Source organism: Scyliorhinus torazame, chromosome 7 (genome assembly GCF_047496885.1).
Source record: "Scyliorhinus torazame isolate Kashiwa2021f chromosome 7, sScyTor2.1, whole genome shotgun sequence".
In the NCBI taxonomy this organism is placed as follows: Eukaryota; Metazoa; Chordata; class Chondrichthyes; order Carcharhiniformes; family Scyliorhinidae; genus Scyliorhinus; species Scyliorhinus torazame.
This window is the reverse complement of record NC_092713.1, coordinates 51,097,999-51,242,177: the sequence shown is the minus strand read 5'-3', so window position 1 is coordinate 51,242,177 and position 144,179 is coordinate 51,097,999. Positions and strand designations below refer to the sequence as shown.

The window sequence follows — 144,179 nt, the reverse complement described above, 5'->3', positions numbered from 1 at the left end:
CCACACAGACATGGGGAGAACATGCAAACTCCACACAGACAGTGACCCAAGCCGGGAATCGAACCTGAGTCCCTGGCACTGTGAAGCAACAGTGCTAACCACTGTGTTACCATGCTGCCCATGATGGATGTTCATTCAGGGAAATATTAAATATCTCTCAATTAAAGTATATTCCTGAGAGGAAGAGGAATTGTAAAAGGGAGAAAAACATTCCATGGCTAAAAAAGGAAGTCGCAGAGGACATAAAGGCAAAAGCTAGGGCGTACCATACTACAAAAGATCGTGGTAAGCTGGAGAATTCAGAGCCAACCCAGATCTGTGCTGGGCGCAACGTATTGGTTAAATTACACCCATAAAGACAGTTTGTAAGAGTTTCACTCGATATTTAAGGAAGAAAAGAAATAATAAAGAGAGCGTTGGTCCCATAGAAAGTGAATCTGAGGAATTAATGATAGAAAATTAGATGATAGCAGATGATTTGAACAGATATTTTACATCAGTGTTCACTATAGAGGCCACAACTAACATCCTAGAAATAGCTGTAATTCAGGTAATTACAAACATGATCTGAAGTTGGGGACCAAGTGTAATGTGTCAAAGTTCGCAGATGACACTAAGATGAGTGGTACAGCCAAGTGTGCAAAGGACACTGAAAGTTTGCAGAGGGATATAGATAGTTTAAGTGCGTGGACAAGGGTGTGGCAGATGGAGTTCCATGTTGTTAAATGTGCAGTCATCCATTTTGGTAGTAATAACAGCAAAATGGGTACTGCAATACCTGATAATACCACACTAGGTTGATTCCGGAGTTGCGAGGATTAGATTATGAGGAGAGACAAAGTAGACTGGGACTATACTCATTGGAATTTCGAAGAATGAGGGGGGATCTTATAGAAACATATAAAATTCTGAAGGGAATAGATAGGATAGAAGTAGGGAGGTTGTTTCCATTGGTGGGTGAAACTAGAACTAAGGGGCATAGCCTCAAAATAAGGGGGAGCAGATTTAAGACTGAGTTGAGGAGGAACTTCTTCACCCAAAGGGTCATGAATCTGTGGAATCCCTGCCCAGTGAAGCAGTTGAGACTACCTCGTTAAATGTTTTTAAGGCCATAGCTAGATTTTTGAACAGTAAAGGAATAAAAGGTTATGGTGAGCGGGCAGGTAAGTGAAGCTGAGTCCACAAAAAGATCACCCATGATCTTATTGAATGGCAGAGCAGGCTCGTGGGGCCAGATGGCCGACTCCTACTCCTAGTTCATATGTGCTTATGTTTTAGGAAATGGAAGGGAGGGAGGCATGCAAGAAAATTACAATTAGCAGTGGAGTGGTATTGTGCAAATTGTTGGAGATGCTTTCTGACAACTTCCTGGATCCTGACGAACTTCATCCTAGCATCTCAAAAGAAGTGGCTAGTGAGATAGTTGATGCGGTGGTTTTACTTGTCCAAAATTCTCTAGATTCGTGAAAGGGTCCTCTGAATTGGAAAATAGTGAGAGTAACTCCATTAGTCAAAAATGGAGAGGGAAGGAAAGCAGAAAACTATAGGCCAGTGAGCTTAACATCTGTCATAGGGAAAACATTGGAATTTTTTATTAAAGATATTATTGCAGAACACTTAGAAAACTTCAAGGTAATCAGGCAGAGTAAACATGGTTTTGTGACAGGGAAATTGTGTTTAATTTTCTTTTTGGAGTTTGTTGAAGAAGTAACATGTGTTGTGGATAAAGGGGAACAATGGATGTGCTGTACTTAGATTTCCAGAACGCATTTGATAAAGTGCCACATCAAAGATTATTGCAGAAATTAAAAGCTCATGGTTCACGGAGTAACATATTGCCAGGGGTAAAAGATCGCTAGCTAGCAGGAAACAACGGGTGAACATTAATGGGTCTCTTTCTCGTTGGCAAAATATAATAAATTGCATGCCACAAAGACCAGTGCAGGGGCCTAAACTATTTACAATTTATATCAATGACTTGGATGACTTAGGGCGGCAAGGTAGCACAGTGGTTAGCACTGTTGCTTCACAGCTCCAGGGTTCCAGGTTCGATTCCCGGCTTGGGTCACTGTCTGTGCGGAGTCTGCACGTTCTCCCTGTGTCTGTGTGGGTTTCCTCCGGGTGCTCCGTTTTCCTCCCACAGTCCAAAGATGTGCATGGTAGGTGGATTGCCATAATAAATTGCCCTTATGTCCAAAAAAGGTTAGGTGGGGTTACTGGGTTACGGGAATAGGGTGGAGGTATGGACTTATATAGGGTGCTCTTTCCAAGGGCTAGTGCAGACTCGCTGAGCCGAATGACCTCCTTCTGCAATGTACATTCTATGATTCTATGAAGGGATCAAAGGTATGGTTGCTAAATTTGCTGATAACACAAAGGTAGGTAGTAAAGTATGTTGTAAAGGCGTGCTTATCATTTCAATCTGGGTTCATGGCCATTTCGTGGGTGCTACATTTTCATATTATTCATTAAGAGCTGGAAACAAATTGTTATGTGAAGATATCCTGGGGTACCGTAATCACTGTCGCACGACAGTGTGGTTTATCAGTCTATTATCCACATGGAAAGCAGTAAGAAATAACACTTGATGAAGCCACAGCATTTCAACTCTAAAGTCCAATTATTTCTAACTTATGGGATCCAGAAGCCACAACATGGTCATTGTTGTCAGTGTGCAAAACCCCAAACATTTTCAATGAATTTAATGCTGAATTAGATTGATAAATCAACCCGAATCAGTGCCCGAGACAGAAAGAAAGGCTGAGTAAGTTGTGTGGAAACAAAATGGCTAAAGCTTCAATAAACACACAGCCCTGGCTCACACTGACTTGGGGCTGATGATGTAGTTCAGACTGATGTTCAGTGGCTTTCCAAAAAGTACGAGTGAAGAGGAAAGGATAAGCCATAAGCTTTTGTGGGCAGGAGAGACAGAATTACATTTATTTAATAGTTGGGAGCTGAGTGAAGCCAACAGCAAAAATAAAGCCCAAACCTTTGAAAACTTCAGCACACATCTCCTGCCAAAGTCAAATCATAGAGAGCGCGATTCTCTGGAAAGATTTCTAAGTGTGGTAGCGAGCGGGAACTGCCGCGAGCCTCCGCGGCGCTCGGCCCAGCAAGGCCGGCAACGCTATTCAGTGTTAATTGGTCCATTTAACAAGGCCCCACGGGCTTCTCGCCGCAAATGAAGGCCCAACAGCCGATTGGCCAGCACTGCGCTCGCCAGCCCCCCATTACCAAGGCTGAGCAACATTAAGCAGCACTTGCTCAGCCAACGCCAGCCAGCTCGCGACAATGGCGCCCAGTAGACCAGCCCCAGGATTCAGGGATGCAGACCTTGGAAGGCCCGTAGACGCAGTGGAGGCCAGGAGAGATGTCCTGTTCCCCCGAGGATCCTGGAGGGTCCACCACAGGGCAGCCAGTGTTGTCTAGGATGAGGTAGCTGTGGCTGTAAGCTCCAGGAGCGTAACCAGGACAGGCCTCCAGTGACGAAAAAAGGTCAACGACCTACACCGGGCAGCATGAGAGAGTAGACAACAATGCAACCCCCCCAGACCTTTCCACCCCCACGTGAGCATCCACCGCTCCCCCAACTCTCCATGCGACTCCCAACCTCCCTTCATCCCCCTCTCATTTTAACCCCCCCTCAACCCTTCCTTCACAAAACCCCTCCCACCACTGATACCTATGCATGTGGCTAACGATGCCCTCTCTGTGTCTCCTCAGGAAAAGCTCTCCCACAATTGCCGGGAGAGAGCATAGACTGGCGGTGGGGTGCCAGACCTAAGAATCCTCATCTCATAGAACATAGAACATAGAACATTACAGCGCAGTACAGGCCCTTCGGCCCTCGATGTTGCACCGACCTGTGAAACCACTCTAATAAGCCCATCTACACTATTCCCTTATCGTCCATATGTTTATCCAATGACCATTTGAATGCCCTTAGTGTTGGCGAGTCCACTACTGTTGCAGGCAGGGCATTCCACGCCCTTACTACTCTCTGAGAAAAGAACCTGGGCGCGATTCTCCACTCCCACGCCGGTTGGGAAAATCGCCTGGGCCGCCAAAATTTCCCGCGACGCCGGTCCGACGCCCTCCCGCGATTCTCCTAAGTGGCGGGAACGGCACAGTCGAGTTTGAGGGCCGCAGGCCGGTGAATCGCCCGAGACACCCAAAACGGCGATTCTCCAGCACCCCTGCTATTCTCAGGCCCGGATGGGCCGAAGTCCCGACGGCGTGACCCCAGTTCACGCCGTCGCCATTCACACCTGCTATTTAAAGTCGTCAGCCAGTCGTGCTGGCTGACGCTGAGCAGGGAGGAGGTGAGCGGACTGTAGCGCAGCACCCGGAGACCGGGTCGGCTTCCCTGAGAAGGCTGCAGCCAAAGGGGGGGGGGTGCGGGAGGGTGTGCAGGTGTGGGGGGGGGGGGGGTGAGGGAGAGTGTGCAGGTTGGGGGGGGGGGGGGGCGGGGGGGTGAGGGAGAGTGTGCAGGTGGGAGGGGGGTGAGGGAGAGTGTGCAGGTGGGAGGGGGGTGAGGGAGAGTGTGCAGGTGGGAGGTGGGAGGGGGGTGAGGGAGAGTGTGGATGGTATCGTCCATCCGCGGATGCCACATGTCAGCCGCCCTGATATGGCAGGACGGTGACGAGGACACGGCCGCAGGTTGCGTGTGGCTGATGGGCACAGGCGAGTGGCACACTGGTGAGCAGTACGGTGTGAAGTGACCGTTGGGCGCAGACAGTGACCAGGTGTTAGGCTGGCTGCGTATCTGCAGCGCGACCAGGCCACCGGAGCACACAGGTATCCCATGCAGCCCGGCTGACAAGGTGTGGATGAACCTCCGTGTAACATGTCGTTTCTCTGCCCCCACCACCCTCCTGCAGGTCATCATGTATGCCAACCAGTCAGCAATGTTTACTGCCTTGGTTGGAGCCGCAGCTCTGGAGTTTGCCATCCGGCAGCATAGAGTCGGACGGCCCAGTGGCTGCAGATGCAGCGGTTGCCGGTGCAGCAGAGGGGATGGCCGCGGAGTGGCCCGTCGTCGACACGCAGGCCGCAGGCGCTCAGGACCCGAATGTACAGGGGGATGCCGTGGGGAACATTGACCGCCAGACGGCGAGGAATGCAGAGGAAGTGCTTGGGGGGGGAGCAGGATGAGGAGGAGGAGCAGGAGGAGCAGGAGGATCCACTGATGGTGGTGCCAGGGCGCCACAGGCGTCCAGCAAGGCCGAGGGTGTACCGTGACAGAATGTCAATTGAGGCCCTACCGGACATCACATGCAGGAGGAGACTACGGTTCAGCAGGGAGACGGTCGCACATATATGCCAGCTTGTGGCACACCTCGCACCACGTGGAATGGAAGGAGGACACGCGATACCAGTCTCCGTCAAGGTGACGGTGGCCCTAAACCTTTACGTTACCGGTTCCTTCCAGGCGCCGAGAGGGGACCTATCCGGGATCTCACAGGCATCGGACCACAGGTGCATCAGGGCCATCACCGACGCCTTGTACGCCATCGCGGACAGGTACATTCAATTCCCCGAGGACTGAGCACAGCAGGAAGCACGGGCACGTGGATTCGCCAAGGTGGCCGGGATACCGATGGTCCAGGGTGTCATCGATGGTGTGCACGTCCCCATGCGCCCACCTGCAGACAACAGGGAAGTGTTCATGAACAGCAAGGGCGCATACTCCATGAACAGTCAGGTGCGACCCCCACATGAAGATCATGCACATGTGTGCAAAGTACCCCAGCAGTGTGCATGACGCCTACATTCTGGCACAGTCGTTCATCCCCGCAATGTTCGATGGAAGCCCCCCCCGACTGAGGGGCTGGTTGCTGGGCGACAAGGGCGATCCATTGAGGTCATGGCTGCTGACGCCAATACGGAGGCCTCATACCAACGCGGAGAGCCTATACAACGAGGCACATGCAGCAACCAGGGGTGTGGTGGAGCGGTGCTTCGGGCTGCTGAAGATGCGCTTCAGATGCCTGGACCGATCAGGAGGGGCCCTGCAGTACCGGCCCGACAGGGTCGGTCGCATGGTTGTGGTCTGCTGTGCGCTGCACAACATTGCCATGCAGAGGGGAGATGACCTGGTGGAGGAGCCGGAGGGAGGACCCAACGGCACCGGAGCCAACGCAAACGAGGGGGATGGGGAAGAGGAGGATGCGGAGGATGAGGATGATGGGGCGCATCAGGGTGGGGGGAGGGGCGCAGGACGCATAAACTGCCCGGCAGCTCGTTACGCCCAGGAGGCTGCGCGACGGCACCGCCGGGGCAGCAGTTCACGCACTATGGGGGTAGGATTCGCTGAACACTGCCGCTTGCACCGTCACTCCTGTACACGGGCACCACACAGCACCCACCACCTACCCACCCCCCCCCCCCCCCCCCCCCCCCCCCCCCCCCGGCCCCCGCCCCCGCACCGCGTTCACGGCAACAATTCCACTTCACCTTACCACTGCGGCACTACGGGATTGCACAACATTGATGATTGGGTAAGCGAGTGTGATCAGTGCCATGTTGAATGATGACAGCCCGCTCTGCGATGAGCTGTGTGCTCAGATTCGCCAGCCAAGGCCTGACTCATGGCTATAGCTGAACCATGCACTCCGGTGGTCACAGCCTTCGTGACGGATATTTCACCACATGCCCATGTGGGGTGGCTGGCGTCGGTGTACTGAGGACAACGGTGTCCGATTATGGGGGGGGTGGGGGGGGGGGGGGGGGGGGGGGGGGGAGGGTCACCACATCCGGAACAGACCTTGAACGGCTCGTATACCACGACGCCAATCGGGCACCCTCCCGAGCCCCCTGGCACCGGACATAGCACACAGTCTTACAAGTCAAATTTAACAGTGAGTTTATTTGTGTGATTAACATAGATGCCCTACCCACTACAACTAAACTGTGCCCTGCACCCGTGCCAACTTCTTATGTGCCTAACGACTTTGCCTTACGGGCCCTACCACTACGTCTAGGTGTGTTCCCAGATGGTACAGCAGGAGTGGAGGTGGACTGCTGTGAATCACGCCCTTCGACATGGCTCCCCGTCGGCACACGTTTCCTGGGGCGGCCCGGCTTCGATGGGCCAGGCTGCTCTGCGGGCGTGCTGGATGGCGTGGTGCCACCCTGACCTGCCCGCTCCCCACCAGATGCACCAGGGATGGAATGGGGGGAGGCCAAGTGTACCGGGACGTCCCTTGATGGAGCTACCGGGACGGGCCCCAGAACTTCCTCCTCCCTCGGGGAGCCCGGTAGCCCCCAGGCCTCACTGTGGGACGGAGATGCGCTCGGAGACATGCCCCGTCGCACCCCTGACACCTGGCGCTACCAGACCTGGAGGCCTGCAGCGGTATCGACCACGGTCCGAATGTTCGCCAAGACGGGGCCCAGGGAGTGCCACATTCCTGCCAACGTCTGTGCTATCTCAACCTGTGAGTGCGCTACGCCATCCATCACGTGTGCCAGGCGGTCTATGCTCTCCGCGACTGACTGCTGGGACTGAGCCATCGCTTGCTGGGACCGGGCCATGGCATGGTGAGACTCAGCCAGGGCCCGGAGAGCGGCGGCAATGTCATGTTGGCTCTGGCGCATGACTACCTGTGAGAGGACAGCCCGCTCCTGGGCCATGGATGACGCGTGCACGTGAAGCCCAACGAACTGACCCATGGCCAAAACCCCTTCACCCATTGCCTCCACCGCGGATGCCACCCATGCGGTGTTGGCCTTGGTGGCTGCGATGAGCGGCACCACTCCCTGCTCCTGGACACGGATAGACTCCTCCAGCTGCGTGTGCAGGTCCTGGAAGATGGCCCTCATCCGGTTACTCAGTCCCTGGGTGTCCATACGCATCGGTTGTCCGGGTGGGTCAATTACATCCAGGAACCCGGGAACCGTCTGGGTGGCAGCTGGTTGCTGGGCCTGGGCTGCCCTCCGACCGTCCAGCCCTCGGCTGCTCCAAACTCCACCTGCTGTACCGGCTCGGCTGTGGGGTGCGCACCAGACCGTGACCCGGGAGCCTCATCACTTATATGCCCAACCGAGGTGAGTGTCTCTGCGACGGTGAACGGTGTGGGAGACAGCAGTGCCGCAAGCTCGAGGTCATCATCCGTCAAGAAGTCTGGTGTATATTGTTCCCCCTCATGGCCAGGCGCAAGCTCCATGCGGGCCATGTCGTCTTGACCTCCAGTTCGATCCAGCGGGTGTGTGGCCGTGATGTGGGCTTCGGCATGACTGTCCACCCTGTGCCCCTCACTAATGTCTGTCCCGGAGGTCTCAGCGTCCCGGTCCTGTGTCCCAGACTGTGAGATCTGCCCTCCTGTCAGACCGACTGCCAACCTCTGGCGTGCGTCCCTGGGTGCCGTTGCGGTGGGTGGCGTTGCGCTGCTTCCTGGGCGAGACGTCCCTGAAGGTTCGGCGGATGGCCCTGGGAAACATAAAAGATTTGGGGTTCGTTAGACATGGTGGCCCGGGTGTATGGTGGTGGTGGGTGCACAGTGTGAGGGGGGATGGGATCTGGGGTGCAGTGGCCACCTGGGGTGTAGTGGCCAGAGTGTGAGGGGGATGGGATCTGGGGTGCAGTGGACAGAGTGTGAGGGGGGATGGGATCTGGGGTGCAGTGGCCAGAGTGTGAGGGGGGATGGGATCTGGGGTGCAGTGGCCAGAGTGTGAGGGGGGATGGGATCTGGGGTGCAGTGGCCAGAGTGTGAGGGGGGCGATGACGGGTTGGGGGTGGAGAGGACATGCAGGGTTCTCTCACTTGCTTCTGCGCCTCCGACCTGGCATGGCACGATCTCACAGGTGGCGGATCCCCCAGCGAGGTCCAGGGCCCTCTGCTCGTGAATGGTTAGGGGGTGCAGGACCGGAGAACCCCCTCCGGTTCTCATGCGCTCCCGCTGGTTTTGCGCTGTCTTGTCCTGGGGGGGGTTGGATAAAGCATCACCATTAGGCAGGTATCATCAGGGCATGCAGATATTGACAACATTGATGCTGGTTCAGGAGACAGCACGCCATGGCTTCGCTCCAGGGGGGGTCCCGGGGCTCATGTGGGTCGAGTAGATAGTTGGGCACCGTGACCCCCCCCCAAACCCCCTGACCCCCCCAACATCGCCCCTGATGCCCCAGTCCCCCCCCAACACTCTCAACGCCCCCCCCCAACCCCACTCCCCCCCCCCCCCCCATGTCGGGGGGGGAGGGGGGGCCTGCGGGCACCCTCATGGCACTTACCCTGGCAGCTCGGGTGAGGTCGTGCAGCTTCTTGCAGCACTGCTCCACCGTCCGGGGGGTCTGCCCCACAGCACTGACTGCAGTGCCCACCTCCCACCAGCCGCGCCTCACCGCGCTGGATGGCTGGTGATGCACACGTCTTGGGCAGAGGGTGTCCCTTCTCCGCTCCACCTCATCCACCAGGGTGTCCAGGTCCGTATCCCGGAACCTCGGTGCGACTCTTCGGGGCTCAGCCATCTCCTCAGTTCTCCTCTGGGTCCTCTGTGCGCGGTTCGCGCAATACGTGATGCAGCGGTGCCGACGCGGCCTTCGCGGAACGCCCCCCCCCCCCCCCGAGGTTCTCGCGGCCCCGATCCCAGCCCTTTTTCGGGCCCTGAATCGGTCGGGATCGGGGCCGTTCCTCGACGGCGTTCACGCCGGCGTGGCCACTTCGGCGTGGGAGTGCAGAATCGCGCCCCCTTCCTCTGACATCTGTCTTATATCTATCTCCCCTCAATTTAAAGCTATGTCCCCTCATGCTAGACATCACCATCCGAGGAAGAAGGCTCTCACTGCCCACCCTATCTAATCCTCTGATCATCTTGTATGCCTCAATTAAGTCACCTATTAACCTTCTTCTCTCTAACGAAAACAGCATCAAGTCCCTCAGCCTTCCTCATAAGGGGCGGGATTCTCCGACCCTCGCCGGGGGCTGGCGTGAATCCCGCCCCCACCGGTTGCCGAATTCTCCGGCACCGGATATTCGGCGGGGGTGTGAATCGCGACGCGCCGGTTGGCGGGCCCCCCCCCCCCCCCCCCCCCCCCCGGCGATTCTCCGGCCCGCGATGGGCTGAAGTCCCGCTGCTCGAATGCCTGTCCCGCCGGCAAGAATCAAACCACCTCTCTTACCGGCGGGACAAGGCGGCACAGGCAGGCTCCGGGGTCCTGGGGGTGGCGCGGGGCGATCTGGCCCCGGGGGGTGCCCCCACGGTGGCTTGGCCCGTGATCGGGGCCCACCGATCCGCGGGCGGGCCTGTGCCGTGGGGGCACTCTTTTCCTTCCGCCTTCGCCATGGTCTCCACTATGGCGGAGGCGGAAGAGTCCCCCTCCACTGCGAATGCGCGGGGATGCAGTGAGCAGCCGCTGACGCTCCCGCGCATGCGCCGCCCGGCAAAGTCAGTTTTGCGCCAGCTGGCGGGGCACCAAAGACCTTTCCCGCCAGCTGGCAGTGCGGAAATCAGTCCGGCACGGGCCTAGCCCCTCAAGGTGAGGGCTCGGCCCCTCAAGATGCAGAGGATTCCGCACCTTCGGTGCGGCGCGATGCCGGACTGATTCGCGCCGTTTTTGGCGCTGGTCGGCGGACATCGCGCCGATTGCGGAGAATCCCGCCCAAGATCTTCTCTCCATACCAGGCAACATTCTGGTAAATCTCCTCTGCACCTTTTCCAATGCTTCCACATCCTTCCTATAATGCGGCGACCAGAATTGCACGCAATACTCCAAATGCGGCCGCACCAGAGTTTTGTACAGCTGCAACATGACCTCATGGCTCCGAAACTCAATCCCTCTACCAATAAAAGCTAACGCACCGTACGCCTTCTTAACAACCCTCTCAACCTGGGTGGCAACTTTCAGGGATCTATGTACATGGACACCGAGGTCTCTCTGCTCATCCACACTGCCAAGAATCGTACCATTAACCCAGTACTCCGTCTTCCTGTTATTCCTTCCAAAATGAATCACCTCACACTTTTCTGCATTAAACTCCATTTTCCACCGCTCAGCCCAGCGCTGCAACTTATCTATGTCCCTCTGTAACTTGTAACATCCGTCCGCACTGTCCACAACTCCACCGACTTTAGTGTCATCTGCAAATTTACTCACCCATCCTTCTACGCCCTCCTCCAGGTCATTTATAAAAATGACAAACAGCAGTGGCCCCAAAACAGATACTTGTGGTACACCACTAGTAACTGGACTCCAGTCTGAACATTTCCCATCAACCACCACCCATTTGTCTTCTTTCAGCTAGCCAATTTCTGATCCAAACTGCTAAATCACCCTGGATCCCATGCGTCCGTATTTTCTGGAGGAATGGGATTATTATTTAAACGGTAAGATGTTAAAACATGCTGCTGTGCAGAGGGACCTGGGTGTGCTGGTGCACGAGTCTCAAAAAGTTGGTGTGCAGGTGCAACAGGTGATTAAGAAGGCTAATCGAGTTTTGTCTTTCATCGCTAGAGGGATGGAGTTCAAGACTAGTGAGGTTATGCTGCAATTGTATAGGGTGTTGGTGAGGCCGCATCTGGAGTATTGTGTTCAGTTTTGGTCTCCTTACCTGAGAAAGGACATATTGGCACTGGAGGGAGTGCAGAGGAGATTCACTAGGTTGATCCCAGAGTTGAGGGGATTAGATTATGACGAGAGGTTGAGTAGACTGGGACTGTACTCATTGGAGTTTAGAAGGATGCGGGGGGATCTTATTGAGACATATAAAATTATGAAGGGAATAGATAGGATAGATGCGGGCAGGTTGTTTCCACTGGTCGGGGAAAGCAGAACTAGGGGGCATAGCCTCAAAATAAGGGGAGGTAGATTTAGGACGGAGTGTAGGAGGAACTTCTTCACCCAAAGGGTTGTGAATCTCTGGAATTCCTTGCCCAGTGAAGCAGTTGAGGCTCCTTCTTAAAACGTTTTTAAGAAAAAGATAGATGCCTTTCTAAAGAATGAAGGGATTCGGGATATGGTGTACGGGCCGGAGAGTGGAGCTGAGTCCACAAAGATCAGCCATGATCTCATTAAATGGCGGAGCAGGCTCGAGGGGCCAGATGGCCTACTCCTGTTCCTAGTTCTTATGTTCTTATGTAAATCACCCTGAATCCCATGCCTCCGTATTTTCTGCAGTAGTCTACCATGGGGAACCTTATCAAACACTTTACTGAAATCCATATACACCACATGAACTGCTTTACCCTCACCCACCTGTTTGGTCACCTTCTCAAAGAACTCAATAAGGTTTGTGAGGCAAGGCCTACCCTTCACAAAACCGTGTTGACTATCTCTAATCAAATTATTCCTTTCCAGATTATTATACATCCTATCTCTTATAAACCTTTCCAAGATTTTGCCCACAACAGAAGTAAGGCTCACTGGCCTATAGTTACCTGGGTTGTCTCTACTCCCCTTCTTGAACAAGGGGACAACATTTGCTATCCTCCAGTCTTCTGGCACTATTCCTGTAGACAAAGATGACTTAAAGATCAAAGCCAAATCTCAGCAATCTCCTCCCTCGCTTCCCAGAGAATCCTAGGATAAATCCCATCCGGCCCAGGAGACTTATCTATTTTCACACTTTCCAGAATTGCTAACACCTCCTCCTTATGAACCTCAAGCCCTTCTAGTCTAGTAGCCTGAATCTCAGTATTCTCCTCGACAACATTGTCTTTTTCCTGTGTGAATACTGACGAAAAATATTCATTTAGCACCTCTCCTATCTCCTCGGACACCTAGCACAACTTCCCACTACTGTCCTTGACTGGCCCTACTCTTACCCTAGTCATTCATTTATTCCTGACATATCTATAGAAAGCTTGTGGTATTATCAGGTATTGCAGTACCCGAGAGGCTGAAGACCATTGGTTAAACCTAGGAGTTTACCATTGGCTGTTTGGTATGTACCTCCGCCCTGACAGGCGGGGTATAAGAACCGGTGCCGTCCCTGCAGCCCTCATTCTGTACCGAAGCTGCTGGGGAACAGTTCTAGTCTATTAAAGCCTTCAGTTATGTTACTACTTTGATTGTAATTGAGCATGCATCAAAGCTTTAGGGTTATTCTTGATCCTACCTGCCAAAGGCTTCTCATGTCCCCTCCTGGCTCTTCTTAGCTTTCTCTTTAGGTCCTTCCTAGCTAACTTGTAACTCTCGAGCGCCCTAACTGAACCTTCATGTCTCATCTTTACATAAGCCTCCTTCTTCCTCTTGACAAGTGTTTCGACTGCTTTAGTAAACCACGGTTCCCTCGCTCGACCACTTCCTCCCTGCCTGACAGGTACATACGTATCAAGGACGCGCAGTAGCTGTTCCTTGAACAAGCTCCACATTTCCATTGTGCCCATCCCCTGCAGTTTTCCTCTCCATCCGATGCACCCTAAGTCTAGCCTCATCGCATCATAATTGCCTTTCCCCCAGATATAACTCTTGCCCTGCGGTATATACCTATCCCTTTCCATCACTAAAGTAAACGTAATCGAATTGTGGTCACTATCACCAAAGTGCTCATCTACATCCAAATCTAACACCTGTTCTGGTTCATTACCCAGTACCAAATCCAATATGGCCTCGCCTCTCGTTGGCCTATCTACATACTGTGTCAGGAAACCCTCCTGCACACATTGGACAAAAACAGACCCATCTAAAGTATTCCTGGAGGTGACTGGGATGGTCGAGGATACGGCAGTCACCCACGTGGAGGTTGGCGGACGCCACAGAGGTTAGGAACCACTGGGCTCCACCCGGAGGACCTGTCAAACTTGAGTTGTTATTGTCTTACTGACTGACCCATCCCTCCCACTGACCTCTCCTCCAGCCGCCGCCGACGGCCCATCCCGGGTGGACCCCTCTCCAGCCTCCCAGGACACCACCTCGAAGGAGAGCTCCAAGGAAGACACGATCGAGGCGTCACAGCTGTTATCCCCACCCTCCACCAGCGCAGGTACACGCACCTCAGTGGGAAATGGTAGTGGCCAGGCTTCTGGGGCACAATCTGGTGAGCACCATAGAGCTGTTGATGTACATCAGGTGGAGGAAGGAACCCCCAGGAGAGACAGCAGTCGGCTGGGTCCCAGGCGGATGCTGAGCCTCTGGAAGAGGTATTCCCGGAGATGAAGGAGTTGATAGGAAGCGGTCAGGACATTCATAGGGAGATGTCAAAGACACTCCAGCAGATCCACAGCTGTTAGGAGGAGTCCCAGAGGCTACAGGCACAGGAATTGTCGTCAGCAATACATGGCACTGAGGCCAACCTTGCTAGGGTGGCGACTGCAATGGAGAGCCTGGTGATTGACGGTGCACCATCGGGAGTTTTGGGAATCGTTAAACAAAATAAACACCCTTGACCACAAGCAGTGTGACACCTCTGTCACATTTTCCGTAATACAGCCCGACCTCCAAACCCTTGGCCGATCTCTCCAGGCATTTCCCCATCGTTGTAGCACTCACCCACCCTCCGGCTATGGGTATCTCCCTGGAACTGTGTCCCATACCCTGGGTGTTCTGATGTTGGCTGTTGCATGTGTTGTGTTGCCTCCAGTAGTGTTCAAGCAGTGTCCATGCATCAAGGTGTGACTGGGATATTAGGCAATGACTCTCACATGCTACATGGCCCGCCCGCGCACGGGAATCCACTTGGGTTGTGTGAAGTGCTCACTTAACCATGATTGCCAATTCCCTGTTAACAATAGCCTTCAGCCGCACGGCCAGAGGCCTCGGCAGTTGGTGGGAGTTATGGGTGGTTAGTGGGGCAGAAGGGCAGGGGCTAGGGTTGCCCCTGGAATGGGTGCACATGATCCAGGTGTTGGCAGGCTGGTGCCATGCGCGATTGCTCCCCAGCACCTCCTCCCCTCCCCACATTGCGGCCCACCCCTGTGGAATGTCCCCCACCTCCAGCCGGGGTTCCCTCCCCCAAGCTGAGGGTCCCCCACCCCCCGCCGAGAACCAGCACCCCAGGCTCTTTGCCTGTGTGCAAAGATGGCTACTCACCTCCTCGGCTCCCCACAGAAGCCCTTCCGCCAGGTTCACATTTTTCAAAAGTAGTACCAATCGGCGCTAGCGTGAGCACTTGCTGGGGATGCCGATGAATGATGTAAGGCTGTTGGATGAGAGGTGGCTCCTGTTAATTGTATGGAAATAGGGCGTAGGTGGTGATAATTGGTCTTTCGCCACAATACGGCGAGATCCCGATTTCTCCTACGGGAGAGGACCAGTTGTATCGCAAACTGTTTGGCGCCTGGCGCAATTGTCGTTTTTGGCCTCTCCCGCTATTCAACGGTCTCCTTTTGCTTGAGCAAAAATACAATGAGGCTTTAGAATCGTGCCCGATATCTACAAGTTCAAATTTCAAGGCCTGAGGCAGGAATCAGGTGAACCTGTTGAAAATATCATAACAAGTTTGAAACATTCAGCCAGAAAATGTAAATTTAAGGACATAGATACTACCAGAGCACATGAAGCCATGGGTAGACAGATAAAGAAACTTGTAGTGATCTATACATCTGTACATACATCTGCACATAGACCAGGGACTGCAGCACAGATGTAACAGCCACAGCATCACTAGAGGGCAGCATCAGAGACGGGTATAAAGGGTCGAGCCCAAGGCAGAATCCGCCTCTTTCAGAAGCACAGGGCTAAGAAACAGCAGCACACAGAGACAGCTCAGCATAGGCAGCTTACCTTAGCTTCACTGGTCATACCTCTTGACTATTATATCTAGTTAAGCTCTGGAAACAGAACAAACCCATTGAATAAAGTATTTGTGTTAACTGGAAGTCTACAATCTTTATTCAAACTTAGAGAATAACATATGGTACCACAAGTGATTTCAGAAAGCTAGCTAGACACCAGCAAGAGAAGAAAAACTTAAACCGGATAATCTACTGTGTAAGACTTCACAGCAAATGGATCCTCGACGACGAACTGATTCGATGGAACTTGTTGGAACTCCATGGCAGCTGGAAACAACCGGTAATTTAAGTTATAACTGGAAAATGTTTGAACAACTGTTCCAAATATTTATCACAGCTATTGATTTAAGCACTGCCCCTGACGCAACGAAAATAGCCCTACTACTCTCAACAGGAGGGCATGAAGCTAGAGAAATGTATGAAGACAACACCACAGTAGACGGTATACTCAAAAAAATTTGCTAAACACTGTAAGTCAGGCTGGTGCGATGCTGGAAAGATTTAACTCTTGTCAGAGAAACGGTGGGCCCATCTCTGATTTTATTAGTCTCAAGTTAATACCACGAGGCTGTGATTATTCTGATTTCAGAGACACTGTGATAATGCATCAATTAATTTCTGGACTATCTGATAAAAATTTGAGGGAAGAACTATCACAAAATAAGCATCAAACTCTAGAAACTGCTATACAAAAATGCCTTGCTTATGAACAAAAACAAAATTAATCCTGTCAGTCTTTACAAACACAGAATCAGTGTCCAGAAAAGAAAATCGGATAAAACGGCGCCAAAACTTACCACGAAGTAGAGGCAGGATTGAAGGAAGTTCTGAGCGGCAGCCATCTTGAGAAAGGAGCCGCACATGCGCAGTTGCGAAACGAGCGCACAGTACAGGAAACTCGGACTGCGCATGGGCAATCGAGTCCTACGCATGACGTCAGAGACCAGGACCACGCCCTCTTAAAAGGGATATACACGAAAATGAACGAAAATAAATTTAAAGCTGCAAATCCCAATGTTCTTTCCTCAAAAGACAGAACAATGCCCGAATGTACACCAGCATTTGAAAATAACTTTCACAACACCCTGGAACCAGCAGTTAGCACCGCCCTAGAAGATGATATGGTCCTTGTAGACTACGACTCAGACAAAGATTTCCTCTTGGGAGATGGCTACCCCAGAACCAAATCCGAACCACAACTAGAGGTGTTGTACCGTGAAGACCCCGACGATGAGTTCTTCAGATTGGGGAATCTTCAGCCCAGCATATATGGCATCCCAACTCGTGAGTGCAGGGTTATGCTGCGGCCTGACGCCAAGAAACAGAGAGTGGTCCACGCACCACAGAGGGTCCCAGCCTCTGATGATTTGTTCATCGAACATGTAGAGAACGATCACAACTCCGAAACAGAAAGCGATGATTTGTCCAACGAACAATACACACAATACTGCTCAGACATGGCTGAGTTATTCGGAGATTCTGATCACAGCATCAGTAACACGGTTGCAAAGCTCAAAACAACTCTTCTCATGGTAGATGAATCCAATACCATGGTGCCATGGCATATCGTCGATACATGGGATGACAGCAATACCCAAGACGATGACGACGCCACACAGAGAGCACAGAACGACTCCGTTGAAAGAGCACAGATCGACTCTACATCGAGAACACTGCATGACTCCACAGAGAGAGCGATGACGGACTCCACAGAGAGAGCGATGAAGGACTCCACAGAGAGAGCGATGACAAACTCCACAGAGAAAGTGATGACAAATTCCACAGAGAGAGCGATGAAGGACTCCACAGAGAGAGCGATGAAGGACTCCCCAAAGAGAGCGGCGCAAGCCTCCACAAAGAGAGTGACGCAAGCCTCCACAGACAGACTTAAAAATGGAAGCAAGCAAACACTCCATAGCGAACGCCATGCATGTACAAGGCCATGAAGATCTATCAAGCTTATTTGAGCCACCAGAAGAAGACACTGAATGTCTACCCACTGTATGTGAGACAAGTGACGAAGAAATCACAATTCCCATACAGGATGTGCAGGATCACAGCGACACTGACATATCTCAGCTCGTCTGCACAGAAGTACTCAATAATCAAAGGACGGCCACCCATGAGTCCAGAGAGACCACGTCAATTGAAATCTTAAAGATTTTGACTCCAGGAGAGGAGAACCAAGAGTCCAGAGAGACCACGTCAATAGAAATCTTGAAGATTTTGACTCCAGAAAAGGAGCACCACAACCCACAACAAAATGAAATCGTGAAGATTTTGACTCCAGAAAAGGAGCACAAAGAGATCACAGATGATTCAAATGAACCTGAAATGATTCCAAAAGAGTAGCACCAAGAAATCAATGATAATTCAAGTGAACCTGAAATGACACCAAAAGAGGAGCACCTAGAAATCAAGGATGATTCAAGTGAACCTGAAATGACTCTAGAAGATGAGTACCAAGTAAGCAAAGAAGAGGAATCGAATCCATCACAAATGACTGATGTCACCAACATCAATGCAACATCAGATCAGTCTCACAATTCTCAAGAAGATACGTTCAATGTAGCAGATACCACAAAGGACACTGACACCAATAACTGTGACAATGACGCAAATCATCCACATGGCACACTCATTGAGGGCAACAAGAACAACAAAAACCGCAAGAAGCACAGCAGAAACAAGAACAACAACATCAACAACAAAAACAACATGCAGCGCAACAAGAACGACAAAAGCAACAAGAAGCATCCCAGAAACAACAAGCATGACAAGAAAAAGAACATGAATAAAAGCGAAAACAACAAAAACAGAATCAACAAGCACGACAAAAAGAACAACAAGAACGACAACAACAAGAACGCCAATGAAAACAACCTAGACAGAAACGACAAAATCAACAACAAGAACGACAACGAAAACAACAAAGACAGAAACAACAACAATGAAACAACGACCTGTACAATGACTCTGCACGTGAAGGATACTGCCACAGCACACTGCGAAACAATGACAAGACTACAAACATGCCATGTCATGATAAAGAATCTCACAAATTCACATCTGCTCCAGAACAAACAAGCAACACAGCTTTCACGAACGATGACATACAGAATCAATACCACAAACACAGGAAAAATCGAGGTCAGACAACAGTGCAACACAGAATCACTACCCGCAATCAAATGGAACAGGGGAAAAAGGTGTCCTCATCATTAAACGACTCATCAGCAAAGCAGCCGAGTCACGTTCCAACATCAACCTAGCTCTGTTATCGTACCGAGCAACCCCATTGAGCTCAGGAATGTCGCCAGTGCAAATGCTCTTCGGCAGAGACATCCGGACAACCCTACCGGCAAAGCAATTCCGAGACCCCGGCAACGCACCGGTTCTTGACAACATGCGGGCAATATGCTCCAAACAAAAACTATACTACGATCAACATGCGATCCCACTCAAGCCACTGACAATAGGTGACACCATCAAAATCAGGAACCCAGAAGGCGGATGGTCTGAATCTGCTACGATGATCAGGCTGGAGGCACCGCGGTCCTACATTGTCAAATCGTCTACGGGAGTACTTTTTCGCCATAACCACCGGGATCTCTTAGAGATTCGACCTACAACGCCAGTATTTTCCACACTGGCTTTGACCAAGTCCATTAGTCCACAGGAAGTTCCTTGACACACAACGCCAGACAGTGCTCTTGATGACATCAAACCATCATCCCTACTACCACCATTAAGACGCTCCAGCAGAAGCCGTAAGGCACCCGACCGATAGATTTGTAACGACACTTCAACACACCCACAAGACGAATATGAACATTTCTCACGATGGACTCATAACACTGTTAATTGTTTCTGTATTACTTTATCATTTTCGCAGTGTGCAGATTTGCTTATTCTCACCACTTGTTATGTACAGTTTTCTTGCGGCCAATCTAGAAAACATATCAAATCAAAAGGGGGGGATGAAGTGATCTGTACATCTGTACATACATCTGCACATACACCAGGGACTGCAGCACAGATGTAACAGCCACAGCATCACTAGAGGGCAGCATCAGAGACGGGTATAAAGGGTTCAGCCCAAGGCAGGATCCGCCTCTTTCAGAAGCACAGGGATAGGGAGCAGCAGCAGCAGACAGAGACAGCTCAGCATAGGCAGCTTACCTTAGCTTCACTGGTCATACCTCTTAACTGTATTATAACTAGTTAAGCTCTGGAAACAGAACAAACCCATTGAATAAAGTATTTGTGTTGACTGGAAGTCTGCGATCTTTATTCAGACTTAGAGAATAGCATAAAGCTGATGGCCAAAATAGCTAGCTTTCGGTTAAGTCAAAAGAAAGGCAGCAGGGTGGATGAGGTGAAACTGCAACAAAACAATGCATACCAGGTAGAGAGAAAGAAATGCAAGATCTGTGGGCGACCATGTGAGTTTACTGACAGAAGGAAATGTCTCGCAAAAGGATCAAACTGTGGAGGTTGTGGAAATCTAAATCATTGGGAAAAGATGTGCAGAACAAAGAAAGAAGGTGGTAACTGAGCTATCAGAGTCAGAACAATGGAGAATGGGAAGTGATACAAAGCAAAACATCCCTACCCTGGACTATGACAATGGTGGAGATCACAATTGACATAGGAATCGCACAACTGCATGAAGGGACTGGACGTAATATTTGCCAGAGAGAAATAATTCAGAACAGAAAGAGGGTGGACGCTGGGACATTGAGTAAATTTAAGGCAGATTTTTAATTAGCAATGGATTGAAGGGTTATGGGGAGCGGGCAGGAAAGTGGAGTTGAGGCTGAGGGGAGATCAGTCATGATCGTATTGAATGACGGAGCAGGCTCGAGGGGCTAAATTACCTAATTCTACTCCTAGTTCTTATGTTCTTATGAACAAAGATGTTGAACACTTGTGGTTACAGTTACTAAAGAAGAGTTTCAATAAACTCTGCAAGTACAAAAGGCCTTGAAGCAGTCTTGGTACAAGAGACATCCAAAGCTCTAACATTAATGGAGTCAATTTTTGCAAACATAGAAAAAGAGTTTTCGGCGGACTCCATTTCTGGGAGAATGTTGAGGAAAGTTCCAGCAGGGTAGTGGGAATTAAAAGCAGGGAAGTAAATCACGTAGGAAGGAATAATTGTGTGGTAATAATTACAGGGGTTGGGGATTAATTACAGGGAGCAACAATGTGGGAGTTGGTTAATTGTGTGTGTGTTTCTGTGTGGTGTGGAGGGAAGAGATTGAAAGATAGTTTTGGAGATATAGCCGCAAGATGATGGCTGGATGAGTTGGTGGAGAAATCATATAATTTGTCAGCTGTTTTATTTTCGAGTGCCTAATGCTGCCTCTGTAGGAGGTCAAAGAAAGTGACAGAATAATTCTATTTTTGATTTTATTAATCAGGGAGAGCACGAAAGTAGTCCCCCACTGCCACAAATTTTGCCATCAGGTATCCTAACATTGGGGACATCGCTGGTTTAGCACACTGGGCTAAATAGCTGGCTTTTAAAGCAGACCAAGGCAGGCCAGCAGCACGGTTCAATTCCCGCATCAGCCTCCCCGAACAGGCGCCTGAATGTGGCGACTAGGGGCTTTTCACTAACTTCATTGAAGCCTACTTGTGACAATAAGCGATTTTCATTTCATTTCATCACAGGCATCAGCAAGCCTGAATTGCAATGGGGTAGCTTTGTCCTGGGCAAAATGTTCTTTTTTTACAAAAATATACTTTATTTGTAAAATATCGCAAAGAACGTTACAAGCATTTCAAAATGGCCATCACAGAAAGTGCAATAATATTCAGGTTGTCTACATACGTCATGTTGCACTCTTGAGGTGCTTCAATACAACCAAAGAAACATTTGAGGCATTTCAAAATGGTCATTACAAATGGTGCAAAGGTATTTAAGTTATCCACCTAGATCAAGTTGCACTAGAACCATCGAACCATAGAATCCCTACAGTGTAGAAGGAGACTATTCGACCCATTGGGTCTGCACTGACCCTCTGAAAGAGCACCCTAACTAACCCACTCTTCTGCCCTTTCCCCTATACCCGTAACCCCACCTAGCCTTTGGACATTAATGATGCAGTCCAAGGCTGTTAATTCCATCAAAAAGTAATGTAAAAGTAGTATAAAGTGAGTTTGGACTCAGAGAAAATGAAAGAAGGCCTTTTAAAAAAAACTTTGGTTTGTCTTGAAGATGTTAATCCTGATGAAGGCACTAAGAAATGATGCTGTTTCATTCATCAACATGAAGGGGTTCCATTCTTTAGATGTGATGATCGTGTGTGATACACAAATGAGGATCCTCACTGTAAATGCAAACAACCAGGGAAGTGCCGATGACTCATTTGTCCTTGAAAACTCAACTTTACGCAGGACAACACCACCAGGAATTAAAGGATAGTATGAGCTTGGAGTGTATGTAATCTTCGTTGATCACTCGCTAATGAGAATGATTGTCCACCTTAGAAGCTCCGTGTTACTGGTCACGGGTTCTATGGATCATTGCTTGGCTGATGAGCCTGATCCTAGAGCCGCATCTTCAACCACACACTTGTCAGGTATTTTCAAAAGGTGGGAGTGGTCCTTGGACTCTAGATCGCTGGTATTCCTTTTTCAGGCTCCTTTTCAGGGCCTCCTCTTGCCGTTGGATGTCCTTGAAGATTTGTGTCCTTTCAATCAGGAGGTTCCTCCAAGTAGGCCTCTTCTGAGCAATGGTCTTCCAGGCATTGACATCCATGTTGCATTTCTTGAGGGATGCCTTCAGGATCTCTTTGAAGCGCTTTCTTCATCCTCCTCTTGTTGGGTGAACAAGATTTGCTTTTGCAGTTGGGGCTCTGATATCTTAAGCACAGGGCCAGCCCAGCAGAGTTGGTTTTAGATGATCATGGCCTCAATACTGGCACCTTTGACTCCTTCAAGAACATTAATGTTAGCACGCCTGTCCTCCCAGCTGATTCAGAGCTAAAGTACATTTGGATTTTGCAATGTATTTTAAGCTGTGTTCTTAAGAGTCTTACTGATGTGATGTTGATCCTTACAAGCCTCAGTGATTACTTCAATGCTTCAGCAAAATTTAATTCCTTAGTTGGTGTATGTAAGCCTCCTGGAAGCTAATGTGAACTATCCCTCTGACAGGTATTGCAAATCTAGTGCAAATTCAAAATCTGTAGTCATGTTTCACCTCCGCTGGGGCATCACATTTATAGCTTGGCTTCTTAACATTCTTGAAGTTCTTTTGAGGCTTCAACATAAGCACAGGGCTCATGAGAGAGGAGTCAGGCTACATCTTCACCTGGCGAGGAACCGACTAAATTGACTACCCCTAAGAGTGTACAGGCAAATGACATCATATCAAATATGTCAGAGGAGATGTGTGCCAGGAGACTGCATTTCAGCAAGGAAGCAATGGGACACCTTTGTGAAATGTTCAAGGAAGACCTGAAGCCAAACTCTGATTGCTGCACTGCCTTGACAGTGGAATTGAAATTCACTACAGTGCTGATTTCTTTTTGCTTTTGGGTCCTTTCAACATGGCATTAGTGACATTTGTAACATTTCACAGAATGCTGCATTCACCAGCTAATGAATGCAATTTATCGTAGGGGTTTGAAGCTTAGTATTTTTGATATATCCCCTGTGAAGATGAAGGAGAGGTACATCACATTCTACATGATTTCTGGTTTTCCAAAAGTAATAGGGGTTGTCAATGGAGCACATATTGGGTTGAAGGCACTAAGAAATTATGCTGTTTCATTCATCAACATGAAGGGGTTTCATTCTTTAGATGTGATGATAGTGTGTGATACACAAATGAGGATCCTCACTGTAAATGCAAACAACCGGGGAAGTGTCCATAAATCATTTGTCCTTGAAAACTCAACCACCAGGAATTAAAGGATAGTTAGTGAATGATAAGGGATATCCATTGAGAACATGGCTTATGACCCCCACTCTGGGGGACCAACAATGAAGCACAGGAATGATACAACTGTGCACATGTAGCAACAAGCAGGAAAGGACAACTGGTGTTTTGAAATCATGTTTTCGATGCCTGGACAGGTCAGTGGGCAGAAAACAGTATGCACCGGAGATAGACACAAAGATTGCTGTAGTGTGTTGTGCATTGCACAACTTTGCACAATCAGCATGGACTGAGCATTCGCCCGGATGATGTCTTGCCATCAGAAATGGACGAGCTGGAGGAAGGTTATATGGCGCCTGATGCAGGCAAACCACCTGGTGTAGGTGTGCAAACACAGGCTCCAGGTGACGCAAGGGCTGTTGGACATCACCTGGCAGTTGCTGCTTTCGGACATTGAACTTGTAAAATTAACAATCCATATGTCAAAAACTCCCTCCCTCCTCATCTCCCTCCATCCCTCCCATTCCCCCCTACCACTCTCCATCCCTCCCCTATCCCCCATCTTCCCTCCTCCCTCCCCTCCCCTTTACAAATGGACACGACTGTGTTTATGTGGAAAAATATATTTTATTGACCATTGTGTTTAAATGAGAAAATTTGTATTTTAATGCATGAAATTTGTAAAAGTTGAGGTAGTTATTAAACAAAATGCCATTGGGCGGCATGGTGGCACGGAGGTTAGCACTGCTGCCTACAGCGCTGAGGACCCGGGTTCGATCCTGGCCCTGGGTCACTGTCTGTGTGACGTTTGCACATTCTCCCCATGTCTGAGTGGGTTTCACCCCCACAACCCAAAGGTGTGCAGGTTAAGTGGATTGGCCACGCTAAATTGGCCCTTATTTGGAAAAAATGAATTGGTTACTCTAAATTTTTTTTTAATGTCATTGTTCAACCGATAAAGTTTCTTTTTTTTCCTAAAAATTTAGAGTACCCAATTCATTTTTTCCAATTAAGGGGCAATTTAGCATGGCCAATCCACCTACCCTGCGCATCTTTTGGGTTGTGGGGCGAAACCCACGTAAACATGGGGAGAATGTGCAAACTCCACACGGACAGTGACCCAGAGCCTGGATCGAACCTGGAACCTCAATGCCGTGAGGCAGCAGTGCTAACCACTGCACCACCGTGCTGCCCCTTTCAACCTATAAAGTTAAACATTAAGTTAAATGTTAACTGGTTTCATAGTTTGGCAGATATAAAATTATTTTTCTTAATAAATGTGCTGGCCTTGGAAAGAGTCCAGAGGAGGTTCACAAGAATGATCCCTGGAATGAAGAGCTTGTCGTATGAGGAACGGTTGAGGACTCTGGGTCTGTGCTCGTTGGAGTTTAGAAGGATGATGGGGGATCTTATTGAAACTTACAGGATACTGCAAGGCCTGGATAGAGTGGACGTGGAGAGGATGTTTCCACTGGTAGGAAAAACTAGAAGCAGAAAACACAATCTCAGACTAAAGGGACGATCATTTAAAACAGAGATGAGGAGGAATTTCTTCAGCCAGAGGGTGGTGAATCTGTTGAATTCTTTGCCGCAGAAGGCTGTGAGGGCCAAATCACTGAGTGTCTTGAAGACAGAGATAGATAGGTTCTTGATTAATTAGGGTATCAGGGGTTATGGGGAGAAAGTGGGAGAATGGGGATGAGAAAAATATCAACCATAATTGAATGGCGGAGCAGACTCGATGGGCTGAATGGCCTAATTCTGCTCCTATGTCTTATGGTCTTATGGTTACAAATTTCTGCAAATGTTTTATTCGAACATCAAAGCACAGCAGTTAAATATCAGATAATTTAAACTTAGTAACTTAATTGAGGTAGATGAAGCATAAAAATAATAATAATATACACACACAAAAAAATCAGATGTTACAAGTTCAGTGACAGCTAAAAGCAAAAATCCCTGGGGGGCACTTTTTAAATCTTATGACCAGATCAGAACCATGTTGTAACAGCATTTTATTTCCCCTTCTGCACGTTATAAAGGGACAGTGTTATTTACATTTTGTTCTGCTTCAAGAATCTCCATTGTTTGTGGTCCAAGAGGTCAATTAGAACATACAAACACTTTTAAGCGTGCCACACGTATAATTACATTATAATATCGTGCTGATTTAAATAGTTTCACAGATTTAAACAAATAACAAAACCTATGATCACTTATAAATAAGTCATCACCATTAATCATAAAATAAATTTTAAATGACTTGAAAGGAAACAATAATAATAGAAATGCCTGTATAAAAGGAGAAAAACAAACACTGTTAATAAACTTCAAAATAACTTTAAAACACTTGTAAAAGTTGTTGCCTGTTGTCTTCAATATAAACCTGCAGTTTAAATGCCTGACCTCAATGGGCGTTTCCATAGCTGCTGTGTTACTATGGGGTGCGGCTACTTTCAAACTGTGCCACACTGGAGCCTGCGCAGACTGTCCCGCTGGAGGCCCAAGGCTTCCACTGGAGCTGGCGAGTTTGTCACGATTTCTAAGCGCATGTAAGTGCATATTTTTCTCTCTCAGAATTGGAGGGCCATGGCTTTACCTCCGATACTCGAAAGTTACGGGTCTTTCATCGAGTTGATGATCCTCCAGCTGCAGTTATTTGTCTTGGTGTATCTCTGAGAACAGCCCATAGAGCACAGAGTCCTGCATCACAGAATTGCTTGCGATGAACCTCGACAAATACCATTGCATATCTTTCAAGAACGTCTTTGCAAAGCCCCCCCCCAACCACTTTGAGGGCAGCATGCAGTAGCGCAGAGACTTTGGGTGTGCATACACCTTTTAAAAAATAAAATGTTAGGGCTGCATGGTGGGGCAGTGGTTAGCACTGCTGCCTCACAGCACCGAGGACCTGGGTTCGATCCCGGGTCGCTGTCCGTGTGGACTTTGCACATTCGCCCCGTGTCTACATGGATCTTACACCCACAACCCAAAATGATGTGCAGGGTAGGTGGATTGGCCACGCTAAATTGCCCTTTAATTGGAATTTCTTTTTAATTAAAATTTTTTTCAATATTATTCCTTTCTTAGAGTTATCACGCCAATGTGCAGAGCAGACAGGGCAAGCCCTTAATCCATTTCCTTGATTGCTCCAAAAACCGATACAAATGCAAATTCAAATTGAATTCAATTAATGGCCCCCACAAGAGAGGCATACTAGATCCAAACTGACATCCAATCTTGGGCTTAATCTTAGTCAAAGTGCCAACTCTTGTGAAAATGGCTTGCCAGGTGATGCGACCATCAATTCACACGCAACGAAGAGTTGAAGTGAACAGTGGTTTTAATCAGCTAGATCTGTGCCTGCCTGCGACTGCTCTGCACTGAGTGCCGCCTACAGGCTGCAGATCTATATACCTCCCCCGAGGGGGTGGAGCCATAGGCGGAGCCCACAAGGGCATCAACGTAGTACAATACAATGTAATGCACTACAATGGTGAATGGTAGCAGTAATGCATTCACCACACCAGGCCATTTTAAAGGCAGTTAAGAGTCAACCACATTTCTGTGGGTTTGGAGTCCCCTATAGGCCAGACCCGCTAAATATTTCAGATTTATTTAATTGACTGACTTCAAATTCCCCAACTGCTAACTTGAGCTCACATCTCCAGATCGGTAGTTCAGCTCTCTGGATTACTAGTTCAGTGATATGATCACTGTGCTATCATAAGCACCAATCCTTTACATAAGCAGGATAAGTGACAAAGTTAGACAGTGAAAACAAGTTTAAAGCGTTGGGTGAGAAATTCAAACTGAGTTGCTCCCAGTTTTGGGGGTGCGAAGTAACCTTTTAGGCTGCAATATCATGGGCAGGAATTGCACGCATATTTCCCCAACTGGAAAATTAGACACTGAAAGCAATTCTCTGCATACACTTTTCTTTTGTAAAAATGTATTTTATTTGTAAAACACCCGAGAGAACATCACAAAAGTGCAATAAAATTCAGGTTCTCTACATACTTCAATACAATCAAAGAAACATTACAGACATTTCAAAATGGTCATTACAAGGGGTGCAAAGATATTTAAGTTGTCTATACCTAGATCAGGTTGCATTCTGAGGTGCTTCAATACATGTAATGCATGTAATATTCACTGTATACTTTCAATGTGAGTCATACAGTCTAAGGGGATCGATACAATTCCACTCTTGTCAGTTCACTATGGCTAAAAGGTGTTAGACAGTGACCTTTTTCCCATTGCATCTCTGCGGCAGCTGCCCCAAGGTTCAATGTAGCCCTCAGCACGTAGTCCTGGACTTTGGAACATGCCTGTCTGCAACACTTGGTCAGAGACAGCTCTTTATACTGGAAGACCAACAGGTTTCAGGCAGACCAAAGAACATCTTTCACCAAGTTGATGATCCTCCAGCAACAGCTGATTTTTGTCACGGTGCATCCCTGGGAGCCGCTGGGAACAAAGTATTGTGTCATGGAGCTACTCAGGATGAATCTGGACAAAAACCACCTCATCTCTTTCCAGACCTTCTTTGCAAAGGCATTTTTAACAAAAAGGTAGAAAACAGTTTCTTCTCCATCACAGTAACCTCAAAGGCAATGTGCAGATGGGATGAGACTCCTGAGGTGTAGGAAGGATCTGACGGAGAGGGCCTTTCTCACCACCCACCAAACTAGGTCTTGGTGCATGCTTGAAAGTTCTGCCAAATGACAGTGACAGTCTACTCAGGGAACCATTCAACAGGATGCACCAGGATCCACCATCTCCTTTCCCCATAGAACCTCTCGGGCAGCACAGTGGCACAGTGGTTAGCACTGTTGTCTGACAATGCCAGGGACGTGGGTTCAACTCCAGCCTTGGGTGACTGTGTGGAGTTTGCACTTTCTCTCTGCGTCTGGGTTGGTTTCCTCCGGGTCCTCCGGTTTCCTCCCACAGTCTAAAGGTGTGCAGGTTAGGTGGATTAGCCATGCCAAATTGGCTTTTAGTGTCCAGGGATGTGCAGGTTAGGAGATAGGGCAGAGTGGATGGGGGAGTGGACTTGGGTAGAGTGCTCTTTAGGAGGATCGGTGCAGACTCGATGGGCCAAATGGCCCCCTTCTGCACTGTAGGGATTCTATGATTATGAAGATGTTACATGCAGACCACTGCCTGATGGACTTGTGGTCAAAGATTTTTCTCTGCATAAACTTTTCCACGAGGTATAGGTGGTAAGGCACGGTCCAACTACTTGGAGCGTTCCGCGGCAGCATGGCCAGAACCATCCTTCGCAACACTGGGGACAGGAAGAATCTCAGCAAGTAGTGACATTTGATATTTGCATACCAAAGATCTATGCACAGCTTGATGGAGCCACACATAAAGGTGGTCATCAGGATTAGAGCGATGTTGAGCACATTTTTCCGCATTATTTAGAGGTTTGTATATCATGTCTCTTTGCACATCATGGTCCATTTATGACCCCCAGATGAAGCGGAAAATGGCTCAGGTAAACGCCACATCGCATGAGTGAGGAATGGGTCAGGCCTGCACCTTGTACAAACACCAAGCGTGCCTCACTCCTGATGACCAGATTCTTACCTGCAATGGAGAGGGTGGGTCGCTCGTATGTACCCTGTTTTTGGTTCATTATACATACTCGCTCCTTCCAGTTTATAACGTATGCCCTGGTCCCTCCAAATCATATTCCCAGCATCTTCAGCCATCTGACTTGATGGTGAAGAGGACAAGGGATCGTCTAGCCCAGTTTCTAAAGAACATGGCCTCGCTATTGCCACGTTTCTTTTTGCAAAAATAATTTTTTCATAAAATCTCTGAAAGGCACATTACAAATACATTTCGAATTGTTATAACAGTAACATTGTTATAACAGTAAAGCGCAATGATTTTCATTTTTCCTTCGCGATGCCCTCAGGAATTTCATTTCAGTAATGTGAACAGTACTTAAATTTCAATATTTTCATTACAGGGAGTACTATTATTTTCAAACCATATACATTGGTCATGTTGCACTTTAATCCGCATACATATTGGAAGCCTGTGTTCAGTGGTGTACCACAGGAGTTGGTGCTGGATCCCTTGCTGTTTGTAGTGTACATTAATGATCCAGATTTTAATGTAGGCGGTATGATCGGTAAGTTTGCAGATGACACAAAAAATTGGTGGTGTGGTAAAGAGTCAGGAAGAAAGCCTTAGACTACAGGATGACATAGACGTTCTGGTTAGATGGGCAGAAAAGTGGCAAATGGAATTTAACCATGAAAAGTGTGAGGTAATACATTTTGGGAGGACTAACAAGGCAAGGGAATGGACAATGAATGGTAGGATGTTATGAAGTACAGAGGATCAAAAGGGCCTAGGCGTGTATGTCCATAGATCCCTGAAGACAGGACAGGTAGATAAGATGGTTTAGGCGCATATGGGACACTTGCCTTTATTAGCCGTGGCATAGAATATAAGAGCAGAGAGTTTTGATGAAGCTGTATAAAACGCTGGTTTGGCTGTAGCTGGAGTACTCTGCACAGTTCTGGGTGCCGCACTTGTGGTAGTCACCACTGATGTATATATTAGGTGATTTGTGGTAAGCCCCTGTACTACAGGTACGGGGGTAGTTCCCTGCCTGCTGGCTCCGCCCAGTAGGCAGAGTATAAATATGTGTGCTCCCCATACAGCAGCCATTTCACCAGCTGCTGTAGGAGGCCACACATCTTAGTGTAATAAAGCCTCAGTTGCATTCAACTCTCGTCTTTGTGTAATTGATCATGCATCAATTTATTACACTAAAGTTTTCAGACGATGGACCTCCGCATCAAGCCAGATTGGCTGCAGTTGGATCCTTAATCAGGCAACGCCAAAAAGGACTTTGAACATTGGCTAGCCTGTTTTGAAGCTTACATCAGGTCTGCACCAGACCCAATTGCGGAAGCTCAGAAGATTTAGATCCGCTACACGTGGCTGAGCTCAAACGTCTTTCCGCTTATCCAGGACGCGCCGAACTACGACGAAGCCATGGCGCTACTGAAAGAAAACTACGCTCAGCGGACTAACATGCTTTACGCCAGACACATCCTCTCCACGCGCAGTCAACTTCCTGGTGAGTCAGTAGAAGACTTCTGGCATGCTCTAATTCCCCTAGTCAGAGACTGTGACTGTCAGGCCGTCACGGCCACAGAACACTCGAACTTGCTTATGAGGGACGCTTTTGTTACGGGGAAAGGGTCAGCTTACATCCGGCAACGCCATTTAGAAGGGGCCACGCTCGACCTCGCGGCAACCAAAAAGCTTGCGCTCTCGCTGACGGTCGCCTCGTGCAACATCCAGGCCTACACCACTGGCCGTGTGGCCCACCCCTCCTACGCATCGCGGACTCCGCAGACAGCCGCCCCATCGGGGACGCCACTCAGCCAACCCCACACCTGTGCCACACGGCAGCCAACCAACCTCGGGGGCCCCAAATGTTACTTCTGTGGCCTGCCAAAACATCCCCGACAACGCTGCCCGGCTTGGAGCGCCCTTTGCAAGGCCTGCGGCAAGAAGGGGCACTTCGCAGCAGTGTGCCAGGCCCGTTCAGTCGCCGCTATTGTTCCGACCCCTCACCCCCGTACGGCCAGTGGGCGCCACCATCTTCCCCTCCTCAGACCACGCATGGCCAGTGGCCGCTGCCATCTACCCTTCCTCGGACCACGTGTGGCCCGTGGGCGCCGCCATCTTGTTCATTCCCCACCATGTGCGGCCCGTGGGTGCCACCGGGGCTGTTTAGCACAGGGCTAAATCGCTGGCTTTGAAAGCAGACCAAGGCAGGCCAGCAGCACGGTTCAATTCCCGTACCAGCCTCCCCGAACAAGCGCCGGAATGTGGCGACTAGGGGCTTTTCACAGTAACTTCATTTGAAGCCTACTTGTGACAATAAGCGATTTTCATTTCATTTCATTTCATTTCCTCCCCAGGAACATCAAGAGCCGCCATCTTGTCTCCCCCACGGCACGTGCGGCCCGTGGGCGCCGCCATCTTATCAGGACCCATATCCCCCGGGCACCCCATCGTCTGCCACCATCGACAATCAGGTGCGTCTCGCCTCAGTCACGATTGACCAGTCTCGCCCACAAAACCTAGCAACCGCCTCTACAAACGTGAAAATCGATGGACACGAGATCTCCTGCCTGCTGGACTCCAGGAGCACCGAGAGCTTCATTCATCCCTATACGATAAGGCGCTGCTCCCTCGCGGTACACCCCGCCAATCAGAGACTCTCCCTGGCCTCCGGGTCCCACTCCGTGGCGATCCAGGGGTAGTGCATAGCCACTCTCAATGTCCAGGGCGTGGAGTTTACCGGCTTCCGCCTCTACATCCTCCCCAACCTCTGCGCTGCCTTACTACTCGGCCTGGACTTCCAGTGCAACCTCCAGAGCCTAACATTGAAATTCGGCGGGCCCCTTCCACACCTTATTGTGTGCGGCCTTTGCGACCCTAAAGATCGACCCACCTTCCCTATTTGCAAACTTAACCCCAGATTGCAAACCCGTCGCCACCAGGAGCAGACGGTACAGCACCCAGGACAGGACCTTCAGCAGGTCGGAAGTCCAGCGACTGCTTCGGAAAGGCATCATCGAGGCCAGCAACAGCCCCTGGAGAGCCCAAGTGGTAGTGGTGAAAACTGGGGAGAAACACAGAATGGTCGTGGACTACAGCCAGACCATCAATAGGTACACGCAGCTCGACGTGTACCCCCTCCCACGCATATCTGATATGGTCAATCAGATTGCACAGTACCGGGTCTTCTCAACTGTGGACCTTAAATCCGCCTACCACCAGCCCTTCATCCGTAAGGCGGACCGTCCATACACTGCCTTTGATGCAGATGGCCGCCTTTACCACTTTCTCAGGGTTCCTTTCGGCGTCACCAATGGGGTCTCGGTTTTCCAACGGGAAATAGACCGAATGGTCGACTGGTACAGGCTGCGGGCCACTTTCCCGTACCTTGACAATGTCGCCATCTGCGGCCACGATCAGCAGGACCATGACGCCAACCTTGCCAAATTTCTCCGCACCGCCACTCTCCTCAACATCATTTACAACAAGGAGAAGTGTGTGTTCAGCACAAACCGCTTAGCCATCCTCGGCTATATGGTCCAGAACAGAGTTCTGGGGCCCGATCCCAACCGCATGTGCTCCCTCATGGAACTCCCCCTCCCCCACTGCCCCAAGGCCCTCAAACGTTGCCTGGGGTTCTTTTCTTACTACGCCCAGTGGGTCCCAAATTATGCAGACATGGCCCGCCCACTCATCCAATCCACTCTTTTCCCCTAACGGCCGAGGCTCACCAGGCCTTCAACCTTATTAACGCCGACATCGCCAAGGCCGCGATGCACGCAGTCAACGAGAAGCTCCCCTTCCAAGTCGAGAGCGATGCATCAGGCGTTGCTCTGGCCGCCACCCTCGACCAGGCAGGCAGTCCCGTGGCATTCTTTTCAGGAACCCTTCATGCCTCCAAAATTCGGCACTCCTCCGTCGAAAAAGAGGCCCAAGCCATCGTTGAAGCTGTGCGGCATTGGATGCATTACCTGGCCGGCAGGAGATTCACTCTCCTCACTGACCAACAGTCAGTAGCTTTCATGTTTAACAACACACAGCGGGGCAAGATCAAAAACGATAAAATCTTGAGGTGGAGGATCGAGCTCTCCACCTACAACTACGAGATTTTGTATCGCCCCGGTGCGCTCACCGAGGCCCCGATGCCCTATCCCGAGGTACATGTGCCAGCGCACAGGTGGACCGACTCTGGACTCTGTACGACAACCTTTGTCACACGGGAGTCACACGTTTGTACCACTTCATCAAGGCCCACAATCTGCCCTACTCCGTCGAGGAAGTCAGGGCAATCACCAGTGACTGCCAGGTCTGTGCGGAGTGCAAACCGCACTTCTACCAGCCAGACCGTGCGCGCCTGGTGAAGGCCTCCCACCCCTTTGAACGCCTCAGCGTGTACTTCAAAGGGCCCCTCCCCTCCACCGAACGTAACACGTACATTCTCAGTGTGGTCAATGAGTACTCCAGATTCCCCTTCGCCATCCCATGCCCCGACATGACGTCTGCCACCGTCATCAAAGCCCTCAACACCATCTTCGCTCTGTTCGGCTTCCCCGCCTACGTCCACAGTGACAGGAGATCCTCATTCATGAGCGATGAGCTGCGTCAGTTCCTGCTCAACAAGGGTATTGCCTCGAGCAGGACGACCAGCTATAAACCCTGGGGAAACGGGCAGGTGGAGAGGGAGAATGGAACGGTCTGGAGGGCCGTCCAGCTGACCCTACGGTCCAGAGATCTCCAGGCCACCCACTGGCAGGAGGTCTTCCCCGACGCACTGCACTCCATTCGGTTGCTCCTATGCACTACGACTAATGACACACCCCATGAACGTCTCTTTGCCTTCCCCAGGAAGTCCACCTCCGGGGTGTCGCTCCCGACTTGGCTTGCAGCTCCAGGACCCGTCCTCCTCCGTAAGAACATACGACTCCACAAAGCGGACCCGTTGGTTGAAAGGGTACAGCTACTCCACGCCAACTGTCTCCCTCAGGGACCTGGCACCAGCTGGTTCCACACACACATACCCCTCCGACCCAGCGCCAACCTCCCCTTCCCCGGCGCACCCCACCGTAGCCCCCGCCCCAGGACAATCCGTCCTCCCCCTGCCCACGCCCGAGGATGACGAGGATTTTGGCACACTCCGGAGTCACCGAGGACCAGACCGACACCGGAATCGCCACCACCACTGCAGCGCTCCCAACGGCAGATCAAGGCTCCGGACCGACTGAACCTGTAACTTGATCGGGACTCCATTTTTTCTCTGTAGTTAAAACATGTACTTGTATATAGTTCTCCACCACCCCCGCTGGACTCAATTTTAACAGGGGGTGAATGTGGTAGTCACCACTGATATATATATTAGGTGATTTGTGGTAAGGCCCTGTACTACAGGTACAGGGGTAGTTCCCTGCCTGCTGGCTCCGCCCAGTAGGCGGAGTATAAATATGTGTGCTCCCCATACAGCAGCCATTTCGCCAGCTGCTTTAGGAGGCCACACATCTTGCATCAACACTCTAGGAAGTGATTGCACCAGATAGGGTGCAGCAGAGATTCACCGGGATGTTGCCTGGATTGGAGAGTTTCAGCGATCAAGAGGGACTGCATCGACTGGGGTTATTTTCCTTGAGCAGAGAAGGCTGAGGAGGGATCTGATTGAGGCATAGATTTATGGTAATGGTCCGAAAGTTTATATGAAATATGAGGTAGAGCTTTTTCGCCCAGAGGGTGGTGGGAATTTGGAACTCACTGCCTGAGAGAGTGGTAGGGGCGGGAATCCTCACAACATTTAAGAAGTATTTAGACGAACACTTGAAATGCCATGGCATGCAAGGCCAAGTTCCGGAAAATGGGATTGGAATGGATAGGTGCTTGAAGGCCCATGCGGACATGATGGGCCGAAGGGTCTCTTCCGTGCTGTAAAAACTCAATGATTTTAATCTATTCCGAATCTGTTGTGCTCCAAAAGGTCAATTATACATCTTCATTACAGGACAGATTCGATTAGACCTTTGGAGAAAACAATGCTCTGATACAGTATAATTTTTATTTGCATATATCCGTTAAAAAAAAACACGCTTGCTAATTTTGCACATGAAGACTAGCTTGACATCCTTTTGAAATGTTTTCACGAACTTCCCCCAGTTTATTGGTAAATCAAGTGGAAATGTGCGATCTGCTGCCACAATACAGGCTTCACTCAACATAAATCAAACTCAGTTCCGATGAAAAGTCATCGGCCTGAAGCGATCGTCCCTTTCTCGCCAGAAATGCTGAGTATTTCCAGCAGTTCTTGCGTTTAAATCAAGTGTTTCTGGCAGGGGGAAAGCAAAATAGCTGCTTTATTGGGTGAATAATTTATCCTGAGACACGTTGTGGATCATGATCACCAGCACCTCTCTATGCAATGTGAAACTAAAGAGCTGTGGATTATGGAGGAGAACAAAGTCGGTCGCGTCGGGAGTTTTGGCGGTCGGTGCTTTCTGAGCCCAGTGCCGACCCGTATCACCACCTCCACATGCGCATTGAAGAGCCTGGAGGATCAGGGAAGGAGGTGAGTGAGAAGGGAAGGGAATGGAACGGAGATGAGGGAGAGGGGGAGTTGGAGAGAGGGGGCCCCGGGGGGGGGGGGGGGGGGGGAGTAGAGGGAGGACTTTTGGGGGGGGGGGGGGGGGTAGAGGGAGGACTTTTGGGGGGGGGGTAGAGGGAGGACTTTTGGGGGGGGGGGTAGAGGGAGGACTTTGGGGGGGGGGTAGAGGGAGGACTTTGGGGGGGGAGAGGGAGGACTTTGGGGGGGGGGAGAGGGAGGACTTTGGGGGGGGGGAGAGGGAGGACTTTGGGGGGGGGAGAGGGAGGACTTTGGGGGGGGAGAGGGAGGACTTTGGGGGGGGAGAGAGGGAGGACTTGGGGGGGAGAGGGAGGACTTGGGGGGGGGAGAGGGAGGACTTGGGGGGGGAGAGGGAGGACTTGGGGGGGGGAGAGGGAGGTCTTGGGGGGAGAGGGAGGACTTGGGGGGGGGAGGGAGGACTTGGGGGGGGGAGGGAGGACTTGGGGGGGTAGAGGGAGGACTTGGGGGGGGGGGGGGAGGACTTGGGGGGGGGAGGACTTGGGGGGGGGAGGACTGGGGGGGTGGGGGAGGACTGGGGAGGTGGGGGAGGGAGGACTTGGGGGGGGGGGAGGGACGACTTGGGGGGGGTGGGGGAGGGACAACTTGGAGGGGGGGGCGACTTGGAGGGAGGGGGCGAGGGGGGGACGACTTGGAGGGAGGGGGCGAGGGGACGACAACGACTTGGAGGGAGGGGGCGAGGGGACGACAACGACTTGGAGGGAGGGGGCGAGGGGACGACAACGACTTGGAGGGAGGGGACGAGGGGAGGGACGACTTGGAGGGGGACGACGACTTGGAGGGGGGGGCGACTTGGAGGGAGGGGGCGAGGGGGGGACGACTTGGAGGGAGGGGGCGAGTGGGGGGGACGACTTGGAGGGAGGGGGCGTGGGGGGGGACGACTTGGAGGGAGGGGGCGAGGGGGGACGACGACTTGGAGGGAGGGGGCGAGGGGGGGGACGACTTGGAGGGAGGGGGCGAGGGGGGGGCGACTTGGAGGGAGGGGGCGAGGGGGGGGGACGACTTGGAGGGAGGGGGCGAGGGGGGACGACTTGGAGGGAGGGAGCGAGGGGGGGGAACGACTTGGAGGGAGGGGTGTTGGAAGGTGGGGATTTGGAGGGATAGGGAAGGAGGGAGGTTGGTTGGAAGGGAGAGGAAAGGAGGGAGGTTGGTTGGAAGGGAGAGGGAAGGAGGGGAGTGAGAGGGAGAAGGAGGGCATTGAAGGGAATGAGGGAATGGAGTAAGTGAGGGGAGGCACAGCAACTTGGATGGGTCGGTCACTATGTTTTGCTCAGCTGAGGGAGGAACTTCCCCTCCTGGCCCCTATGTTAGTCAATATTGTTTTCTCTTTTCCGGTATTGTCCCTCTCCTTTAAATCTGCCTTCATCACTCGTCTCTGCAACAAAAATAAACCTCGACCCAGTAACCCGGGCAAGCTACATTGACACCCAGTTGGGCAACATCTTCATTATAAAATTCTCATCCTTGCTTTCAAATCCCATCACTGTCTCACCCCTCTCTAACTCTGTGATCTCCTCCAGCCCCATAACTCTCCCAAGGTACTGTTCTTCTGGAATTCTGGCCCCTCGAGCATCCTATTATAGTAGTACCACCATTGGTGACCAAGTCTTCAGTTAGTGAGGTCCTAAGCTCGAGGATTGCCTCCCTACACCTCAATCTTGTGTTATTCCTTTAAGACACTATCTAAAGCCTGCTCTCTGACCAAGCTTTTAATTGTTTGACCTAATAGCTCCTTATGTGGCTCAGTATCATATTTAATTTTATAATGCTCCCCTGAAGCCCCTTGTGATGTTTTGTTATATTGAAGATGTTACATAAATATAAATTGATGTTGTTGCCACTTTTATGCAAATCATTGATATAAACATGGTGATAGGCAATGGTCCCAACACAGAATTCAGCAGGATTCAATGAGTGGCCAGACCTCATGTGGACCTGCTACCAGTAATGGTTATCCTCTTCTAAATAATAGCAACCCAACACAAAATCCAGCTTAGAATTTGACAACCAATTCTACTGAATGCAACTAGATGTCATTAACTGTGAGTGATGACATGCTCCAACTTATAGTAACCAAAATATGCTGGACCTACAGAAAGGCAGGGCAGGAGTTTTTCCATGTGCTTCCTTTGAGCCTTGTTCTTTGGGAACTAGGCTGATCAATCGCTTGTCCTTTTCACCGTCAGGGAATATGGTTTGGAGGGACCAGGCCTTTCGTTAGAAACTGCAAGGGGCGAGCATGTATAAGTGAATCAAAAATTGTGTATGTGGGAGCGACGCTCCCTCTCCATTGTGGAGAAGAACCGGATCATCAGGAGTGAGGCACTCGTGGTGTTACTGCATGTGGTGCAGATCTGGCCTATTCATCACTCCTGCAATCACCCTGAACATTTCCTGCTTCATCTGGGGGTCACAAATGGACCACGTTCAAAGAGACACGATGTAAAATCCTCTAAATAAAGGGATAGAAAACATGCCCAATATTGCTCTAATCTGCTAGCCACATTTTATCATAGAATTTACAGTGCAGAAGGAGGCCATTCAGCCCATTGAGTCTGCACCGGCTCTTGGAAAGAGCACCCGACCCAAGGTCAACACCTCCACCCTATCCCCATAACCCAGTAACCCCACCCAACACTAAGGGCAATTTTGGACACTAAGGGCAATTTATCATGGCCAATCCACCTAACCTGCACATCTTTGGACTGTGGGAGGAAACCGGAGCACCCGGTGGAAACCCACGCATGCACGGGGAGGATGTGCAGACTCCGCACAGACAGTGACCCAAGCCAGAATCGAACCTGGAGCTGTGAAGCAATTGTGCTATCCACAATGCTACCGTGCTGCACATCTGCGTGCGAATGCATCAAGCTGTGTATAGATCCGCGATATATAAACCACCCAAGTGTTACTATGTGCTGAGGTCCTATCTGTTCCTGGTGTTGTGAAGAATGGGGTTGGCCAGGCTACTGGCCAGACTCCCAAGTAGCTGGTCTGTGCCATACCACCTGTTCAGCATGGACAATTTATGCAAATAAACACCTATGACCACAAGTCCATCAGACAGTGGTCTGGCCATAACGTCCTGGAGGCCTAAGAGAAAAGGAGATGGTGGATCCTGTCGCATAGTTCCCTGAGCAGACTGTCGAGGTCATTTGGCAGAATACCTCATCACCAGAACTTTCAAACAAGCACCACGACCGAGCCTGGTGAGAAAGGCCCTTCCTGCACGCCTGGAGTCTCACACCATCTGCACATCACCCTCGAGGTGACTGTGGTGGGGAAAATACCGTTTTCTACCTCCTTTTGGAATGTGCCTTTGCAAAGAAGATGTGGAGAGATATTAGGTGTTTTTTGTCCTGGTTCATCCCGAGATGACATGCTGAAGGGTGCACTAAAGCTTGAGGCAGCCGCCGCTAATGCCATAGTGAACTGAGGGGCTGGGAATTGTATAGAACCCCCTCGGGCTGTATGACTCAATTGAATATACGCAGTGAATATTACACGTATCACAATTGATCTAGGTAGACAATTTAAATACCGCTGCACCATTTGTAATGACCATTTTGAAATGTCTTGTCACATTTCTTGGACTCTACTAAAACACCTGTGCGACATGGTGGATGTAGAAAACCGAAATATTATTACACTTTGTGCGATGGCCATTTTGAAACGTTTGTAATGTTCTTTCAGATATTTTACGAATAAAGTATATTTTTGCAAAAATAAATTGTGCTCCTGGTGGCAATCCGAGGAATTTTTTATTGAAGTTAGATGTTGAATGGTGACCCTGAATAGCATGTGGAAAAGTTTTGCATCCCTCATCTTAATAAGCATTGAAAGTGAAATGATATGACCTATGATTCATCTACCTCATTAACCTAAATATTAAGGACACTGCTTTCCTTCATTATTAAGTGTTATGTGGATTTTGAAAATGTGCTGCCTTTCCAGAATGGGATGTCAATTTAAAATGTTTGTTTTGCTTTTCAGAACTATTTATTGATTGGACTCATAATGAGATGGCAATCCATTCATATCCAGGACGATTGTTCAACAGGCTGTTCTGTGACTTCTTACATTTACACAGCTCCCATTACCACCATGGTAGGTCCAAGCGTCTATTGATCTCTCGCTTCTTTCAGCCTATGAATCTCCGTGATGACAGAATGACTGGGGCCGGCCGGTCCAGTGAGCTTAGCTGCAAGAGCCAGAGACTGATGCTTCAGGCGGGCCTCATTCAACCAGCTAATACGGGCTGCTTTCACTATCTACCATTTACAGTCCGAGCCATGGAAAAACTGGTCCGTGTGATTGATGAGGAAATGCAATCCATCGGGGGTCAGAAGGTGGATATGCCCAGCCTCACTTCAGCGAGTCTGTGGAAGATCAGTGAACGTTGGGATCTCCTGGGGAAGGAACTATTCCGACTGAAGGACAGGCATAATGTGGAGTACTGTTTAAGTCCAACACACGAGGAAGCGGTGACAGAGCTGGTTGCCATGCAGGGTAATCTCTCGTACAAACAGCTACCATTGATGTTGTACCAAGTGACCAGAAAGTTCCGAGATGAGCCGAAGCCACGTTTTGGTTTGCTCCGTGGACGGGAGTTCTACATGAAGGACATGTACACGTTCGATGTCTCGGAAAAAGCTGCTATGGAGACCTATAACCTTGTTTCTGATGCTTATACTCGCATCTTTGAGCAATTGGGATTGGAGTTTGTAAAGGTGCAGGCCGATACAGGCAGTATTGGCGGTAAAATGTCTCATGAATTCCAGCTGCCAGCAGAGATTGGGGAGGATCGCCTTTTGATGTGTTCTGACTGCCATTTTGCAGCCAATGTTGAAGCAATGATGGGCGCTGAAACAAACTGTCCACAGTGTCATGGAAAGCTGAGAGAAAGTAAAGGTATTGAGGTGGGACATACCTTTTACCTTGGGACCAAGTATTCGCGTATTTTAGGTGCATCATACTCAAACACCGAGAACAAGCCCATTGTAGCCGAAATGGGTTGTTTTGGCCTTGGTGTCACACGAATATTAGCCGCATCCATAGAGATTTTGTCGACTGAAGATAACATTCGCTGGCCAGGCCTCCTGGCCCCTTACCAGGTTTGCATCATTTCACCTAAGAAAGGCAGTAAGGAGGAACTGGTCACGGAACTCGCAGCGACGCTGTATGATACTTTAATCGATGCTCTACCTCAGCTTCACGGAGAGGTGGTGTTGGATGACCGTAGTCATCTGACTATAGGCAAGAGATTGAAAGATGCCAACCATCTAGGTTACCCGTACGTTGTCATTGCAGGGAAGAGGGTTTTGGAAAATCCACCTGTTTTTGAAGTCAGCTGCCAAAATAATGGAAAGACCGTATTTCTCACACAAGAAGGTGTCTTGGACTTTCTGAGAAATGTGAAGGTTGCTTAGTACATGCCATTAGTAAAGGATAACCCGTGCTGGTCAAAGTGCCTTAATGTGGCTTGTTGGATCCTGAAAACCAGGATCTTTAGGAAGCATATATTTAAAAAATCATGTGTACAAATGGTGTAGTTACACAATTTCCCAATTGTTAAAATTGTTAAGCCATGGTGTATCACAGAGAGTAACAGTCGCGATGTCTTTATATGATTCACTAATGGAAAGAGATGTAACTAATGTCTTGCAGAGTACAGTTTAGCAGTTGAAATTGAGGATACAGAATTGCAATGTGGCCAGTAACAGACCAAAGCCAATCATCTGTCAACACAATGAAAACTACAAAATATACCGAGAATACCTTAGATTGAACAAATATGTAAAAAGCTTGTATGAGAAATATCATGTATTGACCTTGGAGGTTTGTTGGATTGTTATTGCTGTGTGGTTGGAGTGATCACAAATCCACAGTCACAGCGTGCTTCTAACTATTATTCTTGTTCTGATGGTCGACCATTTATTTCTCACACATTAATGTGTTAGTTAATGAATTTACACTGTGCCCTATGTGGTGGGAGAGCAACACAAATCATGTGATGTCTGAATTTAGAGAATGTCATCTCTGAGTAAACTGGGGAGGATTTTTGAAGAAAGTTGTCTTGCCAAGTTTCTCTACATCAGGCGTGGTGGCCGTTTGTAAATGGCCTGCAACATCCTCCAAGTGTAGCCAACTGTTCAACTTCAAAACATCCCGGAAAGAATTTCAAAAAATGTTCAGAGTTTACTCAATCAATCGAAGGTCGGTTTCTCCAATGAATTGGCTGCTGATGGGCAGTAACCTGTCAATTGCCATAGTAGGACAAAACTAGCCTGTGATTGGACGAGCAAAATGTCATTAGTTGCCAGGCGAGAGAGAGGTGGCGGGCGTCAGGCGAGAGGCCACAGCTTGAAGAAAGCCATCTGGTAAAATCAGCTGATCTAAATGGCACTAAAAATAACAAGAGGAGAAAGGGCTGCCGGTTTCTGTTCCAGTTGCGGGTGTATTTGTGACCTGCCTTCTTGCCCTATCCATGGTGGTGATGTGGGTCGGACCTGCCTTTGGGCGGAAAACTGAAGAAAATGTCAAATGTAGGGTCTGGAAGAGAGGGTAGGGAGGATTGGGAATTGCGTTGATGCTCAGTGAGAGGAATGGAAAAATAAAGCAAGAAATAGAAATAAAAGTGGGGGAAAAGTCATGAATAAGTGTTTTAAAAATTGGAGAAGCAGATTAAATAGACTGGGGCTTCACAGGTAGAAACAAAAGATATAAGGAGGGTGATGATGGTATGGCAACAACTCCAAAGAGTACAGATTTCCCTGGGAGAGTGCGAATACAAATAAAAAAGATTCGAAATCTGGAACACAATTAGAAAATGCTTGAAACAAGGCAGTTCTGTCAGCATCTGTAAAGTGAATACAGGGGTGGTTTAGCTCAGTGGGCTAGACAGCTGGTTTGAACAAGGCCAGCAGCACGGGTTCAATTCCCGTACCAGCTGGAATTCTGAATTCTCCCTGTACCCGAACAGGGGCTGGAATGTGGCAACCAGGAGCTTTTCACAGGAACTTCATTGCAGTGTTAATGCAAGCCTACTTGTGACAATAAAGGTTATTTATATTTATTTATTTATAGACCGTTTTTATTGCAAAATCCTTTGACAGAATTGAAAATTTTCATGGGGTTGGAAACATGAAAGATGCACGAATCATATAGAAAGTCAAAGAGAGAAGTGACCTGAAACCACTTGCATCCACTTGTGTGTGACTAACAAGTGCATTTAATGTAAAGGGAAGTATGCTCTATTTCAGTTCCACAAAGGTAATTGGACAAAATCAGGTGATGAGCAAAGAAGGAGCTATGAGGAGTGTGACATAAATTTTGAAGAGGGTCTTAGAGGTGAAAAATTTAGGAAAGAGATAGGGGCAAGTCCATGACAGGATTTAAATATGAGGATATGAAATTTAAATGGAGGTGTTAAGAGTGGGAGCCAATATAGGTCAAACATGACAGGCCTATTTATTTGTTCGTGGGATGTGATTACTGCCCATCCCTAATTACTGGAGTGGTTTGCTAGGCCACTTCAGAGGGCAGTTAAGAGTCAACTACGTTGGACATCCGGTAACATCATGTAAGAGCAAGATGCACGAAAGGTAGCTCCTGGCAGGGTCTTTGCTTTTGATTCCTTTTACGTGTTTTTTCGGGGGATTATGGGTGTCCAAACCCGGTTAAATGGTTTGGAGAATTTTGCCTGACGGAGGCATGTTGAAACATCGACAAAGAAACCCAACGCGAAGAAAGAGTCACCTACGTTGCTGTGGGTCTGGAGTCACATGTAGGCCAGACCAGGTAAGGATGGCAAGTTAAAGGACATTAGTGAACCAGACGGGTCTTTATGACAATCAATGATCTTTTCATGATCATCATCACTTTTTATTCCAGATTTTTATTAATTGAATTTAAATTCCACCACTCGCAGCGGTGGGATTTAATCCATGTTCCCTGGGCCTCTGGATTACTAGACCAGTGACATTACCACTACATCACCACCCTCCCTCAGACTAATCAGTGTGTGGGACAATTGTCTTTATTTGTTCATTAGGATGGCAAGGTTGGAAACAGTTTGACTTATCTTGGGATGGAAACTCAAATTAATGACCATAGCACAGAATTTGTGGGGGAGAGTTAACAATGGTGACCAGTGTTTTCTCAATGTTCCTAATTCAATCCTACCAATTACTGCCCCATCAGCCTACTCTCAATTGTTAGTAAAGAGATGGAAGATATCGTTGACGGTACTATCAAGCAGCATTTACACAGCAATAACCTGTTTACAGATGCTCATTTTGAGTTCTGCCAGGGTCATGTAGCTCTTGACCTCATTACAGCCTTTTTCCAAACATGGACAAAAGAGCTGACTCCAGAGGTAAGATGAGAGTTACTGCTCTTGACATCAAGGCAGCATTTGACTGAGTGTGGCATCATGGAACCTTAGCAAAACAAGTCAATGGGAATCGTGGAATCAGGAGTAATACCTAACTCCTTTATTGTCAAAAGAAGGTTGTTGGAAGTCAATCACCTCAGCCCCAGAATATCGCTGCGGATGTCCCGCAGGGCAGTGTCCTATTCTCAAAAATCTTCAACTGCTTCCCAATGACCTCCCCTCATTCATATGGTCAGAACTGGGGATGTTCTCTGATGATTGATTGCACAATGTTCAGCACCATTTGTGACTCCTAAGAAACTGAAGCACTCCATGCCCAACTGCAGTAAGACAATATTCAGGCTTGGGTTGGAAAAGCAGCAAGTAACGTGTGCTGCACAAGTGCCTGGCAATAACCATCTCCAACAAAAGAATCTAGCCATCTCCTCTTGACATTAAATGGCATTAATATCGTTGAAGCCCCCACTATTAACACCCTGGGATTTACCATTGACCAGAAATTGAACTTGTCTTATCAAATACTGTGGCTACAAGAGCAGGTCATAGGCTGGAAATTCTGACTCCATTTACAAGGCACAGGTGTGTTGGAATACTCTCCACTTGCCTGGATGAGGGCAGCTCCAACAACACTCAAGAAGCACAACTTCATCCAGGATTCAGCAGCCAGCTTGATTGGTATCCCATATACCACCTTAAACATTCAGTCCCTCACTATCAACATGCAGCAGCAGGTATCTACAAAATGCATTGCAGAAACTTACCAAGGTTCTTTTGACAGCACCTTCCAAATGCATGACCTCTTGCTGCAAACTACCCAGCCTTCAGAACAGCGACCACGACACCACACAACCCTGCCATGGCAATCTCTGCAAGACGTGCCAGATCATCGACATGGATACTACCATTACACGCGAGAACACCACCCACCAAGTATGCGGTACATACTCGTGCTACTCGGCCAACGTTGTCTACCTCATACGCTGCAGGAAAGGATGTCCCGAAGCGTGGTACATTGGCGAGACCATACAGACGCTGCGACAACGAATGAACGGACATTGCGCGACAATCACCAGGCAGGAATGTTCCCTTCCAGTCGGGGAACACTTCAGCAGTCAAGGGCATTCAGCCTCTGATCTCCGGGTAAGTGTACTCCAAGGCAGCCTTCAGGACGCGCAACAACGCAGAATCGCTGAGCAGAAACGTATAGCCAAGTTCTGCACACGTGAATGCGACCTCAACCTGGACCTGGGATTCATGTTGCATTACATTCACTCCCCACCATCTGGCCTGGGCTTGCAAAATCCTACCAACTGTCCTGGTTTGAGACAATTCACACCTCTTTAACCTGGGGTTATCTCTGGATCTGTAAACACTTGATTAACTGCAAATGCTTGCATTCTAAGCATTGTCTTGCATCTTTGAATTTGTCTATATATATGTTTCTGGAACATACCTCTTCATTCACCTGTGGAAGGAGCAGTGCTCCGAAAGCTAGTGTTTGAAACAAACCTGTTGGACTTTAACCTGGTGTTGTAAGACTTCTTACTGTGATCATCCAATTAGGTAGTGAGTCTTTTTGCTTTCAAATTGCATAGGAAGGCAGCATGTCACTAGGATGAATGTGTTCACTGATCAATAGCTGGAACATGGGCAGGTGATTTGATGAAACCTCCAGCTGGTGCAAAAGATTAAATCACATGGGGTTAGGGGTGAATTAGCTAGATGGATTCAGAACTGGCTTGGCCATCGAAGACAGAGGGTAGCAGTGGAAGGGTGTTTTTCCAAATGGAGGTCTGTAACTAGTGGTGTTCTGCAGGGATCGGTACTGGGACCTCTGCTGTTTGTAATATATACAAATGACTTGGAAGAAAATGTAGCGTGTCTGATTTGCAAGTTTGCGGAGATACTAAGATTGCAGGAGTTGCGGATAGTGATGAAGATTGTCAGAGAATACAGCAGGATATAGATAGGCTGCAAAATTGGGCGGAGAAATGGCAGATGGAATTTAATCCGGACAAATACGTGATGATGCATTTTGGTAGATCCAATTCAGGTGGAAGCTATAAAATAAATGGCAGATCCATCAGGTGCATAGGGACACAGAGCGATCTGGGCGTGCAGGTCCACAGATCCTTAAAAAGTGGCAGCACAGGTGGAAATGGTGGTAAAGTAAGCATATGGCATGCTTGCTTCCATAGGACGGGCTATCGAATATAAAAGCTCGCAAATTATGTTACAGTTATATAGAACGTTGGTTAGGCCACATTTGGAATACTGTGTCCAATTCTGGTCACCACACTACCAGAAGGACATGGAAGCTTTGGAAAGAGTACAGAAAAGGTTTACCAGGATGTTGCTTGGTATGGAGGGTATTGGCTATGAGGAGAGATTGAATAAACTGGGATTGTTCCCCGAGTGAGATGGAGGCTGAGGAACAGCCTGATGGAAATTTATAAAATTATTAGCGGTATAGATAGGGTGTGTCATGATATTCAAACACACACATCATGATGGACACACTAACAGGCAAATCAGAGTACACAACACCACAACCAATCACAGACAAGAACACCAACCACATAAAAAGCACGAGCACGACACCTGGAGGTCAGTAGGTCTGGGGAGAAGGGAACAGAAAGAGCTGATGAAACACCACAAGCAGGGAGCCCCCCACGTGCAGAGTGCAAAGACCAAGTTGTAAATAGTGAGTTTAAATAAAGAAGTGTTGTACCATATGCAACTGTGTTGGCTCATCTGTGTGTCAGAACACCCAACACCACATGGTACAGGAGTGGATCGATACCTGCCTACTAACCTGCCATTCTGGACATGGACCACACCGGCAAACCGCAGCCGATGCAAGTCACGGGGAACCTAGGCACCAACTGGAAGCTCTACAGGCAGCGATTTGACCTGTACATCCGTGCCACCGAAAAACAGAATGCCTCGGATGATTCGAAGATTGCAATGCTCCTCTTCTACGCAGGCCCCCACCCGAACGATGTCTTTAATTCACTGGTGTTCGAAGAAGGCGAAAACCAGGCCAAATATGACACGGTCATCCTCAAAATGGACCAGCACTTTCAAACTGAAGTAAACGAAACTTTCGAAAGATACATCTTTCAGCAACGCCTGCAAGGTAAGGAGGAGCTTTTTCAACCCTTTTTGACGCACCTCCGGATTCTAGCGCAGTCCTGCGGTTACGGCACCACTACAGAGTCCATGATCAGGGACCAGATTGTTTTTGGCGTTGCCTCTAGTGGCCTACGCCAGCAGCTTCTTAAAATAAAGAGCCTCACCTTAGCGTCTGCTGTGGAAGCCTGTGTCCTCCATGAAAATGCTACCTGCCGTTTTGCCCGATTTCAGGCGTCCGAGTTGGCACGGAGGGGGTCCCCAGCCGTCGAATCGGCAAGCCAGGCCGCCCACGACGTTGAACGCATCCAGGCCGTCGATTTCTTCCCGCCCCACGGCCCGGACGACAGCGGCCGCTTCCCGCGCTTTTCGCGGTCTCCCGCGCAGGTGCGCGCCAAAAATAACGGCCACAACGAGGGACGCACTGCGCAGGCGCGCCCACCGCAAGATCGCACTGCGCATGCGCAGTGGCGCAACGAACGCCGTGACGTCATGACGTGCAGAAATTGTGGAGGTCTACACTTAAAAGGGCAATGTCCTGCAAAATACCGACAGTGCAACAGATGTGCCATGATAGGCCACTACGCAGCCCGCTGTCGTGCGGCTCAACCCATGGATCCGGCGCATCCTCGACAACCTCGCACACGAGTCAGGACCGTCCAGCCCACGCATCAAGACTTCCAATTAAGTGATGCAGATGACCAGGATGACTTCCGAGTTGCCGTCATTGATGTCAACAAGGTCAATGCCATCAATCCAGACGATGAGTGGTGTGCCACCCTGACGGTCAACCGATCGCGCGTCGCCTTCCGTCTGGACACCGGCGCATCCGCCAACCTGATTGCTTACTCTGCAGTCCAGGCCATGAAGGTCAAACCACCCATCACACCATCCCGGCTTAAGATGGTTGACTATAACGGGAACGTTATCCCGTCCATAGGATCTTGCCAGCTACAGGTGACTCACAAGAGGTACACGGCCACACTCCCCTTCGAAGTTGTGGGCTCATCAAAGGACTCGTTACTGGGCGCACAAGCGTGTAAGGTCCTTCACCTGGTACAGCGCATCATGTCTCTCTCTCCAGATGAGATATCCGACTTCCCGGATGCTGAGTTCCACGCGAATCTCCATTCCCTCCTCGCTCACAACCAGGAGGTTTTTGAAGGCATGGGGACATTGCCACACACGTACAAGATTCGACTCAGACCGGACGCCATCCCTGTCGTTCACGCACCTCGCAGGGTTCCTGCGCCTCTCAAAGACCGCCTCAAGGCACAACTGCAGATTCTTCAGGACCAAGGGGTCCTATCCAAGGTCACGGAGCCCACGCCATGGGTCAGCTCCATGGTCTGTGTAAAGAAGCCCTCTGGCGAGCTCCGTATATGTATAGATCCAAAAGATCTGAACAACAACATCATGCGGGAACACTATCCCATCCCGAAACGAGAAGACCTCACCAGCGAGATGGCGCGAGCCAACATATTCACTAAATTGGATGCGTCCAAAGGATTCTGGCAGATCAAACTGGACCCGGCCAGCCGAAGACTATGCACATTCAACACCCCTTTTGGCAGATTCTGCTACAACCGGATGCCATTCGGCATCATTTCGGCATCTGAAGTATTCCACCGCATTATGGAACAGATGATGGAAGGCATCGAAGGGGTACGTGTATATGTGGACGATATCATCATTTGGTCCACCACTCCGCAGGAACACATGCATCGTCTGCGACGTGTCTTCACCCGCATACGGCAAAATGGCCTGCGTCTCAACCGTGCGAAGTGTGCTTTCGGCCAGACGGAGCTGAAATTCCTCGGGGACCACATCTCAAGGTCCGGGGTCCGTGCCGATGCAGACAAGGTTAGCGCCATCACAGCCATGCCACGACCGGCTGACAAGAAGGCTGTCTTAAGATTCCTCGGTATGGTCAACTTCCTTGGGAAGTTCATTCCCAACCTGGCTTCTCATACAACAAACATGCGCCATCTCGTAAAAAAATCGACGGAATTCAACTGGCACCAGTCGCATCAGCGGGAATGGGAGGAGCTCAAGCACAAACTGGTCACGGCACCAGTGCTGGCCTTCTTTGACACGACTCGCCCTACAAAGATCTCAACAGACGCCAGCCAATCTGGTATTGGAGCGGTACTCCTCCAAAAAGACAGCACGTCATCATGGGCCCCGGTTGCGTATGCCTCACGAGCCATGACCCCTACCGAACAGCGCTACGCGCAAATCGAAAAAGAATGCCTGGGCTTGTTAACTGGACTGGACAAGTTCCACGACTATGTGTATGGCCTGCCACGATTCACGGTCGAAACTGACCACCGCCCCCTGGTCAACATCATTAACAAAGACCTGAACGACATGACTCCTCGCCTCCAGCGCATCTTACTCAAACTCAGGAGGTACGATTTTGAACTGATCTACACTCCGGGGAAGGAACTCATCGTGGCGGACACTCTTTCCCGAGCAGTGAGCACACCACCAGATGCAGAGGGGTTCGTGCGTCAAATTGAGGCACACGTGACTCTGACAGCAGCAAATATGCCAGCTGATGATCCTAGTCTGGCCCACATACGCGCAGAGACGGCGACTGACCCTCTGCTGCAGCGAGTGATGCGCCACATGACGGAAGGGTGGCTAAAAGGGCAGTGCCCCCAGTTTTATAATGTGCGAGATGATCTCACCAATATAGACGGGGTCCTTATGAAATCGCATAGGATCGTCATTCCACACAGTGTGCGCCAGATGATTCTTCGTCAACTACACGAAGGCCACTTGGGCGTCGAAAAATGCAGACGAAGGGCCCGGGAGGCGGTATATTGGCCGGGTATTAATGAAGACATAGCCAACATGGTGCTCAACTGCACAACCTGTCAGAGGTTTCAGCCAGCGCAACCTCCGGAAACACTTCTACCACACGAGATGGTGACGTCCCCCTGGGCGAAGGTGGGTGTTGACCTATTTCACGCGCTCGGCAGAGATTACATTGTTATTATAGACTACTTCTCAAACTACCCGGAAGTCATGCCTCTCCATGATCTGACGTCGTCCGCAGTCATTGGGGCCTGCAAGGAAACGTTTGCTCGCCATGGCATTCCAAGGACTGTCATGTCAGACAATGGACCTTGTTTTGCCAGCCGTGAATGGTCGTCCTTTGCCGCAGCATATGGTTTCACTCATGTGACATCCAGCCCTCTGCATCCACAATCGAACGGGAAGGCTGAAAAGGGTGTCCACATCGCAAAGCGGCTCCTGTGCAAGGCGGCTGATGCCGGATCGGACTTTAACCTTGCCTTGCTGGCCTATCGATCGGCCCCGTTATCCACGGGCCTCTCGCCAGCGCAGCTACTAATGGGTCGCTCCCTCAGGACGACGGTACCTTCCGTCCTGGCACCGACAACAGACCATGAGGCGGTTCTTCGGAACATGCAACTGCAGCGTGATCGCCAGAAAGGGCGGTACGACACACGAGCGACGGACCTGCCCCCCCTGTCCTCCGGAGACAAAGTACGCGTCCATCAACCGTATGGTGGCTGGTCAGCACCGGCCGAAGTCCTCCGACAAGTGGCTCCCCGCTCGTTCCTGGTTCGCATGCCGGATGGTTCCGTGCGTCGCCGCAATCGGCGCGCCCTTCGCCGACTTCCACGCTCACAGCCACACAACACGCCAGATCCTCAACAGGCTTCCGAGGATGACTTTGTGGAGCTGCCGCACATCACGCCCTTTCCATCGCCACCCATGGCCATGCCTGCACAGCAGCCGGTGGTTCTTGATCCACCCTTAAGGCGGTCAACCCGAATTCGTCGCAAACCCATTAGAATGGACTTATAATACAGTTCATATGCTTAATAAGTTGGACAATTTTACATGATAACCTGTTGTTGTTTATCGTTCCAGATGTCGTCTGACTGGGCAACTGATCAAATTTTTTTTTTCTTCTTCTCTCGTTCGCATTTCTGTTATGTTATGGTACAACTGGATTCATGTGACGCACTCGACATCGCCCCATGTACATAGTTCCGTCATAGACACATGCTGCACACGACACACACACACTCTTAGATGCACTCACGTCACGATCATATTTATTACCACGTAGGCACATATCTTTGTAAAAAGGGGGGATGTCATGATATTCAAACACACACATCATGATGGACACACTAACAGGCAAATCAGAGTACACAACACCACAACCAATCACAGACAAGAACACCAACCACATAAAAAGCACGAGCACGACACCTGGAGGTCAGTAGGTCTGGGGAGAAGGGAACAGAAAGAGCTGATGAAACACCACAAGCAGGGAGCCCCCCACGTGCAGAGTGCAAAGACCAAGTTGTAAATAGTGAGTTTAAATAAAGAAGTGTTGTACCATATGCAACTGTGTTGGCTCATCTGTGTGTCAGAACACCCAACACCACAGGGTGAACAGTTGGAAGCTTTTTCCCAGGGAGGAACTGAAAATTACAAGGGGGCACAAGTTCAAGGTGAGGGGGGATAGGTTCAGTGAAGATGTGCGGGGGAAATCTTTTATACAGAGGGTGGTGGTGGCCTGGAATGCACTGCCAAGTGAGGTGGATGAGGCCGATAAGTTAGCGACCTTTAAGACTTATCTGGATAGGCACATGAACAGACGGGGTATAGAAGGATACAGGCGGTTGGACTAGATGGGACAACGTGATCGGCGCAGGTTTGGAGGACCGAAGGGCCTGTTCCTATGCTGCACTGTTCTTTGTTCTTTGAATACATTTAATCGCAATTGACAACCCAACTGACCCTATATCTTTTGATATTGCCATGGGTCAACAAGCAAAGGAGGAAACGGAGGGGCTCCTGTTATGATTGCCCAGGTGAGAATAGAATGCAGCAATGGCAATCCCATTAAGTTAGGCAAAGGAGCAGAATATTTGGAGCAGTATGGTAGTATTGTCCGTGTGAAAAACCGAGAACAATATGGTCACAGTCACAGAGAATGCCATTTCAGGGCTATTTCAGTGCTGTGATCGGCCAGAAACTGGATTGGATTTATCTAGTTGTGTGGCAGAAAGGATGGACAGAGATTTGGGCAGGATGTTGGTGGTTTATATGACAGTGATTGGGACCACAGGAGTAAAGAGGCTACATAAGGTGCAAGCTTGATGGCGAGGCCATGAATATAGGTAGTCGGTGAGTTCAAGCAGCTGTACATCATTTTGCCAATTGAACATTTCTCTGCAGTTGATTTTTCTTATATTTTTATCCAGCTCTCCTGAACCAGGGTTTTTGAAACTCAGGGTCGCGACCCGCAGGTGGGTTGCGGGTGGGTGTCGGGAGTGTCGTGGAGCGATCGGTTGTGCCATTCCCGATGGCGGGGAGAAGTTCCCAACTGTCGTGACCCGCTTTTAAGAATGCAAGCCGCGAGCAGTCCCCGATTGGTTGCAGCATTTGAGGGGGCGGGCGGCGGCTGTGTGCTGGTAATCGCGCACAGAGCAGTGGGTGGGGGAGAAGGACGCACGGACTTGGTCTGACAGGCGTCCACGTGGACGCGATGCTAACAGTGGTGGCCCCAGCTTGGAGCTCTGCTCTATTGCTCGTCCTTTGCATGCTGCTCGGCTCGCCCCCCGCCACCCATCGGCAGTATGCAACCTCTGGCTACCAGCACAACACCCGTTTGCACTCCCACAACGGTAAGTACTGGTCGGGAAGTGATCTGTGACTGGGTTGGATACAGTGAGAGGAACTCAGGCCAGGTTTGTCGGAATACTGATTTTAAAAAGGCCAGTTAAGGGGGCTGACACATGTGAACACTTGAAGAAACCTACAGTCATCACTTGGTGTCGACACTCTCTGTAAAGGAGGAAGTAAGTGCTTTTGATGAGAATGGAGCAGAAGGTGACTTGGATGTTTGGATAGTGCAATGCAGTGGAACCAGTAAGAAATAGTGTGACATTGTGTGTGTTTGACAAGTTACTTCATCTCCCCTAAAGTCGTAGTTTGTAAAGTAAAAACAAGTATGTATTTTTTCTATGATTGGTTACATTTCTAAAGAAATGGGAATATATTTAGAACAAAGTTTGTGTAGGATGCACATGGTCAACGGAAGTTGTTTTAATTTTTAGCAGTAAAAGTCATAAATTTGGAAAAATTAGGTCTCAGAAATAAAGTTTCAAAGTAAAAAAAAAAAGAATGCCGGCCACGACCGGCCTTTAAATATGAACGATGAGTCTTTCCGCCAGAGGCAGCGGCAGAGAGAAGGTCACGTGTCCGGCATATCAATGCTTTGGGTGCAAACTCATAGAGGTGAGATTCCTTTATTTTGTAGCTGCCAGCAAGAAAGCAACAGGATTGTGTGAAGAACTGAAGATGGGTCATTTTGGAATAAAGTAGAGAGGGCCAGAGGTACAAACAGACCAGGATCTCACATAAAACCTGTTGGAAAGAGCTTCTCAGGAGAGTTCACGGTAGCACAAGGCAGTGCTGGTGTGAGCTGTATCCCGAGCTGGTGAACAAACAATTGAGAAGAAACTGAAATCGGGAACAAAGCAGTATAAAGATGACTTCTTGAGGTATGGCTTTAATTGCGCCAATGCAAATCAGGATGTAAAGTCCATGTGAGTTATATGCAAGGAAGTTCTGACAAATGAAGTTTAAAACCCTCAAATCTTCAAAGGCATTTGAAGACTAAGCATGGAGAGTTTGAAGTTTGAGGACAAACCTCTTGATTTTTTTCAAAGCATTCAGCAAGAGCTTAAATCGTCAGCTGAAGTCCTTAGCAGAAATGTAACATTGAATGATAAAGCAAGAGATATCGTGAGGACCAAGCAGGCCCACCTGCCGCATTAAACGTAAGCAATAATGGTGTGTCGCAAAGGTCGGTCGGCCTGGGTCGCGAACGACAGCCGGCATGGGTCCCGAAGGTCTGCCGGTTGGTAAAAGTGGGTCCCGGGAAAAAAAGTTTGAAGAACACTGTCCTAAACTGTTTGCTGACCTTTCAGTTTCCAGTTCTGATGGAGGATTTCAATTGTTTATATTAACTCATCTTTTCCCAGGGCGGCGCAGTGGTTAGCACTGCTGCTTACGGCGCTGAGGACCCGGGTTTAATCCCGGCCCCGGGTCACTGTCTGTGTGGAGTTTGCACATTCTCCCCCGTGTCTGGGTGGGTTTCACTCCTACAACCCAAAGATGTGCAGGTTAGGAGGATTGGCCATACTAAATTGCCCTTTAATTGGACAGTCTAAATTTTTTAAAACCTTGTATTTTCCCAATATAGATGCTGACAACTGATCTGCAATATCGGCACCTTCCGGTGTGTAAGCAGAAGTCTGATATAATGCTTACTCATGGTAAAAATCACTGGTTTGGTGTTTCCATTAAACCGGACAGAGTCACAGAATAGGACCCCAAAGCAGTGGTGAAAATTACCAGCGTCATATAGTAGAAGCAGAATTTGACTAATTCCACCAACCAATGATTGTTATTCTTCCTGATTCAAAACTGAGTTAGTTATACCGTGTACTTGCTATTCGTAAATCGAACATGCACATTTCTCCCAAATATTGGACAGTCCTGCATGAGATAATCCGGCACAGTAGCACTGTTGCTTCACAGCACCAGGGGTCCCAGTTTTGATTCCCGTCTTGGGTCACTGACTGTGAGGAGTACACACGTTCTCCTCGTGTCTGCGTGGGTTTCCTCCCACAAGTCCTGAAAAGACGTCAGGTGAATTGGACATTAGGTGAATTGTGACTTTCTTAATTCTCCTTCTATGTACCCGAACAGATGACTGAGTGTGACGACTAGTGGATTTTCACAGTATCTTCACTGCAGTGTTAATGTAAGCCTACTTGTGACATTAATTTATAAAACCCTGGTTAGACCACACTTGGAATATTGTGTCCAGTTGTGGTCGCCTCAGTATAGGAAGGATGTGGATGCTTTGGAGAGGGTGCAGAGGAGTTTTACCAGGATTCTGCCTGGACTGGAGGGCATGTCTTATGAAGAAAGGTTGAGGGAGCTAGGGCTTTTCTCACTGGAGCAAAGAAGGAAGAGAGGTGACTTGAAAGAGGTGTACAAGGTGATGAGAGGCATGGATAGAGTGGATAGCCAGATACTTTTCCCCAGGGCGGAAATGGCTGTCATGAGGGGATATAATTTGAAGATGATTGGAGGAGGGTATAGGGGAGATATTAGAGGTAGGTTTACACAGAGAGTGGTGGGTGCATGGAATGCACTGCCAGCGGAGGTGGTGGAGTCAGAGTCATAAGGGACATTTAAGCGACTCTTGGAAAGGCACATGGACAGCAGTAAAATGAAGGGGTGTAGGTTAGGTTGATCTCAGATTAGGATACGTGGTCGGCACAACATCGTGGGCCAAAGGGCCTGTACTGTGCTGTACTGTTCTATGCTCTATTAATAAAAATTATTAGTATTAATCCAGTTTCATTGAGTTTAAAATGTTGGCTTCTGCTACACTATCTGAAAGATTGTTTCAACATTATGATATGTGTTTTCCACTATCACCCAGCACCAGATTTTTCTAGATCAGGTGTAACATGGATCAAAAGTAGATTAAATGTCTGCTCTATGTTAACAATGTCTTCTAACACTACCTTTAAATTGAGGGGAGATAGATATAAGACAGATGTCAGAGGTAGGTTCTTTACTCAGAGAGTAGTAAGGGTGTGGAATGCCCTGCCTGCAACAGTAGTGGACTCGCCAACACTAAGGACATTCAAATGGTCATTGGATAGACATATGGACAATAAGGGAATAGTGTAGATGGGCTTTAGAGTGGTTTCACAGGTTGGCGCAACATCGAAAGCCGAAGGGCCTGTACTGCGCTGTTATGTTCTATGTTCTACTATCTTTGCAAAGCTATCTACTGCGTCTGTCTGTGCGATATTTCCATTCTCCACAAGGTGTCAATCTGCTGTTGCTTCTTAAGTGGGTTCGCCATCTCTTACCAATGTTATGCTGTGGCCTTTATCCAGTAGATTAGCTAGGAATGCTCAAACTCACTTGCCAGAGAAAAAAAAACTTTCTGGACATCAGCTGTATTTAAACCTAATTGAAGAATAAGTCATTTCACCACTCAGTTCTTTTTATTAAAAACATATAGCTTTACAGCGTTGTTAGGTTCGGACAACATTTAAAAAATGACTAGGTATTAATGCATTTTCTCCATTCCCTCTTTCGCTGCCTTCCATTCTTACTTTCCCAGACCCTCAGGGTGTCCCTGCTTTCCCTCTCTGCTCTGTACCTTGGGTCAATTATCTCTCTGCCTTCTCACCGCAATTTAGAGCTAAAGAAAATCTCCCTGACCTTGACTCACTTTATGCAACATACGTATGAAATATATACTTTGCAGAACAGTTTCAATGGCCTGTTATTGTGCGGCAGATTCGATGTTAAGTTTCACTTCTGCTTGGAATCTTCAAACAACCCATCCAAGGAACCCACTCTTCAGGCATTGGCCCACCACTGACTACAAAATGTGGATGCCCGAATGTGCCTCCGAATAATGCTTTTCCCATTCTACCTACTTATTGGCTAATCATTCCTAAATTTTACTCAAGGACTAGTCCATGAACTATTTATATTTTATTTACCCGAACACAATGTTCCTTGGTACTTTGGAGATTTCAGGACTACACACGCTGAGCACAGTAAAGAATCCGACCCCGCGCCCCTTTTAATGCCCTGATTTTCCAAGACACGAACGCTGCGGATTTCAGTAGCTTAAATAAAGAGTAACATTCCCAACTCTGCATTGATTAGTGGTGCGGCTGGGCGGAACTGTCTCTTTAGGGGCTGGGGGACGGGTTCCGCTGCTGCAGCCGGAAGCATGTGTTGCTGAATGTAGCAAATCGCCGCCGAGTGTATCAATTGTGGACGGTGCTGGCTGTCTGTCAGTTTCGAGTGGCGAGCCCCCCTCTGGGCAGCATGGCGTCTGCTCCACCCCCGGGGGAAGACGATGGCATGGATGCGTTCATGGACCAGTTCAAGAGGAAGAAGTATAAAGATGGCTTCAGCGAGGATAGCTGGGAGAAGGTGGGATCTGGAGAGCGACTCAACAACTGGAGTGGGGAAACTACTAGGAAATGTTTGGAAAATGCTGATTCCCTCGGTTCAAGGAAAACAGACAAGCAATGCCGACAAGGCAGGGTTAAATAAATTACCTAGGAATTTTGGCACAAGAGGATTTGACAAACACTCATTTTGTTTCTATAACATTGTATGGTTTCAGGAAGCAGTTAGATATAACACTTTGGGCGATGGGGAAAGCGGGATTGAGTTGGATGAGCAACCATGAGCCGAATGAATGGGGAAGCGGGTTTGAAGGGCCGAATGGCCTCCTCCTGTTTTTCTATGTTTCTGTGTAAATGATGGCTGGCAAAAGTAACATTTTGGAGCTTGATGAGGATGACAGAGCTGAGATTTGTTACATCAGGGTCAGACAGACATTACTTTTTAACCATTTTTTTCCACATCCGTTGCTGTCGAATGTTGAACAACTAGTGATTTGGGTGTCACTGGCTCAGGCAGCCCCAGTGATTGAAGCTTCTTTATGGTTCATTGCCACCTACTGTGGTCTCAGAGTTGATGGTGTTGTAGATATAACCGTGACTTCACAACGCCAGGGTCCCAGGTTCGATTCCCTGCTGTGTCACTGTCTGCGGAGTCTGCACGTTCTCCCCGTGTCTGCGTGGGTTTCCTCCGGGTGCTCTGGTTTCCTCCCACAGTCCAAAGATGTGCAGGTTAGGTGGATTGGCCATGCTAAATTGCCCTTAGTGTCCAAAAGGGTTAGGAGGGGTTATTGGGTTTGGGGGATAGGGTGGAAGTGAGGGCTTAAGTGTGTCGGTACAGATTCAATGGGCCGAATGGCCTCCTGCACTGTATGTTCTATCCGAGTTCTGTATCTTTAATGGTGCATTAGCCTTAGCTCTGACCAAATGAATTTGGGGTTTACATGTGTTAATTAGGGGTGGCGTAGTGGTTAGCACTGCCGCCTGCAGTGCTGAGGACACGGGTTCGATTCCAGCCCCGGGTCACTGTCTGAATGGAGTTTGCACATTCTCCCCGTGTCTGCATGGGTTTCACCCCCACAACCTAAAGATGTGGCGGTTAGGTGGATTGGCCATGCTAAATTTCCCCTTAATTGGAAGAAAATAATTGGGTACTCTAAATTAAAAATAAATAAGTAAATGTTAATTAGTTCTTGATCATATTGTTAAGCTTCATTTTGTCAAGATAATCATAGAATTTACAGCGCAGAAGGAGGCCACTCGGCCCATTGAGTCTGCACCGGCTCTTACAAAGAGCAACCCACTCAAGCCCACATATCTACCCTATCCCCGCAACCGAGCAACCCCCACTTAACCTTTTTGGACACTAAGGGCAATTTAGCATGGCTAATCCACCTAACCCGCACATCTTTGGATTGTGGGAGGAAACCGGAGCACCCGGAGGAAACCCACGCACACAGGAGGAGAACATGCAGACTCCCCACAGACGGTGACCCAGCCGGGAATCGAACCTGGGACCCTGGAGCTGTGAAGCAATTGTGCTAACCACCATGATACCGTGCTGCGGCTGCTCCTAGCACTGTGACCCGTTCCTGTGGCCCAACACATGTGCGTGTGTGTGCATCCTTCCAATTGACCGCACTGGTTTGTTGCACCGAAACAGTTGAACCTGGTACCTGATTACCTATCGGGGGGTGGGGGGGGGGGGGGGTGGAAGCCTGTCAGTCTTACAGCACCCAGAGGCCTCCGAGCAGTGCCGAGGGTCTTTGCAGCTTGGTATTCCAAAATTCAAAAAAACTCCGGAATCAGAGACACTCTCAGCCACGAGCATTTTGAATAAGGGATACTCAACCTGTATGTGAAAAGTTCTGGTTTTTTTTAAGGTAAAAGTCATTTGGTCGTCTTTTCCATGAGGCTGATTTTCACTTGAATATACACTGCAATTCAAATGGCCTGGCCATTTTCTCCAGAGCCATTCCCCCTCCGCCCCCAGTTTAGTCATGTTGTCAAACATAGCAGCCAATCTATACACAGGGGTTCCACAAACAAATGAAAGAAACTCTTGCAATCATAGTATCTTTTATAGAATCTCGAAAGTGCAAGTGAGGCCATTCAGCCCACCAAGTCTGCACCAACCCTTCAAAAGAGCACCCTACCTAGGCCCACTTCCCCACCCTATCCCTGTAACGTCAACTAACTGTTGGACACTAAGGGGCAATTTAGCATGGCCAATTCCCCTAACCTGCATATCTTTGGACTGTGGGAGGAAACCGGAGCACCCGGAGGAAACCCATGCAGACACGGGGAGAATGTGCAAACTACACACAGACAGTCACCCAAGATCGGAATCAAACCCGGGTCCCTGGCGCTGTGCTAACCATTGCACCACAGCCTCAGGATGTCCCAAAGCACTTGACAGCCGTGAAGTGCTATTGAAATTGTCATTGACTATTGTGTGACTCACGGATGACGTCTACTTGGAGTTGTCAGTTTCTGTTGTGGGTCTTTTTGTGATTGCACAGGCCAACGTTCGACCCACGGATCTTTGGGCACGAGGGGCTTGGGTTCCCATGAAGTAGTGGGATCTGGATGGTAGAATTTTCTTACTTTTCCTTCCTTTTCCCTTGTTCTGCCTTATCATTAAGCCTTTTGGACTCGTAGCCTGCTGCAGCTAGATGAACAGGTTGTCACCATTTTGAACGATTGACTCCTCCCAGTCATTATTGTTAATGCTGCCACGCTTCAAGGAGAGCTTCAGAGTGTTGTAGCATTTTCTTTGTCTTCCCGTGGAATTCTGGCCTGTAATATGTTGAACACTTACAATACCTTGGCAATCAACCTCCTCAAAAGGCCACCATTGACACGGAGATCAACATCGGCTCAGCTGCACTAGCTCAGTGTTAATGAAGACAAATGTAGGCCCCTTGCAGTCAGAAATAGGGGAATTTATAAGGGGAACAAAGAAATGGCTGACCAACTAAATACATGCTTTAGTTCTGTCTTCACAAAGGGAGACACAAATAAGATACCAGAAATATTGGGGAACACAGGGTTTAGTGAGAGGGGGATCAGCATTAGTAGAGAAATGGTGTTGCAGGAACTGATGGGTTGAAGGGCAATAAATCCCCAGGGCTTGATAATCAAATCCCAGAGTACTTAAGGAACTGGCCCTAGAAATAATGGATGCATTGGTGGTCATCTTCCAAGATTCTATAGACTCTGGAAAAGTTCCTATAGATTGGAGGGTAGCTAATGTAACCCCAATATCTAAAACGTGAGGTAGAGAGAAAACACGGAATTATAGACCAGTTAGTCTGATGTCAGGAGTGGGAAAAATTTTGAATGCATTATCAATGATTTAATAGCCGAGTACTTGGAAACTGACAGGATCGGACAGAGTCAGCATGGATTTACAAAAGGGAAATCTATTGGAATTCTTGGAAGATGTAACTAGTAGAGTTGACGAGGGGGAGCCAGTGGGTAAATGTGGCAGGTATTCAAGGGCAGCAACATCTCATAAGCAACTGAGCAGGTTTTTGGTAAATGTATGAGGAACACCATAAGGACAACTCTTCCTTCATAATACTTTGATCTTCAAGTTTGCTTGACCAGTAGACAACATCTGAGCTTAAGTTTTCAGTTAAATGACAGCACCTCCAACAGTGTAGCCCACACTCAATCCTGCAGTAGAAATTCAACCTGGTACATGCAATCGTCTTGAAAGTACAACTTAAAACCCACAATTTTTTGTTCCAGGAATAGGAATTCTGCTAACTTAAAGTTCAGGGATTGCTGTATTGTAATTGAGTTTAGATGATTGTTTGAAATGTGAAAGCTGAAATGTGTCGTTAGCTACATTGTTGAGATTTCACTCTTGTGCTGCCTTAGGGGAGTGTAAGGCACTTCTGAGTTGTATTGTTCAAGGCCATGAGCTTCACTTATCTACTCTTGGATAGGAGCGTGTGATGTTTTTTTTCCACTTATTCGCTTGCAACCACAGTACCAGCGATTGGCCTCCATTCACCATGGTAATAATCTTCATTAGTGTCACAAGTAGGCATACATTAACAGTGCAATGAAATTCTGTGAAAAGCCCCTAGTCGCCACATTCCGGCGCCTGTTCGGGTACGCAGAGGGAGAACTCAATGTCCAAATTACCTAACAGCACTTGTTGGAGGAAACCCACACAGGCAAGGGGAGAATGTGCAGACTCCACACAGACAGTGACCCAAGCCGGGAATTGAACCTGGGACCCTGGAGCTGTGAAGCAACAGTGCTAACCACTGTGCTACCATGCCGCCCAACCTTTGATCTGTTCAACCATTCCTTCACCTCCATTTTTGATGCCCCACTTTTCAAATAAACTTATTATTTCCCATCTCTGTTGTCTCAACTCCTAAAGAATGTAGACTTAATAGTATCTGGAATACACCATGTTTAGCCTTCTATCACCAGATCTGGCTAGATTATATCAAGCTCTACATCTCTCACCAGCCTCTGTCAAACGTGATCACTGTTCCAGGATCATCCTTGAAAGCAAAGATAACCCCCTCTCCTCACTTATTTTATTCAATATTAACTGTCACCTTAAATCCCTCTCCTCAGCCCTCTCGGATCCAACAACAAGGAACCTATGGACTTTTTTGGCACTAAGACTGGGGTCATAATTTAAAATCCCTGGTTGTTTCTCTCTTCTTCTCCCCCCCCCCCCCCCCCCCCCCCCCCCCCAACCCCCCTCTCTCTCTCTCTCTCTCTCTCTCTCATTTGCCCTAACTCTGAAGTTGGGTCATCAAAAGTGTTTCCTCCTAATCCCCATGTATTTACTTGGAGCTGAACACGTCCATGAGACCCACACCCTGTCCCCAGGACCCCATTCCCAATTTCTGAGTTGAGTGGTCACTCAACCTCCATTCCTGGCTCCCATGTTAGCTGACATTTTAAATGTTTTTTTCTGCTGTGGTATTGCCCCACTGCCCCTTTCAAAAACAGTTATCAACTCTGCTGTCTCAACACTAACCTCCCCTTGACCCCTCTTCCATGGAAATGACTGCCCATCTCCAATATATTGTCGTCGTCCCCCCCGGGCCAAGTCCTTAAACACATTGGTGCATCTGAAATCCATGGCCATGTTTTTTGTGACTCCAGGTTTCAATTTCTCCAATCAGGTTTCTCCCCCTGTTGGAGCGCTGAAAAGACCGTAATTAAAGTCACAGATGGTGTTGACTGTAACTTACTATGATGCCTTTTCTCATTTTGTTCTGCTTGACTTCCTGCATGCTGTCCTCCAATACCTGCTCTAACTCAGTGTGTTTGCTGTCTTCAGTCCTTACATAATTGTTGCCAAACCGTCTCCACCAATGGTGTCTCTTCATGTTGCTTCTGCCCCTCAAAAATTTAGATTTGGCCCCTTTCTTAATCCGCAGATATGGGCAGCTTCCACCTGTATGCTGAGGCACCTAGAGCTTCCTGTCAAACACTTGTTCTCTCCATTGAGGCTCCCTCAACTTATTTGACACCCAGTCTAGGATACAGTGTAATTCCTTTCAATTAATCGTTGAGAAAACTGAAGGTAATTTATTTGTGTATTCTCCCCCAATGCCAACCTACACACACTCACTGGGAACATGACAGAGAATTGGTCTCCGTGTTACATTTTGGTGAGGAAAGACAGCTTCCATAACATTTTTTCCATTGTTGTTGCAAGACAAAATGTCTTCCTGTGACTTGAGAATAAAATACTCACTTTATAAAGAACTTGCAAATTATGCCTTTGGAGGAGAGACATTTTCCCTCACTCATCCTTCCTTGTTAAGAAGCAACAGGAGCAAACGGAGGCAGAAAGGGACCAGTCCATGCTGACGACATGTTTTTTTTTTCCTGTCCAGGAGTTTGACAAGATTCCAATGTTTATGAAAAAGGCACCTGAAGAACTTGATCCTTTGGAGCATCCAGAACTTGCTTGCATCCAGACAATATTGTATGATGAGGATCAATCTCCAGAAGGTACTGGAATCCACATCAATCAAAAAAGTTAAAGCAAAGCCTGGTGCAATTTGCAAATTTTTATTTAGCAAATAACTGACTGACTTTAGGCAGATTCCATCCTCAGAAAGGTCCGGGAAATTACATTTTCTGTGACTGACAGAGTATTCGATGTTATCCTGTATAAAACTGATAGCTAGTAATGTGATGATAGCTTGGCCATGTATATATTTTCACAAGATTACAAAGAAAAAGAGTACTCCTGTGCAATGATTTCTAACTAAAGCTATCAAAATGAATGTTTTGATCACTGGAAACAGTGCAGGTATTTATGGAAAATCATTGGTGAGAATTTTATTATCACCTCTTCCAGAATAATGGTTTAAAAATATTTTTATTGGAATTTTTAACATTTAGTAACAAGATTTATACATGAGACAGAACCGTTGGCAAAAAACGCAAAAGACGAAATCAAGCAACAGCAACTTCATAAACAATCTCTTAAAGAATAATGCTGCAAACTTCTAATTTATTGATAAACACCTTTTGAAACATTTTGTTTTTTTTTTATTAAATATTTTATTGAAAATTTTTTGTCAACCAACACAGTACATTGTGCATCCTTTACACAATATTATAACAACACAAATAACAATGACCTATTTTATAAACAAAAAATGAATAAATAATAAATAACAAAAATGAAAACTAGCCCTAATTGGCAACTGCCTTGTCACAAGTAACACTCTCCAAAAATATAATTTAACAGTCCAATATATAATTATCTGTAGCAACGACCTATACATACTATACAGTGTATATTAACAACCCTGAGAGTCCTTCTGGTTCCTCCCACCCACCCCCCCCCCCCCCCCCCCCCCGATCCTGGGCCGCTGCTGCTGCCTTCTTTTTCCCATTCCGTCTATCTTTCTGCGAGGTATTCGACGAACGGTTGCCACCGCCTGGTGAACCCTTGAGCCGACCCCCTTAGGACGAACTTAATCCGCTCTAGCTTTATAAACCCCGCCATGTCATTTATCCAGGTCTCCACCCCCGGGGGCTTGGCTTCTTTCCACATTAGCAATATCCTGCGCCGGGCTACTAGGGACGCAAAGGCCAAAACATCGGCCTCTCTCGCCTCCTGCACTCCCGGCTCTTGTGCAACCCCAAATATAGCCAACCCCCAGCTTGGTTCGACCCGGACTCCTACTACTTTTGAAAGCACCTTTGTCACCCCCATCCAAAACCCCTGTAGTGCCGGGCATGACCAAAACATATGGGTATGATTCGCTGGGCTTCTCGAGCACCTTGCACACCTATCCTCCACCCCAAAAAATTTACTGAGCCGTGCTCCAGTCATATGTGCCCTGTGTAATACCTTAAACTGAATCAGGCTTAGCCTGGCACACGAGGACGACGAGTTTACCCTGCTTAGGGCATCTGCCCACAGCCCCTCCTCGATCTCCTCCCCCAGCTCTTCTTCCCATTTCCCTTTTAGTTCATCTACCATAGTCTCCCCTTCGTCCCTCATTTCCCTATATATATCTGACACCTTACCATCCCCCACCCATGTCTTTGAGATCACTCTGTCCTGCACCTCTTGTGTCGGGAGCTGCGGGAATTCCCTCACCTGTTGCCTCGCAAAAGCCCTCAGTTGCATATACCTGAATGCATTCCCTTGGGGCAACCCATATTTCTCGGTCAGCGCTCCCAGACTCGCGAACTTCCCATCCACAAACAGATCTTTCAGTTGCGTTATTCCTGCTCTTTGCCACATTCCATATCCCCCATCCATTCCCCCCAGGGCAAACCTATGGTTGTTTCTTATCGGGGACCCCCCCAAGGCTCCAGTCTTTCCCCTATGCCGTCTCCACTGTCCCCAAATCTTCAGTGTAGCCACCACCACCGGGCTTGTGGTGTAGTTCCTCGGTGAGAACGGCAATGGGGCTGTCACCATAGCCTGTAGGCTAGTCCCCCTACAGGACGCCCTCTCTAACCTCTTCCACGCCGCTCCCTCCTCCTCTCCCATCCACTTACTCACCATTGAAATATTAGCGGACCAATAATACTCACTTAGGCTCGGTAGTGCCAGCCCCCCCCCCTATCCCTGCTACGCTGTAAGAATCCCTTCCTCACTCTCGGGGTCTTCCCGGCCCACACAAAACCCATGATGCTCTTTTCAATCCTTTTAAAAAAAGCCTTCGTGATCACCACCGGGAGGCACTGAAACACAAAGAGGAATCTCGGGAGGACCACCATCTTAACCGCCTGCACCCTCCCTGCCATTGACAGGGATACCATATCCCATCTCTTGAAATCCTCCTCCATCTGTTCCACCAACCGCGTTAAATTTAACCTATGCAATGTGCCCCAATTCTTAGCTATCTGGATCCCCAGGTAACGAAAGTCCCTTGTTACCTTCCTCAACGGTAGGTCCTCTATTTCTCTACTCTGCTCCCCTGGATGCACCACAAACAACTCACTTTTCCCCATGTTCAATTTATACCCTGAAAACTCCCCAAGTATCCGCATTATTTCTGGCATCCCCTCCGCCGGGTCCGCCACGTATAGTAGCAAATCGTCCGCATACAAAGATACCCGGTGCTCTTCTCCTCCCCTAAGTACTCCCCTCCACTTCTTGGAACCCTCAACGCTATCGCCAGGGGCTCAATCGCCAGTGCAAACAATAATGGGGACAGAGGGGCATCCCTGCCTTGTCCCTCTATGGAGCCGAAAATATGCAGATCCCCGTCCATTCGTGACCACGCTCGCCACTGGGGCCCTATACAACAGCTGCACCCATCTAACATACCCCTCTCCAAAACCAAATCTCCTCAACACCTCCCACAAATAATCCCACTCCACTCTATCAAATGCTTTCTCGGCATCCATCGCCACTACTATCTCCATTTCTCCCTCTGGTGGGGCCATCATCATTACCCCTAACAGCCTCCGATATCGTTGCTTCAGACATAGTCGGGAGCAGTTGTCCCCTTTCCTTTGCCTCATTAAAGGTCCTCGTCAGTACCGGGGCGAGCAAGTCCACATATTTTCTATAGAATTCGACTGGAATCCATCCGGTCCCGGGGCCTTTCCCGCCTGCATGCTCCTAATTCCTTTCACCACTTCTTCTACCTCAATCTGTGCTCCCAGTCCACCCTTTCCTGCTCTTCCACCTTGGGAAATTCCAGCCGATCCAAGAAGCCCATCATTCTCTCCCTCCCATCCGGGGGTTGAGCTTCATATAATTTTTATATAAAATGTCTTGAACACTCCATTCACTCTCTCCGCTCCCCGCTCCATCTCTCCTTCCTCATCCCTCACTCCCCCTATTTCCCTCGCTGCTCCCCTTTTCCTCAATTGGTGTGCCAGCAACCTGCTCGCCTTCTCCCCATATTCGTACTGTACACCCTGTGCCTTCCTCCATTGTGCCTCTGCAGTGCCTGTAGTCAGCAAGTCAAATTCTACATGTAGCCTTTGCCTTTCCCTGTACAGTCCCTCCTCCGGTGCTTCCGCATATTGTCTGTCCACCCTCAAAAGTTCTTGCAGCAACCGCTCCCGTTCCTTACTCTCCTGCTTCCCTTTATGTGCCCTTATTGATATCAGCTCCCCTCTAACCACCGCCTTCAACGCCTCCCAGACCACTCCCACCTGGACCTCCCCATTATCATTGAGTTCCAAGTACTTTTCAATGCACCCCCTCACCCTTAGACACACCCCCTCATCTGCCATTAGTCCCATGTCCATTCTCCAGGGTGGGCGCCCTCCTGTTTCCTCCCCTATCTCCAAGTCCACCCAGTGTGGAGCGTGATCCGAAATGGCTATAGCCGTATACTCCGTTCCCCTCACCTTCGGGATCAATGCTCTACCCAGCACAAAAAAGTCTATTCGCGAGTAGACTTTATGGACATAGGAGAAAAACGAGAACTCCTTACTCCTAGGTCTGCTAAATCTCCACGGGTCTACACCTCCCATCTGCTCCATAAAATCTTTAAGCACCTTGGCTGCTGCCGGCCTCCTTCCAATCCTGGACTTCGACCTATCCAGCCCTGGTTCCAACACCGTATTAAAATCTCCCCCCATTATCAGCTTTCCCATCTCTAGGTCCGGAATGCGTCCTAGCATCCGCCTCATAAAATTGGCATCATCCCAGTTCGGGGCATATACGTTTACCAAAACCACCGTCTTCCCCTGTAGTTTGCCACTCACCATCACGTATCTGCCCCCGTTATCCGCCACTATAGTCTTTGCCTCGAACATTACCCGCTTCCCCACTAATATAGCCACCCCCCTGTTTCTCGCATCTAGCCCCGAATGGAACACCTGCCCCACCCATCCTTTGCGTAGCCTAACCTGGTCTATCAGTTTCAGGTGCGTTTCCTGTAACATAACCACATCTGCCTTAAGTTTCTTAAGGTGTGCGAGTACCCGTGCCCTCTTTATCGGCCCGTTCAGCCCTCTCACGTTCCACGTGATCAGCCGAGTTGGGGGGCTTCCTAACCCCCCCCCTTGTCGATTAGCCATCACCTTTTTCCAGCTCCTCACCCGGTTCCCACGCAGCTGTATCTCCCCCAGGCGGTGCCCCCCCGCCCATCCTCTCCCATACCAGCTCCCCCCTCTCCCCAGCAGCAGCAACCCAGTAATTCCCCCCTCCCACCCCACCCCCGCTAGCGTAATTACTCCCCCCATGTTGCTCCCAGAAGTCAGCAAACTCTGGCTGACCTCGGCTTCCCCCCGTGACCTCTGCTCGCACCGTGCGACGCCCCCTCCTTCCTGCTTCTCTATTCCCGCCATGATTATCATAGCGCGGGAACCAAGCCCGCGCTTCTCCCTTGGCCCCGCCCCCAATGGCCAACGCCCCATCTCCTCCACCTCCCCTCCTCCCCCCATCACCACCTGTGGGAGAGAGAAAAGTTACCACATCGCAGGATTAGTACATAAAACCCCTCTTTGCCCCCCACATTCGCCCCACCACTTTGTTCGAACGTTCTTTTTAATAACCCGCTCATTCCAGTTTTTCTTCCACAATAAAAGTCCACGCTTCATCCGCCGTCTCAAAGTAGTGGTGCCTCCCTCGATATGTGACCCACAGTCTTGCCGGTTGCAGCATTCCAAATTTTATCTTCTTTTTATGAAGCACCGCCTTGGCCCGATTAAAGCTCGCCCTCCTTCTCGCCACCTCCGCACTCCAGTCTTGATAAACGCGGATCACCGCGTTCTCCCATTTACTGCTCCGAGTTTTCTTCGCCCATCTAAGGACCATTTCTCTATCCTTAAAACGGAGGAATCTCACCACTATGGCTCTGGGAATTTCTCCTGCTCTCGGTCCTCGCGCCATCACTCGGTATGCTCCCTCCACCTCCAACGGACCCGCCGGGGCCTCCGCTCCCATTAACGAGTGCAGCATCGTGCTCACATATGCCCCGACGTCCGCTCCCTCCACACCTTCAGGAAGACCAAGAATCCTCAGGTTGTTCCTCCTTGCGTTGTTTTCCAGTGCCTCCAACCTTTCCACACATCATTTCTGATGTGCCTCCTGCGTCTCCGTCTTCACCACCAGGCCCTGTATATCGTCCTCATTCTCGGCTGCCTTTGCCTTCACGACCCGAAGCTCCCGCTCCTGAGTCTTTTGTTCCTCCTTTAGCCCTTCGATCGCCTGTAGTATCGGGGCCAACAGCTCTTTCTCCATTTCCTTTTTGATCTCTTCCACACAGCATTTCAAGAACTCTTGTTGTTCAGGGCCCCATGTTAAACTGCCACCTTCCGACGCCATCTTGGTTTTTGCTTGCCTTCCTTGCCGCTGTTCTAAAGGATCCACTGCAATCTGGCCACTCTCTCCTCCTTTTTCCATCCGTATCCAGGGGGGATTCCCTTCTGGTTTACCGCACAGTGTTTTTAGCCGTCAAAATTGCCGTTGGGGCTCCTATCAAGAGCCCAAAAGTCCGTTTCACAGGGAGCTGCCGAAACGTGCGACTCAGCTGGTCATCGCCGCACCCGGAAGTCTTTTGAAACATTTTGAGCCTCCATGTGAGATTAAATGACTAAATGGAGAAAGACTGCGAAAATTGCAGCACAGAGGGGTTTGGGGGTTCTCGTGCGTAAATCACAAAAAGCTGGCATGCAAGTTCAGCAGGTAATAGGGAAGGCAAATGGAATGTTGGCCTTTATTTTAAAGGAAATGGAGCATAAAAATAGGGAATTCTTGCTAAAACCATGCAAGGCACTAATTTAAAAAAAAAAAAATGTAGAGTATCCAATTAATTTTTGCCAATTAAGGGGCAGTTTAGTGTAGCCAATCCACCTAGCCGGCACATCTTTGGGTTTTGGGGGCGAAACCCACGTAAGCACAGGGAGAATGTGCAAACTCCACACGCACAGTGACCCAGAGCCGGGATAGAACCTGGGACCTTGGCACCGTGAGACAGCAATGCTGACCCACTGCGCCATCGTGCTGCCCTCCAATTAGATCACACTTGGAATATGTGAACCGTTTTGGTCCCCTTATCTAAAGAAAGACATACTAGCATTGGAGGTAATCCAGAGAAGGTTCACTAGGTTGATCCCAGGTACAAAGGGATTTTCTTATGAGGAGAGTTTGAGTAGGTTGGGCCTAGAAGAATGAGAGGTGACCTTATTGAGACTTGTAATATTCTCAGGGGGCTTGACAGGGTAGATGCTGAGAGGTTGTTTCCCTTTATGGAAGAGTCTAGGACCAGAGGGCATAATCTCAGTAAGGGGTCGTCCAGTTAAAACAAAGATGAAGAGGAATTTCTTCTCTCAGAAGGTAGTGAATTTGTAGAATTCTTTCCTGCAGAGGGCTGTAGTATGTTCAAGGCTGAGATAGAAAGATTTTTAATTAGGGAATCCAGGGTTATTGGGATAAGGCGGGAAAGTGGAGTTGAGGATTATCAGATCAATCAAGATCTAGGGCAGCATGGTGGCGCAGTGGTTAGCATTGCTGCCTCACGGCGCCGAGGTCCCAGGTTCGATCCCGGCTCTGGGTCACTGTCCATGTGGAGTTTGCACATTCTCCCCGTGTTTGCATGGGTTTCGCCCCCACAAGCCAAAGATGTGCAGGTTAGGTGGATTGGCCACGCTAAATTGCCCCTTAATTGGAAAAAATGAATTGGGTACTCTAAATTTTTTTTAAAAAAAAGATCAGTCAAGATCTCACTGAATGGTGGAGCAGGCTTGATGGGCCGAATGGTCTACGTCTGCCCCTATGCATTATGGTCTTAAATCAGATTTGTTTTTAAAAATCAGATTGGTTGGAGATTTCTAATATTTATAGATTGTGTTAGACCTTTTCTTTTGAATTATATTTTACAGAGCTTGCAAAAACATACAAGAATGAAGGGAATCATTACTTCAAGGAAAAAAATTATAAAAAAGCTGTCATCTCCTACACAGAGGGGCTGAAGAGAAAATGCGGTGACTCTGAGCTGAATGTCATACTCCATACAAACAGAGCTGCGGCACAATTTTATTTGGGTATGGCTGGTTGGCACTTGCCCGTCCTAACAGCGTGGAAATGGGAGTGAGCTGGATGACATGATTGGGGGGGGGGGGGGAAAGAGTCTTGATTCACTCAGGTGTAAATGCCTTAAGTGAACTGAGTTTGGGACTGTGCGAATCCCAAGTAATCATGCTTGGGGATTGAAATGTTGTGTTCAACCGAAATGTCACATTGTATGGTTGGGTGTGTTCTGGAGTGGGGCACAACATTTAAAAGTGTTACTGTAACATGAGGTCAACTCTCAACAATTAGTTACAGGCCATAATTGAAGACGATCAAAGGAAAAAAACGTGTGTCAGTTGGCTAAGATCAAGTGTAATAGCCTTTTGGCTCAGATCTGGTATGTCTCTTGTGGGGACAATTAATTGGATTCAATTTGAATTTGAATTGTTTTTTTGGAGCAGGCGAGGAGCTGGATTAGGGGTTTGCCCCTGACCACACTCTAAGCCCTGGCTTTGTAACTCAGAGAAAGTAATAAAGTAGTGCCTTCTTCCACATGCCAGTGCAGCCAGGTATTGCTCGTTTGCTGGTGAACTGACAATGTGAACAAAAAAGTATATTTGGCTCCCTGACTCTCTTGATATTCTGTGTTTAAGGTAATAATCGATCTGCACTAAATGACGTGATTGAAGCTCGAAAGTTGAAACCAAACCACCTGAAAGCAATAATTAGAGGTAATGCTGAAGAAACAGTTATGTTTTATTTTGCCTTCCTCCCTTACTCCCCTAGCTTTTAGGGAGTCTACAAGGAGAGTCTGGAAGCACACGTTTCTATTTCACTTTTCATTACAGGACACAGGTGGTATGAGGAACTCCAAATGCAGGGGACAACACGTGTGAACTCAAACCCCACGACGATATATTGGAACTCCCAACAATTTGTGCCATGTACAGGGACAGTTATTAATTTAAAATGTTGTGTTCCACTATATGATTTTTTTTTTTGTCCCAAACAAGACGATAGTCAAAAAGTGGATGTTGAGGCAGAACAGTGTTGCACAGAATCAATGTTTGTTACCAACTAGAGGTATGCTGGGTGATGATGTGCTGCCCCTTCCGACCTCTCACCCATTTTTGTTGCTGTTTTTTGTAAGGAAAATAAATTGAACATTTCTAAGAATCAATACTTTCCCCAGAGTTCTTGCTTTGGTGATCATTTAACAGAGTCCATGTTTGATACTGAAAATGAATACAATATTTTGGAACAGAGATGATGTGTTACCAAACTGACATCTTGCAATGACTTCTTGATTAATCAACAATGTTTTGGGAAATGGGTTCTTCCCTGTGGCTGCCGAAGTCTTAACTTTTGATTGTGGGTTTTGACAGGTATCCTTTGCCATATTGAACTGAAAAATTACAGCAAGGCAATAGCATGGTGTGATGAGGGCCTTCAGTTTGAACCTAAAGAGAAGCAGCTCATTGAATTGCGAGCCAGCGCTGATAAGCAGAAGGTATGGTGCATGACTGCACGTTAAGTACTTGACTGTGGGAGGTAGAGTCGAGGGTGACTATGTTGTGTGAGTGCTGAATTTGGGAAATTTAGTCAAGTGTGTACATTGCGGAAATGGTCAGAATGGTTCGTCATTGAAGAGCTTTGTTGATCTGGCATCTCATAGCTGCATAGGATTGCATAGTGATCTTAGAGATTGATATGTGATGCCATCTTGTGTTCTCCAGGAATAGGTTGAGCCTGTCCAAACTCTTTTTGTTTAAAACCTGCAAGCAGAGAATGGTGTCTGTAAGACAGTGATGGGCAACCTAGACTAGTGAGTGGGTCACATGTGCGGGCCCCCCTGCATCTCATAAGATTGAAATCGGGCTTGTTCACTAACTATGACCCTTGAATACGATTGAATACATTTAATGCACAGCGAATACTTCATAAGTTGCAGAAAATGCTTAATCATTCCTGTATTAAAGAGAACCGTCATCAATTTCAAGTGATAAAAACAAAAAAATATTTATGCTTGACACAGCGGGAGCGCAAGGCTCTCACAGTCAATGCTGTGAGCAATCAGCATGCACCTCACTTCACTTGCCCTTGTTCTATGTGTGTATCACTTCAGTCATACTGGTAGGAAAAAGCTACGCAGATGGAACCAGCAAAATGTGGCAACTCTGCACATGGGCAACAGTGAACAAAATGGCTTGTGACCTGCACTCAGAACTTTAATAGGCTGTGTGGATCCCGGGCAAATGCTTGCCCACCACTGCTTTAATGCCATCATTTTGAACAGACGTTGAACCTAGGCCACAGGTGAATGGTTCTGACTGATTAGCCCACCTAGTCTTACGCTGAATTGTTAATTTTTTTGTAGCGGGTCGAAGAACGTAATGTAAGGAAAACAAAGTTAAGGGAGAAGAAGGAACGGGTGCAAGCAGAGGCTTTAATGAAGGCTATCGAGGTAAGGAAATGTGAAACGTTGGAGAAAATGGCCAGGCCATTTGAATTGCAGTGTATATTCAAGTGAAAATCGGCCTCATGTAAAAGACGACTAAATGACTTTTACCTTAAAAAAACAGAACCTTTTCACATACAGGTTGGTTGAGTATCCCTTATTCAAAATGCTCGTGGCTGAGAGTGTCTCTGATTCCGGAGTTTTTTGAATTTTGGAATACCAAGCTGCAAAGACCCTCGGCACTGCTCGGAGGCTTTCGGGTGCAGTGAGACTGACGGGCGGTACAAGGCTCCACCCCCCCCCCCCCCGATAGGGAATCAGGTACCAGGTTCAACTGTTTCGGTGCAACAAACCAGTGCGATCTATTGGAAGGACGCGCACACACGCACGTGTGTTGGGCCACAGGAACGGGTCACAGTGCTAGGAGCAGCCGCAGCACGGTAGCATAGTGGTTAGCACAATTGCTTCACAGCTCCAGGGTCCCAGGTTCGATTCCCGGCTGGGTCACTGTCTGTGGGGAGTCTGCATGTTCTCCCAATGTGTGCGTGGGTTTTCTCCGGGTGCTCTGGTTTCCTCCCACAGTCCAAAGATGTGTGGGTTAGGTGGGTTAGCCATGCTAAATTGCCCTTGGTGTCCAAAAAGGTTAAGTGGGGGTTGCTCGGTTGTGGGGATAGGGTAGATCTGTGGGCTTGAGTGGGTTGCTCTTTGTAAGGGCCAGTGCAGACTCGATGGGCCGTATGGCCTCCTTCTGCACTGTAAATTCTATGATTAAAAGACAACCCTAGCTTTGAAGAGATCAGACTGAATTCTGATTGTTAATTCCCCAAGGTTAATTAATTTGAAGGTACAGACAGGAACTTTTAGGTTTTCCCTCTGCCAATTCCAGCGGCCATCCCCCAGCCAATCGACAAGACTAACGTGTAGCACATAATCTATCTCAATGCCTTGAGAAACAATAATAGGTATGTAGCACAATTTAAAATGAAAGTTGTAGCCTTTGCCGAGAAGACTAATAATTGTGCGGCAGCAAGAGAGGTTTACTGTTTGAGAAAATAATTAGGGAGACTGGAGAAAGACCTCCAATGAAGTAGAAAAACGCTGAAGAATAAATGTGCCATCAGAGGAAATCCGAGTAAGTGGCCTCACATGGAGAAAAAGCAACCGAATGGGTGAACGAGCATCGGCTAAATGGTCATGTTATCACCGGGCAGACATTTAACTCTGTGCCCTTCGAGAACAAAGAAAGATCCAAAGTAATCCAAAATTCAGGGCCAAAGCCGGATGGTGCACTGGATTCATGAAACGGCACGACTTAGCACTCTGCAAGAAAACATACATTTCACAGCATCTGCCACCTCAGCGTGACAATAGAGGGATCAAATTTCACCATTTTGTCATTGAGAGAAGAATGCGTATAGATTGGCCTGCATTGGGAAAAATGGATGAAACATCAATGGGACTTTGGGCCATCAATGGGCCAGCAAACAAGATCACCCGCCCTTGTAAGGTCAACTGGCCATGGGAAACTGCAAATCGCAGCGGTTCATTTGTATGACGGATGGCACAAAGTTAAAACTGACGGTGATACTCGAGCGCAAAGCTCTCCCAAAGAGAAATCCAGAAAGGGGTGGTAATTCATGTTCACACGAAAGGCTGAATGGATGAAAATGGTTCCAGAAAATTGAACAAAGAAATGTGGAATTATCACCAGGAGGACTAGGCAGAGAAAAAAGGTTTGCTTGTCTGGGGCATGTTCAATTCCCACGTTATCGATGATATCGACTGATTTCATTAACACTACACCCTGTATGCTTCATCCGATGCCAGTGCTTTTGTAGTTACATTGTATATGTTGTGTTGCCCTATTATGTATTTTCTTTTATTCCCTTTTCTTCTCATGTACTTAATGATCTGTTGAGCTGCTCGCAGAAAAATACTTTTCACTGTACCTCGGTACACGTGACAATAAACAAATCCAATCCAATCCAATCCAATGTAGTCTGTGATGTAAGATCAACTAATACCAACGTGACAGTTATTCCTGACAGTCTTGAGTGTTACTCAGCCCATGGGTGTGTGTAGAAATGAGCTTCTCGAGCACAGTATCCAAAAGATGTAGAGGGGTGGATCAATGTGAGAATCCTCACTAGCAACATTGTGCCCATAGGTCATGGACAAATACGCTCAATGATACAGAGAACGATTACTTGTGGAATGATGATGCTGAAGTTACTGATAATGATGTTAAAGATGAGGAAGATCCATATGAGGATGCAATGCAACCAGGCTATTTGGACTAATTGTTCAGTGATTCAGAGTGATTTCAAATGATTTCATCGTGAGGTGTTGTAGTTAATTTATTATAATATATATTTATGTTGTGTTGGATGAATAGTGTAGTTGGTCATATTATAAAATAACTAAATGCTAGAGAATCAATATGAATTTTCCGTGCTGTTGGTTTTTGCTTTATTCCATTGCGACAGTCTTATTTGGACACAAATCAAGCATGCATGCCAATCCCTCAAAAACATTACTCATGTAAATGTTGACCTCTTGACCATTGATATAAAAACTTGGTCTCAAAAATTAAGTTTTTACACAAGTATATATGGTAGACGTGAGTTTCTCATGACCAGACTTAGTAACAAGTATACCGCTTTGGATACTGTTGTGGGGGGGGGGGACTTAACAGGGGTAAGCCATGGGGTACAGGTCTCTGGCACAGAGTCTGTCCCCGTTGCTCAGAAGGGAAGGGGGGGAGAGGAGTAGAGTATTAGTCATTGGAGACTCCATAGTTAGGGGGATAGATAGGAGATTCTGTGGGAACGAGAGAGACTTGCGGTTGGTGTGTTGCCTCCCAGGTGCCAGGGTGCGTGATGTCTCGGATCATGTTTTTGGGATCCTTAAGGGGGAGGGGGAGCAGCCCCAAGTCATGGTCCACGTAGGTACCAACGACATAGGTAGGAAAAGGGATAGGGATGTAAGGCAGGAATTCAAGGAGCTAGGGTGGAAACTTAGATCTAGGACAAACCGAGTTATTATCTCTGGGTTGTTAACCGTGCCACGTGATAGCGAGACGAGGAATAGGGAGAGAGAGGAGTTGAACATTTGGCTACAGGGATGGTGCAGGAGGGAGGGTTTCAGATTTCTGGATAATTGGGGCTCATTCTGGGGTCGGTGGGACCTCTACAAACGGGATGGTCTACACCTGGACCAGAGGGGTACCAATATCCTGGGGGGGGAAATTTTGCTAATGCTCTTCGGGAGGGTTTAAACTAGTTGAGCAGGGGCTTGGGAACCTGAATTGTAGCTCCCGTATACAGGAGGTTGAGAGTAGTGAGGTCATGAGCAAGGTTTCAAAGTTGCAGGAGTGTACCGGCAGGCAGGAAGGTGGTTTAAAGTGTGTCTTCTTCAATGCCAGGAGCATCCGGAATAAGGTGGGTGAACATGCGGCATGGGTTGGTACCTGGGACTTCGATGTTGTGGCCATTTCGGAGACATGGATAGAGCAGGGACAGGAATGGTTGTTGCAGGTGCCTGGGTTTATATTTCAGTAAGCTCAGGGAAGGTGGTAAAAGAGGGGGAGGGGTGGCATTGTTAGTCAAGGACAGTATTACAGTGGCAGAAAGGACGTTTGATGAGGACTCGTCTACTGAGGCAGTATGGGCTGAGGTTAGAAACAGGAAAGGAGAGGTCACCATGTTAGGGGTTTTCTATAGGTCTCCGAAAAGTTCCAGAGATGTAGAGGAAAGGATTGCAAAGATGATTCTGGATAGGAGCGAAAGCAACAGGGTAGTTGCTATGGGGGACTTTAACTTTCCAAATATTGACTGGAAACGCTATAGTTCGAGTACTTTAGATGGGTCTGTTTTTGTCCAATGTGTGCAGGAGGGTTTCCTGACACAGTATGTAGATAGGCCAACGAGAGGCGAGGCCATATTGGATTTGGTACTGGGTAATGAACCAGGACAGGTGTTAGATTTGGAGGTAGGTGAGCACTTTGGTGATAGTGACCACAATTCGATTACGTTTACTTTAGTGATGGAAAGGGATAGGTATATACCGCAGGGCAAGAGTTATATCTGGGGGAAAGGCAATTATGATGCGATGAGGCAAGACTTAGGATGCATCGGATGGAGAGGAAAACTGCAGGGGATGGCGCAATGGAAATGTGGAGCTTGTTCAAGGAACAGCTACTGCGTGTCCTTGATAAGTATGTACCTGTCAGGCAGGGAGGACGTGGTCGAGCAAGGGAACCATGGTTTACTAAAGCAGTCGAAACACTTGTCAAGAGGAAGAAGGAGGCTTATGTAAAGATGAGACATGAAGGTTCAGTTAGGGTGCTCGAGAGTTACAAGTTAGCTAGCAAGGACCTAAAGAGAGAGCTAAGAAGAACCAGGAGGGGACATGAGAAGTCTTTGGTACGTAGGATCAAGGATAACCCTAAAGCTTTCTATAAATATGTCAGGAATAAACGAATGACTTGGGTAAGAGTAGGGCCAGTAGTGGGAAGTTGTGCTTGGAGTCCGAGGAGATAGGAGAGGTGCTAAATGAATATTTTTTGTCAGTATTCACACAGGAAAAAGACAATGTTGTCGAGGAGAATACTGAGATTCAGGCTATTAGACTAGAAGGGCTTGAGGTTCATGAGGAGGTGTTAGCAATTCTGGAAAGTGTGAAAATAGATAAGTCCCCTGGGCCGGATGGGATTTATCCTAGGATTCTCTGGGAAGCTAGGGAGGAGATTGCTGAGCCTTTGGCTTTGATCTTTAAGTCATCTTTGTGTACAGGCATAGTGCCAGAAGACTGGAGGATAGCAAATGTTGTCCCCTTGTTCAAGAAGGGGAGTAGAGATAACCCCGGTAACTATAGACCAATCTTGGAAAGGTTTATAAGAGATAGGATGTATAATAATCTGGAAAGGAATAATTTGATTAGAGATAGTCAACACGGTTTTGTGAAGGGTAGGTCGTGCCTCACGAACCTTATTGAGTTCTTTGAGAAGATGACCAAACAGGTGGGTGAGGGTAAAGCAGTTGATATGGTGTATATGGATTTCAGTAAAGCGTTTGATAAGGTTCCCCATGGTAGGCTACTGCAGAAAATATGGAGGCATGGGATTCACGGTGATTTAGCAGTTTGGATCAGAAATTGGCTAGCTGAAAGAAGACAAAGGGTGGTGGTTGATGGGAAATGTTCAGACTGGAGTCCAGTTACTAGTGGTGTACCACAAGGATCTGTTTTGGGGCCACTGCTGTTTGTCATTTTTATAAATGACCTGGAGGAGGGCGTAGAAGGATGGGTGAGTAAATTTGCAGATGACACTAAAGTCGGTGGAGTTGTGGACAGTGCGGAAGGATGTTACAAGTTACAGAGGGACATAGATAAGCTGCAGCGCTGGGCTGAGAGGTGGCAAATGGAATTTAATGCAGAAAAGTGCGAGGTGATTCATTTTGGAAGGAATAACAGGAAGTCAGAGTACTGGGCTAATGGTAAGATGCTTGGTAGTGTGGATGAGCAGAGAGATCTCGGTGTCCATGTACATAGGTCCCTGAAAGTTGCCACCCAGGTTGAGAGGGTTGTTAAGAAGGCGTGTATGGTGTGTTAGCTTTTATTGGTAGAGGGATTACGTTTCGGAGCCATGAGGTCATGTTGCAGCTGTACAAAACTCTGGTGCGGCCGCATTTGGAGTATTGCGTGCAATTCTGGTCGCCGCATTTTGGAAGGATGTGGAAGCATTCGAAAGGGTGCAGAGGAGATTTACCAGAATGTTGCCTAGTATGGAGGGAAGATCTTATGAGGAAATGCTGAGGGACTTGAGGCTGTTTTCGTTAGAGAGAAGAAGGTTAAGAGATGACTTAATTGAGGCATACAAGATGATCAGAGGATTGGATAGGGTGGACAGTGAGAGCCTTTTTCCTCTGATGGTGATGTCTAGCACGAGGGGACATAGCTTTAAATTGAGGGGAGATAGATATGGGACAGATGTCAGAGGTAGGTTCTTTACTCGGAGAGTAGTAAGGGCGTGGAATGCCCTGCCTGCAACAGTAGTGGACTCGCCAACACTAAGGGCATTCAAATGGTCATTGGATAGACATATGGACATAAGGGAATAGTGTAGATGGGCTTTAGAGTGGTTTCACAGGTTGGCGCAACATCGAGGGCCGAAGTGCCTGTACTGCGCTGTAATGTTCTATGTTCTAGACCTGACAAGGATATGCTTTTAGAAATGTGATATCTTGGGTTGACACTCGTGCGAGAATCAGTGAGAGCTGCAGCAGGGAGTAAAGGCACAGAGACAGAATGGGACTTCAGTGTTGAGCAGGCTTGAGAAGTTGAATGGCCTACTCCTGCTCCTACATCCCTAGTGTATAGTGACTGTCTTGCAGAAAAAACACTTTTTCAAATTCCGGTAGGGGGAAAGCAATGATGGAACAATGTTGAAATCATTTGTCAGAATCTCTAAAAACATTTATTCTGCACTTCTCCTCATGTGATTTTCAGACGGTGCCCAATCCTGAGGATCAGTGAATGTCTTACCTTTAGGGATAAGAGATTGGATTGTTCTGCTAAGTGATGCAAGCCTGCATTTTCCATACTCTCAGGCTTTGCCTTAGTTTCATTTATTGTCTCTTGTAGGAGAGGAAGATCAAGTTATTTCAGCCTCAGGAGTTGCCCAGTCAAAATTCTGATGATGATGAAGGTGATGATAAGGAGGAGGACCGAGTATTAAAAACACTGTTGTTCGATGGCATAAACTCTGAGAATGGAATTGTAGTCCACTTGGATGAAAATGGCAACCTAAATTGGCCTGTACTGTTTCTGTACCCTGAGTATGAACAAATGGATTTCATCTCAGCCTTTCACGAAGACACCCGGTAAATATTAAAATAAAGATATCTTTCAGTTTAAGGCAAGTCATTTCAATGTCCTTCTGAGGTAGGATATACTGTGTCTCAAAATAGCCTCTGCAGTGATCTCAGCAAGGCGAGTACAGTTTGTTTCAGCTAATAGTCAAATGTTCTTTTGATATGAACTGATATTTTAATTGTTATGTTGAAGTACTACGCGCTCAATAGAAACTTTGAATAAATGAGCAACAACCACATCCAAATTACTTTCCACCTTCGTTAACTGAATACTTTGTGTAAACACTAGTGTCTCAGTCCCTGCTTTTTGGAGATACTGAATATATTGGCAGTTTGCAATCTTTCTTTGTTCAAATCTTTATGTGATGAAATTGGTATGAGACAGTTGGGTAGCAGACACTTTTCCAAAGGAAGTGAACCCAGGTCACAAGGTGAAAAGACAAATGTTCTGACTGATGCTACCGAGTCTCCTTAAACTGAATTAGGACTTTTGTTAGTGCATCAGGGAAGGGAAAGAATTTGGCCTAGAGAATTAACATTGGCTGTTTTTTCTTTTCAGGTTTATTGATCATTTATCTGTGATGTTTGAGAACTTTCCCCCTTGGGATACAGAAAAAAAATATAAGCTAAATAATTTGGAGGTACAGTATGACTTCAATTTAAGAATGTTGTCTTAATACACAAATAACATACCAGAAATATTGGGGAACACAGGTTTTAATGCGAGGGGGGAACTGAAGGAAATCAGTATCAGTAGAGAAATGGTGTTGAGGAAATTGATGGGATTGAAGGTTGATAAATCCCCAGGGCCTGATAATCTACATCCCAGGGTACTTAAGGGAGCGGCCCTAGAAATAGTGGAAGCATTGATGGTCTTCTTCCAAGATTCTGCAGACTCTGGAACAGTTCCGACAGATTGGAGGTTCGCTAATGTAACCCCACTATTTAAAAAGGGAGGGGGAAAATAAGGGAATTATAGACCAGTCAGCCTGATGTCAGTAGTGGGGAACATTCTGGAGTCCATTAAAAAAGCTTTAATAGCGGAGCACTTGGAAAACAGTGGCAGCATGGATTTCAGAAAGGGAATCATGCTTGACAAATCTACTGCAATTCTTCAAGGATATAACAAATAGAGTTGATGAGGGGGAGCCAGTGGATGTGGTATATTTGAACTTTCAGAAGGTTTTCGACAAAGTCCCACATAAGAGATTGGCGTATAAAATTAAAGCACATGGGATTATGGTAGTGTATTGAAATGGTTAGAAACCTGGTTGGAAGACAGGAAACCGAGTAGAAATAAACGGGTCTTCTTCCAAATGGCAGGCAGTGACTAGCAGGAATTGGTGCTAGGATCCCAGCTATTCACAATGTATATTAATGATTTAGATGAGGGAACTAAATGTAGTATCTCCAAATTTGCAGATAACACCAAGCTGGGTGGGAGGGTGAGCTCTGAGGAGGATACAAAGATGTTTCAAGGGGGGGACGGGGGGGGGGGGGACGGTGGTTAGCACTGCTGCCTCACGCGCGAGAATCCTGGTTTGATCCTGGCCCCAGGTCACTGTCCGTGTGGGGTTTGCACATTCTCCTCGTGCCTGCGCGAGTCTCACCCCCACAACCCAAAAAAAGATGTGCAAAGTAGGTGGATTGGCCATGCTAAATTGCCCCTTAATTGGGAAAAAATAATTGGGTACTCAAAATTTGTTTTTTAAAAAGACGCTTCAGTGTGATTTGGACAAACTGAGTGAGTTGGCAAATGAACAGCAGATGCAGTATAATGTGGATGAATGTGAGGTTATCCACTTTGGTAACATAAACAAGAGGGAAGATTATTATCTGAATGGCTCTAAATAAACAGAGGGGAATGTGTGATGATACCTGGGTGTCCTTGTACATCAATCGCTGAAGGTAAGCATGCAGGTGCAGCAGGTGGTAAAGAAGGGAAATGGTATGTTGGCCTTCATTGTGAGAGGATTCAAGTACAGTAGCAGGGGTGTCTTGCTGCAATAAAAAGCCTTTGTGTGGCCACACATGGAATATTCTCTTTATCTGAGGGAGGATGTTCTTGCTATCGCCATAGTCCAGATGATCACAGGCTGATTTTCTCTGACGGGAGGGCTGACTGGTGGTGATTTAGTCTGAGGATCACCACACCTCAGGCGAGGGACAAAGTTGAGAAGGCCTTCATGAATAACCTCTGCCGGGTTCGGGAATTGAACCCACGCCGTTGACCTGCATCACAATCCAGCTATCCAGCCAAATGGCTACCAGATCTTGCTGTAGAGGGAGTGCAAAGAAGGTTTACCAGACAGTTTCCCGGGATGGCAGAACTGACGTATGAGGAGCGATTGAGTCGGATAGGATTATATTTGTTGCAGTTCAGAAGAATGAGGGGGGACTCTCATAAAACTTATGAAATTCTAACAGGATTAGACAGTGTAGCTGTAGGAAAGATGTTTCCGACAGTGCGGGTGTCCAGAATCATTTATGCCAACTCTCTATTTCTTGTTAGCGAGCTAATCTTCAGTCCATGACAAATGTTACCCTTTGCACTATGAGCTTTTATTTTCCGCAATAACCTTTGATGTGGCACCTTATCAAATGCCTTCTGGAAATCTAAGTACAATACATCGACCGGTTTCCCTTTATCCACAGCACATGTTACTCCTTCAAAGAACTCCCAATAAATTGGTTAAATGTGATTTCTCTTTCACAAAACCATTATGACTTCCTGATTGCCTTGAATTTTTCCAAGTGCTCTGCTCAGCAGCTTTAATAATGGCTTCTAACATTTTCCCTATGGCAGATATTAGGCTAACTGGCCTGTAGTTTCCTGCTTTCTGTCTTCCTCACTTTTTGAATAAAGGAATTACATTTGCAATCTTCCAATCTAAGGTCATTGTCCCCAAATCCAGGGAATTTTGGAAAATTAAAACCAATGCATCAACTATCTCATTAGACAATTCTTTCAAGACCTTGGGATGAAGACCATCGGGATCAGGAAATTTGTCAGCCTGCACAACCAACAATTTGGTCAATACCACTTCCCTGGTGATTGTGATTTTCCCAAGTTCCTCCCTCCCTTTCATTTCCTGCTACCAGAGCAGGTCAAAGGTTGGGAATCCTACCTCCTGACCCCCCGCCCCTCCCTTCCCCCAAAGCCGGTCCACCACCTACAAGGCACATGTCAGGAGTGTAATGGAATGCTCGCCACTTGCCTGGATGAGGCCAGCTCCAACAACATTCTAGAATCTCTGCACCATACAGGACAAGGGAGCCCGCTTGATTGCTACCCCTTCCACAAGTGGCCAAAATCTTGGAATTCCCTCCCTAGCAGCAATGTGGGTATACCTGCACCTTGGGGACTGAAGCGGTTCGAGAAGGCAACTCACCACCACCTTCTGAAGGGCAATTAGGGATGGGCAATAAATGTTGGCATAACAGTGTCGCCCACATCCCGTAAATTAATTTTTAAAAATTTGCAGCTATTTCTGGGATGTTATACTTGTGTCCTTTCATGAAGACAGATCCAAAGCACATGTTTATTTCATCCACCATAGCCCTACTTTCCATTACCAATTCCCCAGACGTACTTTCTACAGGACCAACCTATTGAGTTGAAGGTTTGTGAGGGAGAGACCAGTGTTCATGTGTGGGTGGTCTGTTAACCATAATAAAATGGGGAAAGGAATATTTATGTTTCTGTTGTGGAATCTGTAAACATCTAATACTTCACTGTTCTCTGCTGTAATAATTCATGAAATGGCAAAGTAACTGCAAAGTTTCTGGAGAATATTAAAACAATTGAAAAGCTGCTTTTTTGTTGACCAATGTCCACAGCTATACTTCGAAGATGAGCAAAGGGAGGATCTGTACCAAGTGGACCCCATGTGCACTCTGCGGCAGGTGCTGAGTCATGACAGGTGAATAGAGTGAACATCCTTCTCGCCATGTGTCTGCCGCTTTCAGTTCCTGCTGATTCTGTGACTTAGCTGAGTGTAGAATGGCCGTTATATTAAAGCCATTTAATTTTTTTTTAAATTCCATTACGAGTTGCAAAGCCAATGCGTAGAGTGGACAGGGCAAGCCCTTGTCACCATCTCCTTGCTTGCTCCAAAAACAATTCAAATTCAAATTGAATCCAATTCATACTCTACAAAGGAAACATATAAGCGCCAAGCTGACAAGAACAGGCTTTACACCTGATCTCGGGCTTGATCTTAGCCAAAAGACTGAGAAGTGATTATGTTGAATATTCTAAAAATGATTTGATAACTTTTGTTGGTGTTACAGTTCACTCAAGAGAGTTTGAGTTGATGTTGCAACATACACTTTAACCTACATGTTTTATTCAAAGCTATGGATAATAATGGTAGGGGCACCAAATTTTCTTTTCATCACATGACTGACCAGGAATCGCTCCCACTCTTACCACCTGCCAGTGGCATGTCTTGGAAGGATTTGCAGTTTGATACTCGACCTGTTTGTTCATATTATGAATATGCATTCCTTGGCCATTAAGAGCTGGGGTTGGACTTGAACCTGGAGTTTCTGGCTCAGAACATGACCCATTACGCCAAAGTTAGCTTTTGATAACTTGTATAGAATATTAAATATTACAAAATCATAGAAGGTGTTTGGGTAGTGTAGCCAGTTAGCCTATTCATCTTTTAAATTTGTTGATTTAAAAACTAAGGCTCTTGAGTGAAATGAAACTGGACAGTCTCAACTGTACTTCTTTAATTTCTTCCTTCCCCAACTGCTTATGGGGTGTTGCCTGGCCTATGGATCAACTCGGTTGAGATTGAAAACGTAGCAGAGTGACGGTTAGACTTGCATGTCAACGTATAGTGACAGCAAATAATTTTGCTTCAGCCTGCTGCAACATTGAGCTGGCTATCTGCTGTATTTTATGTTTCTAACTGAGTACAGATTTTGTATATTTGGACTGATGTTCCTTCTATTATATTAAAGTGGCTGTTGTTTGATAGTAATTAATACTTCATTGAATTTTTTTGTGTGTCTAGATCTGTTGTGAAGGCTGGCAATCCAAGAATCCTCATTCTGGTTAGAGGTTCATCGTTCTTTAAAGACTTTTTATCGGGAAAGAAACTTCAAGCAAATTGAAATAAAGACTAAAGTGCTGAACCTACTCTGGTCTGGCAGCATCAGTGGGGAGAGTGACAGAATTAATGTTTTAGTCACATGTGACTCTTCATATCACTTTTTGATCTGCAAATTGAGTTGTCTAACTTCATATTGGTATATGAACAACAGCAATAAATAGGAACATATGGAATACCAAGTAAAAAACACACAAAAAAACATATTTATCATTGCCATTTGAGCACTCCACACACAAATGGGGAAAAAAAGGAGCCTGATCACATCTCAGAAATATCTTGGAAGTATTTCACATCAGAATTTTATTTGAAATGCAGCAGCCATTTTATCCATGGTGAAATTCCACAAATAATAATAAATGACCAGTTAATCTGATTTTAATAATGTTGATTGAGGAAGTAATGCTGACGAGGACAGCTGGCAAAAACTGCCTGTACTTTTTCAAATAGTGCCTTGGAATCTTTAGGTAGTATTGGACTACTGTATAATAGCGTATAATCTCACCAGTCTTACCCCACATCTAAATAACTAAATTGGCTGTTTAAATGGCTGTAATTGGTTAATTACTGTAAAGAAATATTAACTCAAATTGTAGATTTCTCTTTGTGCTGGCTTCACTTTGACTATCGCTTAAAGAGGGAGACAGTTACCTCCCTGATGTTGAAGTGACGAGCAGTTGTTTAATTAAAAACAAAATCCTGCAGAGGCTGGAATTCCGCAATGGAATAGAAAATTCTGGAAACTCAGCAGGTAGGTCAGGCAGCTTATGTAGGAAGAGAATCAGTTTACATTTCAGGGTGATGACCTGAAGGCCTGGTTCCATAAACTATAAATTTCTGACCGATGTTCAAGATTGTATTTAAAATAAACTGGTTAATTAGAAAATGCAGTGGCGGCAGCTGAATTGCAATAGACTGTATCCCCTGTTGCCAACAGGAAATGCATCAGGAATTGATGTGCATGTTCACTCAGCCCCCATTGCGGCTACTAGCACATGCACAACTCCTGACACTTCAGCAGCTGGAGTTTGGATCATTAAAATATTCAGAGTGATCCTACAACAGGCTTAAACTACACATCTAGTTTGCGCATCACCGGTTTTAAATCCTTGCTGTGTGTCCCATTAATTGACCTAGGTAGACATTTGGCCAGATCAAGCATGTTTAGGTTTGTGTAACTCAGTGCAGGTAGCTCAATTGGTATCTTATGGGACTCTTAATCCCAGGATCGTCATTGAGTCCTAAATTGGGTAATGAATTTTTGTTTAAAAATTTCTAGTCCAAGAATTTTTTACATTGATTTTTGCCAGAAATGACCTTCAACTAAATATACCATCAGTTCCCCATGTTGGAAGGAGTGAATCTCGTTTACTGAAATTTTCTGATTATATATCTTCAGTATTAGCTGAATCGTCAGAAGCATATTTTAGAGAGGGAACCGTTGCTAAGTAAATGATGGACTAGATACAACAACTTGCAATCGGTTAAAGACTGCACAGGCCTGAAACTGGGGACTTGAACTTTGTTAGTATGTATCAAGCCAACTTGCTTTCATGCTGCCAGCTGACATACTTAAACACACTGAGACTGAACTGAGCATGTGCAGGAAGTACTAACTCCCTAGAGTTTAAGCATTAATGAATTGTGATAAAGCTGTTTGGTGTCAAAGAACAATACAGCACAGGAACAGGCCTCCAAGCCTGTACCGGTCATACCAACCTTTGCCAAACCCCTAAAGAACATAATTGATTTGGAGACTCTCTTGTATTGAGCTCAATTTACAGCATTCATGGTAACACTCACTTGCAATGTTATTTTGACACTCCCAACATACCTGCATTTAAACAGCATCTTTAGTGCAGTAAAATATTCTAAAGGTATTTCAGAGGAATGTCACCAGGCAAAATGTGACTCAGCCATGAGCTATATGTGACAAAAGCATGATCAAAAAGGTATAGTGAAGAGCTTGAGCTCTCGGTAGCTGAAGTCACACATGTCAATGGTTGGGTGAAGGAAATCAGTGATGCACAAAGTACCAGCTCTGAAAGAATACAGCATCCTCAGAGTTGTAGATAATAGTTGCAAGGAATTTTCGCCTATTTACCTGAAGAGCTGTGTATCTATTGGTATAGGATAACAAGTATTATTTCTGCACAGTGGACCTACACATGATTTATTCTTTACAGAGCCTGAATTTAGATTATTTTGTTTTCTTGTTATGTTCTTTCTGTTGACTTTTTTGGGGGAACTATTACAGCGAACTTAAAAAAAAAAAAAGCGCTGGAGTCACTTCATCTGCTATTCCTCTGTGCGCACACACAACCAATCACATTTGTAAGTATGTAAAGTCTAAGTTCACTCTGGGGTTTGAAAGTATGCCATGTTTCATTAGGATTCATCTCAGGACTTCCGGTTGCGGCGATACGGAGCTAAGCCGCACGTTTCGGTAGCTCCCGCGACAACGGACTTTCGGGCTCTCCAGAGGAGCCCCAACGGTATTTTTTTTGAATTGGTCCCGTGTGGGAAGGTGCAATAAGGTCCCCCCTTACGATATATTACCGAGATCAGCGGTGGAGCAGCGGAAAAAGAGGCTCTGAAGCAGCGGCAACATCGAGGGGGGAAAAGCAAGATGGCGGAGAGCGAGCAGCATAGGGACCTGACCAGCAGGAGTTCTTTAAGCGCTGTGTGGAGGAGCTGAAAAAGGAGGTGCTGGCGCCAATGCTGGTGGCAATCGAGGGGCTGAAGGAGACCCAGAAGACCCAGGCGGTGGAGCTTCGTAAGGTGAAAGACAAAATGGATGAACGAGGACGAGATCCTGGGCCTGGCGGTAAAAGTGGAGGCGCACAAGGTGGTGCACAGGAGGTGGGCCGAGAGAATTGAGGTTCTGGAGAACAGGTCGAGGAGGAAGAACCTCCGGATTCTGGGTCTTCCCGATGGAGTGGAGGGAGCTGATGCCGGGGCGTATGTGAGCACGATGCTCCATGAGCTGATGGGAGCGGAGGCCCCTCCGACCCCCCTGGAGCTGGAAGGGGCTCACTGGTTCCTGGCGAGGAGACCCAAGGCTGATGAGCCGCCAAGGGCGATAGTGGCAAGGTTCCATCGCTTCGTGGACAAAGAAAGTGCTGAGATGGGCCAAGAAGGTGCGGAGCAGTAGATGGGAGAACGCGGTGATCCGAGTATACCAGGATTGGAGCGCGGAGGTGGCAGGTAGGAGAGCTGGCTTCAACCGGGCCAAGGCGGTGCTGCAGAAAAAAAAGTCAGGTTCGGCCTGCGCGACTGTGGGTCACTTATCAGGACCAACACCATTATTTTCAAACGCCAGGAGAGGCTTGGACCTTTATTCAGATGGAAAAACTGGACTCGAACTGAGGGGATGTGGTTGTGGGGGGAGATGTTGGTTGTATATGGGGTTGTAAATACGGGTGGGATGGTGGATGGGGATGTGGGTAGAGTTCTGGTTAAAATTACTAAAATTTCCTTTTTTTTCCTGTAGACGAGATGATGATGTGGAATGTGGGCGTCGGTGCTGGAGGGAGGTGAGACTCGGGGATGAGGGAACTGGGATAATGGCTGCAACAGGAGCTGCGCCACAAGGGCGGGGCTGGTTCAGGAAAGCGTGGGTTTTTTCCCGCGCAAAAAAAAGGAGGGGGGTATGGAGGAAGGTGAGGAGAGACTCCCACACGGGGAGATCAACGGGAAGGCGGGGTCAGCAGAAGTCAGCTGACTCACGGAAGTAATATGGGGGGAGCAAAAGAGCTAGATGAGGATCTAGCGGGGGGAGGGAGAGGGGGGGATTCTAGGGTTGCTGCTGCACTGTCCGAGGGGAACTGAAAATGGAAGAGGTGGTCGGGGAGGGTGTTCCCCGCCTGGGGGACTGGAGGGTGCGGGAGGCGCGAGCACGGGACTGGCCTAAGATAGGAGATGGCTAGTCGGCAGGCGGCGGGGGGGGGACGTGGAATGTGAGAGGGCCCGAGTGTTCGCGCACCTAAAAGGACTGAAGGCAGACGTCGTGTTTCAAGAGACACATCTGAAGGTGGCAGATCAGGTCAGGTTAAGGAAGGGATGGGTGGGACAGGTGTTCCATTCGGGGCTGGATGCGAAGAATAGAGGGGTGGCAATACTGGTGGGAAAGCAGGTGTCGTTTGAGGCCAAGAACATAGTAGCGGACCAGGGAGGCCGATACGTGATGGTGAATGGTAGGTTGCAGGGGACGGCGGTAGTACTGGTGAATGTATATGCCCCGAACTGGGACGATGCTGGATTCATGAAACGGATATTGGGGCGTATTCCAGACCTGGAGGTAGGAAGTTTGATAATGGGGGGGGATTTTAACACGGTGCTGGGCCCAGCATTAGATCGCTCCAGATCTAGGACTGGGAAGAGGCCGGCGGCGGCCAAGGTGCTTAGGGGGTTTATGGACCAGATGGGGGGAGTGGATCCGTGGAGATTTGCCAGGCCTTTGGCCAGAGAATTTTCCTTTTTCTCCCACGTACATAAGGCCTACTCCCGGATAGATTTTTTTGTTCTGGGCAGGGCATTGATCCCGAAAGTGGAGGGAATGGAGTATTCGGCCATAGCCATTTCAGACCATGCCCCGCATTGGGTGGAGTTAGAGATGGGGGAGGAGAGGGACCAATGCCCGTTGTGGAGGTTGGATGTGGGACTGCTGGCAGACGAGGAAGGGTGCGGGGGTGCATTGAAAGGTATCTGGAGGCCAACGACAACGGGGAGGTGCAGGTGGGAGTAGTATGGGAGGCGCTGAAGGCGGTGGTCAGGGGAGAGTTAATCTCCATCAGGGCTCATAGGGTGAAGGGAGAGGTGAGTGGGAGATTTTAAGGGTGGACGGGAGCTACGCAGAGGCTCCTGATGGGGGACTACTGGAGAGACAAAGTCTGACCACAGGGAAGGCAGAGGCACAATGGAGGAAGGCACAGGGGGCGATATATGAATATGGGGAGAAGGCGAGCCGGACGCTGGCACACCAGCTCCGTAAGAGGATGGCAGCGAGGGAAATAGGCGGAGTCAAAGATGGTAGGGGAACTACGTTGCGGAGTGCGGGGAAAGTGAATGAGGCTTTTTAGCCCTTTTACGAGGAACTGTATAGGTCCCAGCCCCCAGGGGGAAAAGAGGGGATGCGGCGATTCTTGGACCAATTGAGGTTCCCAAGGGTGGAGGAGCAGGAGGTGGCTGGTTTGGGGACGCCAATTGGGGTGGAGGAGCTGGTTAAAGGACTGGGGAGCATGCAGGCAGGGAATGCCCCGGGGCCGGATGGGTTCCCAGTGGAGTTTTATAGGAAGTATGTAGACCTGTTAGCCCTGTTGCTGGTAAGGACCTTCAATGAAGCAAGGGAGGGGGGGGATCCTGCCCCCGACAATGTCAGAGGCGACGATCTCTTTGATCTTAAAGCGGGATAAGGACCCACTGCAATGTGGGTCGTATAGACCGATCTCGCTCCTTAATGTAGATGCTAAGTTGCTGGCAAAAATATTGGCCACGAGGATTGAGAACTGTGTCCCGGGGGTGATTCACGAGGACCAGACGGGATTTGTAAAGGGTAGGCAGTTAAATACTAATGTGCGAAGGCTCCTAAATGTGCTAATGATGCCATCGGTGGAGGGAGAAGCGGAGATAGTGACAGCCATGGACGCGGAGAAGGCCTTTGATCGAGTAGAGTGGGAGTATCTCTGGGACGTGTTGAGGAGGTTTGGGTTCGGGGAAGGGTTTATTAGTTGGGTTAAGCTCCTGTATAAAGCCCTGGTGGCGAGTGTGGTCACGAACCGGCGGAGGTCGGAGTATTTCCGGCTGTATCGAGGGACGAGGCAGGGGTGCCCCCTGTCCCCTCTGCTGTTTGCATTAGCAATTGAACCTTTGGCCATGGCGTTAAGGGAGTCGGGGTAATGGAAGGGGGTGGTTCGAGGGGGAGAGGAACATCGAGTGTCGCTGTACGCAGACGACCTGTTGCTGTATGTGACGGATCCAGTGGAGGGGATGGTTGAGGTAATGCAGATCCTACGGGAGTTTGGAGACTTTTCGGGCTATAAGCTCAATGTGGGAAAGAGTGAGCTCTTTGTGATCCATCCGGAGGACCAGGGAAGAGGGATAGACGACCTACCGTTGAGGAGGGTGGAAAGGAGCTTTTGATACTTGGGGATTCAGGTAGCTAGGAGCTGGGGGGCACTGCACAAACTTAATTTGACGCGGTTGGTGGAACAGATGGAGGAGGATTTTAAAAGGTGGGACATGTTGCCACTCTCGCTGGTGGGTAGGGTACAGTCGGTTAAAATGGTGGTCCTCCCGAGATTTCTTTTTGTATTCCAATGCCTCCCAATTGTGATTACTAAGGCCTTTTTTAAAAGGGTAAGCAGGAGCATTATGGGATTTGTGTGGGCGAGCAAGACACCGTGGGTAAGGAGGGGGTTCTTGGAGCGTAGCAGAGATAGAGGAGGGTTGGCGTTGCTGAATTTGGGTGGTTACTATTGGGCAGCCAACGTGGCAATGATCCGTAAGTGGGTGATGGAGGGACAGGGGGGCGGCGTGGAAGAGGTTGGAGATGGCATCCTGCAAAGGAACGAGCCTGGGGGCGCTGGTAACGGCCCCGCTGCCGCTCTTGCCGACAAGGTACACCACGAGCCCGGTGGTGGCGGCAACGCTAAAGATATGGGGGCAGTGGAGACGGCACAGGGGTGCGACGGGAGCCTCGGTGTGGTCCCTGATCAGAGACAACCATCAGTTTGTCCCAGGAAGGATGGACGGGGACTTTCAGAGCTGGCATCGGGCAGGGATTAGAAGAATGGGGGACCTGTTCATTGAAGGGACATTTGCGAGCTTAGGGCCGCTGGAGGAGAAGTTTGGGCTACCCCCGGGAAACGCTTTCAGGTACATGCAAGTCAGGGCATTTGTGCGGCGGCAGGTGAGGGAATTTCTGCTACTCCCGGCACACGGGATTCAAGATAGGGTGATTTTGGGCGTATGGGTCGGAGAGGGCAAGGTGTCGGCGATATACCAGGAGGTGAAAGAGGGGGAGGCTTTGGTAGAGGAGCTGAAGGGTAAATGGGAGGAGGAGTTGGGGGAGGAGATTGAGGAGGGGCTATGGGCTGATGCCCTAAGTAGGGTTAATTCCTCTTCCTCGTGTGCCAGGCTTAGCCTGATACAATTCAAGGTGGTTCATAGAGCGCATATGACGGGGGCGAGGCTGAGTAGGTTCTTTGGGGTGGAGGACAGATGTGGGAGGTGCTCAGGAAGTCCAGCAAACCATGTCCATATGTTTTGGTCGTGCCCGGCACTGGAGGGGTTCTGGAGGGGAGTGGCGGGAACAGTATCTAAGGTGGTGAAAGTCCGGGTCAAGCCAAGCTGGGGGCTAGCACTATTTGGAGTAGTGGACGAGCCGGGAGTGCAGGAGGCGAAAGAAGCCGGTATTCTGGCCTTTGCGTCCCTAGTAGCCCGGCGAAGGATCTTGCTAATGTGGAAGGAGGCGAAGCCCCCCAGCGTGGAGGCCTGGATAAATGATATGGCTGGGTTTATCAAGTTGGAAAGGATAACGTTTGCCTTGAGAGGGTCTGCGCAGGGGTTCTACAGGCGGTGGCAACCGTTCCTAGACCATCTCGCGGAGCGTTAGATGAAGGTCGGACAGCAACCCGGGGGGGAGGAGAAAGGGGGGTTTCTCGGGGGGGCATTTGAGCAAAACACATGAATGATCCGGAAACTGACATGTACGGGAAGAATCCAATGTGCAAAGTTCTGTATCTTATTGACTTGCCATGTTCATGTCTTGCCACACGAGTTCTCTTTCTTTGCTTTGTTACGGGGGGGGGTTGTTTGTAAGGTGGAAAATATTGTTGAAAAATTCTTAATAAAAACATATTTTTTTAAAAAAGGATTCATCTCAGCACAGTCTGCAAACTCAGCTGTCATTTTCTGATGCTGTCGTTCTTCGGCAGGATGAATGAGATATATCTAAGTAACATTTCAAGTTCTCATGACTTGTAAATAGACTCCACCATTGGATATTGAATCTTTAAATATCTTACCCAAAGCACCTTTATAATGTGGATAACTTGGCTGCCATGAAGAAGTATAAACTTATCCCATTACAGTGTTCCAGTGCAGAGAATTTCTTCTGCCAGTGTCAATAACTTCATTTGTGGTTACGCATCAAGCCAAGTTTAGCCCCACAAGACAGTTTATACGTAACTATTAAAATAGTATCCCATATTAATGGAACTTTCTGGGTCTAAACAAAATTATATGCAAGGAGCAAAAACATTATAGAGAAGTGCAATAATGGATATTTCCAAAGCCTATATAACATTCTGGCAATACTGGGTTTATTGACATTAGAAAAACATTTATTAGTGTTTATGATTCTACATCTTATACAATTATATAGAATGAGAAAATCAATAGACGTTGATTAGCTTAAAGGTTGGTGAATATATGGGCCAGACAGCCTTGAGAGGTATATCCTATTAACAAATTGGTAAGAACTAGGTAAATGGTTGATAAAGAGATGAGAGATAAGAGTAGTGGATAACATTTTTGAACTTTGGGCTAGCCATATGGACCACCATAGTCTCTTCTAGTCCAATGTGTTCCTCGGAAAGGTATAATACATATATATATAAACTTTTAATTGCACCTATATCAATTCGGGCTAATTATCTGAGTACAGCCAACAACAGATTCTCATTGATCACCAGTACAAATAGTTCTTTCACAAGATTATATGCGCAATTCTCCTTAGTTGCACTCCCAAACCTGGGCAATCCCATCAATTTGGAGTGTGGGTGTGAAAAAGCCTGATAACCCACTTCCATATATTCTTCATTACACATTGCCTGGGAGCCAGCGGCAGAAATCTACTGCCCAGATTCCAGCAGTATGTCATCTTGCATTTTAAAACTTTCTGCTTCTCATTGATTTTCTTTCTGTTTGATTTTTTTCCCCTAAATGGTGACACGAGCACTTAAGTATATAATTATTGGACAGATCATGTTGGATTGTAGTCCACCATCACAATCAACACAACAAAGGGGTTTACATTTCAAGTTCTCATGACTTGTAAATAGACTCCACCATTGGACATTGAATCTTTAACCCAAAGCACCTTTATAATGTGGATAACTTGGCTGCCATGAAGTACAAACTTATCCCATTACAGATGATGCAACACAGGTTACACAAAGAGGAGATGTTGTGATACAGGGTTAGTTGGTGTGAAAACGTCTTGTATTTGGGATTACTCTCCTTCAGCTTGTTATAGGCCTCTCTATTGATTGACAATCCAATATCCTTCCCCAGCCCACAGCTCTGTTCAATCAGATGCATATCGGCCATGATTTCAGAAGTTATCTTGCCAAAACATTGGGCATTGAGCCCCGCAACAGTCACACAGATAAAGAGAATGATAATCTGAAAGAAAATAAATTGGATGTAACCATTTTGAATCATCATCGTTGATCAGATCGTACACATCAGTCAAATGTAAGGCAATGTTTCTTCTAAACTGCCGATTCAATTATCAAATTTAAGAAAAATTTCCATTGATCATCATGAGTTAGGATAAGGCTAAGAAAACACGTTACACTTTGAGCCCCAGTAACAAAGCAAGCACTCCAATAAAAATGGCACATTTAACAACTTATACCCTCATTTTGATATTTTAATACCTATTTAAAATAGGGGGAGAATATTGTTGACTACTTGTGTATTTGAGTGCACGTTACAATCATTGACATAAGGGACCAGACTTCAACCTAACACTATATTCTTCAATTCAGGTTGCTGCATTCTGCTTAATGTCCAACCCCTTAAGCAACCAGATAAATATATAGTGTAGAGTCCCACTTTAACACATCCTCTCCTGGTCCTCCCAAGGAGCTGCAGTAGTATAGCACAAGATAGTGCTTTGATTATCTGCCATACCTAGCAAAACAATTCAGAGGATGTTCCCAGAATTCTGATCATTACTTAACACCTCAGGAGGCTTTAGCAGTTCACAATGACTCTTGAATTTCTTTGTATTATGGCAAGTTACCAGACAGCACCAACATGCGACACTTGCAGCATAGTAGGTTAAAACAAAAGCCCATTATTGAGTTCACCTCAGCCAAATTCTGCATGAGGGACCCCACAAAGGTAGCAACAAAAAAAAGAATAAAGTTATGAGCTGCATTGCTGTTTAAAGCAGCAGAGCCTATGAATACATTGACGGGGGTTTGTGCATAATCCAGACAGACCTGGAAAAAAGGATCAATAGGCTTTGAATAAAAGGGCTACATTCCATCCACAATGATGACCATTAATCCCGACATGCTCTAATCCATTCCAAACCCTCCCTTGTGTGACCACAAGCTCTGTGTATAATACCTGAAATGTCTCTTCTTCGTTTAACAGTTCACTAGGGTGATACATTGCAAAGATGGTTAAGTTAAAGAAAGCACAGGCAGATCCAAGGTGAAAGTAATATGGAAAGAGTCTGCTCTGAATAAAGCCAAATGTGTGTCTTGTGAGGTTACTGCCCATGATCAGACCTGTGGAACAAACAAAGTGAAATTAAGGACTTCTGAATAAACTGTTGGTGAAAGCAATGCAAATCGACCATAGCTTCAACTGCAAAAATTAAACTTCAAATAAGGAAAAAATATCATGTAAAATCAGGCTTCGGCTAGTAACTTTGGTTTTCTTGTTCACTATTTACACAATATACATATGCAGCTCTGCATGAAATCCTTTACGCCACTCCAAGTATATTTTGCACTGCTGAAAACAGCAATTATGGATGGCCACTCAGGCAGCGTTGCTGCAGCAATAACTTAATTGAAAAATATATATTTATAATAATCTTTGTTGTCACAAGTAGGCTTACATTCACACTGCAATGAAGTTACTGTGAAAAGCTCCTAGTCGCCACATTCCGGCGCCTGTTCGGGTACACAGGGAGAATTCAGAATGTCCAAATTACCTAACAGCACGCCTTTCGGGACTTGCGGGAGGAAACTGGAGCACCCGGAGGAAATCCACGCAGACATGGGGAGAACGTGCAGACTCCACCTAGACCGTGATCCAAGCCAGGCATCCACTATAGGTTCTCTGATGCTAATATTAAACTGGGTGTGAGGGTACTTATTTATGAATGTAAATGTCTCCAGGCTCAATCATCGGACTGAAGTCTTAATAAAGCACAGTAGTTTTCACATAGTAAGCCTGCACGAGTCAGCAAATGGAAATTCAGTAAGAGACAAAACATTTGGAAAGGAAAAAGGACAATTTGTGCAACAGATAATCGCTACAAAGCAATCATTCCACAAAGCTTCATAATGCAATGGAGAGTGGACTCAAGTTTTTCTGAAGCCCTTCATTCCCCATTGTAACAGACTTGTGACCAAGCTCGCCTGAAACACCTCCATTTTAGAATAATGGTAAATATTGGGCTAACTGGTCCAATGTTCAGTCTTGCCTGCAATTGCAATGCAGAGTTCTGGGACATTTTGATTTGGTATTACCTTCCCATTTCAATTTTGTTACAGACACAGGAAAAGTAGTACAGGTTTAGCCTGCAGTACACTGCTGAGGGCAGGGAAATCTGGTAAGGGGGTAGATCATAAAAGGGCTGCACAGTCATGAAACTGGAGAAGGGAGAGGTAGAGCGGCTGGGAGATGGGGGTTCTAGAGCTTAAGACATTGTCACTAAATATGAACAAGGGGATTTGGAAATGCAGAAAAGGAGGAGACAGCAGAACCAAATAATGAGAGTTCCACCGTGTTGGACAACCTTCAATGTTCTGGTACATCTGTGTGCTGCAGAGGCACATTCATTGTGACATGTTTGGACCTGTTCATAGATGGTTCTTTAGTCTGGAATTTAACTATTAAGAGCAATAGTTCAAGGTGGAAAGCTATTAGAGTAAAAGAAAAGAACTTGCCTGATATAAATGTGACCCATATCTGCATTCCCCAGAATGTAGACAGGAACATCAGGTGGAGAAGTTTGGCAAACGTTGTAGGTTCTCCTTCAGTAGCCATGGCAGCTGGGACAGATGGCATCACACAACCAAGGGAGGAAGAAACCCTGCACCAAGTCACAGAGAAGACATGGAATGGAAGCGAAGTGCCCAAAGAAAGTTAAACCAAAATGGTTATCTCTTGACACAAATTGTGATTAACAAAAGGCAAAATACATATTTGCAAAATATATGTGTCCTCCAGAATAAATTCTGAAGAAACTAATCGAGGCTTTTAAAAGTATGAAAGGAGTTTATAAGAGTAGACAAAGAGGAAGTGTTTTCACTGGTGGAGAAAGGTAGAACCAGAAGTTATCAACATGAGATTGTCACCGAGAAATCAAACAGGGAATTGAGAAGAAATATCTTCACCCAGAATGGTGAAAATGTGGAACCCACTATCACAGGGAGTTGTTGAGGCAAATATTTTAGATGCAACTAAGAAGAAGCTAGGTAAGCCTCCGAGGGAGATGGTGTAGGTCTAAGAGTCAGATGAGCACTCACTACCCCAGAGTGCGGTGGATGCAGGGTCAGTGAGTAAATTTAAGGAGGAGTTGGACAGATTTTTAATTGGTAATGGGTTGAAGGGTTATGGAAAACGGGCAGGACAGTGGAGTTGAGGCCAGGATGGGGTCAGCCATGATCACCTTGAGGGTGTTAGGCCTGGGAGGCTAAATTGCCTACTCCCGCTCCTAGGTCATGTGTTCTAGGGGGGAGATGCTCTGGCTGATTTCGCAATCCAGCTCTTGGTCTGTAACATTGTAAGTAGTAGATGAGGAACATATCAGCCACGATAGAATGGTGGAACAGACCTGATGGGCCAAATGGCCTAGTTCTGCACCTATATCTTATGAACTTATGAGGAAGGATAGGAGGTTTGAGTGGATGCCAGTATGCTCTCATTAGGTTAAATGGCCTGTCTCTGCTATATATTCCACGTAATACAATGTAAACATGGTCCTGCCTGTCCCAATATAGTCATCAGATCTTCTGCAATAGCTTTTCCTTCTGGTTCATATAGTCATTTCCATTCTGGAACCCATTTCATCCTCATCTACGTGCAAACACTTGGCAACATTATTTAATTTATCAAAATTGATTGATCCTGCCAGGATGCAACATCTTAGCCCCCAATTCAGAACTTTGAGGTCCTTTTACACCCTGATCTAAGCTTCAAGTCATTGTATTATCCATCAGCAAGATCATCTAATTCCACCTCCATAACACCAGTATCTCTCTGTACTTCATCTCCAGGATTACTGAAGCCCTCATATATTTAATTATATAAAAGCTGCTCCTCTCTCACCTCCTTTCCATCTATATAATTCTGTACGTTCCTACCTTGCTTCAGTTCTGTATGACAGATCATTTAGCTCTGAACAAATGTTAACTCGTAGAATCATAGAATTTACACTGCAGAAGGAGGCCATTCGGCCCATTGAGTCTGCACCAGCCCTTGGAAACATGCCACTTAAGCCCCGCCTCCACCCCATCCCCCCAACTCCACCTCATCATTTTGGACACTAAGGGCAATTTGGCATGGCCAATCCACCTAACCTGCACATCTTTGGGTGCAGGACGGAAACTGGAGCACCCGGAGGAAACCCAGGCAGACACGGGGAGCACATGCAGACTCCGCACGGACAGTGACTCAAGCCGGGAATCAAACCTGGGACCCTGGAGCTGTGAATTAACTGTGCTAACCACTGTGCTGCCGTGCTGTGGAGAGAAGGAGGCCATACGTTTCACTCACGTATCACAAAGTTCTGATCAGAGGCCATCGACCTGACACGTAATCTCTACTTCTCTTTCCACAGATACTGCCTGATGGTGCTAAGCGTTTCCTGCAGTTTTTGTTAACTAAGAAAAAAGAATCACACTGCTCGCTGGTGCATGGATTGCTTCTTTGTGGCAGCAATTAGCACCCCCGCTGCTTGCGTTTTACCATTTCTCTACCAGCCACCCCCTTTGTTCCAGGTTGTTTATCTTCCAGTTTTGAAATCTGACCAAGTGTTATAACCGCTTATTTTTTTCTGCAGCTCCGTATGTATTTACGACCGTACGTATTTCCAGCATTTTCAACTTTCATGAAAGATAGACCAGAGTTTCTCAACTAAGGTTTGGGGGCAACAATTTTACACTCTGGAGTGCAATCGACACAAAATGGATCTGAAGAATGACCTTGTGATGGGGGTGAGGGGGGATGTTTATAGATGTGTGTGTGTGGGGTGGGGGTGGGAGGTAAAAGGACGATTGGCCAACGGGAACTGTGTGAGGGTAATCCATTTTCTGAGGCTGTTGCAGTCATTAAAGCTGTGCAGAGTTGAACAAATCGACATCGATTCCTTTGGTGAAGAACACATTTTCACTCCTTAATGCATAAAAACATTCAGATCTTACTCCAGGCTTTATGCCAAAAAGACCTAGATCGTGACAAGAAGTTAAACTTTTGAATCCGTACGGCTCTTTGCATTTTCCCCCAAAACTCTTTTCATTAGGAATGAAAATAGCCTTACAGTTACATTTGCTGCTCAATCTGCCACTGGGTGAAATGATTGGGGTGAAATGCAAGAGCGCTTACCTGGTGAGCTTTGTTTGCCCCTGAGCTGGGCTCTCCCAGAGGATTCAGCCTGTTTTGCTCCAGCGCTGCACTCTCATCCCAACTTGGATGTCAGCCTTCGTCTCCCACCCCCCTTGCCGCTCTCCTGATTGGTTCCGGCGGCCGTCTGGACACAATGTCAATCAGCTGGATCGTGACCCCGCCCCCTCGCGTGACCCCGCCCCCTCGCGTGACCCCGCCCCCCTCGACCGACCGCGCGTGCGCTCTGACGAAACGCCTGGCGTCACGGGTTGTGTAGTCTTTCAAGGCTAGGGGGCTGGGGTGAGCTGGCAGTTTTATTTCAAAAAGCAGCGCGAGCGAACTTTAAAACAGGAATCTTGGGGGTGGGGGAGCATGTTTAGTAGGCGGGTGACATCCAAGGTCGGGTGGGGGGTGGCTTTGTGATTGTTTTCATGGAGAGATGAGGGAAGAGCGGGATGGGAAACCCCGATCGCTTCGGGAGAGATGATGTGGAGATGCCGGCGTTGGACTGGGGTGAGCACAGTAAGAAGTCTTACAACACCAGGTTAAAGTCCAACAGGTTTGTTTCGAATCACTAGCTTTCGGAGCACTGCTCCTTCCTCAGGTGAATGAGCTGAGGAAGGAGCAGTGCTCCGAAAGCTCGTGTTTGAAACAAACCTGTTGGACTTTAACCTGGTGTTGTAAGACTTCTTACTGTGCTTCGGGAGAGAGGGAGGGAGCGAGCATCGGGTGGGCGGCTCCGCCCAAGCCCCGCGCGTGCGCATACGCACGGCCGGCAGCCGAGCGCTGACTTGGCGAATGGAGTTCGCGCGGCTGCGCGAGCCGGTCGGTGACGCGGGAGGGGCGCGCGTGTGCGATGACGTAACGGGAAGAGAAAGCCGACTCTGCACCTCCTCCACCGGGCAGCACTGAAGTGAGGATGGAGATGCTCCGGACTCGTCTGTTTGGGGGCAAGCACTCCGCGGCTTCAGAAACTGTCAGGCTGAGAAAGAGAAAATCCACGTTATACAGCAAAGAGCGCTGCAACACGGAGCTGGGCACAGGTACAGACAGTCAGCTTAGTTATTTTATCTTGCCCCCCGCCCTTCCTCGTTTCGACACTGCTCTGTGCAAATGTTCATTACATTTCATCTGGCTGTATTGTGTTTGTAAAAACCCTGCAAAAAGTTCTGTGCTGGGGAGATTTTTTACAGCTGCCATGCTGCCAATCCAATGGACAGTATAATCTGCAACAATGCAAGTGTCTATGAACATTGCACATCGTTCCAAGTGCAGTATTATGATCTTGGTACACTTTAATCTGAATGCACTCTCTGGAGGGAAATGTTTCTCAAGCTGGGGTGAAGCTTTTCTCAAGTATCGAAGGATCCTGGAGGTCACCACAGAGGTTTATACCATTTGATCCTCCATCTTACCTGTGTCAGATCTTTGCGAGAGCAATCCAAACTAATCTCATCTGGCCTGATGAAAGGCTATTGTCCGAAAACGTTTCTCTGCATATATGATGTATATGTGGGGTGGCACAGTCGTTAGCACTGCTGCCTCACTGCGCCGGGGACTCGAGTTTGATGAAAAGTATTGTTCTGCCTGCAGTCCAGGCAGTTCTTATTCATCCCAAGGAAGAGGAAACATGCTAAGGGGAGGACGAGGCATCCATGGCTGACGAAGGAAGCCAAGGACAGCATAAAAGCGAAAGAAAAAGCATAGAAAGTGGCGAGGATTAGTGGGAAGCCAGAGGATTGGGAAACCTTTAAAAGTGAGGACGAGGCCAACTAAAAAAGCAATAAAGAGTGAGAAGATGAAATATCAATGTAAACTAGTAATATAAAAGAATGTAGGAAGAGATTTTTTCAATGTATAAAAGATGAGAGAGGCAAAAAATAGACATTGGACCACTGGAAAATGAGGTTGGAGAAGTAATAATAGGAAACAAAGAAATGGCAGAGGAACTGAATAGTTACTTTGCATCAGTCTTCACGATGGAACACACCAGTGGGATCCCAGAGCTCCAAGAGAATCAGAGGGCACAGGTGAGTATAGTGGCCATCACTAAGGAGAAGGATCTGGGGAAACTGAAAAGTCTGAAGGTGGATAAATCACCTGGACCGGATGGACTATACTCCAGGATTCTAAAAGATACTGCTGAGGAAATTGTGGAGGCATTGGTGGTGATCTTTCAGGAATCACTGGAGGCAAGGAGGGTCCCAGAGGACTGGAAAGTGGCTAATGTAACACCCCTGTTTAAGAAGGGAGGGAGGCAGAAGATGGGACATTTTAAGCCGGTTAGCCTGACTTCGGTCATTGGCAAAATTTTAGAGTCTATTATTGAAGATGAGATCGTGGAGTACTTGGAAGTGCATGATAAAATAGGACTGAATCAGCACGGCTTCGTCAAGGGGAGGTCATGTCTGACAAATCTGTTAGAGTTCTTTGAGGAAGTAACAAGAAAGTTAGACAAAGGAGAACCAATGGACGCAATTTATTTAGATTTCCAGAAGGCCTTTGACAAGGTGTCGCATAGGAGACTGATAAATAAGTTAAGAGCCCATGGTATTAAGGGAAAGATCCTGGCATGGATAGAGGGTTGGCTGGCAGACAGAAGGGATGAAAGGGTCTTTTTCAGGATGGCAACCGGTGACTAGTGATGTGCCTCGGGGGCCGGTGCTGGGACCACACCTTTTCGCTGTACACATTAACGATGTGGAAGAAGGAACTGAAGGCACTTGCTAAGTTTGCAGATGATACAAAGATATGCAGAGGGACAGATAGTATTGAGGACGTGGGGGGGGCGGTCTGCAGAAGGACTTGGACAGGCTATGAGAGTGGGCAAAGAAGTGGCAGATGGAATAAAATGTGGAAAAGTGTGAGGTTATGCACGTTGGAAGGTGGAATGGAGGCACAGACTATTTTCTAAATGGGGAAATGCTTAGGAAATCAGAAGCACAAAGAGACTTGAGAGTCCTTGTTCACAAGACAAGAATTAACCTTAAGAGTTAATGTGCAGGTTCAGTCTGCAGTTAGGAAGGCAAATGCAATGTTTGCATTCGTGTCAAGAGGGCTGGATTACAAGAGCAGGGATGTACCTCTGAACTGTATAAGACTATGATCAGACCCATTTGGAGTATTGTGAGCAGTTTTGGGTTCCGTATCTAAGGAAGGATGTGCTGGCCTTGGAAAGGGTCCAGAGGAGGTTCATAAGAATGATCCTTGGAACAAAGAGCTCATATGAGGAACGGTTGAGGACTCTGGGTCTGTACTCGGTGAAGTTTAGAAGGATAAGGGGGAATCTTATTGAAACTTACAGGATACTGTGAGGCCTGGATAGAGTGGACGTGGAGAGGATGTTTCCATTAGTAGGAAAAACTTGAACTAGAGGGCACAATCTCGGATGTAAGGGACGATCCATAAAACACATGAGGAGGAATTTCTTCAGCCAGAGGAAGGGTGAATCTGTGGAACTCTTTGCCGCAGAAGGCTGTGGAGGCCAAATCACTGAGTGTCTTTAAGACAGAGAAGATAGTTTCTTGATTAATAAGGGGATCTGGGGTTATGGGGAAAGGCAAGAGAATGGGATGATAAAAATATCAGCCATGATTGAATGGCAGAGCAGACTCGATGGGCCAAGTGGTCTAATTCTGTTCCTATGTCTTATGGCCTTTCAGCCTTCTGAGGGACAATTCCCTCTGACAACATGGTGCACTTCTCACAGAACACCACCTTTTCTTCTCTGCCAATCAAGCACAGGAGGTTCAACACCTGTCATTATAACTGGTTTCTGTCCTTGGCCCTCCTACATTGTTCCATTGAAGTTCAACATAAGTTTGTGGAAAAGCATGTCATCTTTTGGTTAGGTAGTTTACAATTTCTGCATTGAGTTCAATAATCCCCAATAACATTTGCGCTCAGTTTTTCCGATGCTGGTGATGACTGCTTTCCTATTTACATCCTCTTTGGACCCATCTTTTGTTAATTGTGCCATTAACACCATCATCTCTTTTGTTATTTAATCTCTAAAAAAATTAAAAAAAAATCTCTCCTGCCAGTGACAGAACTTCCTTTTGTTCTTCCCGTATTCCTTTTTTCCCAGTCTCGTCTTTACTTGATATCTGTCACACCGCATACCTCTTTCTGGCGAAAGACTATCATTGCAGTGTTAATGTAAGCCTACTTGTGACACTAATAAAGATTATTATTATCTGAATTCTGTTTCTTTCCCCACTAATGCTGCCAGACCTGTTGAGTATTTCCAGCATCTCTCTTTTATTTCAGATACAGTTTGGGATTTGAATTGCTAGCACATTAGTTTCCTCTGCCACTGAAGTTGGGAACCCCTGTTGATATGTTTGTCTAAATAATATGTCTCAAAAACAAATGGATGGCTTTAAACACAAAGGACAAAGCTACCCGCTTGATTTATACCCCTTCCAGAAACAATCAACCCCTCCAACATCAACAACAGTAGCAACAGTGTGTACCATTCTGCAAGATACACTGCAGAATCTCACCAATGTTCCTTAGGTGGCACCTTACAAACCCATGACCACTACCATCTAGAAGGACAAGAGGAGCAGGTACCTGGGAACACCTAACACTGACCCTGGAGGTTCCCCTCCAAATCACTCACCACTTAACTTGGAAATATATCGCCATTCCTTCACTGTTGCTGGGTTAAGATTCTGGAATCCTTCCCTGACAGCATTGTAGCTGTACCTACATCTCTGGGACTGCAGGAATTCAAGAAGGCAACTCACAACTCCTGACCCTCATTACAGCCTTGGTTCAACCGTGGACAAAATAGCTGAATGCCAGAGGTATAGTGAGAGTGACTGCCCTTGACATCAAGGCAGCATTTGACTGAATATGGTATCAGGATCAGGGGCTGAGTGATCCTGGCGGAACCCAAACTGAGCGTCCGTGAGCAGGTTATTGCAGAGTTAAGTGCTTGATAACACTTGATGACCCCATACATCACTTTTCTGATGATCGAGAGTAGACTGATCTAGCGGTAATTGCCCGGGTTGGATTTGTCCTGTGTCTTTTGTACAGGCCATTCGTAGACCGTTTTCTGCATTGCCGGGTAGATGCCAGTGTTATAGCTGTACTGAAACAACTTGGCGAGGGACGTGGTAAGTTCCTCAGGACTACTGCTGGAATATTGTCAGGGCCCATATCCTCTGCGGTATCCTGTGCCTGTAGCTGTTTTTTGATATCACGTGGAGTGAATCGAATTGCTGAGTACTGTCATCTGTGATGCTGGGGACCTCTGGAGGATGACGAGATGGATCATCCATTCAACATTTGATTGTTGCGAATCCTTCAGCCTTATCTTTTGCATTGATGTGTTGGGCACCTCGATCATTGAGGATGGGGTTATTCGTGGAGCCTCCTCCTCCAATCAAGTATGTTTTCTCTGGACTTCCGGTGGCGTACGCGAACGGAGCGGTCGGGTTGGAGAGAGACATTTTGGCGTTTTCCAGGTGCTTCCCCATTTTTTCGAGAGATTGAAGGGATGATTGCCTTGTTCCTATGGGGAGGGAAGATGGTCAAAATTAGAGAGGTGCTACGACAGAGAGGAAGGCAGGCAGGGGGTTTGGGTCTTCTCAACCTGATGTATTATTAATGGGTGGCGAATGTGAAGAAGGTATCGAGCTGGATCAGAGGGGTTGACTCCCAATGGGTCAGGATGGGGGACAGTTTGAGTCGGGGGTCGGGATTGAAGGCGCTAGCGACAGCACCGCTCCCAACGGCCCCGGGGAGATACTCGGAGTTCTGTAGGAATAGCTTCGTTGAGAATTTGAAGGCAGTTTCGCCCGTACTTTGGGTTGGGGGTAGGGCCAAGGGAAATACCGATTCGGTGGGAGGAAGATTTGGGAGAGGGTATGGAGGAGGGGGTCTGGTGTGGGGTGCTCCAGGGGGGTGTTCGCCTCCACCCCGTGTGCGAGTTTGGGGCTGATGCAGCTGAAGATGGGATATAGAGCACACCATACAAGGGCGAGGATGAGTCGGATCTTTGAGGGGGTAGAAGATGTGTGTGAACGTTGCAAGGGGGCCCCGCAAACCACATTCATATGTTTTGGTCCTGTCCAAAGCTGGAGGATTACTGGAAGGAGGTTTTTAGGGTAATCTCTAAAGCGGCGCACGTGAAACTGGACCCGGGCCCTCGGGAGGCCATATCCGGGGCGTCGGACCAGCCTGGGTTGGAAACGGGTGCGGAGGCAGATGTTGTCGCCTTCGCCTTGTTGATCGCCCGAAGGTGGACCCTGTGAGGGTGGAGATCAATCTCCACCCTGTGCCCTGGCGTGGCGGGGGGACCTGCTGGAATTCTTAACGCTTGAAAAGATCAAATTTGAACTGAGGGCAAGGTTGGAGGGGTTCTACAATACATGGGCGTTATTCATTCTACACTTTCGAGAATTGGATTACATCAAACATTAGGGGGGGGGGGTGGCTAGGACGGTTTGGGGGGGGGGGGAGGGGTACTGTATGGGTTAATGCTGACTGGGTGAATCCTGATTCCTTTGTATCCTTTGTTTATGTTACCATGCGGGCTAATGTTTGGGGTTTGGTGGGAGAATGGGGATCGTTGTTATTGATACGGGGATTGACATTGTATTTGTTACTGATTGTTGTTTATTGTTGGGTGTAAATTTGGGAGAAAATGTGAAAAAGGAGGAGAATAAAAATATATATTTTTTAAAAGTATGTTTTTCTCTCATTGGTTCCCTCCCCGCCTGCCACAGTCTCAGTCTAGCAACTATGTACTTTTGGGCCGAGTCACTTGGTGATGGACATTGAAGTCCCTCACAGAGAGTAGTGCATTCTGCCACCCACAGTGCTTCCTCATGGAGTGTGCTCAACATGGAGGAGTACTGATTCATTGGTGGGGGGGGGGGGGGCATGGTAATCAGCAGGAGGTTTCCTTGTCCATGTTTGACCTGGTGTCTTGAGACTTCATGTGGTCCAGAGTTGATGTTGAGGGCAACTCCCTCCCGACTGTTGTCACCTCTGCTGCATCTGTCCTGCCAATGAGCCAAAACATACCCAGGAATAGTGATGGCGGTGTCTAGGATGTTATCTATAAGGTATGATTCTGTGAGTGTGAGTATGACTATGTCAGGCTGTTGCTTTCCTAGTCTGTCAGAGAACTCTCTCAATTTTGGCACAAGCCCTCTGATGTTAGTTAGGAGGATTTTGCAGGGTTGACAGGGCTGGATTTGTTGTCGTAGCTTGTTGCTGGGTGGTCCATCCGGTTACATTCCTTTGTGTTTTCTTTGCAGCGGTTGAATATAACTGAGTTGACTTGCTAGGCCATTTCAGCAGGCATTTAAGAGTCAACCATATTGTTGTAGGTCAGGAGTCACATGTAGGCCAGACATGTAAGGATGGCAGCTGTCCTTCCATAAAGGGCTTTAAGAAATTAATTAGATCTTTATGACAATCGACAATAGTTTTATAGTCATCATTAGACTTTCAATTCCAGATGTTTTATTGAGTTTAAATTCCATCATCTGTCGTGGTGGGATTCGATCCTTGGAGGTCCTCGGAGGATAACCCTGGGTCTCTGGATTATTAGTCCAGGGACAATATCACTGCATCACCACCTTCCCTTATAGGCAGACTACATCTAGATTAGCACCTCAAGACTAGCATCTAGATTACATCGAGATTAGTATCTCTTTCACCAAACATCCAGTAAACTAAAGTCCTCTCCCAACGAACTTGCACACACATCTCACAAAGCAAGGCTACAATTTTCCGTAAGAAGAAAACTTGAATTGTGCAGTTTTTAAAATGTTTTTTTTTCCTTTGAATCATGATTCTTTTTCCTAAGCAATGACATTTACTTAATATGTTTAGTGTGACACTGTCTTCCTCAGAAAAACACAGCTGGTAACTGCAGCCACCAAAATATTTTTGCTACTTCAGTAATTGTAATGTTTCTATTTCTGAAATTTAGGATTATTGGGTCCAAACACCTACTTAATTATGTTCAGTGTAACGTTGAGGATGGTGAACTGCTTTCTGGTCCAGACAAGCTTCGTTCCTGATGAATATTGGCAATCACTTGAAGTCGCTCACAACATGGTCTTCAAATATCCTTTCCGTTTTCAATTTGTACATGCACTGTTGTATCTGTCCAATTCAGATACTTTGGACGGGTTCACTTACTCAAAAGGTTTTGCCTAGGTGTCTTTTAAATCCAGCCCTGTCAACCCTGCAAAATCCTCCTAACTAACATCAGAGAGCTTGTGCATCAACACAGTATTCTCCGACACTCTGTCTGAGCCTGAATTAAGAGGGGAAATGTTCCATGTGTCGGTCAGTGAGTGAAGGACTAATACAAATTTCAACCAGTAAATTGGGCCATATGCTAGGTGTCCGGAACTGCTCATGTGGGGTTGAGACCGTATCTCTCCTCCCTCTGTGCTACATCGGCTTCTTAGTGGTGAATGCCCATGGTGGCGCCCACCATGTCCTGTTGTAACTGTGTTATCTGAATATCTCTCTTGTTTCATTTTACTAAACTGTTCCTCTTTTTGTCTTCCTTTAATTTGGATATCTGGGCTTCACTGTCCTGTTTAATGCTGGTTACCTCCCTCTTAGTGACATGGAGCTGCTACAGACAACTTGCGATTGCAATTGCTTTACAGAGTTTGGGAGCCCTCTTACCCACCTCTGTATGGGCACGGCGCAAACAATTTTCTCCTTCGGATCCCCAATCCGATGTTGGGGTGTCACCCCACTGTACTCAATTGGGCCATTTATTGTTCAAATATGTATGGCACGACTGGCCATTACCCGTTCTAAATTTAGGGTTTGCCGTGGGGTATTGGAAACCAATTGGGATAGGGGTCCGGTTTGCAATAAATTCCCTAATTCTTTCGACTATCCTAATACTAAATACAGTTTGAAATCTCGCGTTCCGGACATCTAGTATATGGCCCAATTTACTGGTTGAAATTTGTATTAGTCCTTCACTCACTGACCGACACATGGAACATTTCCCCCTCTTAATTCAGGCTCAGTGTCGGAGAATACTGTGTTGATGGGTCCCACTTCAGAGCAATGCAGTCACCTCTTATCGAAGGACTGAATCTGTCCAATTCTGATACTTTCAACCAATTCACTTACTCAAAGGTTTTACCTAGGTGTCTTTTAATAATGAGGAGAACAAAGTATAAACACAAATACACGTTCAAGAATCTTTTATTTAAACACACAATTACCCATATATTACCCACAAAGTATTTCTAGAGGAAGCCAAGATCAGTTTCTACTGCGCGCAAAGATGGCTTGGTAGGGCTGTGGATCTGATCGGTTCCTCTGGTCCATCGTCACAAAGGTGGTTCTTGCTGGCAGCTTCCTTCCTTCCTTCCTTCTCTGGTCTGGTCAGTCAAGGTCACCTCCCACATCGAGTGTTTGCTCCCGAGGTGTTCAGAGTGTTTATTTTTATTCCCCTTTGGCTTCGCTGTCTTTTGTCACTTCCCATGGCTTTTGACCAATGGGGTGTCAAGAGGGGTTTCTACCAATGGGGTGTCGAGGGGTTTCTACCAATGGGGTGTCAAGGGGTTTCAGTGTCCAATGATCTGATTGATGCCCAATTGACAGGGCACCTGGGTCCACCCCAGGTGTTCATCTCCAGTGGCGTTATTCACACATACATCTTTACCAAATAAGATGACGGCGGGAATTCTAGGCGACCGAGAGTCTGGCTCGATCTGGGCTTTCAACAATAGATCGGTGCATATCAATCGATCGATTATCTCTTGATGGCTGATTGACAAGGCAGGTCCGGACATGGCTTGGCAGCCTGTCTGGCCTTTAGTGTATTTGAATTCCCGTGGGGCTGTGTGCTGGAGTAACTGTGGCTTGATTTAAAGTGCCCAATTTTTAAATTTAAAATGCCCAATTTTTAAATTTAAAATACTCAATTTAATCAGGCCTAAAAGCTAGACCCTGGTAGGTCACCACAGCACTTTCTAAAAATATTATCTTTTAGATCAGCCTTTTGAAACTCTCACGTGTGTGAATCTTTTGGACGTTACAGACCCAGTATAACCTTTCTGCTCGATCAGTTACATTTTTGCCTATTTACGACAATAAGGTAGTTGCATGGAATGGAAATGGGTCATAGGTATTTATGTGCCCCTAATCAAGGAAAGGAGCTAATATTTGTTTAAAAATAACCTTGAGTTCAGAAAGCTGCTGAGTCCCTTAAATTAATTACTTAAATAACACTTTTTTAAAAATTTTAAAAATAAATTTATAGTACCCAATTTTATTTTTGCAATTAAGGGCCAATTTAGCGTGGCCAATCTACCTACCCTGCACATCTTTGGATTGTGGGGGTGAGACCCACGCAGACACTGGGAGAATGTGCAAACTCCACATGGACAGTAACCAGGGGCCGTGATTGAACCCGGGTCCTCAGCGCCGTGAGGCTGCAGCGCTGACTAGGGGCTTTTCACAGTAACTTCATTGCAATGTTAATGTAAGCCTACTTGTGACAATAAAGATTATTATTATAACCACTGCACCATTGTGCTGCCCTACAACACTTTCTAATTGCTGTTTATATTCTTCTCTATCCCACACAAAATAAAACTTCTGGAGTAATGGTTTAGATGCCTGGAGCTAACCGCTGTATGAAATTCAAATGAACTTGGGGAATGAAGGGGAAGTTGACCTTGTGGTTTTCAATGTACAGCTGCCTGATAGCAAGTCTTGTGCCCATCTGTCTTTGATGAGCAAATAGTAGAATCTTAGTCAGGAAAAGGAACAATAATGTCTCCTCTGTGTTAGCCTGGCGCACGATGAGGAAGTATTAACCCTGCTTCGGGCATCCGCCCATAGATCGACCTCTATCTCTCCTAGCTCGTCCTCCCACTTGCCTTAAGCTCTTCCACCGGAGTTTCCTCCGCCTCCGAAAGCTCCTGGTAAATATCCGATACCTTCCCTTCTCCCACCCAGGTACTGGAAACTACTCTATCCTGTACCCCCCGTGGCGGCAGCAGCGGAAAGGCCGGCACCTGTTTTCTCAGGAAGTCGCACACCTGCAAATATCTAAAACCATTCCCTGCTGGCAATTTAAATTTATCCTCCAAAGCTTTCAAGCTGTGAAAGCTCCCGTCTATAAATAGATCCCTCATCCTTCTAATATCTGCCCTCTGCCAACCTCGGATCCCGCCATTTAGCCTACCCGGTACAAACCTGTGGTTGTTATAAATCGGGGTCCAAATCGATGCTCCCTCCACTCTCTTATATCTCCTCGACTGCCCCCAGATCCTCAGAGCCGCCACTACCACCGGACTTGGAGTATCGGGCCGGCGAGAACGGCAGAGGTGCCGTTACCAATGCTCCCAGACTGGTGTCTTTACATGACGCTGCCTCCATCCGCTCCCATGCCGACCCCTCCCCCACTACCCACTTCCTGATCATGGCTATATTAACTGCCCAGTAGTAATTGCAGAGGTTTGGCAGCACCAACCCACTGCGCTCCAGCAACACTTTCTTCATCGCGCGGTTTTACTCGCCCACACAAAGCCCAAAATAATCTTATTCACCCGCTTGAAAAAGGCCTTCGGGATGAAGATGGGGAGGCATTGAAAGACAAACGGAAATCTGGGGAGGACCGTCATTTTCATGGTCTGTACCCTCACCGTCAGTGATAGCGGGAGCATGTCTCATCTCTTAAAGTCCCCTTCTATTTGTTCTACCAACCGGGATAGGTTTAACTTGTGTAGTACCTCCCAATTCCAGGCCACCTGGATTCCCAGATATCGAAAGCTCTTCCCTACCATTCTAAGCGGCAGCTCTCCCAGTCTCTTCTCCTGCTCTCTTGCATGGATCGCAAACATATCGCTTTTCCCCATGTTCAATTTATACCCCAAAAAATTGCTAAATTCCCCCAAGATTTGCATTATTTCCCCATCCCTTCCAACGGGTCTGAAATGTACAAGAGCAGGTTGTCTGCGTAGAGTGAGACCCGGTGCTCCACCTCTTCTGCACCCAGTCAATAAAACCCTCACCAAACCCAAACCTTCCCAGCGCCTCCCACAGGTAATTCCACTCCACCCGATCAAAAGCCTTCTCCGCATCCATCGCTACCACCACCTCCGCTTCCTCTCCTTCTGAGGGCATCATAATAACATTTAGATGCCTTCGAACATTGGCCTTGAGTTGCCTGCCCTTAACAAATCCCGTCTGGTCTTCCCCTATCACCCCCGGGACACAGTCCTCTATCCTTGTGGCCAGTATTTTAGCCAGCAGTTTGGCATCCACATTTAGTAGAGAAATCAGCCCGTATGACCCGCATTGCTCCGGATCCTTCTCCCGTTTCAGGATCAATGAAATCGAGGCCCGCGACATTGTTGGGTGGAAGACTCCCTTCTCTCTTGCTTCATTAAATGTCCACACCAGCAGTGGGCTCAATATCTCTGAAAACTTCTTATAGAATTCCACCGGGTAGCCGTCAGGCCCCGGGGCCTTGCCCGACTGCATGCACTCCAGCCCCATGATTATTTCCTCAATCTCAATTGGGGCTCCCAGCCCCTTCACCAAGTCCTACTCCACCCTCGGGAACCTCAACTGATCCAGAAATTGCCTCATCCCCTCCATCCCATCCGGGGGTTCCGACTCATATAATTTACTATAAAAGTCCTTAAACACCTCGTTCACCCCCGCTGGGTCCAGGAAAGTATTCCCGTCTCTACTCTTTACTTTATCTATCTCCCTGGCCGCCTCTCCTTTCCTGAGCTGGTGCGCCAACATTCTGCCTGCCTTTTCCCCGTACTCATAAATTGCCCCCCTTGCCTCAACTGTTCACTCAACTGTTTCACTGCTTTCCCTGTGGTCAACAGTCCAAACTCCACCTGTAACCTCCGCCGCTCCCTCAGTTGCCCTGCGTCCGGGGCCTCCGAGTATCTCCTGTCCACCTGGAGTATCTCCTTCACTAATCTATCCCTCTCAGACCATTCCACCTTTTCTCTGTGGGCCCGTATCGAGATTAATTCCCCTCTGACTACTGCCTTCAAAGCTTCCCAGACTGTCGCTGCAGAGACCTCCCCCGTATCATTTGTTTCCAGGTAGTTCTGGATGGACTTGTTAACCCGCCCACAGATCGCTTCGTCCGCTAGCAACCCCACATCCAGTCACCACAGCAGGCGTTGCCCTCTCTCCACACTAACCCGTAGGTCCACCTAGTGCGGGGCATGATCCGACACTGCAATTGCCGAGTACTCCGTATCCACCACCTTCGGTATTAGCGCCCTGCTCAGAACAAAAAAGTCAATGCAAGAGTATACCTTGTGGACATGTTTAAAAAAAAAAAAGGAAAACTCCTTCGTCCTCGGGCGTGCAAACCTCCATGGATCTACTCTCCCCATCTGTTCAATAAAATCCTTCAGTTCCTTTGCCGCAGCCGGCTTCCTCCCTGTCCTGGATTTTGACTGGTCCTATTCGGGATCGAATTCCGGATCAATGACTGTGTTGAAGTTCTCCCCCATGATCAGGTTATGTGACTCTGTCTGGGATCTTACCTAACACCCGCCTCATAAATTCCACGTCATCCCAATTTGGAGCATATATGTTCACAAGTACCACTCGCATCCCCTCCAGCTTCCCACTAACCATTATGTACCTACCCAGTTATCTGACACGCCTCTTCCTGCCTCGAATGCCACTGTTTGCTAATCAGGGTCACTACCCTCCTGGTCTTTGAGTCCAGTCCTCAGTGGAACACTTGGCTAACCCACCCCTTCCTCAATCTCGTCTGGTCTGTAACCTTTAGGTGTGTCTCTTGTAGCATTGCCATGTCCACCTTCAGTTCCCTCAAATGCGCGAACACGCGAGCCCTCTTGACCGGCCCATTCAGTCCTCTCGCGTTCCATGTGATCAGCCTGGATGGGGGGCTTCCAACCGCCCCCCTGCCGACTAGCCATCACCCTTTTTAGGCCAGCCTCGAGCTTGCGCCCTCCGCTTCCTCGAGTTTCCACTCGTGCTGTCGCCGTTCCCGACCTCCCATTTGTCTCCTAGTAACAGTTCCTCCCCTGTCAGCAAAACAGCTCCCCCCCCCCCCCCCCCCCCCCCCCCCCACACCCCAGCAACAACACTAAAAGCCCAATCCCCCAAGTCAAGCTCCAGCTTAGTAAACTTGAGATGTTGTTGTTACACCCTCAATAGTGGTAGTGCTTCAGTTTTCTGTGACGTGGCTCCTCTGTCCATGTTGCATAGAGGATGTATTTTTGCTACCAAGGCAGAAAGTTCAAGTTGGTAAATTTCCCAATTCGGCAAGCCCACCTTGATACAAAATGCCCATCACATGCAATTTCACTCCATTGAGTTGGGCCATTTGCCTGCAGACCTAGTTCAGATTTTAAACATTAAAAAAAAAACGTTCTCGAGTTGCCGGCACTCTATGGAAATTCGGCTCTAATCCTCCAACCATTTCAACTTTTCACATTTGGAAACTTAGAAACTTTGCTATTTAACTAGATGGCTAGAACGTATAACTTTAAAATACAGACTTAATTACATCTGTGCATACTAAGATGATTATTCCCTGCTGTCTGGAGCATCTACAGAAATGGAAGAAAGCCTGTGTTGTTTTTGACAAGTGATATTTTACAGTAACACAGTGGTTATCACTGCTGCTTCACTGCCAGGGAACCGAGTTTGTTTCCCGTTTGGGTCACTGTCTGTGCGGAGTCTGCAAGTTCTCCCCGTGACTGCATGGATTTCCTCCGGGTGCTGTGGTTTCCTCCCACAAGTCCCAAAAGACATGCTTGTTAGGTTTTGCACTGAGTGCTGAATTTGGTGCATTTGAGTGCTTATAGTAAGAGTTTGGTGACCGAGGGAGTTAGGTGAGGAGGGAGTAAGGTGCTCCTTTCATTTTGTTTCCGACATTTCCGCCAAGAGTGAGAAGAGAGCCAGGAGTTTACAGAAAGTGTAGCTGACTGGGAGCAGAGTCGGAGGGCGGAGATCTAGTTAGTCCACAGGGCAGCTATATTCTGTCAGGTAAGAGGGGATGGAGGCTAGGCCAGTTGCATGCTCCTCCTGTAGGATGTGGGTGGTGAGGGATACCACCGGTGTCCCCGCTGACTATACCTGCGGGAAGTGCACCCAACTTCAGCTCCTCAAAGACCGTGTTAGGGAACTGGAGCTGAAGATGGATGAACTTCGGATCATCCGGGAAGTAGAGGGGGTGATTGAGAAGAGTTACAGGGAGGTGACCACACCCAAGGTACAGGACAAGAATAGCTGGGTTACAGTCAGGGGGAAAAAAACAAACAGGCAGACAGTGCAGGGATCCCTCGTGGCCGTTCCCCTTCAAAACAAGTATACCGTTTTGGATGCTGTTGGGGGGTTGACCTACCGGCGGAAGGCCCTAGCGGCCAAGTCTCTGGCACTGAGTCTGGCTCTGGGGCTCAGAAGGGAAGGGGGGAGAATAGAAAAGCAATAGTTGTAGAAGATTCAATGGTTAGGGGAATCAATAGGAGATTCTGTGGTCGCGAGCGAGACTCCCGGAAGGTATGTTGCCTCCCTGGTGCCAGGGTCAGGGATGTCTCGGATCGTGTCTTCAGGATCCTTAAGGGGGAGGGGAACAGCCAGAAGTCGTGGTGCACATTGGTACCAACGACATAGGTAGGAAAAGGGGTGTGGAGGTAATAAACAAGTTTAGGGAGTTAGGCTGGAAGTTAAAAGCCAGGACAGACAGAGTTGTCATCTCTGGTTTGTTGCCGGTGCCACGTGATAGCGAGGCTAGGAATAGGGAGAGAGTGCAGTTGAACACGTGGCTGCAGGAATGTGTAGGAGGGAGGGCTTCAGGTATTTGGATAATTGGAGCGCATTCTGGGGAAGGTGGGACCTGTACAAGCAGGACGGGTTGCATCTGAACCAGAGGGCCACCAATATCCTGGGAGGGAGGTTTTCTAGTACTCTTCGGGAGGGTTTAAACTAATTTGGCAGGGGAATGGGAACCGGATTTGTAGTCCAGCAACTAAGGTAGCCGATATTCAGGACGCCAAAGCGTGTAATGAGGCAGTGGGGAAGGGAACACTGACAAAGGAGAGTACTTGCAGGCACGGAGATGGGTTGAAGTGTGTATACTTCAACGCAAGAAGCATCAGGAATAAGGTGGGTGAACTTACGGCATGGATCGGTACTTGGGACTATGATGTGGTGGCCATCACGGAAACTTGGATAGAAGAGGGGCAGAAATGGTTGTTGGAGGTCCCTGGTTATAGATGATTCAATAATATTAGGGAGGGTGGTAAAAGAGGTGGGGGGGGGGGTGGCATTGTTAATTAGAGATAGTATAACAGCTTCAGAAAGGCAGTTCGAGGAGTATCACCCTAATGAGGTAGTATGGGTTGAAGTCAGAAATAGGAAAGGAGCAGTCACCTTGTTAGGAGTTTTCTATAGGCCCCCCAATAGTAGCAGAGATGTGGAGGAACAGATTGGGAAACAGATTTTGGAAAGGTGCAGAAGTCACAGGGTAGTAGTCATGGGTGACTTTAACTTCCCAAATATTGAGTGGAAACTCTTTAGATCAAATAGTTTGGATGGGGTGGTGTTTGTGCAGTGTGTCCAGGAAGCTTTTCTAACACAGTATGTAGATTGTCCGACCAGAGGAGGGGCAATATTGGATTTAGTACTTGGTAATGAACCAGGGCAAGTGATAGATTTGTTAGTGGGGGAGCATTTTGGAGATAGTGACCACAATTCTGTGACTTTCCCTTTAGTAATGGAGAGGGATAGGTGCATGCAACAGGGCAAGGTTTACAATTGGAAGGGTAAATACGATGTTGTCAGACAAGAATTGAAGTGCATAAGTTGGGAACATAGGCTGGCAGGGAAGGACACAAGTGAAATGTGGAACTTGTTCAAGGAACAGGTACTATGTGTCCTTGATATGTATGCCCCTGTCAGGCAGGGAAGAGATGGTCGAGTGAGGGAACCATGGTTGACAAGAGAGGTTGAATGTCTTGTTAAGAGGAAAAAGGAGACTTATGTAAGGCTGAGGAAACAAGGTTCAGACAGGGCATTGGAGGGATACAAGATAGCCAGGAGGGAACTGAAGAAAGGGATTAGGAGAGCTAAGAGAGGGCATGAACAATCTTTGGCGGGTAGGATCAAGGAAAACCCCAAGGCCTTTTACACATATGTGAGAAATATGAGAATGACTAGAGCGAGGGTAGGTCCGATCAAGGACAGTAGCGGGAGATTGTGTATTGAGTCTGAAGAGATAGGAGAGGTCCTGAACGAGTACTTTTCTTCTGTATTTACAAATGAGAGGGGCGATATTGTTGGAGAGGACAGTGTGAAACAGACTGGTAAGCTCGAGGAAATACTTGTTAGGAAGGAAAATGTGTTGGGCATTTTGAAAAACTTGAGGATAGACAAGTCCCCCGGGCCTGACAGGATATATCCAAGGATTCTATGGGAAGCAAGAGATGAAATTGCAGAGCCGTTGGCAATGATCTTTTCGTCCTCACTGTCAACAGGGGTGGTACCAGGGGATTGGAGAGTGGCGAATGTCGTGCCCCTGTTCAAAAAAGGGACTAGGGATAACCCTGGGAATTACAGGCCAGTTAGTCTTACTTCGGTGGTAGGCAAAGTAATGGAAAGGGTACTGAAGGATAGGATTTCTGAGCATCTGGAAAGACACTGCTTGATTAGGGATAGTCAGCACGGATTTGTGAGGGGTAGGTCTTGCCTTACAAGTCTTATTGAATTCTTTGAGGAGGTGACCAAGCATGTGGATGAAAGTAAAGCAGTGGATGTAGTGTACATGGATTTTAGTAAGGCATTTGATAAGGTTCCCCATGGTAGGCTTCTGCAGAAAGTAAGGAGGCATGGGATAGTGGGAAATTTGGCCAGTTGGATAACGAACTGGCTAACCGATAGAAGTCAGAGAGTGGTGGTGGATGGCAAATATTCAGCCTGGATCCCAGTTACCAGTGGCGTACCGCAGGGATCAGTTCTGGGTCCTCTGCTGTTTGTGATTTTCATTAATGACTTGGATGAGGGAGTTGAAGGGTGGGTCAGTAAATTTGCAGACAATACGAAGATTGGTGGAGTTGTGGATAGTAAGGAGGGCTGTTGTCGGCTGCAAAGAGACATAGATAGGATGCAGAGCTGGGCTGAGAAGTGGCAGATGGAGTTTAACCCTGAAAAGTGTGAGGTTGTCCATTTTGGAAGGACCAATATGAATGCGGAATACAGGGTTAACGGTAGAGTTCTTGGCAATGTGGAGGAGCAGAGAGATCTTGGGGTTTATGTTCATACATCTTTGAAAGTTGCCACTCAAGTGGATAGAGCTGTGAAGAAGGCCTATGGTGTGCTCGCGTTCATTAACAGAGGGATTGAATTTAAGAGCCATGAGGTGATGATGCAGCTGTACAAAACTTTGGTAAGGCTACATTTGGAGTACTGTGTACAGTTCTGGTCACCTCATTTTAGGAAGGATGTGGAAGCTTTGGAAAAGGTGCAAAGAAGATTTACCAGGATGTTACCTGGAATGGAGAGTAGGTCTTACGAGGAAAGGTTGAGGGTGCTAGGCCTTTTCTCATTAGAACGGAGAAGGATGAGGGGCGACTTGATAGAGGTTTATAAGATGATCAGGGGAATAGATAGAGTAGACAGTCAGAGACTTTTTCCCCGGGTGGAACAAACCATTACAAGGGGACATAAATTTAAGGTGGAAGATATAGGAGGGATATCAGAGGTAGGTTCTTTACCCAGAGAGTAGTGGGGCATGGAATGCACTGCCTGTGGAAGTAGTTGAGTCGGAAACATTAGGGACCTTCAAGCAGCTATTGGATAGGTACATGGATTACGGTAAAATGATATAGTGTAGATTTATTTGTTCTTAAGGGCAGCACGGTAGCATTGTGGATAGCACAATTGCTTCACAGCTCCAGGGTCCCAGGTTCGATTCCGGCTTGGGTCACTGTCTGTGCGGAGTCTGCACGTCCTCCCCGTGTCTGCGTGGGTTTCCTCCGGGTGCTCCGGTTTCCTCCCACAGTCCAAAGATGTGCAGGGTAGGTGGATTGGCCATGATAAATTGCCCTTAGTGTCCAAAATTGCCCTTGGTGTTGGGTGGAGGTGTTGAGTTTGGGTAGGGTGCTCTTTCCAAGAGCCGGTGCAGACTCAGGCGGCTGAATGGCCTCCTTCTGCACTGTAAATTCAATGATAATCTATGATTAATCTAGGACAAAGGTTCGGCACAACATCGTGGGCCGAAGGGCCTGTTCTGTGCTGTATTTTCTATGTTCTATGAATTGGACTTTCTGCATTCTCCCTCAGTGTACCCGAACAAGCGCCAGAGTGCGGTGACTAGGGGATTTTCACAGTAACTTCATTGCAGTGTTAATTTCAGCCAACTTGTGATAATAATAAAGATTATTATTATTACATATTTCAACATCCTAGTTTACATAAAACCTTTGTTAATCTACTTGGAAAGAGAAGCAGGACCATGGCAAGTTGAACATGGAGAGGAGTAAATTATTTAATTTTAGGTTTTGCTGCTTAGTGAAAGATCAAGAAATTGTTGAGTAGAAAGACTAGCCACGATGGTGGTATGTATATTGTATCAGAAAGTTGCTAAGCACTCTTAAGCATAAGCATTAATCAGAAAGTGGGTCATGCCCAAGCAGAGCTCACATTTTGGTGGTCACATTGTACTTAATTAATTGATCATGATGCTTAAAACAGAAGAATTTTGTTTATTTTAAAAAAAGTTAAATGTTTAATTCTATCACCTTAACATTCACAAATATGGTTATTTAACCTGGGAATGGAAAGAAAGGCTTCGAGGTTACACCTATCCATTGTTCTTTGCAAGCTTTTATAAATTGTTGCAAATATTCAAGAAGGATACAGTTCAGTTGCTGGTAAGGTTTTTAAAAAATGTTGCTGGATAGTAATCAGCCCTTCCTTCGACTACCCTTTTACTATTTATGTTTTTATAAAATATGTTTGTGTTTCATTTTGTGTTGGTTGCTGTTCTTATACCCTCTTTGTCCCACTTTTTCCTTTTTTAGATCTGATCTGTATTGTCTATATTCAGCTTGGCTCCCTACTGCATTATCCATCTGAAATCTGGTATAACCCTGCTTGTTGGGGCAGCACGGTGGCACAGTGGTGAGCACTGCTGCCTCACGGTGCCGAGGACCTGGCTCCGATCCCGCCTCCAGGTGGTTTGCACATTCTCCCCGTGTCTGGTGTGAGTCTCACCCCTCAACCCAAAAAGATGTGCAGTGTAGGTGGATTGGCCACGCTAAATTGCCCCTCAATTGCGAACAAAATAATTGGGGTTTTTTAAAATCCTGCTTGTTGCACAAATAAGGAAATATATTAAGTGCATCCTGCAAAAATATAAAATAAAATGCCATGATTCTGGCATATGGTTGATCTTCAAACTAGCCGGAAGATGCTGAAAAGGAAGGCCTTTTAAGTATTTTTTTTGTTCCTTGCTGCACTGTATGAATGGTAGTATGGATGGGATGATATTTTGGTTCAATCTGTTGAAATTCTAAACCACAAGTGTGTTATTTAAATAAGGTGCCGACTTGAAGATAGGTGCTCCCTTCAGGAAAAGTGCTGTCACCGAACAGCATTTACTATTTTGTTATATCTGGCTGAGCAGAATCTGAGGTGGAAGCCAGGAAGCAGGCCTAATACAGATTGCTTTTGATCTGGTGAAATCAGAAAAGCAGTAAAATTCTCTTTCCCAGTTTGTCATTTACCTGCTGTTTTAAAAATCAGTATCTTTGTATGATGGGAGTAGCTCTCCACTTTCCTGACATTTGTGCATACCAGGTTTGGTAAATGAATTATAAGTATAGACAATAAAAATATTGAAGTAATCAAAAGGTTAAGATTTTGCATGGTTCAATCTTTTCTATTCTAATACCCTGTCCTGTCTTTGTGGTGTGTTGCTGTTTATGTAAGTGAAATGAGCTGCAACCAGGCCTAATCTGGCCACAGTGTGTTCTCTTATTTCACCCTGCTTTGACACATTAAGAATTAGAATTTAATGATTGTCATCTAAGAGCTGCAATTTGTATTGTGTTGCGCAAAATGCACGATTGAAGCAACTCAGATTATTTAGAAAATGTTTGATTGCACAGGTAACTAATCATTTTTTTAAATTGTAAGTTTCACATCCATCTGTGCTTTTGTTAGTAATAATTGTACAAGAGGGCAAGGACAATTATTCTTTTGCTGTGGCAAGAATAGCATTCTCTAAACAATGATTTACACCTACTATCTGTGCTCCAACATAAACTTTACTGCTGTCAATAAACATGCCATAATTGTTTTTGCAGATCTGGGTTCCTCGGCTAGTCCAGTCTCTTCTAGCAGCCCTGGCTGATGTAAAACTATACTCTATGATGAAAAAACAGGAGAATGCAGAAATTGCAACATGGGTGGTAGGCCTTATTCTATCTTTCACATTTAATTTCCTTTCATTGTGGGATAGAAATTTTTCAAAGGCGTGTTTGACTCTGCCTCAAGTCTTTCTCAACCTCAAAGTGAGACTCAATATCTACATGAAAGAATTTATATGCAACAAGATCTGAAGGCACGAGAAGTATTTGGCACACCAATAAACTTCATAATGTGACAAATTGTTGCAACAAAAGTGAACTGGAGCTTTCTTCCGTGAATGAAACTATACCCATTAAAGAAGCTATTACCAAGCTAAATCAAGCATGAGAGGGTATGATATCGAGAAGGAGGAATAGAAGTTGAAGAAATTAGATAAGAGGCGCACATACTTTTTAAGTATAAAAATAAATCCTACCGGTAAAGAATATGAGCAAAATTCTCCGGTATCGGCGCGATGTCCGCCGACTGGCGCCCAAAACGGCGCAAATCAGTCGGGCATCGCGCCACCCCAAAGGTGCGGAATGCTCCGCATCTTGGGGAGCCGAGCCCCAACCTTAAGGGGCTAGGCCCGCGCCGGATGAATTTCCGCGCCGCCAGCTGGCGGAAAAGGCCTTTGGTGCCCCGCCAGCTGGCGCGGAAATGACATCTCCGGGTGGCGCATGCGCAGGAGCATGCGCTGACGGCATTCCCGCGCATGCGCAGTGGAGGGAGGCTCTTCCGCCTCCGCCATGGTGGAGACCGTGGCGAAGGCGGAAGGAAAAGAGTGCCCCCACGGCACAGGCCCGCCCGCGGATCGGTGGGCCCCGATCGCGGGCCAGGCCACCGTGGGGGCACCCCCTGGGGCCAGATCACCCCGCGCTCCCCTCAGGACCCCGGAGCCCACCCGCGCTGCCTTGTCCCGCCGATAAGGTAGGTGGTTCAATTTACGCCGGCGGGACAGGCATTTTAGCAGTGGGACTTCGGCCCATCCGGGCCGGAGAATCGCGGGGGGGGGCCCGCCAACCGGCGCGGCGCGATTCCCACCCCCGCCGAATATCCGGTGCCAGAGAATTCAGCAACCGGTGGGGGCGGGATTCACGCCAGCACCCGGCGATTCTCCGACCCGGCGGGGTGATCGGAGAATCTCGCCCTATATTTGTTTTGTTGGCAATATTTTCTACAATCTCCAAGTCTACAATGTTTTGAGTCTGATCTTCAAGTCCTCCACAACTGTTGGTGCACACAAACTTGACTATTCCCTTAGCTTTAGCCTATAAGCAAGACCTTACAGGGTACATTTTAGGGGAATCAAACTTTTATGTGCAAGGAAATTGCAGTTAAGAGATCTACAAAGTTCTCTACCTCACAAGATTAACGCTATCATGAATTGGGTTTGTTGAAATGGACTGTGAAATCTGAAGGCGGATAAAATACATTGACACCAAAGATCTTGGATTCTGCAGTCCACGCTGTGGCCAAAGCCTTCCTTCCATTATATCATTCTGTAAATTTCACAATTGCGCAGGTAAAAAGGTAGCTTGTGTGTCAAATGCATGGTTAACAACTTCTAATGTCAGTAAAGGGGAATTAAATTGCATTACTAAGATGCACATTCAAAGCCCCAAACCGGAAATGAGAGGGTTTGTTGTTCTTGACTTTTTAAAATATATATTTTGTGTATTTAGAAAATTATTTTATGTAAACTTATTAAGAATCCATATAATTTAAAGTTACAAGGCTGTTATTTTAAAAGGAATTTTTTCCAATTCTCTTTCAGTATTTTTCCCAACTATGTTCCTGGTTCACCTGGTATTGCAGTACCCGGACAATTACGAATAGTATGGAAGCTGTTCTAACCAGCTTTACACTTTATTACTACCCTTTTCAGGGTACAAAGACTGGGAGTAGGTCAGGAAAATGTTACATATTTTCAACTTTTAAAAATGCTATTGCATAATTTAGAACAGTATGTTAATGTGACAAGATGCAAGCTTTGTGCTAACGTCCCAAACAGAGTAGTCTGATCTTGACTTTACTCTGAAGCAAACTATTCAACAGTGTTTGTTACGATTTCAGCTGATACTACTGGACAGTCATGTCCAAGAGCGGAGCCTTGGCTCAGTAGATCGTTGCTTTTATTTTTTGTTCAGAGACGTGAATGAACAGAGTTGAAGGACTGTCGATTAACTTCTAACAAAAGAATAAAACATTTATTAAACATGAAAAGATTGACTAAAATACACCTTCACCCCACCTATATTGTTACTGGTATGCACAGATATATTAGGATAACACAAGTTACAATTATCTTGTACTCTGATGTTCTCAGTAAGTACACATTCCATGTAAATTGATGGGCAAAATATGGTCCGACACATCATGCTCTGAAACCAAATGACAGATGCCCCCCAATACAGTTGACTGGTCTCACTGGAATTTTGACTTCCACACAATTGTTTCCAAACACCACTCTACAAAAACAAGCTTGGAATTTTCTCCCAAATAACGCTTTCTCTCTGATGTCTTCACCAAGGATCCACTTCCAGGATTTCTATCTCTCCTTTCAGTATTCCTCTGCCTTGGATTTACATATGCATTCAAGTTTACGCACACTCTTTCAGGGACCCAGCCATTCCAGCAGCCTATTGCTTGCAGGCGGTATTAAGATGCCGCCACACATTTGAATTGCATCTGGTTCTTGCAGATGCCTCTTGAACTCTGAGCATTTTCTCTGCATTTTACTTTAACTCGCCCTTTAACTCACCCAACAGGATCTTGTTCAACTTCTTGTTCTTTGTACCTTTAACATAAATGTCTTCCTTTTTAATTTTATTTTTTTTGTTTCAGGGGCAATTTAGCGTGGTCTTCCCACCTACCCTGCACATCTTTGGGTTTTGGGGGGTGAGACCCATGCAGACATGGAGCGAATGTGCAAACTCCACACAGATAGAGACACGGGCTGGGATCGAACCTGGGTCCTTGGCGCAGTGAGGCAGCAGTGCTAACCACTATGTCACCGTGCTGCCCTATAAATGTCTTCCTGAGATATACTTTTTGTCCCAACTCCCTGGTTTCTGGACGTTTGTTCTTTTGGGAAGTCTGCTTTTTTCGGCTGCCTGATCCTGTCCAGCTTAAAGCTAAACTCAAAATGTTCTTTCTAACCTAGGGTGGCCCTAGTTTTCCAAGCAATAACCTAGTTTTTGTTTAAGCCCTGTTTGCTTTCAAGTTATAAACTTTCATTACCATTCAGGCACCTGAACAAAACTGAGGTCATTTACCCTCTCAAATACAGAACACAATATTGAACTAACTTAAAGCTATGCTTTATTTCTACACATACAAATATGGATTATTTAAAACTACTGGTTTACTTACATTGTCCATGGAGAAAATAGGCAGTATATTCACTTCTTAAGTTTTTTTAAATAGAATGCCATTGTCCACTGCTATTAAATGTCATCAGCATGCTCTTTTCTGAAAGGCATGTCTTGTGGACCGGATCGAATGACAAAATGATAAAAGATGTGAAAGAAAACTTCAATTTACAAGAAAAGCACAATCATTTGGAATTAGGCTGATGTAATCGTTACTATTAATCAAATATTCTTGTAATCAGTTTCTTCACTGGAGATTTCTGTTTTTGAAACTGGCCAGTAGGGATGACCAGACTCCTATTTGGGGTGAGAATGTGATTGTGAAAAGGTATAATCGTTGGTATCATATGGGTGGGTCTATATAGCCTTGCATAATTCAAATTCAGTGGTTGTGTAGATTATTTCCTATGTGAGAGAACCCTTAATTGACAAGCATACTATGTGCGATTGAAAGAACAATTTAAATACTTCATCACATGATCTGATGTGTCTTAGGCTTATTTGGAGTACAGAGAACAGTACAGCACAGGAACAGGCCCTTCTGCCCTCCAAGTCTGTGCCAATCATGATGACTTTCTAAACTAAAATCTTCTGCACTACTGGGGTCCATATCCCTCTACTCCCATCCTATTCATGTATTCGCCAAGATGCCTCTTAAATGCCGCTATATCTTCCACCACCTCCATTGGCAGCACGTTCCAGGTACTCATCACCCTCTGTAAAAAAAATTTTTTTTAAACTTGCCTCGCACATCTCTAAACCTTCCCCCTCGCACCTTAAACTTATGTCCCCTCGTAATTGACTTTTCCACCCTGGGAAAAAGTGTCTGATGATCCATGCTGTGTCATAATTTTGTAAACCTCTATCAGGTCACCCCTCAACCTCTTTCGTTCCAGTGAAAACAATCCGAGTTTATCCAACCTCTCCTCATAGCTAATACGCTCAAGACCAGGCAACATCCTGGTAAACCTCTCTAAAGCATCCACATCCTTCTGGTAGTGTGGCAACCAGAATTGTATGCAATATTCCATAGAAAATTTACAAAACCCTTGAAATGATCTAAATGCTAAAAGTGGCTGTGGCATACTTTCTGACAACCTTCTCCCTGAGTTACAGCTAAGAGATCAAAACAGCTTTTTAGAATTCAGAACCATTGTATTTGGTGAGTACTTATAGAGTTTAAAATCATTACAAAGTTCATGTCGGCAGTGGTTATTTCACTCCCACGAATAATTTGGTTTTCCTCCCCTACTTGCTCTAATTCCTTACATAGAATATGCAAGAGCACATGTGACAAAGATAAACTATCCTACTTCATCCTTCAGGACTTGTCTGTAGCCTTTTATGTGTTGACCACACCATCCTCCTCCAGTGCTTCTCCACTGTTGACCAACTGGGGTAGGACGTTCTTGTCTGGTTCCATTCAAGCCTATGTAACCATATTGAGTATCATCTTCAAAGGTTTCTCGTTGTGCACTGTTATCTCTGGTGCCCCCTAAAATCTATTCCTGGGCATCCTCCTATTCCTGATCTACATGCTGCCTTTTGGTGACATCATCTGAAAGCACAGCATTAGTTGTGATATGTACACTGATGACACCCAATTCTACCTTGCCACCAACATTCTGAATCCTCCACTGTTGCTATATTGTCTGCCTGCTTATTCGATATCCAGTATTGAAAGTGCAAAAAACTCCTCCAGTTAAATACCGAGAAGATGAAGCCTTATTTTCAATCCCAGCTCCAAACTCTGTTTCCAAGCTACCAACTCCATCCTCCTCCCTGGCAGCTGTCTGATGCTAAACCAAATTGTTGGAACTTTGGTGTCATGTCTGATTTGAACATGAACTTTTACCATATTTTTGCAGCATTGGGAAGGCCACCTATTTCAACTTCTGTAATATCATCTCTCTTTGCCCTGCTTCTGCTCATTTGCTGCTGAAATATTCATGCCTTTATTATTCCTAAACTTGACTATTTCATTGCGTTACTGGCTGGTTCTCCCATATTCTACCCTCCATACACCGGAGGCCTTCAAAAACTCTGATGTCCTAATTTGCATCTGCAGACAACAGCAGAAAGTTACACCGTGGGCTAAATAAAAGTGAACTGGTCAATCAAAATTAGTTTATGATGTGGAGATGCCGGCGTTGGACTGGGGTGAGCACAGTAAGAAGTCTTACAACACCAGGTTAAAGTCCAACAAGTTTGTTTCGAATCACTAGCTTTTGAATCCTGTTGGACTTTAACTTGGGTATTGTAAGACTTCTTACAAATTAATTTAAATTCCACTTCCTCGTGTAGATCCCCGCTCACTGGCGTTGAAGTTTCTATTATCAAGAGGTTTTTTTTTTTTGCTTTATCAGGGTTGGAAGCCATAGAGTTCATTTTTGTCCTCCCAGTAATGTTTTCAAGTGAATTTTCCCCCTGACAAAATTGGTCTATTTGTTCCTTTTTCTTTTGAATCACTGTAGTATGATAGATGTCAGAATTGTAAGTAGTTGTCCGTAAATAAAATGTTCAGCTCTTGGGGTGAGGGATAATTGATGTCCTTTGTAGTTCCTTAAATGTTTTAGTTTTAACTTGCACACTACTAAAAGATTGTGGCACAGTACTTGCAATTTCAGTAGATTGCAGACTTCTCTGTGCTCAAAACGTTTCTTTGTGGGCTGATGGGAAAATAGAGAAGAAGAAGAGAGAGAGAGCGAGAAAGATACTTTAATATTGTCTGTTATTTATGCCAGCCTGCTGGCTCTAAAATAGAAGGGAAAGCTGTGGGAAATTGTTAAAGACGGGATGATAATGTAAAATTGGAAATGTCACTGAAGGGTAGAAACTGACACGTATTATCACTTTAATAGGGAAGATCGCAAAAATGGGTTAGGTTTGTAGCAGTGGTGTTTATTTTTATGATGACATTTCAAGGGCAGCTGTTATCATATCTGATTGTGTCTTTTTATATTTTTTTCTATTTGCAGTTTGAAATATCTGGCCCTGACTGCTTTTGCAGTTGTTGTGCGCCCCACCGCTGTCATCCTTTGGCTGCCGCTGCTATTTTATCATTTCTGGCAAGAGCTGAAGAAACTGGATCTACTTTTGTACAAATGTCTACCAGTTGGGTATGTTCAAGGGGGGGAAGAGTTTCCCCCCATATTACTCCAGAGACATACTACTTAGAAAAAACAAATTAATAGCCAATTTTATTTTATTTGCATTTTTTTCTGTTGAATGCTATTCAAAATCATCAACTAAATTCACTGTAGGTGCTTCGTATTTGCATTTCAGGTCAGGGTCCGAGTTTATACTGGCATAGAAAGGGGCAAAATTCAAATCAAAATTATTTGTTGTAAAACTTTAAATGTGGGAGCAGTGTGGCTCTGACCTTGATAAAGATCAATAATAAAGCAGTACAGTACCTCCTAAAATTGCGGGACCAACTCTCAAAACATTATTGTTGGCATAGGTATTATCCACATCATCCAATGCTGGTGGTTCAATACGACTGACCACCAGCCTGAAGTTAATGAGGTATAACCCAGAAATGCAAGATTACTATTCTGTCTGCTCTTGGAAAGGAGGTGAATTGGAGGGGGATGAGGTAGGGATATGACATTAATAACAACAGCAAGCAATTCCTCAACCATATTTCAAATCTTGTTCACCTTGAGAGCTGTAACTCTTGCCTGAACATCTTGAGACTTGACTTCCAGATAACCCTGACATGGGCAAGAATTTCATTTTGGACTTAAGTGAAAATTATTGACGACACAAATATGATTAGGATTACTGCTCCCACCATCTACGCCGATTGGCTCAAGTCCATTTTGAAATTATCTAGGCCACTTATTCATTTGACTCATCCTAAGAAGCTTTCTTGATTCCTGAAGGATTAATTTTTACAGAGCTTCTTGGTATTATTTGAACTTAAATTCTAATTGTGTTCAGTTGAGACTTTAACCATTTAGGCAATAAGAGACGATTTGAAGTAACTGAGGAAATCTTAAGTTGTATATATCTATTAAAGAAGGGCCGGGATTTGACTCACTTACTAGGGTTCTTGCTTTCCAGTTCAGCCTTGGGTCCAGGTTGACGCGCGATCTCTGTTCTCTCTCTGTAACTTCAGCTTCCCTCTGGACAGCAATCACTTGCTGCGCAAGTTGCTCAGTGAAAGCTTCTATTTATTAACTTATTCCAAGTCACAACCCACAGTGTGATCAATGATATTGCATTCTAATTGGCCTAAATGAGACGGGGCTAATTCTCAATTAGCTTACGGGGTGCATGATCAACTACGTAGGCATGAGAAGTTTTTAATTGGTTCCTTGGGTGTGATGGTCATCTATTGATGTCATTTCCCATAGTCCCCTCATTGGCCCTCTAAGATGAAGATGGCACAAAGGAACTGGCTGAAGTCTACACCTGATAAGTGCATTGACCTCTCCTCCTTTTGAACTTGATTCAAGTGAGATCGTGAGGACAAAGCGGGCTCCCCTTTCATGGGCCTTGAAGGTTAGCTGGTTGGCAAAATTGGATCCTGGGGCAAGCAGTTTGAAAAACACTGCTATAAGGTTTCAATTACTTGAGGGACCATCTCTAAAAGAATATTTTGATATCTTGCCCATTAGTTTTGGATGGTGAAAATATGCTGTCATGCCCCCATGATTGATATCTTGAGCTCATGGTCTGAAAACCTCATTTAATTGGTATTAAATCCAACCCATACCAGTGACTGTGTTTTGCTGTTGCTTCTCTCCAGTTACTTGGGAAGAGTTACTTTATTTTTAAAACAAAGGATAAAGTGGTAAAGTTTCTTATAATCTTAAAACTAATGAAGAAATTTACAAAACAAAAATCTGAAATGTATAGTGTTATGTATACAATATAAGTGAGAGTAGCTTTCATGCCAGCTTTTACTTGAGTTAAGACAGCATGCAATGTCTTGGCACATGGATTCATTGGATGGCTAATTGATCTAAAGGACTTCATTAAAACAGGGGCTTATCAATGTGTTTTTGCGGAGACAACTGCTTTGTATGCGTTCTTGTTGTATTAGTCAATTAAACTTACGGAATAGTTTTTCAAACGTGCAAATTACACAAAGTCTATATGAAATACATATCAATGCTTGAAAGTGATTGGTGTGGTAAAGAAACATTCAATTAACAGATATTCAAATTTCAAAGAACTGCAGACTTACAAGAGTTAATTACAGAACTTAATTCTAAACTTACAAAATCAAAGATGGTTACATAGTGTGAAATAAAGTGACTTCCCTTGAACATCGCAAGTTAAACTGCACTAATTTAATGCACAAGGCTGAATGTTTTAATAGTTGTTTTTCTTTGCATAATAGGACTTTGAATTTAGAGATCAACGTTTATAATTTTAATTGCTAGGGAGGTGGATAGTTCCATACCAGTAATCGTTCAACCTCCACATCTTGCACTCACTGCCGTAAGGCCATATGTGGAGATGCCGGCGTTGAACTGGGGTGGGCACAGTAAGAAGTCTTACAACACCAGGTTAAAGTCAAACAGGTTTGTTGCGAATCACTAACTTTTGGAGCGCAGCTCCTTCAGGTGAATCTGATGAAGGAGCTGTGCTCCGAAAGCTAGTGATTCGAAACAAACCTGTTGGACTTTAACCTGGTGTTGTAAGACTTCTTATTAAGACCGTATGTTTCTTGTCCCTTGTCAGGTTTGAGTGTGATGCTAAGACTAAGTCATGTGGTGAGCTTGTTGACATACTTCAATTGTGTAAACTAAACTGAAACTAATCATTAAACATCAATTTCCCTACATTGTGATAAACTTCTCTGTAATTTCCATTGACAAAACAGAGAATCTTTAGTGCAGGTTTAGTCTACGCTCCTATAAAGGTGGCTTAGCTGGGACAGAAAATTGTGTCCAACATGTGGTGGCAGAAATGCTAGAATATGAAATCTTTTTCTACTTTCTGATGTTGAGGTGGAGACAGGTGCAGAAGAAAGACTATTTCCATTGCATGCTGTATGCCATTCTTGGTGAGCAGCTGCCATCAGTCTTCCAGCATTATTCTTTTGCACAGTTCTCAGGCGTAGATTACGGTAGTTCTAGTTCTTGTGACTCGTTCCTTCCTGGCTGCACAGCAGAGATCATGAACAAGTTGAGTGGAGGAAATTGGGTGTATCCTACTCTGGATGCTGCGTTGGTGTGCTAGGTATTTTTAGTTGAAGATTACATTTATTTTACAGATGCTTAACACTTGGGATTTCTCTAACGATTGACCGAATATTTTACGGTGAGGTAGGATGCTTTTTCATATTTTTGAAACTGCTGTTGAGCTGTGCAATAGAACTACTAAAGCGTGGCCATCATGCGATTAAAGCCACTGGCCTAGCCTACTTTGGAGCAAATTGTAATGCACTGAGGCACTTTACGTTTTAAATATTTAAAAACATTTTTTCTTTAACCAGTTCATTTTTTCCAATTAAGGGGCAATTTAGCGTGGCCAATCCACCTAGCCTGTACATCTTTGGGTTGTGGGGGTGAAACCCAAGCAAACATGGGGAGAATGTGCAAACTCCACACCTACAGTGACCCAGAGCCGGGATCGAACCTGGGACCTCAGCGCCGTGAGGCAGCAGGGCTAACCCACTGCGCCACCATGCTGCCCGAGGCACTTTACTTTTAGCAGATCTTGGTGCCTGTTATTTTCAGCATCATAGATTTAATTATTTTTGCTTAATTTAAAAAAAAATTCTTAGGCCTTGTGCTTCAGCAAAGCAAAGAGTGCCTGCTTCTGTACCTCCACCAATAGTGCTATTGATTAGGCCGCTGATGCATAGGATGGTTAGGGAAGGATTTACTGTCCATTAGTTTCATTCATTTATTTAGCAATGCTAACTGCTATCTGTGTAATATGATGATTCTGTAGTACTTATTTCTGTTTCTAGAGCCTATACATCTTAAAATAATCAGTTTGGATTCAGAAGCTTACATCATATAGTACCTCAGTTTAAGAAAAACAAGCCAGGGCAAGGCTATCAAGATATTTGTCTTTTCTTTTACTTGTTGGTAATATTCATTCTGTTATCATGTTCCATTTACAACCCCATAACAATTTGCAAATGTACATTTTGTTCCTGCCTATCTTTTGTTTTTTATCACCCTTACAGTGGGTTATGGTTCAATGGAATTTCCTCAGATTTAACGTGATTCAGAACATGGGATCATTCTATGGCTCACACTCGTGGCACTGGTACTTCACTCAGGGATTTCCTGTTATCATGGGAACTCATTTTCCCTTCTTCATTCATGGATGCTTGTTGGTGCCTAAGAAGTACAGAGTTTTGCTAATAGCGGTCATATGGACCCTCGTGGTGTATAGGTGTGTACCACTCAGTTTGGGGTTTTCTGTGTAGAAGATAATGGCCATCTTGGACCAACAGGACAGGAATCCTAATCATTGATTCAAAACGATTTCAACTCTGAAATTTACAGATATTGAGGTTTCGAGTCAAGATGCAACCAGTAGGGCAGCACGGTGGTGCAATGGTTAGCACTGCTTCCTCACGGTGCTGAGGATCCAGGTTCGGTCCCGGCACCATGTCATTGTCTGTGTGGCGTTTGCACATTCTCCCCGTGTCTGCGAGAGACTCACCCCCACAGCCCAAAGATGTGCAGCGTAGGTGGATTGGCCAAGCTAAATTGCCCTTTAATTAAAAAAAAAATTGAACCTTGTAATTCACTCTCTGCTCTCTGATTTGTTTCTGCAATGTCCTTCAATGACGTTGCTTCTCTTATACAATATAAAAATGTGAAAATAGCAGCACCATCTCTTATCCAGAAGAAGATATTAAAGGGGTGTGTACTTAATGCATTTTAATCACATTTAATTATTCGATAAATTCTTTGTCCAGTTTAATAATTTGTTTCTGTACAGCTGCAAAATCTCACAAATAGGCACTCGCAAGTTATACAAAAGATGTACTATTATCCTGTTAATTAAAGATGTACCATTTAATGTAGTGCTGCAAATGAACAAAATGTAAGTCTCTTCTCACCAATTTAAAGTTTTCCCTTTTCCCCTTCCTCCATCCTAATTTAAATGGTGTTTCCTGATCTGAGAATATTATAAGTGGAAGCAAGGTATGGCTGCACAGAACCATAGGTGCTTACAGCACTGAAGGACTGAAGACAGGATTACTAGTCTAATGGATTTCCAAACTATTTGATCCAATGCGTCTGTTCCAGGTTTTTGCCGGAGCAATCCATGATCCCCTTTCTCTCCTTGCTGTCTTCCCATAACCTTTGTTTCCTCCTCTCTTTCAGATACTTATAAGAACATAAGAACTAGGAGCAGGAGTAGGCCATTGTGCCCCTCGAGCCTGCTCCACCATTCAATGAGATCATGGCTGATCTTTTGTGGACTCAGCTCCACTTTCCGGCCCGAACACCATAACCCTTATCTGCAGTTCTCTTAAAACTTGCTCTGTTTACAATGTAGAATAATTTGTTGTTTTGGGACTAATGCAGAAATTTAGAATGAGGAGAAATGTTGGTACAAGTTGAGGAATTACAGTAAATACTTAGTACAGTTACTTTCTTCATCACTACCACCCCATGACCTCTCGTACAGTCAGAAATTGAGAGTAGAAAAAGATTAAATATTTGATGATTTGGATAATGCGTATAGTGCGTGTACTCTGATTTAGCAAAAGCCCAACTGGACATCATGACTCAGGTTGTGCTGGAGCCATATTTTGGGCACTGTGTGACTGAATTGACATGTTCAGACATAGTTATAATGGGTAACCTATTGTAGTGAATAATCATTTCACAATAGTAGGCACTCAAGTTATTTTCTGCTTTTGAAACAGACACCGGGTGGTGCATGAATATTTGAATTGATTATCTTTCCCTTTGCTCACTGCCTGACTAAATCTGGATATTGTAGAGATATTGACAGTTTTGGATGGGACAGCATCCTGATGCACTGACATGCCGCATTATCAGATTTGTGCACACACATTCTGTTCTGAATGTAAGAAATGTTTATATTTGTTGCAGTAATGTTATTAAAAACCTGTGTAAGATACATACAGGCAGTATGTCTGTGAAAGCTGTAGTTAAGGTGTCGTCAAAGGAAGACAATCCTTGATTTTGGAGAGGGTTTTGTTCTCCTGATAGATTTGAGAAGCATTTACTTGCTCACAAATGGATGGCTGATGGAATATTGTTTTGGTTTGGAGGTCCCTGGGGTACAGATATTGCATTTGGTCCTGGTTAAACCGGGCATGGGACACCTTGTGGGAGGAGACAGAAGAATGCTTTATGCATAGGGTACAGATAATGTAATTAAGGGGAGGAGCCAAGTCTGTCTATAATTGCAGTTTGCCGTAGGATTTTAGTCTCAAAAGAAGTGCCTTTCAGTTTGCTCCTGAAAGATGTTCTCCAAGGTCTCTGCACAGAGAAAAGCAAGTAAAACCTGATTGGTTGTTAACTTCATTTGTAAGTGGTATTTGAACTATATTGGTTTGCGTAATTGGAATATTTAGTGGCAAATTTAGGAAGTAAGTTAGAGATCTTTCTTTGATTTAAGAATTGGACCTGTATATCTATTTTTTGGTTGTTAATGTGTTTAATTTTGTGTTAAAGTTTGTTTTAACATAACACTGACCAAAAGGTGTATTTATAACTCCTGTTGTGCAGTCACCTTTCCTCACAGTTTTACAAGTAGTTGGGTTCTAATTGGGATCCTAACAATACTTTAGAATATCACCTCTAGAATACTTGTGTTTTAAATATATGTACATATATTCTTTATTACAGTTTCTTGAGCCACAAGGAATTCAGATTTATTTATCCATTAATGCCTCTTTGCATGGTGTTTTGTGGTAAGTATCTGCTCCATAATTCTACCTCAAAACCCGTGTAACTGATGTTGTTTAGGATTTAAAAGAAAATATCTTAAATTAAGAAGTTTTCCATATAATATTTGACTTGGAAAATATAGAATGGATGAGCATTTTAAATCCATGCTTAGACTAGTGATCTTGTCTTCAGTCCTTCGGTGCACTTTTAAGGTTCTTAAAAGAAGAAATTATGTTCCTTGTATAATGTTTCAAAAGATATAATATCTCTTTGATTTCAACCTGTTTATTTCCAGAGGCAGTTTGATTTGAGGTATTTTCCTCTGTTGTAACTTTATGACTGCAATAGTGTTTTGTATTATAACTTTAACCAGTGATTGTTGAAATACTTTTAAATTTAATTGTGATTAAGTTCAAGTGTAAACCTTTTAAAATGCATACTCTATATAAAAGTATGGAATAAATAGTTGAAATTATTTACTCCTGGTTGTACACAAAATGTTACAGGTTTTAGATTTCTTTACACATTTGTATTCACTTAAGTAAAATTACATATTAAAATCCTGATTTGATTCTCCCTTCTGAATAGGCTACTCATTGGCTAATTTGAAAGCATGGAAGAAGCCAGCAATCTGTTTTCTGTTGTTTTCTAACGTGTGTCTAGTGCTATATACTGGATTAATTCACCAACGTGGAACATTGGATGTAATGCAGCACATTCAACTGCTCTGCAAGGACACACTCCCAGAGAAAGACAAACCCTCTTTGCTCTTCCTGATGCCTTGTCATTCAACACCATTTTACAGGTATGTTATGCATTTTGCAAAAACAGCTAATGTAGGAAGTGAGGGAGTGTAAGCTTATGAGTTTTTAAAACCGTTAACATTTGTTTTAAAAAAAACATTGCAATATTGGGTGCTTGTACAAGTAAGTTCAGAGTTTGAGGGCCTGACTCACTTTCCAGCAAGGTCTCTGACAACTAGACATAACATAAATACCAAGATAACCTGGGAGTAAATGTTTTGATTTGTGATGAAGGCACTATGTATGTTCTTTCTGGATGGATGAACTGAGATGAGAGAATGGTGTTTCTCATTGCTCTGCTGTCACAAACAAAAGATAAATGCAAGAAGCTGTGCAAAACAATACAGCTTCAAATAGTTACCATGTTGCTGTAGCCCTTGTAAAAATACAAAGTCACTATTTATTTGGTAGAGACTGGTTGTAGAATGGGTCATAAGTTTGATATTCTTCCTTTCTTTCTGAAAAAGAGGCAGGAACCCTCAACATTTAAGAAACATTTGAAATGCCATAGCGTACAAGTCTATGGACGAAGAGCTGGAAATTGGGATTAGAATTGGGTGCTTGATGGCCAGTGCATGCACGATGGGCTGAAGAACCTCTTTCTACGCTGTAAAGCTCTGACTATTAATATAGTGCATACAATCCAGTTCCCATTCTAATTTTAGAATAATTGTAAAGTAGGCAAGAAAGTCATTTTGTAATTACAAAAATCATATTCCAGCCATGTTGGCGACTGACCATCTTACCTGTGGAATCGGTGAGATAGACATATTTATTCTCTTCTCTCCCTACCTCTGATCAGGTGAACTGCTGATTCTGTTACGGGAAGATGGGGATCAGAGGATGGGAAGATCTTCAAGGTCTGGGGAGGTGGAGGTCAGGGACGGGGTGTGGTGTCAGCTCATGAGCGTTCTGCAGGCAGGTATTCTGGATCCGGGAGGAAAACGTAAAAAGGTACTCACTCCTGGATCCTCTGTCCTTACCTGGATGTAGCTGCCAGGTTCCTGAATTTCCTTGCAATGTAACAGCATCCACCCAAAATAACATTATCAAAGAAAGACCATCACATTTCAAAGAAAAAATGCAAACCTCTCATAAATATCTGTATTTGCTTGACTCTTTGTAATCTGGATAAACAAAACCCGGATGAGAACTATTTTATTATCTTCTTGTTCTTGGGTACAGAGAGAAAATAAATGTTAAGCTGCTTATCAGGGTATCAGCAGAGACATGTGAGTCTCCACCTATTCTTATAGTTGGAAAAGTCACTTGATTTCAGGAGACAAATCAAAGGCAGACGAGGAGAAAATAATTAATAAAAATACTTATTCTTAGAAATTGTGTTGCATGAAGATTGCCTGTATCACTTAATTATTTCTCATTTCTCCACAGCCATGTTCATTGCCCAATAAAAATGCACTTCCTGGAATGTCCTCCAGATCTGACTGGAAATAATAGCTATGTTGATGAAGCTGACATGTTTTTCGAGGAGCCACTTAAGTGGTTGAACATAAGATTTTCTGGTCAAGCCTCCCTTCCTACTCACCTAGTATTTTATAATGTAATGGAACAGGTATGTTTGTTTGAATATATTTAATTATTGGTTCAATATATCATGTTGGTTGTAATACTGTGCTAGTAATCTGAGGGCTGGACTAATGATCCAGAAACATAAGTTCAAATCCCACCAGGGCAGCTGGCGAATTTAAATTCAAATTAATTAAATAAATCTAGGATTAAAAGCTAATACCAGTAATGGTAACTGAAACTGGTGAATTGTTGAAAAAAAAATCTGGTTTCACTGCTGTCCTTCAGAAGGAAATCAACTGTACTTGCCCAGTCTGGCCAACATGTGATTCTGGACCCATAGCAATGTGGTTGACTTTTAATCGCCCTCTGAAATGGTCTAGCAAGACACTTCGTTTTATCATGCTGGAAGAATAAAACCGACTAGACCATCTGACAACAACCTTCGCACCAAACATGACAAAGGCATACCCTGCCCAGTAAAGACTGCAAAGCGCTCCTCACTTAAATCTGGGAACTATTTCCAAAATTGGGTGTTGTCCCAAAGACAGATGTGGCAGAGAGACTCTTGAGCCACACCAGGCACAGTTCATCATCTTTATGGAAGGCTGCCACAGATTAGTCAAGCAACATAGTCACAAAATCATGCTGTGGTAACTTGACCACAAAAAGGTAGTTGAAACGCGTTGTTAATAAGTTTATCTTTAGTATATAAAAATAACAAAGTTTAAAATACAGTATGGGGTCAAAAACGGGAGCAGCTAGCTAAACATTGAAATAACAGTAACAGAATAGAATTAGAACTAACGACAGTTATATACGAATAGACATGGGTAACAACAACAAGTAATGACATCACAGCACTTAATTAATGACATCAGCAATGGCTTGAAATAAGAAGATGCATATTAGCACTCCTTACCCCATAAATTTGAATCCCCCTTAAAGATAGAAATACAATAAAGCTAATGCCTTTATTATACATCAGCTTTTCAGGCACTTTGTGACTATGCTGTGATCTTCACAGTACCACTTGTAACTCCGTCAACTCTGGTGATGCTTGAACTTAGTTCAACTGAACTTGTGGGTGCAAGAGTAGGTTGAATATCTGTGCTCGAGTGTCCCGCTCCAGAAGTAGAGTCCACTCCAGTCCTGATACAACCGGAACCACTTGATGAATTTTCACAGCAGCATTTCCTTCTGTTATCTTGAACTTTTGCTGTCTCGGAGTCATGCGTAGATGAAATCTGATCTTGGTGCCTGCGAATAACTCTTGCATTGTTCAATTTCACTACCAAACATACTGGACCACTTTGGGTAAGAATAACTCCAGGTACTCAACACTGGTGACTGCCAAAATTCCTGTTATAAACACAATCATTTGGGTTAAAACGTCTCTCCTTGGTAAAATAATCATGTCTCTCCTTTGCTTTTCTTGTCTTCTTTCCACTTTTGCTTTGACAGTCCAAAGATTTGCAGTTTAGGTGGATTGGCCATGCTAACTTGCCCTGCTCATAATGTATATTTGTAATCACATAGAATGTGCATCCACAATGACTTAAAAACATGTGACCCATGAAATTACCTGCAAAATCCACATGAACTCTCGAGCAAGGATGATCAGGACACCCGCAAGAATGTCATCATAGAATTTTACAGTGCAGAAGGAGGCCATTCGGCCCATCGAGTCTGCACCGGCTCTTGGAAAGAGCACCCTACCCAAGGTCAACACCTCCACCCTATCCCCATAACCCAGTAACCCCACCCAACATTCAGGGCAATTTTGGACACTAAGGGCAATTATTACGGCCAATCCACCTAACCTGCACATCTTTGGACTGTGGGAGGAAACCGGAGCACCCGGACGAAACCCACGCACACGGGGAGGATGTGCAGACTCCGCACAGACAGTGACCCAAGCCGGAATCGAACCTGGGACCCTGGAGCTGTGAAGCAATTGTGCTATCCACAATGCTACCATGCAGCCCATGTAATAGTGTTGGTGGTGCATCTTCTAAGATTGACATGCAGACCAGGATTTCTTTGTTCTCCAAACCCTGGTCCATATTAGGCCACTGAACAAAACGACCAGGCTGACCTTTCATTCGAGAGGCATCTGAATGAACCTCATGAATATCATTCATGACTTGCGAAAGACCAGGGGGTGGAACGACCACTCAAACCTCACAGTATGCAATCATCCTGCACACTTAACTCATCTTTGTGCCTCACATAAGGCTTCAACTCACCAACTTCTCTGATAGATGCACAGACATTCAATCATCCTTGTATCAGAAATCTTTTAACTTGTGACAGAGTAGGATCTCTGTGTGTCCACTGCTTAATTTGTTTAGCACTCTCTGGAGATTGGACAAGTCTCTCTCGTAAAACAATTGTCTCGGGAGGACACAATACCTGAGTGGCAAAATCCGGTAAAGAGAGATGACTTAACGCATCCGTGTTTGCGTTGTCCTTCCCTGCCCTGCACATAATGCTGTACTGATACGCTGACAATGTAAGCATTCGGCGCTGTATTCTTGCTGAGGCTGTGGGAGGAATATATTTTGACTCACTGAAAAGGTTCGTCAATGGCTTTTGGTTGGTGCATATGGTGAACGAACAACCATTGAGATACTGCTGGAATGTTTGTATTACAAAAACGATAGCTAGGCCTTGTCTAACTGTGAATTCCTCTTTTCTGCCTTTGGCAGCATTGTAGATGCAAAACAAATGGTTTTTTTTTTAACCTGTCCTCCATTACATGAGAGAGTACCACCTCTACACAGTAGGGTGAGGCATTGCATGATAGAATAAGTTCCATGTCTGGATCAAAATGGACGAGCAAACGTTCAATTGCAGAGCATTTTCACACCTTTTAAGAGCCTTCTTCTTGTAGACTCCCACTTCCATTTTGTTTTTGTGCAGAAGTAGATACAGTGGAGCCAACACTATAAACAGGCCTGGCAAAAACTTTCCATAGTAGTTTATCAAACCTACAAATGACCTGAGTTTGGCCACATTCCTGGGCTCCAGAGCTTCCTTAATTGCTCAAACTTTCCCTTCCACAGGAGATCAGCCTTGTGCAATGATTGTAGCCTAGATACTCCAAGCTCGGTGCCTGAAAAATGCACTTGCTCACTTCAGATGCAGTCCAGTCTCTGACATGCTTTTTAAGACTCAATCCAGGTTGTTGGGGTACTCCTCATCTGTCTTACCGTAATTAAAATGTCATCTAACTAGACTTCAACATGAGGAATGCCTTGTAGCAGGTTGGCCATCGTCCTTTGGAAGATTGCCAGACTGGAGGATATGCTAAAAACTTAACAATTATGCTTGGGGAGGTGGTGGCGTCATGATATTGTCACCAGACTCGTGAACCAGAGACCCAGAGTAATGCTCTGGGGACCCAGATTCAAATCCCACCACTGCAAATGGTGACATTTGAATTCACTAAAAATCTGTAATAAAACGTCTAATGCTGACCATGAGGACACTTCCATTATATTATGTGGCACTATCACTGTGCAAAATGGATTATGTTCAGAATTGATCCACCAGCTGAAAACCATGCATTCATGAGGCCCTGTGACCAATCAACAACAGCAAAATTATGTTCCACCACAATTTGTTATCTCATGCCCCAGCATACATACCTCAGTCTAATGTTACCATCAAGCTAGGGATCAAGCCGAGTTCAATTATGATTGTAAAATAGGGTGCAAGGAACGTTACCAAGTATACTTAAAAATGAAATGTAACCTGGTGAAGCCACAACATGGGTCTATATACATGCTGAACAGTGGAAGCAGCATGCTATAGACAGAACTAATCAGTCCCACAACCAACTAATCAAAGCCATGGAGTTCTGATTGTAAATGGTGTATAATTAAATCCTCATCCTTAATGGTGGAGCCCGGCACACTAGTACACAAGTCGAGACTGAAGCATTTGTGCAGAATTCTTTGGCCAGAAGTGCTCATTGGGTGATGCATCCCTGCTTCCTCCTGAGGTCCCCAGAATCATAAAAGCCAGTCTTCAACCCATTCTATTCACTCTGCCTACTATCAAAAAACTGCCAAGCACAATAATACAGGAAAGTTTCTGAACCCTTCAGCTCCAGAACTCGTTGCCTCTCTAGTAAAGTTGTTCCTGTACTGCTACAACAGTGGCATCGACCCAACAAAGTGGGAAATTGCCTAGGTGTGGCGGGTCCACAAAAAACCAGACAAATCTAGCCTGGTCAATTATTGCCCCATTTATCTACTCTCAATTAACAAACGAGTTGTCAACAATGCTATGAAATCATACTTACTAATAACCTGCTCTCCGATTCTCAGATTGGGTTCAGATTGGAGCCAAGACCAATGGGTTCCAGACCTCGTTACAACATGGTCCAAAATAGACAAAAGAGCTGAATTCCAGTCACGAAGTGATTATGGCTGCCTTTGACATCAAGGCAGTTTATAACTAAGTGTGGCATCAAGGTGTCCTAGTAAAATTGAAATCATTGTGAGTTGCCTGGAGTAATATCTAGAAAGAAGGGAGATGATTGTGGTTGTTGGAGGCCAATTAACCAGCCACAGGACATGCTTATAGGAGTTCCTCAGGGCACTTGAGCATCTTCAGCTGCTACATCAATTGCATTCCCTCAGTCATAATGCCAAAAGTGATAAATTTGCTGACAATTGCTATATTTAGTTCCATTCACAACTCTTCGACTAAGCAATGTGTACCTATATGCAGCAAGACCTAGGCAACAATTCAAGCTTGGGCTGATGGGCCACACAGGTGCCAGGCAATGACCACCTATCCTTTCAACAACATTATCATTGCTGAACCCCCATTGGCAAGATCCTGGGAGGTCACCATTAATCAGTGGTTCCAAGAGCAGGTTAGAGGCTGAGTATTCTTTGGTGAGTGACTCATCTCCTGACCTGCCAAAGCCTTTCCCCCATCAGCAAGTGTATGGATTGAGTGCTACCCCAACAACACTAAGGAAGCTCAACACTATTCAGATCAAACAACCCACTTGATTGTACTGTATCTGCCACCTTAAACATTCATTGTCTTGAACAATCACAGAATTGTTACAGTGCAAAAAGAGGCCATTTGGCCCATTTTGTCTGCAACAGCTGTTTGAATGAGCAACTGTTCTTGTACCAATACCCTGCCTCCCCATAACCCTTTCTTTTCATTTAAATATAATTCCCGAGAATGCTTTGAATGAACCTACCTTCAATACGCTATCAGGGAGTGCATTTCAAGTCCTAACCATTTGCTACGTGATAAGTTTCTCCTTGCATCACTGTTTTGCTTCTTTTACTAATTACCTTAAATCTGTGCCCTCTCATTCTCGATCCTTTCACACCACCTCCCTTTCTCACACACCTCCCTATCTACTGTCTAGACCTCTCAAAATCTCCGCTGTCTTCTATTCTATAGGAAAAGAGTCCTAACTTCTCCAATCTGTCTTCATAAGTTCTTCATCATTGGAACCATTCTTTTGAATCTTTTCTGTACCCTCTCTAATGCCTTCACATCCTTCCTAAGTGCGGCGCCCAGAACTGGATGTAAATATTCTAGCTGAGGCCGAATCAGTGATTTACACAAATTCAACATAACCTCCTTGGCCTTAGTAAAGGCTCGGATACTGTATACTTTATTAACTGCTCTCTCAACCTGCTCTGCCACCTTCAATTAATTTTGTACATATACACCCAGATCCCTCTGCTCCTGCACCCCTTTTAGAGTTGTACCCTTTATTTTGTGTGTCCATTTTCTTCTTACCAAAATGAATCACCTTCCATTTCTCTGCATTAAACTTCATCTGCCACCTGTCCACCTATTCCATCAATCTGGATCCATTTGAAGTTCTACACTATCCTCCTCACAGTTCATAATGCTTCCAAGTTTGTATCATTCATAAACTCTGAAATTGTGCTGTGTACACCAAGATCCAGTAGGTTATTAATATATATCAGTAACATCAAGGTCCCAATATTGATGGACAACTTTGAACAAGGAACAGATGGTCTTAGTGTGGTGGATTGTCCTTTGACACACTGCTTACCTCTTCTGCCATTAACATATTCTGGTCTCTTAATGTGCCACTAATAATACCCTTCTTAAGTCATTATCACCACCATTTAAATTCCCTTTGTCTTTTTGTCCACAATACCTTAGAATTATATAATCATAGAATCCCTATAGTGCAGGGAGAGGTCATTCGGTCCCACTGGAAGAGCACCCTACCTAGCCCTCTCCCCCACTCTATCCTTGTAATCCCATCTAATCTTTTGGACGCAAAGGGGTAATTTATCATGGCCAATTCACCTAACTTGCACATCTTTAACTGTGGGAGGAAACCGGAGCACCCGGAAGAAACCAACGCAGACACGGACAAAGTGCAGACTCCACACTGTCACTGAAGGCCAGAATTGAACCCGGGTCCCTGGCACTGTAAGGCAGTCGTGCTAACCACTGTGCCATCATGCTGCAATCTCCACCTATCGCTGGCTCTCTATCCAGCCCACTGTTCCACACATTGCCCCCCACCTCCCCAACAGTAATGTATTATAACGTTAACCTTTTATAGATTTTTGTTAGTCACTCTTCTCAGATTAAGTTAACCAACATGTTTGTTTACTGTAAATTTAATTAGAGATTCAAATCTGTTGTTGTTTATGCATCTTCTAAACTGGAAATTTTTTCTCTTTCTCAAAGAAAATAGAGCCATTTCTGAAGACCAGGAACTATGTTAAAACTGCAATATTTTTTCATACTCATGTGTCAGACGGTCGGATTGGAAGCCACATTCATCTATATAAAAGAAAGATGATGGATGATAGCTGACTTTTTTTACATTTTAAACTTGCATATAAATTTTCCTACAATCTCATCTGTTTTTATAAATGTGTTTGTTCCTTCCCTTTAAAACCCATGTCTTGTGTATTTCTGGACAATAGAGTTGATGAGCATGGTATCTGCTTAACTGTTCATTGAGAGGTATTGCAGCGAAATGCCCTATAAACTGCTGAAAATGTGTTCCTGAAATGGAGTTTCAGCTGAAGCATAGCCACACACCACGGAGCTAGTTTAAAGTGAATACTGGAAAATGTAATTGATTAAACCCATGAGGATGTTTATTTAACAGGACATTCCTGACCTGCGCCAATAAGGTCAGGAATAGCTTGTTGATACCAATTGTGCTCCTGTGATTGTTAAAGAAATTATTGAAAAGGTGGAGGGGTGAAAATAGGATTTGGTGTATCCCGTTATCCATGATTTATTAGCTCTTTTTTAGCTTCCAGGAATTTGTGTGATTATTAGGGTAGGTGGTGGTGTAGTGCTATTGTCTTTGGATTAGTAAAGCAGACCCAGAGTCATGCTTTGGGGACCCAGGTTCAAATCCCACCACTCAGACCTCAGATGACGGTGG

The 144,179-nt window shown here is 46.4% G+C and overlaps 4 protein-coding genes across 6 annotated transcripts; 3 read left to right on the top strand and 1 right to left on the bottom strand.

Moving 5' to 3' along the window:
- Positions 1–35,472: 35,472 nt before the first annotated feature.
- pars2 (prolyl-tRNA synthetase 2, mitochondrial) lies at positions 35,473–42,863 on the top strand. Of its 3 annotated transcripts, none has more exons than XM_072510688.1 (2): positions 35,473–35,716; positions 39,782–42,863. In XM_072510688.1, exon 2 carries the CDS (start codon positions 39,811–39,813, stop codon positions 41,215–41,217), a length of 1,407 nt encoding a protein of 468 aa, XP_072366789.1. In that variant the 5' UTR covers positions 35,473–35,716; positions 39,782–39,810; the 3' UTR covers positions 41,218–42,863. The 3 variants fall into 3 exon arrangements, with proteins under 3 accessions (XP_072366789.1, XP_072366790.1, XP_072366791.1); XM_072510689.1 differs by lacking the exon at positions 35,473–35,716 and adding an exon at positions 36,961–37,094; XM_072510690.1 differs by lacking the exon at positions 35,473–35,716 and adding an exon at positions 37,118–37,326.
- A 14,287-nt stretch (positions 42,864–57,150) lies between these two features.
- ttc4 (tetratricopeptide repeat domain 4) lies at positions 57,151–85,254 on the top strand. The gene is made up of 10 exons (XM_072510691.1): positions 57,151–57,356; positions 63,217–63,334; positions 70,643–70,804; positions 71,426–71,503; positions 72,158–72,282; positions 73,150–73,236; positions 79,873–80,111; positions 80,662–80,743; positions 83,943–84,025; positions 85,130–85,254. Exons 1-10 carry the CDS (start codon positions 57,249–57,251, stop codon positions 85,227–85,229), a joined length of 1,182 nt encoding a protein of 393 aa, XP_072366792.1. The 5' UTR covers positions 57,151–57,248; the 3' UTR covers positions 85,230–85,254.
- An 8,273-nt stretch (positions 85,255–93,527) lies between these two features.
- On the bottom strand, positions 93,528–99,971 carry LOC140426205 (transmembrane protein 205). The gene is made up of 4 exons (XM_072510692.1): positions 99,806–99,971; positions 97,147–97,292; positions 95,591–95,754; positions 93,528–94,633 (listed from the first exon to the last, which is right to left on the bottom strand). Exons 2-4 carry the CDS (start codon positions 97,265–97,267, stop codon positions 94,331–94,333), a joined length of 588 nt encoding a protein of 195 aa, XP_072366793.1. The 5' UTR covers positions 97,268–97,292; positions 99,806–99,971; the 3' UTR covers positions 93,528–94,330.
- A 538-nt stretch (positions 99,972–100,509) lies between these two features.
- pigb (phosphatidylinositol glycan anchor biosynthesis, class B) lies at positions 100,510–143,677 on the top strand. Its single transcript, XM_072510686.1, has 12 exons — positions 100,510–100,848; positions 107,763–107,902; positions 119,590–119,703; positions 121,141–121,245; positions 122,961–123,091; positions 127,536–127,676; positions 130,790–130,841; positions 131,714–131,925; positions 134,370–134,434; positions 135,000–135,216; positions 136,607–136,787; positions 143,465–143,677. Exons 1-12 carry the CDS (start codon positions 100,725–100,727, stop codon positions 143,591–143,593), a joined length of 1,611 nt encoding a protein of 536 aa, XP_072366787.1. The 5' UTR covers positions 100,510–100,724; the 3' UTR covers positions 143,594–143,677.
- Positions 143,678–144,179: the final 502 nt, after the last annotated feature.

What these genes read in the sequence shown, in the direction of transcription:
- pars2 (XM_072510688.1), top strand. Translation starts at nt 39,811, where the DNA reads ATGGCAATCCATTCATATCCAGGACGATTGTTCAACAGGCTGTTCTGT.
- LOC140426205 (XM_072510692.1), bottom strand. Translation starts at nt 97,267, where the DNA reads ATGCCATCTGTCCCAGCTGCCATGGCTACTGAAGGAGAACCTACAACG. An exon ending in ATGGGTCACATTTATATCAG is followed by an intron (nt 95,755 to 97,146) that starts GCAAGTTCTTTT and finishes TTTGTTCCACAG; the next exon opens with GTCTGATCATGGGCAGTAAC. An exon ending in ACGAAGAAGAGACATTTCAG is followed by an intron (nt 94,634 to 95,590) that starts GTATTATACACA and finishes ATTTTCTTTCAG; the next exon opens with ATTATCATTCTCTTTATCTG.
- pigb (XM_072510686.1), top strand. Translation starts at nt 100,725, where the DNA reads ATGGAGATGCTCCGGACTCGTCTGTTTGGGGGCAAGCACTCCGCGGCT. An exon ending in GGTACAAAGACTGGGAGTAG is followed by an intron (nt 123,092 to 127,535) that starts GTCAGGAAAATG and finishes TTCTATTTGCAG; the next exon opens with TTTGAAATATCTGGCCCTGA. An exon ending in TACAAATGTCTACCAGTTGG is followed by an intron (nt 127,677 to 130,789) that starts GTATGTTCAAGG and finishes TTTATTTTACAG; the next exon opens with ATGCTTAACACTTGGGATTT.
- ttc4 (XM_072510691.1), top strand. Translation starts at nt 57,249, where the DNA reads ATGGCGTCTGCTCCACCCCCGGGGGAAGACGATGGCATGGATGCGTTC. An exon ending in CCAGCGCTGATAAGCAGAAG is followed by an intron (nt 72,283 to 73,149) that starts GTATGGTGCATG and finishes ATTTTTTTGTAG; the next exon opens with CGGGTCGAAGAACGTAATGT. An exon ending in CTTTAATGAAGGCTATCGAG is followed by an intron (nt 73,237 to 79,872) that starts GTAAGGAAATGT and finishes TGTCTCTTGTAG; the next exon opens with GAGAGGAAGATCAAGTTATT.